This window comes from Dipodomys merriami, unplaced genomic scaffold (genome assembly GCF_024711535.1).
Source record: "Dipodomys merriami isolate MVZ:Mamm:240054 unplaced genomic scaffold, mDipMer1.0.p SCAF_14, whole genome shotgun sequence".
Taxonomy (NCBI): Eukaryota; Metazoa; Chordata; class Mammalia; order Rodentia; family Heteromyidae; genus Dipodomys; species Dipodomys merriami.
In genome coordinates this window covers 27,488,639-27,593,752 of record NW_027202715.1, presented here as the reverse complement: position 1 = coordinate 27,593,752, position 105,114 = coordinate 27,488,639, and the positions used below count along the sequence as shown (strand labels likewise).

Genomic DNA, 105,114 nt, shown 5'->3' with positions numbered 1-105,114 from the left:
AAGATGCATACTCCTTATGGAATCAGGTAGAATTCTCATACAGAAGTAAATGTACTCTTCAGCCTAAACCTTATTGGTGGTTTTATGAAGAGTTTCAAAGTGCATTGGCAGAGTAGCAATGAGAGAAAAACTTTAAATAACCATTACACCAAGAAGCAACTTTGATGCCTAAAGCTAGAGTTAATAGCCTCCCAGTGCTGTGAATTATCTCCCATTACAGTTTAATATACATATAATCAACCTTCATCGTTCTCCACTTTGCCAACTTCAAATTTATTATGATTCACATGGTGATTCATTTTTTTTCAATTTTCTTGCATATGAGAAAAAAGGTCTTGATGAAGAAATTCAATAGTATTGATAGCTATATGAGAGTCTTTCTTGGAAATAAAAAGAATGGTCAAATGATTTTTAAGATTCTTTTGCATAGTTATTTAAGAAGTAAACACTAAAACTGAACAACAGGGATCATGCTTGTAATCTCAGCTGTTCAGGAGGCAGAGATCAGGAAGATGATGGTTATAGGTCAGCCAAGGCAAAAAGTTAATGAAACCTTATCCCATCAGTATGGTAACACACCTATAATCTCATGCATGAGGAGATATAGGTAGGAGGATTACAATCTGGCCAAGCCAGGCAAAAAAGCCTGAGACACCGCCCCCCCCATCTGAAAAATAATCTAAAGCAAAAATTGATGGGGGAAGGGCATGTAGAGCATCTGCTTAGCAAGTGTGAAGCCCTGAGTTCTAACCTTAGTACCACTAAAATTAAAAGAACCAAACACCCTGACCCAGAGTGGAATTAATGAACCAATATGGAGATGGTCCTGCTCTGGTTAGAATACAGTTCCAATCAAAACTAAAGCATGGGCTGGGAATGTGGCTTTGTAGTAGAATGCTTGCCTAGCAAGCATGAAGCCCTGGGTTTCATTCCTCAGTACCACATAAACAAGAAAAGCTGAAGTGGTCCTGTGGCTCAAGCCGTAGTGTTTGTTTATACACAAATAGTGCCACTATGGGATTCTTTATTTATTGTGAAAATACTGTACAGAGGGGTTACAATTACATGGGCAAGATAATGAGTTCATTTCTTTTTTTATTTTTTTTACTGTGAAAATACTGTACACAGGGCTTACAACTACATGGGCAAGATAATGAATACATTTCTTATCAAGCATTGTAGCCTCCTCCTTTGTTTTCCCTTCCCATCTCTTCCCATCCTCCCCCCGCCCCCCCACCCAATCCTCCCCGCCACCCCCCCAACCCACCCCACCCCCACCCCCACACCAAAGTTGTAAAGTTCGTTTTGGACATAACGACTTGTACATCTCATTGTTGCAATGGCTCCACCTGTATCCCTATTTAAACTATTTGTTTTTCTCCTTCCCCTCCACAAATTATACCGACATCAAATACAGTGAAAGCAGGGGTTATACTGTGGGGGAGGGACATACATAGCAACAAAGAATCTTATAAATGTGTTAGAAACAATCGCATGAAAGAAAAAAAAAACATTTGAGTACATATCTTAGGGTTTATTTCCCTAACATCACCTTATCTGACCTTTTCTGCTTGACTCAGACATATAATAGATATTGCAAATAATGGAAACCATGGGACCTATGTTTCTTTGGGCCTGGCTTACTTCACTTAATATAATTTTTTCCAAGCCTTTCCATTTCCTAACAAATGGGGCAATGTCATTCTTTCTGATGGAGGCATAGAATTCCATTGTGTATATATACCACATTTTCTTGATCCATTCATCTACTGAGGGACATCTGGGTTGGTTCCATATCTTAGCTATGGTTAATAATGCTACAATAAACATAGTCATGCTGGTAGCTTTAGTGTGGTCTTGTTTGTGATCATTGGGTAAATGCCCAAAAGTGGGATTGCTGGGTCATAGGGGAGCTCTATGTGGAGTCTTTTGAGGAACCTCCATACTGCTTTCCAAAGTGGTTGAACAAGTTTACACTCCCACCAACAATGCAGTAGGGTTCCCTTCTGTCCACATCCCCTCCAGCATCTGTTGTTATTAGAGTTCTTGATTATAGCCATTCTAACTGGGGTGAGGTGGTATCTCAATGTTGTTTTGATTTGCATTTCTTTTATGGCTAGGGACCACTATGAGATTCTTAACATGCTGTTGTCATCAACTTTTTTCTTCTTGGTTTCACAAATGTGAAACTCTAGGAAGCATTGTGTGCAAGTGAACACTTGGAAAATTCAATTGAATTCATTGACAGGTTATTTTTTTCCAGATTATTCAGTTTACATAAATAATACGGGTCACATGAGCCCTCATTTCAAGCCTAACTTAGTGAAATGGAGTTAATGTGCTGAGAAAAGGAGAACTCACGCTATAGAAATACATTTCAATTATGAGATAAATTATAATTGTGCTTACCTTTAGGTACAACTTTATATTCCCTACTTCCAACTTATATTTTAAAAATAAGCTACCTCAGTGCATTGCATACCACATATATTATATATCAAGGGTCACCAAGGATTTGGTTCTGGCATTGCTATGTGCTCTTTATCAAAGGCATCGATATTCCCTTTTGTCAAAGGCTTCAATATTCTTAAGTTATCTGGCAAGATGACATGTCAAGCAGGATATGATTTAATCGGAAAGTTGGAAAATATTCAATTTCTCATAAGAGCAAGGGGGAAAACACATTAACTAGTAAAGAAAACTCATTTCCCTCTGTAAGAAATACACATTTGTTCCTATGAAGGGAAGATCTCTGATTTATATTACCAACAGCAACATCTCATTTGGACCTTTAGAATCCAATTTGCACTATCATTTCAAACATTTAGATGTTAGATGTTAAATTCTTCCACCAAATTGTAAATTCATTTTTTCTCATATCAAAACTATGTTCATTTGTGTTAATTCCCCACTTTGGCACACATAATCTATTGCAAGGTCACCTTTATAAGACAGCAGGAAATACGCTTAAGTCTTTGCTCTTTTCAATCATAAAATGGGCTGGAATCTACAGGAAACAGTCATATCTGGAAAGAGGGAAATTTGACAAACTTGCTATTTTTTAATGAACAGGTTAGGAAAAGAAGTTTTCCAAATAACTTGTGCTATTTATTAATTATTGATTAATTAATTAATTATTCTCTGCCTATAGAGAAACCAGTAAGTCACTGCACAAATCACAAGAATACAACCTCCACCTTCATGCTTTGCTGCAGTACTTATATGAAAAAGGAAGACGAGGAAAGAGTAGAATTCTCATCCATAACCACAAAAAAACAGGATTACAATTACTTAGTATTGTTAGATGTGGAGGGAAGCTCAGCAAGATGATCTTCAATCACATGATTGACACGGCATACTATCATGGAGTTCAGCTATTCCAATTACAATGAATTTTGCAAGTGTCAGTATGGCCAAGTGGTCTAAGGTACCCAACTCCAGGGACTCAACTGCAGTGAATTTTAGCATTTTACGTCTTAAAGACTGACATTGCAGACTGTCTTTTAAATGCAATTCCTTCATTTTACTAATGCAGACACTAAGGCCTAGGGACAGTAAGCTGTCATAGAATGCCAGCAGGATGCATTTGTATTTTATTTGTAGCATGGTGGTGTAAACAAACCTACCGCTCTGCCTATTATACAGAAGTAGAGTGCACACACAGTTATATGTAAAACATAACATTGGACGATAGGTAGTGACTGTGTCATTGGTCTATGTATTTATCTAATTTGCTTTTATCACTTTTTTAGAATGTACTCTTCTACTGCTGAAAAAGGATTTTCCATAAAATACCAGTATACCATGTTGAGCCTTTCACCTCTCATATTTGCCACATCTCTTGATTTCATCAAGAGACTAATAATAAGTAGTAATAAACCTATTGCTATCAGGTTTGTATTCTATAATATTTATAGAATGTGATCCATCCTTCAGCAAGGTTTGACTGTATCTCCTTCAAGATCACCTTCTCCATATCTCTGGCATTGTGTTCTATCACTTGTGCTAAAAGCCAGAAGCATCCTGGATTGCTGTTTTCTTTACAGCACCACAACTAGGCTGTCTTTCCATGCTTCAATCACAGAACTTTCCAAGCTGCTTCTCCTTTAGGCAGTCACAACATTCCAGACAGTTAGAGTGCTACTTTCCCTAAGTGCTGGGAAGCAGCATCCACTGTGGGGAAGAGAAGAAATAGGAAAAAGGAAAGCCTCTTGCCAAGGGTGTTAGATTTTCCTTTACAAACATCCACCTCTATCTACATGTGCCTCCTTCAGGACACCTGACTTGCCTCTATTCAAGTCTCTAGGTTAGCTTCAAAGGAACCGTTAAGGATATGGTACTATCAGAGAGACTTGGGCCTTTTTTGTTACCCTGGCATGTTCTGGCTAGATCACCACCATCAATGCTTAAGATAACAAAGAGTTCCTTACTTCATTTCTCTGGGAAAGCTGAGAGGCTTTTTTTTTAAATTGCTAAGAAATTGATCATGGATAGTCTATGCTCCTGGCACTCTGGCTTTCAAAGGGAAATTGAATCTGTCACCATATGGGGACATCATCTAGAATTATACAGAGTAAAATAATAGAAAGTAAAATGAGAATAAATGAGGTCAAATGAACACACAAATGTACATAGCATATACATATATAATTATAATATATTATATTTAATATGTTATATATGTGATATAATATATAACATGTAATGATATACATATATATAATAAAGTTAGGAATCTGAATACTTGCTGAGATGACATACCCAAACGCCTGATAGTTGTTCTGCCAACTCAATCTACATATATTCCCCCACCTGCCTATCCTCTATCACCTGCTTCTTAAATAGTTTTCCAAAGAGTTAGCTCAGGAAGACTGAGCTACTTCTACTAGAGAGCCATAAAGTCATTAGGTCACACTAAGTAGTGGTACATGAACTTCTGGACATTCCCTTGTACTCTTAGCAACTAAGAGTTTCCTGCTCCCTGTCTTGTTTTCCATGTATGTACGTAGTAATAGCTGAGAAGGATTCTTCTTGAGAGCCTAACGTCTTTGCAACCCAATGGACTGAATGAGGCAATGCCATAGATTAGACAGATTTAACAAACATCTGGAGAATATGTTCTCCAATAGCTGTAGCATATACACATTCTTCTCAAGAGCTTATAAAAGGTTCTTTTTTTAAAAAAAGAAAAAAAAAGAATTTTCGGCAAAATAGATTGTATTTTAGACCATAAAGCAAGTCAATAACTATCAAAAAGCTGAAATAACTTCTTGTATCCTATAGATAATAACAGAATAAAACTACAAATGAATAGCAAGACAAACTACAGAATTATTCAGACATATGGCCATACCAACATGGCCAATCTGCAGATTCAATGCAATCCTCATCCAAATACCAATGACATTCTTCACCAAACCAAAAAATAAAAATAAACCATAAAACTCAGATAGAAACATCAAAGACTTGAATTTGAAATAGCCAAAACAATCTTGAGCCAGAGAATAATGCTAGAGATATTGCATTACCTAATTTTAAATTAAACCATAGAGTCATCATAACAAAAATAGAATGGTACTGTCACAAAAAGAGATCTGTATATCAATGGAACAGAAGAGAGACACCAGAAATAGACAAATGCAGCTATGGCAACCTGATTCTCAGCAAAGATGCCAAAAACATATGTTAGGGAAAAGACAGTGTCTTTAAATCAACAGTTCTGGGAACAAGATTGGCACTTGTGGCAGTGACACTAGATTCTTGCTTACCACCATGCACTAGAATCAGCCTGAAGTGGATCAAAGAATGAGTCAATGAATCAGCCTGTCTGTCCTTGCCTGATGAGGCTGAACAAGCTTGCTAAAGACACTGTCAGCCCCTCACCTGAGTGAATCACGGTGCCACTTCTCAATCATCATTCTCTGACTTGCCTCCTACTAGTTGTAGGTCTTCAGGCATTACCTAGAGGCTGATGCAGTATGGACAAAGACATGGCCTAGAAGGAAAGCTCTCTGAGTACATGGCCTGATGTTATTGAATAATGCCAGAACACAGTAATAAGGAGCATGAGTTGGATACTGGCACCAGACTGCTTGAATTCAGCCTTCCCCTGCCACCCTTACTACATGTAAGAGATCGGAGGCAAGGTCTATCTCATGGTTTTGGCTCCATTTCTCATCTGGAAAGATGGAATAAATTATAGTTTTACCCCTTTAGTATGTTTGTGATGATTAAGCTCAGTAAATATACAGCTAGCAGACTTAAAATAAATGTCATGAGCTAGGTGATAGCATAATCCTACCAGCTTAGGAGGCTGAGATCTGAGGATTGCAGTCCAAAGCCAGCCAGAACTGAAAAGTCTGTGAGACTAATCTCTAATTAGCAAGCAAAAGGCTAGAAGTGGAGCTGTGATTCAAGTGGTAGAGCACCAGCCTTGAGTGGAAAAAGCAAAGGGATAGCACCCCAGTGCTGAGTTCAAACCACAGTTCACACATACAAAGAGAGAGACAGAGACAGAGAAAGAGACAGAGAGATTTCAAAACAATCATACCTGCTAAGTGTGGAGATTTCAGAACCAAGGACAGCATTCTGTCCATCTCTTCCATGCCTCCAATTAATGCCAACAGATTCTCCCCAGAGTCACAATTAAGTCAAATCTCTCACCTACTACTCAAAGAAAAAAATATTAATGGTAGTATCTATATGATTTTCGGAGAGGAAGGGGAATCACTGAAATGGTGGGACAAAAGGTAGACCAATTCAGCAGTGAAATCCACTAGACACCATGTTGGAAATGAACTTTGTGGGGATGGAAGTCGGGAAGGGAAAAACTGGGAGAGAATGAGGGAGGGGGTGTTCAAAAGGAAATGTACTCATTACCTGACTCATGTCAGGTACAACTTACAATAAAAAGTTAAAAAAAAATAAAAAAGTAATATCATAGTAGCAATACCTAACACTTATTAATGTCCAACATATGTAGACAGGGTTTATTTTGTTTAATTCTCAAGTCAGTCATGTTGGCATCATGGAGCATTTTATTATCTCCATTTTATAGAAAAGGAGAAGCAGCTTGCCCAATTCTGGAGGAAGTCAAGAAGTTTGCCCCAGATTGTATGATTAGCAAGAAGCAGAGACAAAACTGGAATCTAAATTAAGAGTATTGTTGTTGTGTTGAGAGCTATACTTATATAAGTATCCCTGTTTAAAAAAAAAACGTATCCTGGGCTGGGAAGGTGGCTCAGTGGTAGAGCACTTGCCTTGCATGCATGAGGCCCTGGGTTCGATTCCTCAGCACCACATAAGCAAAAAGAAAAAAGCCGGAAGTGGCACTGTGGCTCAAGTGGTAGAGCGCTAGCCTTGAGCTGAAGAGCTGAGAGACAGCGCCCAGGCTCAGAGTTCAGGCCCCACGACCAGACCCAAAAAAAAAGAAAAAAAAAAAGAAAACAAAACAAAAAAAAAAACCGTATCCTTTCTCCAAATGATTTTTCAGTCCCCTGACTCTTTTCCATGGATGCTCTCACAATCATGTGATTTTACCATATGACTTTACACTCCATGTGTTCATTAATCTGGCAATACTGAGCATCCTTGAAGCCAACCAACCTGTGGAGTCTCCTGAAAGGGGTCACACTGTGAGGCTGAAGCAGAAGCTTCCCAATTAACCACTGACTTCTGTCCGTGTGAGTGTGATGGAGTTGCTGTCTCCAACAAGGAGAAAACAAGAAGCAGAAATTTAAAAAAAAAAAAACACTAAAAATTTCTTTGTAAAACACTACTGTTTCTCAAAGAATTACTAGTCATTTTATAATGTTTTGATTTCTGTTTTCATCTTTAAAAATAAAATGTATTACAGTTTTTCTAACTATATACACATATGCAAGAGGAAAATGAAACCAAAAGCGAAATTGGCCTCCACATCTAATCACTCTTCCTCTGGGTCTGTGTTCCTCTACTGTCTTTTGTTTATCACTGCAGTAGGTGAAAGAGAACACTATTCCTGCCCAAAACAAAGAGCTATCCGGCATTATCAAGGAAGCATTCCAAGGGCTCTAAGTCAACTCTCATTTGTGGGAGGAATATCAATGTTCTAAGTTCTTATTCAGTAACATTTTGTAACAAGGATTTTTCTAGCTTATTATGGACATTATGAGAAATTATGAGACAATTAAAACCCATAAATACAAGTATCTGATTTAACTGTCTCATAGAAGTCACAGATTAGAATTTCAGCAACTATAATTATCAACCTGTGACTCACTTATCCACCACTAGATGGTACTAATTCTCTCTCTCTGACTCTTTAATGCAAAAATATGTTAACTATGTTAAGTAATGTAAAAATGTCTTTTAATATTAAAATAGATTTGAAGGAAATTTAGGGGATGACAGAAAACTTCTAAAATGTTTTGAATGATTTGTGGCTCCTAAATTTAAATCACAATTTTTCTGAAAAGGTTTTGGATTCTATATCAGAAAAACTAAAAAGGAAGGCCTATACTAAGTTTTCCATACATGATTAATCTTGAGAATCCATATACACTGTCAACATACTTGTCCAAAAGCTCTCTGCTTCGCTACAAGTTGAAAATTTAGATTTAGTTGAATAATCTAGACATGGTAGTTTATGTATCATACTAGATATACAAATATATATTATATTATATATATATGTATACATACTATACATATGCATACATACAAACTATCACTGAACTTTTGCTCTTTTTTTTGTATCTTTTCAAATCACTTTTCATGATCAGAAAAATCACCATGAAGTTGCAACTAATGAATATAACTAATGAATATAACTAATGAATATAACTTCCTGGGCTATGCATTACAAAAAGAGACAATCCTATTTCTATCTCTTCCACATCTTTACCATAAAGAGTATCTCCACAACAAAAACCCAGCTTATAAATCCCTATCTTAATGACATTTTCTGCATTTAATTCAATTTAGATTTCTTTTCTACAGAGACGGTTTGTGGGATAGCACGTTCTCATCAGAGAACATTTCTTGTTAGATAATTTAGAGAACTAAGAAGCAAGTAAACCCAGACTAGTAAACCTCCTACCTCTGAAATCTAGGTTGAGTCCTTTCAGAGAAACAATCATTCTAGCAAACACAGTCTGTAAGTAGAGATGGCAAAATAATAATAATAATGCAGCCAATTCATATTCCCATTCTGGCTTTGATTCTTACTATCCACATGACCCTAGACAAATCGTGCAATCTCTTTCAGTTGTTTCTGTATGATAGGGTTAATAAAAATACCTACCTTAGGAGTGGGTGTGGCAGTATGCAGTATTCACCTGTAATCCCAGATACTCAGCAAGTAGAGATAGGAGTAGCGCGGTTCAAGCCTGGAGACTCTACCTAAAAACAAACTAAAAGCAAAAGGACTGAGTCATGGCTCAAGTGCTAGAACACTTGCTTGCCCCAACTGGCAGTCTTCAGTATGGGGGGGAGGTGAAGAAGGATGATTGAGAATTAAATAAAATAATATATTAAAGTTCTGTGAACTTGGACAGAATTGAGAAGTTGGAAGTGGTTCAACCTCTCTAAGCCTTTCCCTCATCTATAATTTTGAAATAAAACTTCCTTTTGTGAGGATTAAATGAGTTTAACATCAGTCACAAAGAAGAAAGAAAAGCGTTACTAAAACCACTTATGGCATCCAGAAACAATAGTGCATGCCTATAATAACCTCTACTCTTGAGGCTGAGGACAAAGGTTCTTAGACTTCAAGGCCAGCCTTAGCTAGATAGTAAGATCCTCCAAATTCAATAAATAAAATGATTGTAACCAACTTTGTTGGTCAAGGAGTGGTTATCCTGATGCATTTCAATAAAACTATTTATTTTCGGCCTTAATTTCTTATAAAGCCCTTAACAAGTAAGATCTAGTAACTATTAAAAGTTCCAGGAGTACAGGGACACAAGAGTCTGAAGGACAGTTTAAGACGGATGTTTAACATTCTGTTTTAATTTGTTTATGTTACTGCAATGTAACAAACATATGGTTCCCAACTCTCCCTCTTAAAGCTTGCTACACAAAGGCCTTGTGGAGTCAGCTGGGAACAAAGCAAGGAAGAGAAACCAAGTTCCATCCCTGGCATGGGATAGCACACAAAAGACAGCTGTTGAGACAAAAGATCCAGAGTTTAGGACGCCCATAAACATCAAGCTTCCTTAGGATGTGGAATGGAAGGTTCTAATTGTGTGTATGCACGTGTGTGTGAGCATGTGTATACAACTGAAACTATCATTCATTAGGTCCATATTTGGAAAGTCACCTACTTGACTAAAAGTTATTTGCAGCCTCCACAATAATACTGGTGGAATTTTCTAAATGATTTGGGACAGGGGAGGGGGACACCCATAGAACAAAAAAAAAAATCTGAACTCCCCAGTATTTCTGATGCCAGCTAAGTTGGAACAAAGAGCATTCTGACCTCCTGCTCACACTCTTCTATTACAAACAAGTACGTTTAGACAGTTTAGTTCCACAGTTTACACGTCTTGATACTTTTTTGTTGTTAAATTGCTTTTATTTTAATCATGTTATATGATTAAAATGGCCCTCTCAAGCATAGTACTGAAATCTTGTCTCAGTTTCTTCATCAGAGGCAATGCTATGCCTAAGGCAGAAATGTAGCTTAGCTATGCTCAGGCTGAATTCCTAGTATGGCCTCCTAGAATTCAGTGTTAATGGATCAACCATGTGTTAAGTAAGGTGTCTTAAACAGAAACACACAGAGAGGCATCATACAAGCATTTGTACCTTAACCTCCAACTTCACACTCCAGCCACAGGTTAAAAAGCACCACTTCTTGTCCAGGGCAATCTCTCATTTTTGAGCAACCAACTACCTCTAAATATGGGAGTTTCTGTGTCCCCCTCAGGTTCAGTTAGGTCACTAGGCTGACTCAGAGAACTCAAGAAAATGCAATGCTTATGATCACAGTTTATTTTTATACATAACACAAAATATGACAAATGGAAGAAATGTATAGGATGAGGCCTAGGAGAGTCTCAAAGGACATTTGTGCCCTTCACAACACTGAGGTCATAAAGGAAACGAGAGACACTAAGTACATGCCTATAATCTTAGCACAAGGAAAGGTAAAGCAGAAGGACCAAAAGTTTCTAGACAAGCCAGGCACCAATGGCTCATGCCTTTAATCCTAGTTACTCAGGAGGTTGAGATCTGAGGACTATGGTTCGAAGCCAGCCTAGGCATAAAAGTCTCTGAGAGATTCTTGTCTCTAATAAACTATTCAAAAAAGCTGGAAATAGCTGGGCGCCGGTGGCTCATACCTGTAATCCTAGCTATTCAGGAGGCTGGGATCTAAGGATTGTGGTTCAAAGCCAGCCCAGGCAGGAAACTCCCCATAAGACTCTTATCTCCAATTAACCACCAGAAAACCAGAAGTGGTGCTGTGGCTCAAGTGGTAGAGCACTAGCCTTGAGATGAAGAGCTGAGGGACAGCACCCAGTTCCAGAGTTCAAGCCCCAGGAACAGAAAAATAAAAAGAGTTGTAGGCCAAACTAGATTATATAGTGACTTCCAGGCCAGCCTGGAACTACACAACAATACATTCTATCCAACAATGAAAACAAGATGGGGAGGGAAAAAAAAAAAAAACAGATGGTATATGTATAACATTATCTTTCAGTAGAAAAATAATACAAAACTAGCCCAAAGCACTGCAGACTATAGCCACTTATGATCAGAAAGTCTTTTATCCTCAAAAGCCCCTGAGGTTATCAGATAATGGGATCAGATTTTTTCCTAAATTCTAGAGCAAACAAAAGCCATTACACCTTCATTCACTCTATTTCATCCAGCAAAGATACAATGAACACTGGGCCAAGCCATGAAGTCTTCTTTTTTGCCCACAGAGGAAGACAAGCATAACATCTTTCCTTATCTGTCATGAAGGCCACCACTGACCGACACTCCAGTGGCAAAACAGGCCAAGATTCAAGAAGAATAACAAATTTATTTACTCAAAATTCTACATGATACAGGAAAGTTCAGATATGAAATCTTCAAGACCCAAAGAATCTGCCAATTTTTATGTTTAAATTTCATAAAGAATGGGCAGCTATGTGGACCTTGTGATTGCACAGAGTCTAACTATGAGAAGGGACTCAAGAAAGGTATGCAGTATTCTGATTCTTCTTGGCCCCCTCTGCATGGCACCTCCCTCTCACCCCAACCCCCCCACCAATGAAGGTCTTCTGACCTACAATCAGATAAGGGAGGTTAGATGGAATTGCTTTATGGTTAAGAGAAGGTTATATTCTAGGTTATATTATGGCTGATTTGAAGGAGAAAGGTCCTAGTTCATAAGACTGAGGCATGCAGTTTTTACTCAGGGAAAAACCTTCCATGACAATGCTAACTACAGAGAACCAGAGTGGGTGGGGGATTACCTACATATTCTTATGCATGTAAAACTATGTGTATATTTATATATTCATATATATATATATATATATATATATATCCATAACCAAGCACACAAATTTCAGGTGTAGAAGAAGAAGGGCAATGCCAGTTTAGCTAGAGAGCTAAATATAGGAATGGCAGGAGATGATGTAGGAAGGCAGTCACACATTTGATCATTGAAGGCTCTGGAAGTGATTGTGAGTTCTTTGGATTTTATTCAGATGTGATGGGAAATGACTGGAGGGTTTGGAGTAAGAGGGTTTGGATTTTTAACAATCATTCCTGAGGTAGGCAAGGTAGTGGCATGCCTGAAATCTCAGCACTCAGGAAGGTTGAGCAGGGGAATCACGAGTTCCACAACATCTGAGGGTTACGTAACCAGGCTGCCTTTAAACAACTCATTTTTGTTGCTAAGTGAAGAGAGAGGTTAAGGTGACAGGAGGGAAAGATTCAAGTAATGAAGAATACTTTTGAGTAACCCTGGAATATGAACGAGTAACTTGGACTAGGGTGGCTGTAGGAGAGAGAGAGAGAGAGAGAGAGAGAGAGAGAGAGAGAGAGAGAGAGAGAGAGAGAGAGACTGGATATGTTTTGAAGGCAGAACCAACAATATCTGCCATTGGAATGGACCTGAAGTACATGGAAAAAGAGAAGTCAAGGATGGTGCCAAGTTTTGCTCAAGGGACAAATAGGAAACTGATGTTGACTTTCAATGAGCTAGGATCAAGAAATCATCCATATATATTTTTTTTTCCTAAGCATGTTGTGAATTCTTAGTGCTCTTTGAAGTCCTAATTACTTGGATTACTAAATGGCTAATGGCTTAAAACATGTAAATTACTGTGCTGCAAACTATGGACTCAGTAAACATTAGCTAATTTTAGCTACACTCACAATCACAGTGAAACTTTTTATTTAAATTTTATTGTAAAGGTAATGTACAAAGAGGAGCACATTTCTTTTTGAACAGTGTTACCCCTCCCTCATTTTCTCCCTCTTTTTTCCCTCTTGATCATTCTTCTCCCTCCCCGCCCCCAAGTTGTAAAGTTTATTGCCAACATAGTGTCTAATGAGTATCACTGTTGAATTGGTTCACTCTTTGCCCTACCATTTCATGTGAGTCCACTTCCCTTCCCTAAATCAGATAAACATGTGTGTGTGTGTGAGAGAGAGAGAGAGAGAGAGAGAGAGAGAGAGAGAAATGGTACAGAAACAAAAAACAGTGACAACTAGGAATAAACCAAAGCGGGGGGGGGGGGGGAGTGGAAAAAAAAGAAAGAACTGCAAACAGCTCACGCCTGTAATCCTAGCTACTCAGGAGGCTGAGATCTGAGGATCGCGGTTCAAAGCCAGCCTGGGCAAGAAAGACCATGAGACTCCTATCTCCAATAAACCACCAGAAACCCGGAAGTGGTGCTGTAGCTCAAGTGGTAGAGCGCTCGCCTTGAGCTGAAGAGCTGAGGGACAGCGCCCAGGCCCAGAGTTCAAGCCCCACGACCAACAAACAAACAAACAAACAAAAAACTCTTGTTTCCATTTCTGGGAATTCATTTTGATAAGCATCATTTTATATGCTCATATGCACATAGCTATTGAGTCATTGTAATCCTCTCCTAATAATATTCTAGACATATTCTAGTTATTACAAATGAGGGAAACTTTCAGCCTATGTTTCTTTGGGTCTGGCTTATTTCACTTTAATTTTTTCCAAGTCTTTCAAATTCCTTATGGCTCACAGTGCAACTTCTAAGCCAATTATTTTGTAATATAACCAGAACTACCAGACCAAAACTAAGGGTAGTCCATGAAAAAGTAATCCTTTTCTCCCACTGCTTTCTGTCTAGGTAAAGGGAGAATGTGCTACATGACAGGAGAGAAAGATTTAAGTACTGAAGAAGTACTCAGAAGTATTCTTCTGAGTAATCCTGGAATGTGAACAAGTGACTTGGACTAGGGTGACTGCACCAAAGGCAGGGGGGGAAGAGAGAGAGAGAGAGAGAGAGAGAGAGAGAGAGAGAGAGAGAGAGAGAGAGAGAGAGAGAGAGAGAGAGAGAGAGAAACTGGATATATATTGAAGGCAGAACTAACAAAACACTAGCAGCACTGGGTTTGAACTCAGAGCCTCAGGCTTGCTAGGCAGGACTCTACCACTTGAACCACACCTACAGTCCTAGACAACACTAGATTTGAATGAATGGCTCTAAGATTTTTTCTGTGAGAATAAATGCAATGGCAATTCAAAGGTTTCATGGTGGGAGGTTACAATAGTGAACATCTAATCTTTATAAACCAGAAAAACTGAAGATACTTTTGTTTTGGGTCCGGTTGTGGGGCCTGAACTCTGGGCCTGGGCGCTGTCCCTCAGCTCTTCAGCTCAAGGCTAGTGCTCTACCAACTTGAGCCACAGCACCACTTCCGGCTTTTTTCTTTTTTGTTTATGTGGTGCTGAGGAATCGAACCCAGGGCCTCATGCATGCAAGGCAAGCGCTCTACCATTGAGCCACCTTCCCAGCCCGAAACTGAAGATACTTTTATCATATTGTTTTCTGTCCTGTGCTGAACTGTTAGTTTGTAATTCAATATTCAATCCAGATAAACACCACCATCATCACTTTCCCAATAAATCTGCCTCCAACTCTTCTAATGAACACCTCTTCCTGTTCTTCTTGAAGATGGTTACTCAACACCAATAACCTCTTTCTAGCCAGGGAAATCAAGCCTGTGCATTTGTGCTATTGTTCCTTTTGAGGAAAAAGGGGAACTGAAAGTCCAGAAGTCACTAAAAAATGATAGTATTTGATATATTTGGATTATGGGATTATCTGTGGAGATTTTAGGGTTGTAATGGATATTCTAATATATCTAGTATTCTTCTTGTCTCCAAGTTTGTCTTTCTGGCTTTGGGTGAGATTTTTATAGCTTCCTATTGATGAAAGATGAACAAATGATGTAGTATAAAATATGTTGTTTTATAAAGTATTCATTATTAAACATGATTGAGCCTAATATGCTAAACAAAATAGAAAACTGGTCTTCAGAGTTCACCAACACTCACTGGTTGGTAAGAAACCAAATGATTCAGTGACAGATGCTTAGCTAAGGAAGGAGCCGGGAGGAAGGCTTGAACAAGGACCTATGAAGAGAATGATTGCAAAGGAGGTTGTGATCAAATGTGCCAAACATTATCATGTTGTATAAAGTAAGGCATGAGAGTTGAATATCGTATTTTACAGTAAAGAGGCTATTGATGACCTTAACAAGGACTCTATTCTTAGGGTAGTAAATGAGGTAGAGGGCTTGAAAAACTTATTGGAGTTAATAGAGAATGAGAAGAGCAGGAATAAGTAGAATCTTGCTGGAAAAGGAAGAAAAGGATGAGGAAATTTTCAGTAAAAGCTACTTAAGTTGAGATTCTGCACAAATGTAAGATCTTACATGTACACTAACGGGAATTATACAGTGGAGGGGGATGAACTCAAGTTGAGGAAGAGAAATTACATGTGATGTTTAATCTGTGAGATTGTACTGTATGCATCTGAGGACAATCATAGAAGTAGTGACTACATATAGAAACTGGCGGTTTAGACATTAAAATGGGAAGGAGGAAATCTATGGATCTAGAAAGCAGAAAAATGGCAGATATAAAGGTGAGGTGATGTGATTTGATTTGATTGCTACCACGTTCTTAGTGGAAAAAGTAAATAAAATGGGTTAGGAGAGGATGGGGATGAGGGGTGAGGGTAAGGGGACACAGCTCTCTGGAAAAATGGTGGAACAAAGTGACTTGGAAGTATAATAGATCCGCCTGACAAGTACTCAGAGACTATTTGGGAGTTTAAAATCAAATGTCAATACTAGTTGGATGGATGTAATTTTTTTCAATCATTCAGGTATTTAGTGGGAAATTGAAGAAAACCAGTTTGAGTTTTCCAAGTGAGAATGGAGAAAATTGGGTGTGTGTGTGTGGCTGTCAGAAGTGCCTAGAATGGAGGACTTTGAAATTCAAGTTGTGCAAGAACTGAAAGGACATGATTGATAATGGAAAGGGAATCCTGATGGGAAAGAAAACAGGCTGGCCTACCAGAAAGAACCTCAAAGTCTAGGAGATAGAGCAGGATTATAATCACTGACAGTATAATGTCTAGGGCATTCCCTATGAGTAGTGGCTGAAGTTGGAGGTAGAACAAAGTCATTGGAAGTGAAGAAGTCAAAGACTGAGAGGTAAAGGTTTTGGGAAAAATAATCTCTGTGTGCAGAAAAATCACCAAGTATATAAAATGGGGTAAGCCGTGTCCCATATCTAACATCACTGAAGAAGCTGTGACTACATAGAGAAAGGAAGACAGTTTGTCTTGTTTTGTCAAAGGAAATATCATGACCTCTGAAGAGCGAGACAATCCATCGAGGCACGGTTAGAGTAACAAGAGTTTTATTAACAGTAGAAAGGGCAAGGGCAGCCTCGACCACCAAAGCTCCAAGCCTCCAGTGGGCAGCCCTGCTCTCTAATAGTTGATCTGCCAACCACCCACCCTGCTCTCTCAACTTCCAAGCTTAACTTCCCAGGTCTCCCTCTGCTGCTCTCTCCTTTCTCCAAGCTTGCTCAACTGCCTTTGCTTGGAACCTGGGGCCTACCCCACTCCAACGGGTCTCCCCCTCCTAACACTTCTCAACTGCCATTCATGCCCCTTCCCCAAGCTGTCCATTGACCTCTTGATATGTGAGGCTTGACTCCTCACCCTCCAGCAGCGTGCTCCAAGGGGTAGTGACGTCAACCTCCTGATGCGCCTACCCCTCCATTCAGACTACATTCCCTACTGGTTTTCATGTCCAATCAAATCATTGATTGCTTCTGGACCAAAATCCTACGCTTTCCCTTCTTCCCCCACATTGGAGAGGAAATGCAAATTTGACATATAACAAGGAGACCATAGAAAAACAATGGTTAACACTTGGTAAGTCTTATCCTCGAGGGATCTTCTGAGTGTCTCTGAACAGTCCATCTTGCAGTCTTCTCTGGATATTGTTTCACTGCCTGTTTCACTTGAGAGTGAGGGATCCAATGTTGTCTTAATGGGTGCAGTTTTCCCGCGACTTTAATAGCCAAAGGTGTACCGGCCTTGGCTACCAAAGCATAGGCGGTAAAAGAACATGTTGCAAAGCCTGCAAGGACTGCACAAAATTGTGGTTAAAAATTTACATAAGGGGTGCATCTTGCTCGCAAAGTGGGAGGAGGCTTACCCAATCATGGCCAGTCTCTGTAATTAGTTTAAGGTGCTATTAATTCTTTCCACCTGTCCTGAACTTGAGGTAACTTCCAAATTATCCCTAGGGCCTTAGCTAATAATTGAGCAACTTGGGCCATTGTCAGACCCCACTGCTAAGGGTAAATCAAATCGAGGAATTATTTGATGGACTTTTTTTTTTGTCAGTCGTGGGGCTTGAACTCTGAGCCTAGGCGTTGTACTTCAGTTCTTCAGCTCAAGGCTAGTGCTCTACCACTTGAGCCACAGCTCCACTTCTGGCTTTTTCTGTTTATGTGGTGATGAGGAATCAAACCCAGGGCCTCATGCATGTGAGGCAAGCACTCTACCACTGAGCCAACTTCCCAGCGCCTTGATGGAGTAATTTTTTAACTGTTACTGAGCAGTTTTGGTTTTTGTCGGGAATGCCTCAGCCCAGTCTGAAAAAGTATCCACTAGGACTAACAGATACCAGTAACTATACTTTCCAGGCTTTACCTCCGTGAAGTCCACTTCCCCAAATTCACCAGGTAGGATTCCTTGCATATGTGCCTTCCAGCTTTCCAGCGTTTTGGCAACTTGCTACATTAGGCTTGTCAGACTGAGGCCCCACTGGTTTTCAAGACAGTTTTAGGCAGTGGCCCTCGGGTCATTTACCAGGGTGACAATTTTTTTTTCTTTTTCTCCAGAAGATAAAAGTCCTCTCTCTTTGTATAGGGCCCCATGGACATGAGCTGTAGCAAAAGCACACCTGCTGTCTGTGTAAATATTAACTGTTTTTCCTTTCGCCCACCTTCAAGGCTTGAATGAGAGCAATTAATCCAGCTCTCTGAGCGGAGGTCCCATGACTTAGGGCCTGTGCCCAAATTACTTTACCTGCTGATACCACAGCTGCCCCTGCACACCAAGCTCCATCCTTGACAAAACTACTTCCATCTGTGTACAGTCCATCATCAGGAGTCCCCACAGGAATGTCTGGCAGGCTTCACCTTCATCTGCCGATGTTCTGCAGGATTTCAGCACAATTGTGGAGGCTCACTGGAGTCATCATCTGGGAGAAGAGTAGTTGGATTGAGTGCATTTACCTTTATGAAGGTGATTCTTGGCTGATCCAGTAGCCGGGCCTGGTACTGCCTAATTCAGGCATTTGTTAGCCACCTTACAGGCATGCCTCCTAACAAGGCTTCCACTGAATGGGGTACAGTTACCTTCAGGTCTTGTCCCAGAGCTAGTTTATCAGCCTTTTTCACCAGGATAGCTGTTGCTGTTAATGCTCTCAAACAAGATGGCCAGACAGTTGCCACTGAGTCCAGCCTTTTGGAGAGGTAGGCTACTGGCTTTTTCAGAAGGCCCCAAGGTCTGGATCAGAATTCCCTTAGCAATGCCTCTGGATTCTGCCACAAAGAGCTGAAAAGGCTTATGGAGGTCCAGCAAGGCCAAAGCTGGAGCAGAAATTAAAGCCTGTTTTCCTGCTTGATTTTTCCAATACCGAATAGGCAGCTCCAGTATCCACAAGGAATTCTTTTTCCCCTTACTTGTAATGTTATCATGGGCTCTGGGGGGGCTGAGAACAGAGCCCGGACGGATCATTCTGTATCCTCTCCCAGGTTTAGAATCTGAGCCTCCTTTCTCCTCCTTGGACAGACTTTTTCCCAGTGTCCATTTTGTTTGCAACAGGCACACTGGCCTAGTCCTAGAGGTTCCCTACTGCCATTTGCAAAGTCTTCACTGAGGGTTTCTTAGTCCCTGTCCCAGTGCTGTGAACAATATTCAAATCACCTTTTCAACTGTTTTTCTTCTAGGGTATCTCTGTTATCAAACACCCACTGGGCAACCACTACCAACTCAGTTAACACCTTTAATTGTGGAAGTTTTCTTCTAATATCTGGGGCCGACTGGGTAATGAAGGCCATATTTATCTCTGCTAGCAATATCTGGTGATAATTGTTAAGTATATAAGACAGAATTATCAGCAAACACACACAAATAGCCACAGACACTTAACCCACATGTGCCACATCTTTCTCATCTCCCAGATGACCTCCGGGGGAGTTCCCACATGGCTTCCCAAGAAAGCTCCAGATGACCTCCAAAGGAGGTCACTTGGCTTCTCAAGTCCCAAATGACCTCCAGAGGAGGCCCCAAATGGCCTCTCAAGGAGGCCCCAGATGACCTCTTGAGGAGGTCCCAAAAGCAGGCTGGCAAGCTTTCCCAGACTCACCCCTAGAGGGTTCCCAAATGACTCCTGCCCACTTGGTCCTTGGGAAACAGACATTGAGGGAGACTCATCCCTGAGGGCTGAGATACTCACCTACCAGGGGTTTTCCTGGGGGCCAAGGCCTGTTGCCCTCCAGATGGATTATCTCGCTGGGGCCTCCAAATATTATGACCTCTGAAGAGCGAGACAATCCATCGAGGCACGGTTAGAGTAACAAGAGTTTTATTAACAGTAGAAAGGGCAAGGGCAGCCTCGACCACCAAAGCTCCAAGCCTCCAAGCCTGCTCTCTAATAGTTGGTCTGCCAACCACCCACCCTGCTCTCTCCTCAATTTCCAAGCTTAACTTCCCAGGTCTTCCTCTGCTGCTTTTGCTTAACTCGCTTAACTTCCCAGGTTTTCCCCTGCTGCTCTCTCCTTTCTCCAAGCTTGCTCAACTAACTTAACTGCCTTTGCTCGGAACCTGAGGCCTACATATAGGCCGTGCCCCTCCCCCACTCCAACAGATCTCCCCCTCCTAACAGTTCTCAACTGCCATTCATGCCCCTTCCCCAAGCTGCCCACTGACCTCTTGATATGTGGGGCTTGACTCCACACCCGGGGTAGTGACGTCAGCCTCCTGATGCCCCACCCCCTCCAGTCAGACTATGGGGGCCCACAGGTTATTACAGAAACGAGATAGGAGCAATTGTGATCCTTCAGATGGCTATACAACACTTATAAATTCAAAGCAGTTAGATAGGAGGAAAAACCAGCTGCCCCTTACCTTCAATATTGCCTTCTGAAAATAGAAGGAATTGTTAAATGCCTTTTGGAAAGATTAAAAGCAAGACTAAAGAACACTGTGGTCCTTGAAGATACACATGTCAATTGTTGGTAGGGTTGTTATGTGAACAATTCTAGTATGTTATTTGCCATTTGGGATTTATTTCAAAAGAATAATATATTTCGAGGAATCATGTATTTGAGATCCCTTTTATAGCTAGGGTTCTACAAAAGGAAAAGTAGAATTGAGACTACAAAAGCTACAAAACAGGTAATTGTACAGTTCTGGAGCATAAATCTGATTAATCACCCTACTTGAGATTAGGCAGAAGTACTGTAGATCTCGATTCTAGAAATAAAACTAATTTTAACAGCGTCTAATTTTACTAGATGCTGTTGTTCTTAAGATACACTAACTTTATTATCCTAACAATGTATGAAAGACTAAGGAGGTTGCTATGTGTTGGATAATGTTTGACTTGTATGCTCTCAAAGCTTCTTGGGCTGAAAACCTGGTTCCCGAGAAGCAATGTAAGGGAACTAGCGTCTCCAACAAGTGGAGCTTAAAGGAAGGTATTTAGTTCCACTTGCCCTATCTGTGAAAGCAGGATAACAGTGACCCAATCCCTGAATCTTTGTTTCCTGTCTTGCCACGTGATCTCATAAGCACCCATTATGAAGTCATCCACCGTGTTGTAATGAAGACAGAACACCCTCACTAAGATTGAACTGATCAATTACAAAATCTACTTTCTGCTTCAAAAGCCATGATGTGAATGAATCTGTCTTCTTTATAAAGTTCCTGGTTTCAAGGGCTTTCTTCCAGCAACACAAAATAGACTCATAAATGGGTAATATTCTCTGGGAAAAACTACTGTGAAGTACATGGGAAAGGGAAATTGTGAAGTGAGCATGCATTCCTAGTAAGATTAACAGAAAAAACAAGATAGGAAGACAATGACAATGGATGTGACATTCTGATTTAGAGAACCAAAACTCCAGCCAAATTAACAAGAGCATGTCCAACCTCAATTGGTATTTATAATTCAGTAACTTTTGCCTCCAAAATGGAATCAAAACTATTCAATCATTGAAAAGTGATTAGCATTGGAATTCTTGTATAACGTTTGTCACGGAAGTAATGGTTTGCACTTACTTGGAAGAAAACTGACACCCAGTTTATCACCAAGGAAGATCGCGAATCAGTCTGCTTAGAATAACAAACCACTATAACACAGTAAAATTGAAGAGGGCAACATTGTTGTACTGCTCACTAAGCCCTACCTACTGAATAAGGGTGGAAACCTGGATGAAAGACAAGACAGAAACAAGAGATTTTCAGATTTGCCTATGCTTGTCCTGCTGCCTTTGTTCTGATCCTCAGAACTAAATATCTCGTCTCACTTGTTCTGACATTGCTACTTAATGAAACTCTGGGCCATAACAAGACGAGGCTTACCTTTCTGGTGCCCCACCTGAGTTGACCTAAGGCTGGGGCATGTAGCTGATAATCATATGACCTCCGTGTGTCACTGCTCTTCTTCAGTGTCTTCCCACACTAACCCAGGATTTGGCAACAATAGCCGATGTGAACACTGAGACCTCTTTGCATGTTTGCAGCTGCTTGGACCTTTAGTACATACAAAAAACTGAGACATCATCCTACACCCCATCCCACACATACCAGCTGGCTAGCCTACTGACTGTAGAGATGTTCTGACAAAGGTTAGCAGAAACACCCAACCAATCTGTCATAATAGCTGCCTAAGCCACTTGCATTTTGAGATGCTGTGCAGCGATAACTGCTGTCAGAGTGGCCAAGTGGGTCCATCCCTTGGATTGTTCTCTCTCCTCTAAAATGGCAGAGCGCCAACAACTATATCAAGTGGAAAATGGAAATTAAGACTGAATTGTATCTAATTCCCATAAATTGTAGGTCATTTTACTTGTTTATGGTCTTCACAGCATAGTGATACTGGTTACTCTTCCATAGACTGACAAAGCTTCCACATCCATTCTTTCCCTGTACTGGTGCTGTGAAAGCAAATGTTTTTTTATAACTAGGGTAAAGGCTTCCCAAAGTGGAGTCAGGAGACTGCGAGAGGAATGCATTTATACCTGCCTAAGGCCCAAACCACAGAATGTTCCAGCAGAATAAACAAATGAAATCAGTATCCACAGCCCTTCAACACCTCTCATTTGTGAGTACACTACCAATCAGAATTATTTGTTTGATTTAGAACTTCTGCCCAGCCAATGAACTACCATTGAAAACAACTTTTTGTGGAAATCTATTTAAAAACAAAACAACAAAAAACCTGTATTGCATTTACCTTACAAGAGGATATTCAGAACTGCCCTCAGTGTACCAAGATTGCAATTGTTTCCAAAACAAATGCTATTCAACCTGTATTCATATTTTAAAAGGATTCCAAGATACCTTGTCAAACAATAACAATCTTAAGGGATACAGACTTGTTCAGCATACACAAGGCTCGATTTCACTCCTGGCACCATAAGATTAACAAATGTTTTACTTCCCAACTGCCTTTAGAAACCTGACTCAATTTAAATCCTATCAAATACTTTGCAGGCCATATGAACCATTATCAGTGGTACAATTATACCCAAAACGTCTCTAGAATGTGTAGATAGCAAGTGCACACTGCAGCCAACTAGCATATATGTAGTGTTGGTCAGCTGTCAAAGTATAATCATGAACATAAACAAAAAAAAGGGTGCTGCCACCAATAACAGAAAATGACAATCAAAAATTATTGCAGTAGGCAGTTTGAGATATTAACAGCTAATGAACTCTTCCTCCCACTGAAAATGGCCATTTTCTTATCTACTGGCTGCATTGTTCCAAACTTCTCAACTGCCAGCTCTCTTGGCTGTCAAGCAGTTCTAGCTAGGTCTCTGCTCAACATGGTCCAAATTCCACTGCACTTTGTGTATCAAGGAACTTTCTGCAACACATGCTCCTTCAAGTATGTGTATATATCAGCAACATCACAGATGCCATCTAAGCCTGTTTAATCAGAATATGCATTTAAACAACAGTCCTAAGTGATCATTTTCATTCTTAAAATGTTCCTTTTTTCCCACTTCAACTCTTTAGTTTTTATATTAACTGTAATGTGGAGACAATGATGTGAGGTTCATTGTTTTCAGAAGCACCCAGTCTTAACAAGAAAAAAATAAGATTCACAAAGTATTAATCTGTCTATGCATACACAGAAACAGGCAGAGGTTGCCTGGTCAACCTCCCAAGCATTCACTTCCCCATTTCACACCGTCTCCACAATCCTGTTCGTAATGTTCAACATCAATCTTTTTTCCAACAGGGTTTTATCCCCCACTTACATGTATTTAAACCCCACCCAGACAGCACATATCTTGAGAAACAAGTACTAAAACTTACTCAACTTTCTTAATCTCCAAACCCTAGGAATTGTGTGTGATAAAGACTTGTTTGACAGTGCCTTTGTTTCTGCTTAATAACTTGGTCATTAAGCAGCCAATTCACGCAATTTTAAACACATGCAAAAATATCTTACCTATTTAAGTCTTAAAATTATAGCATATATTTTCAGTCAGATCAATCTGTTTCCTCCAGTCACCTCTACTACTAGGTTAATGCCAAAGATTTTAGTTCATATGATAGAAAAAATACAAAAGTTTATATACTTGGCTATTTCCAATGTGTTTGCATCTTTCTACAAACACCTCATCTTTGAATTCCTAACAACTCCTATAGTTTCTGACATACAAGCAGTTGTTGAATTAAGTGGGTTACTTTTAAACAACCTTGAGTCTGCTAGCATACTGCAATTAATGAAAAAAGGTCCAATGCAAAACATTTTAATAAGTTGTCAAATATACAGTTATTAGAATTATCTAAATATCACTTATAAAATTGGTATATCACATTAGATGAGTCTACAAAATAAAAACACAAATCACACATCAACAATAACCCCCACAATCCAATACCCCCCCATCAATAGTACAAATTACAAACACAGTTAAAAAACAAAATGACAGACATTTTAACAGAAGTAACTGATTAAATACATTCATTCATCAAGTACAAGAAATTTAGCACTGCTGCTTAAAGTCACTAGTTATACAATTTTAGGTGCGATTTCACATGCTTTCAAAAACTTCCAGTACAGTCCCCATAGTAAAGTGTCTTTGTGCACGCCATGTTTATCTGTTGGTGTGTTACACATCATACTTAAGACCATTTCATCTCAAAATTAAACAATTTATCTTGAAAGTGAACACCAGGCCAAAATTTAACCCCAAAGATGACAGAATTCAAAACCTTATTAATTTATTGTATGAGTACTAGTTCATAGTGGAGAATAGAAAAATATTTAAATAGTAACAACAAAAACAAAAGATGGTGCTCCAACCTTCCTAAAATATTAACAAACATTTTATAGTGCAATCATTCTAGTTAAAAAGTAATTTCATTTCCATTGCCAAATTTAAAATATCAGTGATTTTGAAGATAGGATTGAGGCCTAAAATATTTGTACTAAGTTGTAAAACACAATCTTTAAGTTTGCAGTCAATTTGCTTGTGAATGTACAATGGAATGTGTTCCACATAAGTTTTATACACTACTACGGAGGGATAATGTAAGTAAATGTACCATTAGTGGCAAGAAAGTGGAAAATTAAGGCTTTTTATCTATTTGACTACTTTAACTCAAGTCAAAGGGAGGCTACAATTCTGCAAAGGATAGTTTCTAATACTGCATCATCCTTACTCAGTACTTAGGATTTTTTTACCTTTAATCCTGAAATGTACATTTCCCTATCTCACTATGTTAATTAAGTCCTCAATCTCACTCTCCATCTCTAGATGGAATGCTGGAAGAACCTTGTCTGCTCAGCCTTGTATATACTGGGACTCGGGTGGGGAAATGATGCTTAGCTTGTGGTAGACATCCTAAATTTAGACTCCAAGGCAAACCACTTCTTTTCCCAAACCACTTTTACCATTTCAAACCTTGTCAGATAACCAATTCTTAAAAAGAAATGGATGTTTTCTGGGCCTATTAAAAGGGTACTGAAGCTACAAATACAAAATTGAGGTTAAAGGCACTGGAGAAGGTAGATAATCACAAAACACTGTAAACAATTTGTAAAGCAAATAAAAGAAAATGGTACTAAAACAATGGCAATGACTTAAAACAGTAGACAAAATTTCTGTCATTTCACAATAAAATTCTGTCATTGGTCTACAGTTTTCATTTATCCTACAATATTCTAAACCTTTGAAAAAGTTTTCAGTTAAAAAATTGCAACTAAAATAATTATGAATTCCTCTTTTCCCTAATGTTATAAGTTTGGTAGTTTATATGCATGATGTGGAGAATGTTGGAAATCATAAAGTACTAAACTTATACTAATCAAAATTCAGAAAAGGTTTTGCTCATTTGATAGTCTAGAGCTCCACAGTTGCAAACTATAGCGTTAAGAGGCATAGTAAGAATAATCCTTCCAGACACAAAACAGAGAATCGTAAGTACTGATTGGAATTACCACAAGCTCCATAACAGAGCCATTTAATATACACTCTCATAAGTTTCTTGAAAAACTATTTAAATAAAATATGTAGTATTTATCACCAATTTTAATTTACTTAAATCTATGCAAGTTCCATCCATATTAAAATATCAGTTAATGTAAATATTTATTATAAAACTATTTTACAATTTAAATTTTTATTTGAGAAATGTATTCACATCCACAGTTTCTTAAAAGTCCTTTTTATGAGTTCACGCCACAAAAAAATACACTAAAATCATGTTTTGGGGGGGAGGGGGAGAGGATTAATAATCCTATTATCCAAACGACATCCTTATTTCTTAAACAATATTCAAATATCCTTGGTGAATAGTGATTACTCATCCTCACAGTGGTAAATTTAACATAATCGTCAAACAGGACTGCACAGTAAAACAGTCACATGAAGACTACATAAACAATTACTCTATTACAAGTTTACTTATAAAGTAACATAAAATGGGCATTGGAAAGCAGTGATAAAAAATGTAAACAAAAAGAATTAAAGGTTAATCCCTTCCCTGAAAAACAAAACATAAAAGTAGTTTATTATAACAAAACATGATCTATCAAAAAGGTAAGACAGTGATTTTACACAACTGTATTTCCAGAGACTAGATGATGAAAATTGGGAACTGATTTACTGAATTAAAATTTTCAAAGAATCTGATGAAATGTTATTAAATTTGTGGTACATAGGATATTACCCTATGAAAACAGCGTCAAGATTCCACACAGTATTAATTGCATGAAGTTCAGACTTTCTGAACCACTAGCTAATAATGACAACAACAACAACAAAAGTCCATAGTGTTAAGAAAAAGGAAAACTAAAATTTTCTATTCATTTCCATAAAGCAAAAACAAAATATCTATAGTTAATACCTACTTGGGCAGTAAAGAAAACACAAAGCCTCTATGGAAAACACTTCATAGTGATTCCAAATAAAATATTAATAAAATACACATGAATTTTTAGTGTCATTCCAGTTTAATAGTTTTACTAAACATAGAACTCACAGAGCATTTACTTGGTGTTTTCTTTGTATTCAGGTATTTGCAAACTGCCTTCAGAAAGGGCTGGGAAGGTAAGACAAATTTAAATTCTTCAACATCACAAAAAATGGCACTTGGATTCAAAACTTTAATTAAAGGAGAAAGAAAAAAGTAACAATGTGTAACTATCTTAATTTCAAATTTTAATGTTTTCATTGACAATCAGATAATTTGAAAAGGGTAGTGGGTGTGAAACAAAGGTAATATTTATAAATCAAATTTTCCCAAGAAAAATAGCATCACCCTTTGCCCGGCCAGCAATAAATTGTAATTCTTGTGCAGACTACAATATAAAACTTTTACTGAAGAGTGAAACGGAAGCATAGATTTAGGTATGCACCAAAGCCTACATTATGCATTAATTGCTACATGGTACTTCTGACAATTTACCTAACTGTATGTTGCCTTTGTTGCTTAATTGAGTTCAAAGAAACACTTTTTATTTTGTTGGTAGTGGGGCTTGAACTCTGGGCCTGGACGCTGTTCCCAAGCTCTTCAGTTCAAGGAAAGTGCTCTACCACTTGAGCCACAGCGCCACTTCCAGAAACACTATTTTTAACAACATACATTTATATTATTGCTTAACTGAATAGGGAACATAGAAATACATGCATTTTGAAAGGACAAATTTAAAAAGTATTTAAATGATAAAAAGCCTCAACCATCCACAGTTGACATCTCAGTTTAAGAAAAAAGTATAACACAATTTATAGTACTTTTCACAATGTAATAGATTCCAATTTTGCCACTAAATAAATGAGCTTACAAGAAAAATACATTGTTGCTTGCAAATAATTTCTTTCTTCTCCTGACCCTAATAAAAATAACCAGTGCCCTGACTTTCAGGATTTTTGTTGTTGCTGTTGTTGCTGTGCATTTCAGTAAGATTTTTCATGTTCTGGAATATGTACAGAAACTGAAAATAAAAGGAAAACTTGCTTTTGGAATGCAATAATTCTAAATCATCTCACTAAGAAGCACCTTTTGATATGCTGGTCTGAACTTTTAATATAAAATCCTATTTCTGAAGTAGAATTTTTTCCAGTCTTTGTAGCATTAAACAGCCAATACTGAGGATGTTAGCCTGTGCTTTGTAGATATTTGAAGGTGTTCTGATGATGAAATAGTTTAGATATGGCTCACTGTCAAGGCTGGGTAGACAGAGATTTCATGATAAAATTGGCTACAAAAAGCTAAATAAACTTGTAATGACTGAACAATGATTTCCATTTTGCTTGAGCCAAACAGATGTTGTTTAAGCCATGTACCACCACATTCCCTATTTAATATTACTGTTTCTTTATTCTTCATAGTTTTCTAATGAACTTATAGTTAGTATTCCTGAGTAAGATTATAAAAAAGTTAACCTTTCTACCAAAAGTATAAAGACAAATAAAATGTCGACTCACAATACAATTTTTTACATAGCATCACAGGTGCAGAGATAATAACTGCTGCTCTTCATTATGATTGGCCCATCCTTAAAAGACCAAGGCAAAAGATTCAATTGTCTAAAATACTTCGAAGTACAGTAATTAAATGTTTTAGACCATAAACATATCCCTCATCTATTGTGTTGCTAGGGAACACATGAGCAAAATCTATCATTCGCACTTCTACTTCTGCAATCTCTTGGCAACCAGTGGGAAGGTGATAGAAAACTTTCTCCAGCTGGGAAAGTACATTTCCGTTTAAATGTTCCTGTGACATGCTTTTCCACCCATTGTCCTGCTCCCTATTTTCAACTTTCAATGAAGTCTGACTGTGATGTTTTTTTGAATACATTTTTCTGTGCCGAGCATAGATCTTGGATAAGCTTTTGCCTACTGAAGACTCTATTTTTCCATTTGCTGTGGAATTTAACACATGAAAGTTATTATTGTACTCCAGTACATCTGTGTCTGACAGTTGTCCTTTGGATAATATCTTTTCTGCCAAAGTTCTGTCATTTGTTTTTGTTGTAGTAGGTGGCTGAGATGAACCTTCATATACAAACAATAATGAGCTAGCATAGAAGTTAAGCTGCTTCTGGTTTTCAAACCACTGCAGAATCTTCTCAATCTTCTGAATACTGGCAGCAACAGCATCTTTTCTTAAGCAGAATCCATTATGAAAAAACTTGGAGACACCTATGATATGAAATATATTAGGATTAGAATCACATTATAAAACAGCTGCTAGGGGGAAAGTGAACTCACAATATATAAAATTCTCCAATAATTTCCTCATCATCTCTTAAAATAACTCAATAGCTATTTCTAGAATTCTATTTGGAGACATTTAGATCACAACTTAATTCTTAGTTAAAATTCATTAGAGACTATTTAAATGACACTAACAAAGTAAAGTTTTATTCATATAAAAGACACAAATGATAAAAACAAGGGAGGGGGTAACAATGCTAGGAAATGTACGCATTACCTTACTCATGTAACTGTAACCCCTCTGTACAGTATCTTTACAACAAAAATGTATTAAAAAAAGAAATTTCTTACAAACAAGTAGTTTAACACTATGCTCAAGAAAAATGATTTCAAAATTGTCTCTATTTGATACCTGAGACTTTTTTGGTGGTACTGGTATTTGAACTCAAAGCTGACTCCGCCTCCTTGCTAGGCTGGTGCTCTAATACCTAAGCTGCCTCTATCCTTTTACAAACTGAGACTGGGTCTCAACTTCCTACCAAAGTGTACAGCTGAGCCAGGTTTCCCCAACTCTGTCACTGCTAAGGTGACAAAACCATTGTGCCCAGCTATGGGTTAAAGAAAGGATCTTGTTGCCGGGCTCCAGTGGCTCACGCCTGTAATCCTCGCTACTGAGAGGCTGAGATCTGAGGATCATGGCCCAAAGGTAGCCTGGGCAGAAAAGTCCATTAGACTCTTATCTCCAATTAATCACTAGAAAACCAGAAGTGGTGCTGTGCGGTAGAGCGCTCGCCTTGAGCTGAAGAGCACAAGGATAGTGCCCAAGCCCAGACCCTCCCCCCCAACCCCCCCCCCCCCCCCGCGATAAAAAAAGGATCTTGCAAATTTTTCTGCATAAGCTGGCCTTAAACCTTGGATTTTGCCCAGGACTCCAGAACTTGGCTTAAAATTGAGACTTTTAAATGTACTAATAACCTATACGATTATTGGGCCTCTTTTAAAACTATGCCTTAAAGTGTTACTATAGATTGGAAATTATGAGTATATACAACTTGATTTCTGCTTTTAAATAACTTGTTCCTGAACTTTGGGACAAAAATTGGTAAGAAATATTTAGCTGGGTGCTAGTGGCTCATGTATGTAATCCTACCAACTCAGGAAGTAGAGATATGGAGGACAGCAGCTTAAAACCAATTTGGGTAAAAAAAAGTTAGAGAATCCATCTCCAAAACATTCAGCAAATAGCCAGACTGGAGGCATAGTTCAAGTGGTAGAGTGACAGCTGAGCAGCCAAGGCAGCCACGCAAGCAAGGCAAATGAGCACTAAATCCTGAGTTCAAACCCTAGTATAATAGAAAAGTAGTTTTAAATACACAATCTGAACATCATCTTGCTGTTGCGTATATATATATCAAAATAAACACTTTAACATTGTGGGTGTTTATTTTCTATACATAATATAAAAATTCTTCTACAAATGACAATACACATAAATATTTCTCTTAGTAGAGCCACAAATAAGCTTCCAATATTATTTCCACAAATCTAAGAGAACTTACTTTTGCAATATCTTGACCATTAGTATTTTAGAAGCATGTATGTATGTTAGCAAACTTTCTTTAAATCAATCTAATTTTGCTTGATTATTCATTAGATAGCACTAGAAGCTTTGGAAACTTCTCAAAAGTACATTTCATGAAACAACATACATTTTAAGTCTCTTATGTAATAAACAATTTAATATATTAGTATTTACAATCTACACTCAAAAAATGACTGTAGCTAGTCAGAAGGTGAAGATGGGACATAATCAAATTTCAAGGCAAAGGAAAAAGTAGGAGTAGGATTGTAGTCTTAAACGGGTCCCCCCAAAAAAGTGAGACCTTGGTTGAAAAGTAAATTAAAATAAAAAAGGCCTGGAGATGTATAGTAGACTGCTTAGCAAGTACAATGCTCTGAGTTCAAACCGCAGAATCTCCCCCCCCCAAAAAAAAACTGTAATGACAATCTTTAATTTCAGAATTAAGCTAGACAGTCAGTATGTTTCATATATATATATGTATATATATATATATATATATGACATATATGTTTTATATTTGTGTGTGTGTGTGTGTTGGTTCTTGGGCTTGAACTCAGGGTTGAGCTTCTTTTGTTCAAGGCTAGTGCTCTACACTTGAGCCACAGAGCCATTTCCAGCTTTTCCTGAGTAGTCTATTGAGATCACAGACTTTTCTGCCCAGGCTGTCTTTGAGCTTAAGTCCTCAGATCTCAGCCTCCTGAGTTGCTAGGGTTATAGCCATGAGCCACCAGTACTCAGCTTAATATTAAAGCATACAACCAAATATTTTATCCAAGATGTTCTTCCTCCAAAGTCCGTATGTTGAAGGTTTAGTCTTATTAAGAGGTGATACAACTTTTTGGAGGTTGGCCTAGAGGAAGGAAGTTAGGTCAATGGGATGTGTCCTTGGAAAAAATTTGGGGACCTTCTCGCTCTTCTCACTCTGCTTCCTGGCCGTGCTAAGGAGAGCTGCTTTTGTCTACAGTGTATGTCTATCATGATGTATTGTGGCACCACCTGTAACTAGGCTACCTGAGCACAGGATGAAGCCACGAATCAAACCTTTCCTTTATTTATTTGAACTCAGCGTCTGGGCTTTATCCTTGAGCCTCTCTGTGCTCAAAGCTAGCTCACTACCACTTGAGCCACAGTACCACTTCTGGCTTTTCTGTTTATGTGGTACTGAGGAATGGAACCCAGTACTTCATTCATGGTAGGCAAGCACTCTACCACTAAGCCACATTCCCAGCCCATTTCCTATGTTTAAATTGGTTATCTTAGGGTTTTGGGTGGAAAGCTGGGGGGGGGGGGGGGGAAGGTAGGGGTGTGTGTGTGTGTGTGTGTGTGTGTGTGTGTGTGTGTGTGTGTGTGTGTGTGTGTGTGTGTGTGTGTGTGTGTGTGTGTGTGTGTGTGTGTGTGTGTGTGTGTGTGTGTGTGTGTGTGTGTGTGTGTGTGTGTGTGTGTGTGTGTGTGTGTGTGTGTAGGGTATATTGGAAACTGAGGATTATGATCTCATTTTGGGAATATAAATTTTATTTTTCAAGAAAATGTTATACATAGGTCAGGTACCATGGTTGATCCTTATAATCCCAGTTTAGGAGAGAGAGATGAGAAGAATTTTGGTTTGAGGCCAGACTAGGCAAAACCTCATGGAGACCATGGTATAACCCCTGTTGTCACTATATTTGATTCTGGTGCTCTGAATCTTGTATATACATTTTTCTAATTTGGGGAAGAGAAGGGAAATAACAAAATGCTGAAATAAGGATACAGGATGACCCATTGTAACAATGAGATGTACAAGATGGTTGAAAACGAACTTTATAACTTTGCAAGGGGGGGGGGGAGAGGGAGGAGCTGGAGAGGTGGGGAGGAAAGGGATGGTAAGGGAAGTATAAAAGAGGGTGTAACAATGCTCTATAGGAAATGCACTCATTACCTTGCTCGTGTACCTGTAAACCCTTCAATACAATATCTTTACAATTTTATATATATATATATATATATATATATATATATATATATATATATATAACCTCAGGGAGATCTCATTTCAAAAAATAAAGCTGTTTGTGGTGGTGTGTACCCATCACTTGTTACAAAGATGATATAAATATGTAAATAAGAGCCTTGAAGTACAGGCCAGCCTTGGAAAAAGCATGAGGCTTTATTTAAAAGTAACTAGATTAAAAAGGACTAGATAGTAGAGTGCTTGACTAACAAGCACAATGCTCTGAATCCAAACCCCAGTACTGATTTTAAAAAATGTTTAACACAAATTAAATTAATATTTTGGAGATGAATTAAAACTGAAGTACCATCAGCATTAGTTTTGTAGTACTTACCATCCTTTATAGTTTCTTTTGTTAAGCTTCTTCCATAGTGCTGGTTTTGTGTCTCATAGCTATCAGAGTGAACATGATAAACCTGCCAAAAAAAAAGCAGTGCCTATTAAAGGACTAATACTCTCTGATCACATTATTTTTTTTAACCTGGCAGTGTTTAATATGGCATCTATTTATATAACTCATCATAATAAACTTTAAAACATCATAGTCATATCAATACATGAACTTAACTAATTTAACATCTACTACTGACAAAAAGTCCTTATAAGGAAAGATGATTATTTCCAATATGATAAAATTATCATTTTGGAAAAGTTAGTCTCCAGTTTAAGGTAGAAGGTAAAGAAATGTTTTTCTTTTAAAATAAAAAAGCTTCCATAAATAAGTAGATTCTATCACATCCTTTATAATTATTATATATACCTATATATAAAAAGCATATAATAAAATATAATTTTATATTATTATGTAATACTATTCTGAAGTTACTAGCAAATACAAACAAATAACAAAACAAATAGAGGGCCAGGCATGGTGGTTTTACACTGTAATCCTAGCTATTCAGGAGGCCAAATTCGGTAAGACTGTAGTTGAAACCCAACCCAGACAAAAAGTTAACAAGAACTCATTTTTTCTGTTGCTGGCTGTGGGGTTTACTCTGAGCCTGGGCATTTCAGCTCAAGGCAAGCGCTCTACTACTTGAGCCACAGCGCTACTTCTGGTTTTCTGGTGGTTTATTGGAGATAAGAGTCTCATGGACTTTCCTTGCCTGGGCTGGCTTTGAACTGTGATCCTCAGATCTCAGCCTCCTGATCAGCTAGGATTACAGGCCTGAGCCACCGGTGCCCGGCTAGCAAGACCTCATTCTTAACCAACAAGCTGGGCATTGTGGCTCAAACCTGTAATCCTAACTACTCAAGAGGTAGAGATGAAGAGGATCCTGGTCCAAATCCACAGTAGGCAAAAAATGAGAAACACCCTCTGAAAAACAACTGAAGTGTCAAGAGCTTGGAACGTGACTCTAGTAGACAGCATCTGCCTAGCAAGCAGGAGACCCTGAGTTCACAATCTAGTAACACAGATAATCATTTAGAAGATAAGTTATTATTCTTTTAGGTAGTAGTTGTACCCTGGAAAATCAGCTTAAAAATGAATACAAAAGATAAAAAAAATACTGGCTGAATAAAATTAGTAAACAAAATAATATTTCAAATAACAAGTTTGAATAAGTAGAAGACCTCATTTACAAATGCAGCAAAAAGAATAAGAGATACAAATAAAAGTAAATAAACACAAGATGTGTATAAAGAGCACTTTAAAACATTCCTAAGATATACACCCATGTTCACTAAGAAGATTCAACATCATAAAAAGATACTAATCCTAAAGTTAATCTACAACTAAAATGAGATAATAAAAAGCCACCAACATTTTTAAAAATCAAATAAAGTAATTCTAAAGTTTCTGCACAGCCAGGTGTGGTAGTTCATTTCTGTACTATCAACTATTCAGGAGGCTAAGGCAAGAGGATGGACTGGGCCTAGAAGTTTGAGATCAGCCTGGGTAATTTGTCTTTAAAATAGATGAAAAATGAAAAAGTTCACACAAAACAATAGGAAGAGACAGATAAATTCAAAATAAAAGTAAGAATAACTTTATCATCCTACCATGTATTAAAATACATTTGAATCAAATATGTAAGCCAATTTAGTATGTCATAGGATTTTAAGTCAGTAGAAAAAAATGACTATTAGTCTGATTAGTTATTTGGGGAGAGATAACTTTACACCTTTCTTCTCATGTCAGAATGAATTCAAAATGCACAAAATGAAATAAAAGCCCCCCCCGAAAATATAAAAGAATTGTTGAATATCTAATAATCAAAGAAAGTATTTCTAACCAAAGCTCACATTCCACCCCATTCAGGATGCTTTAAGAATAGAGAAAAGGGAAGGTGGCTTAGTGGTAGAGTGCTTGCCTGGATTCTATTCCTCAGCACCACATAAGCAGAAAAAGCCAGAAGTGGCGCTATGGCTCAAGAGCACTAGCCTTGAGCTGAAAAGCTGAGGACAGTGCCCAGGCTGAGTTCAGGTCCCATGATGGACCAAAAAAAAAAAAAGAATGGAGAAAAGGTAAGTAAAATTTATATAATATACTCAGTGTAGCCTTATATTCAATGTAAAAAGGACAAAGGAGCAGAAGATTTCACAGAAATCAAACAAGCCTCAAACTTACTAGGAGCATGTCACGTCTCTTGCACTTAAATTACCAAACAAAAATGTCTCTAGACACTGATAACGTCTCCATGGGGAAAAAATGTCTCCATGGGGGGAACAATTGCCCCTGCTTGAAAACCATTGCCCTATATAAGGCAAACTGCCAATATTTACCGAAGTTATAAATGTGGACACACCTCCCTTAAAGATTTATCCCAAGGATGTGCTAGCATACTGGTAGAATAAAATAGGTCTATAGTTACTCACTTCAACATGACTCATACTAGTAACAGACTAAAAGCAATCAAAAGAGTCATCTTAAACTCTTTACACAGAAAGAGTTGAATAAAATCATTTTCTTTTGCATAAACATAAAACCTATTTAAGAAGGACAGTTTCTCGGCTGGGCATAGTAGCACATCCTGTGATGCCAACACTAGGCAGGCCTAGAAGGCTCATTAGGAAGCCCTTCTTTCTCTCAACAGAAACATTACACTGAACTATAAGAACACCTTTAAGAAATGGATATTCTCTATTTTACCTGAATATGTTTAAAGAGAATTCTATGGCTGGGAGGCTTGCTCAGTGATGAAAAAAAAACATGTTGAATGTGAGCAAGGCCCTATGTTTCATGCCCAGCACTGCAAAACATGATTAACCCAAATAAAAACATGATTCTAAAAAACTCACCCTTCTGTTATTCAGGAGTCTTATGATCTGAGTCAAATTAAATCTTATCCATAGGAACTTCAACCCCACATATGCACCAAAAAAGTTAAATCTTTCTAGTGCAACACTGTTATTAAATTCTCTTTGCCCCTGTTTATTTCTACTTTACTAACACTAAAATGGAAAAAACTCTTGAGTTTCTCTAAGTTCTACCTACTATTGTTCTTGTCTAGTAACAAAGATATTTATAAAACACATATACTCCCAGCCTGAAAACACACAAATACATATATGTATAGTTAAAATAAAGGCTGTAATTATTATTTTTTAATGGCTGGGAGATATGCTAAGGAGAACAGAATGAGCAAAAGCAAGCTCCAAGACTCTTCCTTATGGATAAATCTTAAGTGTTACTATCATACTATCACAAAGGAAGGGAATACAAAAAAAAAAAAGACTTGGGACAGTATGATCAACAGAAGGAAAAAATAATTATCATTCCCTTTAATCAGGAATCAGTGATTGGGAAAGGTAACTTCTGTGTATTTCAAAAAAGCTAGAAGATAGGATTTTGGAAATTCTCACTACAAACAGTACATGCTTTAAGACATTATTACTGTGTAAGAACATTACATAACACATATATACAATCTATTTACATACCTCATGTTATAACATGTATTTGTCCCATGTATGTAAACTTAGGTGTTCGTTAAAAACACACTTATAGATGTCAAAGCCAAATAATTAAGCCAAATAATTAAGCAAATAGAACAACTTTTTAAATTAAAAAAGTTAAATAGAGTAAATACTACTAAACTTAGAAAAAGAAGTGACTAAAATTTCTCTTTAAAGAATACAGAAAAACAATCTTTTTCTAATAAAAATGCAAAAATAATATTTTTCTAATATTTACTGTGAACCTTAGCTTAAACTTATTTAAAATAACTGTTCAGTTACTATCTTGGGGTTCAGTCATTTATTTATTCATCACCTACTATGTGCTAGGAACAGAGACTAACCATTTACCAGTGAACAAAAGAGACAAGTTCCTGCCCTCACAAAGTTTATGTATTCAGGATTTATGAAAACATATTCCCTTCTGATATATTAGCATTATAATGATAGCAGTAATCTTCAAAGAAAAAAATATAAAGAAAAATGTGTGTATTATACTGAATCACTCTTACCCTCATGCCAAGCACCAAGAACCCAATCTCTTCCATTAATGGGTACTTGCTAACCTGCTGCTGAATCTTCTCAGACGAGGCAAAAGGATCATAGCTTTTTCGCCCTATCTTTACATCCATTATACAGGGCTTAGTAAATTTATGGGTCACATCTTCCAGTTTTAGGTATAAGTCTGTAAGTAAAGAAAAACACTAATTAATGACAGGCAGACATATTACTACTCAAATATCACAAAGGCAAACAAAATGAGGAAATCCTAGAAAAGAAAAATTTAAAAACCTAGTCAGCAATTATTATATTATCATTATTGTTATTATTAAAAAGGACTGACAAACAAATGTGTAACATTAGCAAATGGTACGGGGGGGACAACAGGAATGGAGAAAAGAAGGGTGAGCAAATGCAGTCGTTGTTTTCAATATATACTGTGCTAAAAAATGAACTATGTAACCTGTGTGTAAGAATGGGAGGGGGAAATGGGGGAAAGCTAAGGAAGGTGTGAAAATGTCTAAGAAGCATTGTACTTATAACCTGACTTACGAAACTGTCCCTCTGTACAACTCCTGAAAAATAACAATTAAAAAGCAAAAGGCAATGAAACCAGGTACTGGTGGCTCACATCTATAATCCTAACTACTCAGAGGTTGATATGGAGAATCTTGGTTTGAGGACAGCCCAAGCAGAAAATCTCACTAGATTATCTCCAAACTAACCAACAAAATGCAGGCTGAAAGCAAGGCTAAAGTAGCAGAGCATCAGTTTAGCAGAGCATCAGTTAAGTAAACATGGGGCCCTGAGTTCACACTCCGAGTAATGCAAAAAGTAGATGACATTATTTCAAAGTTGTTTCAGAATATATTCATTCACCTTTTAAATATAAATTATGCCATCTATTCCTTAGCACAGTATCTTTTAGTACTTTAAAATGTTTTATTCATTTATTCTTCACTTAAAACTATTAACTCTAAATTCTTCCTACAACAAAAGGGTTAAGAAAGGATCCTAGTTTTACCAGTTTCTAAGGAAAATCAAAGAACTTGCTTTGTATTTTATATATATCTATATTTTTATTGTAAAAATACTGTACAGAGGGGTTACAGTTACATAAGGAGGGTAATGAATACATTTCCTATGGAGCATTGTTACCTCCTCCTTTGTTTTTTCCCCTTCCATCCCTTTGCTCCCCACCTCCCCAACTCCTCCCTCCCCGCCCCCCTGACAAAGTAAAGTTTGTTTTCAACAGTGTCCTATACATATCAACATCACAATGGATCAACCTGAATCCCCATTTAAGCATTCCGATATATCCCTTCCTCTCCTCAAAATTACAAAAATGTATATACAATATGTAGAACACTGAAATCAAAACAAGGGTTATACCATGGGGGAAGAACATACAAAAGAAACAAAAGAATCACATAGTGCATTATAAGTACATTAAAAACAATAGCAAGAAAGAAAAAACCACTTGTGTCTCTTGTCTTGGGGAACATTTCGCTTAACATCATCTTATATAGTCATATGTACATAGCCTTTGACCTTCTCTGCTTGTCCTAGACATGTACTAGTCATTGCAAACAAGGAAAACCATGGGACTTATGTTTCTTTGCCTGACTTAGTTCATGTAATATACTTTTTTCTGAGTCTTTCCATTTCCTAACAAATGGGGCAATGTCATTCTTTGTGATGGAGGCACAGAATTCCATTGTATATGCATACACCACATTTTCTTAATCCATTCATCTACTGAGGGGCATCTGGGTTGGTTCCATATCTTAGCTATAGTGAATAATGCTGTGATAAACATAGTTGTGCTGGTAGCTTTAGTATGGTCTTGTTTGTGATCATTTGGGTAAATGCCCAAAAGTGGGATTGCTGGTTCATAAGGAAGCTCTATGTGGAGTCTTTTGAGGAACCTCCATACTGCTTCCAAAGTGGTTGAACAAGTTTACATTCCCACCAACAATGCAGTAGGTTCCCTTTTGGCCACATCCCCTCCAGTATCTGTTGTTACTAGATTTCTTAACTATAGCCATTCTAACTGGGGTGACGTGGAATCTCAATGTTGTCCTGATTTACATTTCTTTTATGGCTAAGATCTTGGTTGGAGAACACTGACATTATCCAAAAGTTTGTTTGCATGCAACATAAATGTAAATTCAATTATATTATTATAAAAATCTAGTTACTGAAAGCAAGGATCGAGGACCAATGTGGGAAGATATTTTCCTCCCCTTTCCAAGGTAAAATAATCTTTAAATTCTGAAAAATATGATTCAGGTTTTAGTAATGAATACAGTAATAAACATTTCTCCTAAAATAAATATTTTCTCCTCAAAGAGAAAAGATTTTATCTTGTTAACTATTAGCAATTCAAGTAAAGCTAGAAAAAAATGTACATTGCCTCTAAAGGGTACCAAGAATAAGAGAAGCCTTGTCCCTTTTCTTTGTTCCTGTTCCACTAAGACTAGGATATTATCCAATTACAATAAAGAAGTTTGTGTTGAACCAATGAGGACAACTCAGAGCTTAAACATTTTTACACCACTCAGATTGACTAAGCATACATCTCCTCTAAAGGGTAAGAGATAGAGATCAATTTTGTCCCTGAAAGGATAGTGGAAGGAAGGTTGTGACTATGCAGATATGAAGAAGAAACTGCAGCCCAGAGAGCAGCACCAATACAGAAGGAGCCTAAAATTGAGAGAAAAGTTCCTGAACAGCTATCTTCAACAGCTTAAGAGAAAACAAAAGATCTGGACACAGGCACAACACTGTAGTAAAAGGCAATAGACAAGTGGAAACATCCTGACCAAGAAGCTGGAGCCCACCCATGCTTGTGTATTCTAAAAGATTACCACCATGGGGGCGAAACTGGGAAAGGAGCACAAGACAATTCCTTCAGATCCTCTCCTACCATCCCTAACAGCTTTCTACAGCTCCAGCTGCACAAGAATGTTAGCAACAAGACGTAAATCCAAATGTCAGAAAAGTCTAAAGACTAACAAAGTAGATTCTTGGCACTGAAAAGGTTAGCATATAATTTGGAGTCAAAAATTTGCAAATTCTTGGGGCTGGGAAGGTGGCTCAGTGGTAGAGCGCTTGCCTTGCATGCATGAGGCCCTGGGTTCAATTCCTCAGCACCACATAAGCAAAAAGAAAAAAGCCAGAAGTAGCGCTGTGGCTCACTAGCCTTGAGCTGAAGAGCTGAGGGACAGCGCCCAGGCCCAGAGTTCAGGCCCCACGACCGACCGGACCCTCCCCCCCCAAAATGCAAATTCTTACTGAGCTTGTAAAGCTGTGTGTGACACTGTAGAGGTTGTAGGGAAATCCTGCCTCAAATGCACAACTATGTGTTCATTTGGTAGAGATTAAAATAAACAACCTGTTTATAAAAGTTTGGAAGTAGATTTTGTATGTCTGAATATAAAAACAGTATTTCTTCTTTTCCTTTTTATAAAGGAGGAAGATACAAGCGCAATAAGAGTATAATAAATGTTTGCTGAATAATGAGTGTTTGCCTTTCCCATTCCTACTGCCCAGTAGAATTTTGGACTTGGCTTTCCTATACTGAACAGTAATTTCTTTAGTAAATAGGGATAGGTTTTTACTCTACATTTATTTCAACTGGTTAAATGTGCTTTCCTTCAATTTAATTATTAAGTAACTGCTAGACTATTTACTATTAGCCTTCAGAAATAAAACTAACTTAAGGTCTACTGGGATTGAGTGGTTTCTTTTAGTTCTTTGGCCTCCTTTTAAGTAACCATAAAAATTTGAGATTCTCAAGGGAAATAACAAAATGCTGAAACAAGGATACAGGGTGACCCATTGTAACAATGAGATGCACAAGATACTATGTAGAAAACGAACTTTACAACTTGGGGGGTGGGGGGGAGTTGGCAAGGTGAGAAGGGAAGGGAAGGGATGGTAGGAGAAAAACAAAGGAGAAGGTAACAATGCTCAATAGAAAATGTACCTTACTCATGTAACTGTAACCTCTCTGTATGCTATTTTTACAATAAAAAACAAAAATAAAAAATTTGAGATTCTCATTCCTATCTTCCCAAGATTTAAAAAATAAACTGCAAAATCTGCTGTAGTAAAGTTCACTTAAGGAATCAATGATATTGTATCTAGCAGCTTACAAGAGTTTCTGAAAAACAGAAATAAGGTAGCATGATCTCAGCATTGAGATCTTATTATTGAGTTACAATTGATTATTGATTTACATGTTACTGATTTACAGTTTCTGCCATATGTACAAAAACTGAATATTATTTCTCTCTGAAAAATGCTACTAGAAAATTCTTTCCAGGCTGGGAAGGTGGCTCAGTGGTAGAGTGCTTGCCTTGCATGCATGAGGCCCTGGGTTCGATTCCTCAGCACCACATAAGCAAAAAGAAAAAAGCCAGAAGTGGCGCTGTGGCTCAAGTGGTAGAGGGCTAGCCTGAGTTGAAGAGCTGAGGGACAGCGCCCAGGCCCAGAGTTCAGGCCTCACAACCGGACCCAAAAAAAAAAAAAAAAAAAAAAAGAAAATTCTTTCTGTGGAATAGAGCTAAATCAAAGTAAGTCAGTCCTGCAATTCAGTTATTTAAATGTTCAAAGGCTAAAGAACAGCCTGTTAGGCAAAACCACAGACTGGGTAACAAAGAACACATCAACCAGGTCCCTTTGCAAATACAAACTGGAGCAATGTTTTTCAATATATAGATTATAGCCTATTATTGGATTAGAAATTCAACTTAAAGGGTAGTAACCAAAATTTCCTTAAATGACAGAAAAGGGTAAACATGAGAATTCTCATATACACTAAGACCTATTATTATGGATTAGTCATAATCTTATAAACACTGAGTTTTGATATAAATGTATTTCTATCATAGCCACAAAGTTTAAAAGAATATTTGACTTGGGGTTGGGAAGGTGGCTCAGTGGTAGAGTGCTTGCCTTGCATGCATGAGGCCCTGTGTTCGATTCCTCAGCACCACGTTAAGTAGGAAAAGCCAGAAGTGGCGCTGTGGCTCAAGTGGTAGGTAGAGCGCTAGCCTTGAGCTGAAGAGCTGAGGGACAGCGCCCAGACCCAGAGTTCAGGCCCCACGACCGACCAAAAAAAAAAAAGAAGAATATTTGACTAAACCAAATGTCAATGTGCATTATGCTTATCCAACTCAAAGCTATCCAACAACTCAAAGCTATCCAACTCAAAGCTATCCACAGATTCTCAGAGACAAGCCCTTTAGAACTGTCATACTTCCGAATCTTGCCCTTTGGTCACAGTAACTGAAGCAGGAATGGTCATCTGGTACAAGCTTGTTTAGTCCTAACCAATTTGGAACTGAGATGCAGAAATGACATTCTGATCACCAACCAGCCATGTCTAGATCAATAACATGCCACAACATGTAAATTACTTGATGTAAATTAAGTGATTCCTTTGATGGAGATAGCTCAGGAAACCAGAGAGGAAGAAAATATCAAAGACTAGCGTGTGGCTCATGGGCTAGAGTGCCAACCTAGTAAGCATCAGGGCCTGAGTTAAAACTCTAGTGCTGCCAAAAAGGGGGGTAGTGGGAGGATACTGAACCAGTGGCTAAACCTGTAATCCTAGCAATTCAGGAATCTGAGATCTAAGGATCAAAATTTGAAGTCAGCTAGGACAGAGAAGTCTACAAAACTCTATCTCCAATTACCTAGCAAAATACTGACCTAGAGGTGTGTCTAGCCATAAACAGCAAAAGCTGTGTAAACAGTGTAAGGTCCTGAGTTCAAGCCTATTACTGATGCACACACACACATACACAAAGGAGAGAGAGAGAGAGAGAGAGAGAGAGAGAGAGAGAGAGAGAGAGAGAGAGAGAGAGAGAGAGAGAGAGAGAGAGAGAGAGATCCAATTCCTGGGTACTGGGGTTATCTTGAGTTCAGAAGCTTAAGTCTTTGACTTTCTCTGTAGCTTTATCATAAAGTCTCTCATTTATCAAGTCCACATCTATTTCTACAACTTATCCACAAAGAACAAACAACTGCTTTTGGAGCAGAGATAGTAAATTCAGAGTTCAAATTTACCATTTATTAGTATGTGGCCTAGATAGCAATTCTCTATACCTCAACTATATATATATATATATATATATATATACATATACATATTTTTTTGAGCTACAATAGATCCACTATCAGGTATCATGAAGAATAAATGAAATACTGTACTGCAAAGTGTCAGTACCTATTCTACAAATAGAAGTACAATGTTTTCCTACTTCATCCAAAATAAAATTGCATACACCCAATATATTAACTGAGGTACAAGACCTGTTCTGAGATATAGAAGTAAAAACATACATAAATATTGCCTTGAGTTGCTTTTGAAGGGTAGAAATGTATTTTAGTAGCATAATGTATACTGTATTCATTGAAGATTTACTCATTTTATTTGTAAATATATATAAATATAAAAATGCACACAATAAATCTGCTTACCATGTAATGTCACCAATGGATCTACACTGAACTTTGATGTTTAGTATAAATATAAAATGATTCACTGGATTATACCTTCTCTTTCCAGATAAGACAAATATAACTTAATTACCACAAAATAAAAAGATATAGTCACAACTCAACTAGGCATAAGATAATGGAGACTCTAACCTGAGATTAATACAAAGCCTTAGCCTGCAGTTAAATATTAACAAAAAAATCTATTTATTATATGTTGATCTTATCTCAAGTTAAAATATGTGTTATGACTGCAAAACACATTTAATCTGATCATTAACCTCAAGCAAGGTCCTTACAACTGCTTAACTATCATACTACTCACTTTTCCATCCTGAGCCTATTTCATATTTCTTCCTCAAATACTCTGTTTGCTTTTCTATTTTTCATAATTCTACAGAAAAAGTTATAGATTTAAAAAACTTAAGGGGGGCTGGGAAGGTGGCTCAGTGGTAGAGCGCTTGCCTTGTAAGCCTGAGGCCCTGGGTTCGATTCCTCAGCACCACATAAGCAAAAAGAAAAAAAAGCCGGAAGTGGCGCTGTGGCTCAAGTGGTAGAGCGCCAGCCCTGAGCTGAAGAGCTGAGGGACAGCACCCAGGCCCAGAGTTTAAGCCTCATGACCGGACCCAAAAAAAAAAAAGAAAGAAAAAAAATAAAATAAAATAAAAATAAAAAAGTTAAGGAAGTGGCGCTGTGGCTTAAGTGGTAAAGCGCTCGTCTTGAGCTGAAGAACTCCAGGACAATGTCCAGGCCCAGAGTTCAAGCCCCATAACCAAAAAAAAGTTAAGATTATAGATAGTAAAAGATTACTGCAATAAACTTGACAGCTAGGTTGCTTTGTTGTTGATATATTAATGTTTTATAATTCATCAAAAAGTCTGACATGCTAAGAATAAGGTAAGTATGATCTATCTGGGGATTTACTAGTACCAAGCTCAACAATGTAAGTTAATTATAATTAATATGATGTTTAGAAAAGTATCTGATAATTTAATGATATAATTATTTTGTAAGGGTTTATAAGATAATATTTAACAATGAAAGAATAAAGATAAGATAGTATAACCTTTACGAATTCTGGGATCTCTATGACGATTCTTAAAAGGCTAGTCTCTTTCAGAGGCATAGAGCATGACATTTGTAAACCTCAGATTTAGAGGGATATATTTATAAAGTGCTGCTATTTATACAGTAAGTAAAAGGATATCTATTCTTCGTAAGTATGAGTTAATTTTAAGAGAACATAAGAAAGAGTTCAAGAGCTTATAGACAGTAACGTAACCAATTAAGCCATTAATCCATTTAAAGTAATGCACAATTACTAAAGTTTTACTAAAAATGTTTTTGAGGTTAAAACTCATGAAAATTAATTAAAATATCTCAATAGGTTTACCAACAAAACTGTAACGATGTCCAAAATATTTATACTTTCATTTTGTTGATGACTATTAAAATTACAAAGTTACTGCGAATGAAAAAAATGTTCTACATTACATATAATTAAATATGAATTAAATATAATTCATATATTGTTCTTTAGTATGTTCAGTGTAAAAAAATTCCTACAGCAAATTTCTACTGCTAGAGTATAACCTTGACACACTAAGAAAGAGAGGCAAAGAATTCCCTGGCATCAAAAGAAGGAAAAAAAAAATTTGAATTAAGAAAAACATTCAAAGAGCTGGATGCTTGTGGATCATGTCTATAATCCTAGCTACTTGGGAAGCTGTGATCAGAAGATTGAGGAGTAAAGCCAGCCCGGGGAAGGTAAGTTCATGAGACTCTACTTAACCAGCAAAAGGATATAAGGAAGGTGTAGCTCAGGTGGTAGGACACTAGTCTTGAATGAAAAAGCTAAGGAACAGTACCCAGGCCCTGAGTTCAGGTCCTACTACTGGTACACATGTGCATGCATACATGCATAAACATACACACAAAACCTATAGAAAACTAAATATTAATATGAAATAATAAGCCATTCTTTTTTTTTTTTTTTTTTTTTTTTGGGTCCGGTCGTGGGGCCTGAACTCTGGGCCTGGGCGCTGTCCCTCAGCTCTTCAGCTCAAGGCTAGCGCTCTACCACTTGAGCCACAGCGCCACTTCCGGCTTTTTTCTTTTTGCTTAATGTGGTGCTGAGGAATCGAACCCAGGGCCTCAGGCATGCAAGGCAAGCACTCTACCACTGAGCCACCTTCCCAGCCCCTAAGCCATTCTTTTGAAAAAGAAGACAGGAGGACATTTAAGGAACTGAAAGAAAACCTAAGATACTGTAGTTAATGAATATTAATGACTGTATAAATTATGGAAATACTAGGTCCCACATTTCAGTAAACTTTTTGCCCACAGAATCTAGAAAATCTACTTAGCATTAGCTACCATCTTTATTTTTAAACTTTGTTTAGGAAATAAAAGGTATCCCAATGGAGAATCACTGCCCCACCATAAAGCCAGACAGAAAAACAAGAACTCTGCTTTTCAACAACAATTGTCAACCCTGTCTGATAACAGAAACTGAAAATAGAAAGAATTTTAATTATAGACCATGTGTCCCCAAATTTGGGGCTAAAGGAGATGGAGGAACAGATATATTGGGCTAGCCTGTTTCAGTACATGCTTGCTGAAATATGACTACTAGTAGCCAACCATGGAGCCCACTCATTAATCAGAGGGGACATACACACTTGAAAACTGTCAATTTGCTCAGACCTCCATGATGTTATACTTTTCTTACCCCAATTAACTATCGATCAATAAAGGCTTTTGATGCTATGTATCCTAAGCATCTATGTACTTATACAAATGTATAATGAGATTTATTATATATAACTAGCCTGACATCTCCTAAGATAATTGCCAACCAATTTTAATATTAAAAAAATCCTACTGGTCATGAACGGAAGTTAAATAATGGTGATTAATGATTGTAAAACTCTGTAAATACACTAAAAACCACTGAATCATATGCTTTAAATGGACACGTTTACAGTATATACATTATACTCAATAAGCTTGTTACAAAAAATATGAGTGAGAAAGATACAGGGGGATCAGGGTGCAAGATAAGCTTAGTCCAAAGTTAGGATAATGTACTGAAAAATAAAATGATTATGGCTGCACATGTCTGTATTATTAGCTACTTTAGAGGTGGATATAGGAGGATCATGCGTGGAGGCGGCCTTAAAGAAAGTTGAAGAGACCTCAACTGAAAAACAAACTGAAAGCAAAAGCACTATTTGTTACATAATTTGTTGAACAAATTCTGTTGATCTAAATTATAAAAAACTCTATCAGCTTTATAAAACTCTCCTGATGCCCAACCAAAAATGAGGAAGTATAAGCACCTGAAAATAAATGTCATTAATTTAATAGTATGTAAAGCACAGAAATGTAAACCACAGTACTGTACAAAAATCTAATGAAACATTTGCTTTTATGATCTCTGGACATAAACATGTATAAAAGTTTACGGTCTTATACTGTACTTAGAATAAAAAGGATTAAAATGTTTCCATGAAGTCTGTGGCAAAACTCAATTAATATGTATGTGGCGCAGTTTTGTCCAACTTCTTCCAGAGCAAATAAAGTAGGAAAGGAAGAGGAAATCCCTTGAGACAACTGCTGGCTAGTGGAGCTGTCTATGTCATGTGCATTTTATTCCCTGTCCTTTGTTTTCTTCCTGTGTAAATTTTCTCCTGTCTTCTCTCATTTTCCTCACCTTGTCTTTTGATCATAGTAGTACCAACATCTCTAGTTATAGGTAGCTAAGAAAATTAGTGTTTACAAAACCATGCAGAAGGTAGAACTCAAAAGATTACTGAAGCAGGATGTGGGAGTACACTCACGTCATCTCAGCACTGGAGAGGGTGAAGCCAGAGGGTGGGCGCTGGTGGCTCACGCCTGTAATCCTAGCTACTCAGGAGGCTGAGATCTGAGGATCGCGGTTCAAAGCCAGCCCGGGCAGGAGAGACCGTGAGACTCCTATCTCCAATAAACCACCAGAAAACCGGAAGTGGCACTGTAGCTCAAGTGGTAGAGCGCTTGCCTTGAGCTGAAGAGCTGAGGGACAGCGCCCAGGCCCGGAGTTCAAGCCCCATGACCGACAAAAAAAAAAAAAAAAAAAAAAAAAAAACTGATCCTACCTGGGTACCTGGTAAAGATACTGACACCCAACAGTAAGAAAGAGAAAAACACAGACAGACAGATGGACAGATGGACAGACAGAAAAATCTGTAACTATTAAAAAGTAAGGTTACTGAGTTGGTGAAGTTCATAAAACTTGTAAGTAGTCAAGGTAGAAGCTATTGCCTTAAAGTCAGTGCTCTGTTATTAGCAAAAAGATGAACCTTAAAACTAGCTCTGAGTATTTTTGAAACAGATTACATATATTAAACCACTTGAAATTGTACTAGGAAGGGTAGAGGGAGTAAGGGAGAAAGAGAGTGATGGGGTGAACTGACTGGAATACATTATATGCATGTGTAAAAAAATCACAATAAAATCCCTCCCCCTTGTATACCTAATGTTTGCTATGAGATTTTTTTTTTTAATTTAGGGACTTGGCACGGTCCCTGAGCTGCTTTTGCTCAAGGCTAGCACTCTACCACTTGAGTCACAGCGCCACTTCTGACATTTTCTGTTTATGTGGTACTGAGGAATCGAACCCAAGGCTTCATGCATACTAGGCAAGCATGAAGCCCAAATATCAGAAATGTTTTAGCTCTGGAGACCAAAGAGGGTGATATACATCATGTAAATTTTGTTTTGAAAAGAAAAATTAGAAAGCATATATATTCTGTGTTTTCAAAATACTGCTTTTACATAAAGCCTTTAAAAGTCAATCTCATGGGGGCTGGGAAGGTGGCTCAGTGGTAGAGTGCTTGCCTTGCATGCATGAGGCCGTGGGTTTGATTCCTCAGCACCATATAAGCAAAAAGAAAAAAGCCGGAAGTGGCGCTGTGGCTCAAGTGGTAGAGCACTGGCCTTGAGCTGAAGAGCTGAGGGACAGCGCCCAGGCCCAGAGTTCAGGCCCCACAACCAGACCCCCCCCAAAAAAAAGTCAATCTCATGAATAAAACTAAAAGGTGTACTTTTAAGAAAATACTACCATTTGGTGCAGTAGGAGGTGACCAGACGCCATAATACTTGGGCAAATATTTTCGTAGCTCTACAAGAACACCATCACTACAATCAGCAGCATAAACCTGAAACAAAGAGAAATAGAACATTCATTAGTTTCTTATAATGCTTTATAACTGTCCCACATATTTCTGAAACACATTACTGACTCATACTGAATCATAATTTAGCTAATAGGGGTTTCAATGGGAAGTAACTCTGGAGTAAACAAAAAAGATTATTTTGTCTCCATTGGAAAAAATATATATTATTATTTTAAGAGCACATTCTTCTTGGCTATCTAATTATACCCTTTCACTGCTCTTGAACTATTTTACAATTATGTACATTGGAGGTAATACTTGTTTGTAGTCATGGCATGAAAATAAATTCTGGCCAAAGGAAGTTCAATAAACTTTCATTTGTACTCCAGAGTAAGAAAGAAATTCAAAATGCAGCTTAACTAAAAATGGGTTTAAAGAAAATAAAATAAGAAGTGTTGATGATAATGTGGAGAAATTACTACACTCACAGAATGCTACTAGGAACGTGAAATAGTACTGCCATTTCAGGAAACAGTTTGACCGGTCCTCAAAATATTAAACATAGAATTACCAAATGACCTAACAATCTCACTGTTCTATACCCAAAGAAGAAAGAACAAGTACTCAAATACTTGTATACGAATGTTCATTGAACCCCTATGAATAAAAGTCAAAAGCGAAAAGAATCCAAACATCCATAAAAGGTGAACAAGTGGCATATAAGAACAATGGAATATCACTCAGACATAAAAATGATGTGCGATGAACATAAAGGACCTTTACAACATTACAGTAAATATAAGCTAGATACAAAAGGTCACACTTTGGGTGCATTCATTTCTATGAAGTAAAGTCCACAGAAGCAGATTAGTAATTGACAGGGTAAGGAAGAGGGAGTAATGTGGCATATGACTTCAAGGGTAGAAGGTTTTCTTTTGGGTGACAAACTAAAAACTATTCCTAGCCATTGGGTTAATCAGATGTTAAGTTTACCTCCTTCCTCTCTCCTTAGGAGAGTCACAAAGTAGATCAGTACATTTAAGACTCTAAACTTAGCATGATAGTCCCCACCTGTAATACCAGTATTGGATGATCATGACTTTATGAATTTAAGGCCGGTCTGGTTAGAGAGAATTTCAAACCAAACTAGGATACACAGTGAGATCTTGTCTCAAAAAGCAAGCAAAAGCCAGGCACTGGTGGCTCACACCTGTAATCCTAGCTACTAAGACTGAGATTAGCTGAAGATCACAGTTCAAAAGTCCAAGAGACACTTCTCTCCAACTAACCAGCACAAAACCTGTGAAGTGGAGGCATGCCTCAAGTAGCAGAGCAACAGCACTGAGCAAAAAAGCTAAGGGACAATACCCAGACCCTGCCCCAGTTACTAGTACAAAAGAAAAAAAAAAAACAGCAAGCACCCCCCCCCAAAAAAAAAAAAACAAAGAAATTCTGTGGGAAAAACACATCTAACTTAGCATTTCTGAGAATTACAAATACTCTCACCTAAGTCTTGACTGTTTTAATTGCATCATGACTCCTTGATTAAAATCAATTTCCTGAATCAAAGTCTTGAAGACATGCACTAGAAAACCCCAGACTACACTACATACATACAGTAAGTAACACAGTAAAAGATTAGTGCTTTTGTTTCTACTATATTCAGTGAAGTAGGTCTGATAGAAATGTATTTCGTACTTTGAGTCATAAGAAAACTGAAGAATATTCTGTATACAATACAAATCTTACCTCACTTACCATATTATAAAAGTCTAGCTCTCTGGGGCCCCTTGGAGGTGGCTGTAACTGTTTCAAAACTGTGCCATCCGGATGTTGCAGTATACCTAAGAACAGAAATGGGAACTTCATGTTTCCACTTCAGTGATCCTATTCACAGGTCAGATATATTCCTCAAGTAACATGAAAACTGCATTGTTTAAGGATTTACTTTTACTTATCGCAAAAATGTCTTACACTCAACCAATATATTTCAGTATTTGTTACATGCAAAACATCCAAACACAAACTTGATTAATTTTATATTTTCAATTACTACTTCCCATTGGCACATATGTCCCTGTTCAACTCTGAATTCCACATACATGTGCATTTTTACAGAAATTCCTCAGTAATAAACTTTCCAGGAGAGATCGTTATAATTAAGCAAGAAACAGTAACATAAACAGGTCCTACTTTTATAAATAGAAAAAATAAAAATGTGTTGACAGTGGCCACTTACATATTACTGCTTGTTAATGTTTTACAAGTCTTTTGTTTTCAAAAAAATTTTAAGTAAACTATCCTGAGTCAGTTTCATCATTGTATAAGGAACACAAAGAGATGGAGCCATTTGGAAAAGTGAGAGCTGAAAGCACACACCAAGACTGGAGCAGGAAGGAGAAACCTTTCATAATCTGCCCACTGAAAAGCACAGTGTTTTCCTAAACTCACCACAAGTGTGTCAACACTGGCTCCATCTCTGTAACCATGAATGGTCAGTCCTGAATACAAATCTCCAATTTTCATATGTTGATATTTCACAGGCTCACGCTCATTTGAACAGAATATGATTCAATAAATCTACTTAGAATTTTGATGAGATATTCTACTTGAGTTATTTCATTTTTTTCATTAAATTTACATTTCTTAATGAAAAAAAGCACAAAGTTTCAAGAAATATAGTGGCTGGGCACGCGGGCTCAAATTCATGAGTTAGAGATAGAGAGGACTGCAGCATGAGGCAGGTCTGAGCAAAACTTTCACAAGACCCTATCTCAATCAATAAGCCAGGCATGGTATTTATTTAATGCCTGTGATCCCAGCTACATGGGAGGCTAAAGATAGGAGGATCGTGGACTGTGGCCAATCTCTGATAAAAACAGAAGGACCCTATCTGAAAAATAACTAAAGCAAATAAAAGGCTGGGGACATAACGCAAATGGCTTTAAATTCAAACCCTAGTACTGCCAAAAACAAAAATAAATACAATCTTCAAATACGCTTTAGGGTAAACAATACAAGGAAGGTAAATGTAAATCCATACAAGTTAAGATTGACTGGTAAGTAGTCAAATGATTTTGGTAATCCAAGAATGGTCTAATAGAATCAGAAATTACTATGGAAGGGTAGGGATTAAGAACAAGCAAGACCTTTACTCTGTGGTCCTGACAATCCACAGGGAGAATGTAAAGTAACAAACAGAAAAACTTTGATAAGCATAATTCCAGAGGAAAAAAGTGAGGTGTCCTTATCTGAGCAGAGAAACACAACTTCACCACCTGGAAGCAGGCACTTGGTCAAGATACATGTAGATGGACTTCCCACTGGACAAATGCTGTTAAGAGACTATAGTAATCCTAAAACAGATTACTCAGTTCCACACTAGTTACCCTGCAACATAACCCCTCAACTTATGTGAGTAAACAGAAGGTAGTACAAGGTATACAAGGTGAGCAAATTCCAACATCCAAAGCCTACAATACCTGAGGCTAAGGCTAAAATCTCAGTCCCATCCCTAAAACTACCAAGATTAAAAAAAAAAAAAAAAAAGAGGCATAACACCAAGTTCTGGTGGCTCATGCCTATAATTCTAGCTACTCAAAAGGCTGAGATCTGAAGATCTCAGTTCAAAGTCTGCCCAGGCAGGAAATTTTCCTTGAGACACTTATCTCCAACTAACCACTAAAAAGCTGGAATTGGAGCTGTGGCTCCAATTTTTTTTGCCTTGAGCAAAAGCTCTGGGGCAAAACAAAAAAACAGTAAGAGCAACCCTCAAGGGTACAAACCTTAAGAAAAAAACACCACTACTCCAAAGAAAAAAATGAAAAATATTCTTTTCCTTATATTGTTCCTGAGATCCAGGCAAAGATCTACTGTGAATGAGGGAAACAAGTAATTCCCTAACCTTGGAGAAATAGAAGGTGAGGGGAATGATCAAACAAAAAAAACATACCAGGTCCTGATTTAAGTGGCCTCCTAGTTATGGGTGAGGGAGTGGAAGTCAAATGCAAAAAGACCTTATAAAGGCAGGAAACAGTTTGATGCTCCAATTAATCACCAGAAAACCGTAAGTGGCACTGTGGCTCAAGTGGTAGGGTACCTGCCTTGAACTGAAGAGCTCAGGGACAATGCCCAGGCCCAGAGTTCAAGTCCCATGACCAACCAAAAAAAAAAACAAAATCCTCTGGCAAAGCACTCCTACCCCCAAGCATAAGGTAAGCAAAAGGTAATGCCCTGGGTACAAGCTCTAGTATGGGCTCACACACTATTTGAATTGAGTTTTTAAAAAAAATTCAAGATGAGGCAGCATTTTCAATTCAGAATAAAGGAAATAGTAACAGAAAATGAGGGAAAACAAAGAAATGGACTGTGTTGGATATAGGCATGGGCATGGGGCTGAAGGTACATTTATTTGCTAGAGCCCATGTTAATATGTACAAGGCCCTGGGTTTAATTCCCAGCTTAAAAAAAAAACTTTAAAAAACAAAAAGGCCTGCTGCATTTTTGGTATGAGAATACACTCAAATTTTTAGGAATATAAAATTGTGTATTTCTTAATCTATTGCCAAAAAGACAGTACTACATGCAGAGATATTCATATACCCAGTGTCTAGATCATGATTTTTTTCATTCACCTCTAAAGCAACCAGTTTTTTGAAGAAAATTGGCTCACTCAAGGGCAGAAAGACGAAAAGCCCAAAATGAACATGGAACATCTTTTCATGCCAAAAAGTGCAAACATACTTTAACAGAAAGAGAAAATGGTTAATGTCAAAAAAACACAGAAGTCAGCTTGATGAAGCTGCCACTATGCAAATCTGGGACAATCCCATTTTAATGTTGACTAAAAGCAGCAATTTATGGGTCCAATTTACTCAAGTTTGAAAAATTCACTGCTTTATCGTAATAATGAATTAATGACGAAAATCTATTCTCAAGGAAGAATGAAAACTGATTAATGACAAAGTTAGAATATTTGAATCTCTCAGGGTAACAAGTGAATCTGTCAAATTTCATTAATGGATGCTTGAGATAAACCTGTCCCAAAATACTCCCCTATTATTTACTTCAATGGGAAAAAAATTATGGTAGAGAAAAAACCTGACAGACATTACTTAATCATGCAAAGTGTATCAACAATAATGCAAGTGACAACTAGTCAATAAGCAACATAAGTCAATAAGCAAAAATATATGTTGTTTCTGCATCTAAAATAATGAAAGAAGCCGGGCGCTGGTGGCTCACGCCTGTAATCCTAGCTACTCAGGAGGCTGAGATCTGAGGATCGCAGTTCAAAGCCAGCCCGGGCAGGAGAGACCATGAGACTCCTATCTCCAATAAAACCACCAGAAAACCGGAAGTGGCGCTGTAGCTCAAGTGGTAGAGCGCTGGCCTTGAGCTGAAGAGCTAAGGGACAACGCCCAGGCCCAGAGTTCAAGCCCCACGACCGACAAAAAAAAAAATAAAATAAAATAAAATAAAATAATGAAAGAATCAGACAAACATAATTCTAAAATTCTTCTAAAATTCTGTGTTTTAACTTCAAATTTTTCATTGTTCAAAAAAAGGGGGTAGGAGTATATGTGTGCTTAGTATGCCAAAGCTACTATGTTCAATTCCCAACACCTTAAAACAGCAATGAGAGAGAGGAAGGAGGAAGGGAAAGGGGGAAAGAGGGACAGAGGGATAGAGGGGACAAAGGAAGAGGAAGAGAGGGAGAATGGGAGAGAGGGAAAGAAAGGGAGAGAAAGGGAGGGGGAGGGGGGGGGAAGAGAACAGGAAAAAATAAATGTTCCAAATGACAGGTAACTAAGAATCATGATAGCTAAATGCAATGTCTGATGATGGGTGGGGAAAACACTACACAGATATTACTGGGAATTGCTTCTCAGACATCTTAAAGTAAGATTCAGTGTAAGAAGATTATTGGAATATCCTAAACTTGATCATCTTATCATGGATAAGATAAACATTTAGAGGAAATGTTTGTGATGTCTGCAATTTATTTTTAAATGATTCTACAAATAATTCACAAAGAATAATACAGCAAATGTGGTAAATTAATAGATGACTGATATATGTTAATTCACTGTACTATTGTGGCAATATTTTTGTAAGTTTGATTTTTTTTTCAAAATACAAAGGATCTTTAAGAATAATTTATACTTAAGGAAAATCTGATAAATTCTGTGAAAGACCTCTGCAATGAAAACTACAACTCACTAGGAGAAATTAGAGAGCTAAATAAAGAGATATAACATGTTCAGGCTCTAAATGGCTCAAGCTCATAAAGAAATCAATTCTCAGCAAAGCAACCTATAGCTTGAAAGCAATGTCAAATGAAATTTCATTAGATTTTTTTTTCCCTTAAGGAAAAGTGAGAAGCAAACGTGGAAATGTAAAGTGCCATTATAAGTCAAGAAAATCCTGAAACAGAAAATAGGTAAACAGGATGAAAAATAGGATATTTTACTACTAAGCATCAAGACAGTGAGGTATTATTGCTAGAATAAACAAATGGAAATAAAGACTGAAAACAAATCCAGGAAATTAGCTGAATAAATGTGGTACAGTTTGCCCAAGGGAGCTATGAAGAATGAGTGAAGAGAACGCTACAAACTGATACTGATTTTTAGGTTATATTGTCAACTTTTAAAAGCAAAATGCAACAGTACCTACAACATAATGATTTTTGTGTGAGAAAGGAGAACTAAAATTTTTATATAGACTGACTTGTAAGAAATGTAGAAAAGATGAATTAGGAAACAATGAAATGGTGCCCATAACAAATGTGAAGAGTGAAGTAGGATGGTAAGGGAGTGACATTTCTGATTATATTTTTCTGAAAAGTTTGATTTTTGGAAGCATATTCATTATGAATATTCAAATATACAAACAAAAACAGGAGGGAACTGAACTTAAACATAACAAATGAGCCCAACTCTGTATTTCAAATAACATTACTATAAAGTGAGGGAGAAAGAAGTAACACTTTAAAAAAACCTAATCCAAAAGAACTTCCAAATATTTATGACTTTTTTTTTTAAAAAAACTAATCCAAAAGCACTTCCAAATAATTTCCTACAACATACCTTTGTATAAAGAAATTTCAAGGCCCAGCACTAGTGGCTCATAATGTAATCCTAGGGAAGTGGCGCTGTAGCTCAAGTGGTAGAGCGCTCGCCTTGAGCTGAAGAGCTGAGGGACAGCGCCCAGGCCCAGAGTTCAAGCCCTACGACCGACAAAAAAAAAAAAAAAAAAATCACAGTAATAATGTAATCCTAGCTACTCAGGAGGCTAAGCGCTGAGGATCCTGGTTGGAAGACAGCTCAGTTAGGAATGTTTGTAAATAACCATCAGAAAATTGGAAGTGGAGCTATGGCTCAAAGTGGTGGAATGAATGCTGGCCTTGAGTGGAAAAAAAGCTCTGGGACGGCACCCAAGCCCTGAGTTCAAGCCCCACAACGACAAAAAAAAAATAAATAAAATCTTGAATTATTTAATTAGGTTTGTTTTCTGTAGAAACATGGGCACAGAATTCTGAAAAATGATAGGACTGAGCAAAAGAATAAATGCACTGAACACTGGAAATCATGGTTCTCACTGCTGAAGGAAAAAAATAAAATGAAGGAAAGAAAGGGCTTAGATGTGATTTCTAAAACATTTATACATCTGTCTTAATTGCATCCATTGAAAGGTCCTGGAAGCAATGAAATGCCAGTAGCTATGACCACTGTAGCACCCAGACCTTAGTTTTGGGCTAGGTATGTGGCTTGGTAGCAGACCACTTACTGGTCCAGTATTCACAAGGCTCTTGGTTCAATTACAGTATAAAAGGGGAAAGGAAGGGAAAAACTCCTAAATACCATTTCCTATTAGAAAGTATCAGGAATCCTTGGCTAATTCTAGAGGTAGGAAGAGAAGGTACAAATCTAAAATAACTGATAGAAGGTCAAAATTTGTGACAGAACGGTTCCCAATAACCAAATTCAGGACAATTTGAACAGCAAACAAGAATCAACTTGCCAACCATAAAGATACACATGCATAGGAGTAGAATGCTCACAGTGATGCTGATTGCTGGAGGGAATAATAGAATTGGAAAAAAAAAAAAACCACAATTTTGTAACTATTGGAAAAGACTGCTTCAGAGAAAAGACATAAACAGATGGCAACTCTGAAGAGTGAGGATCCAGAGCGCTAAGTGATCCCCTCACAGCGGCTCATGAGTTGCAGAGGAAATAGCATTAATATAAACTGAAGAAGCCAGATGATCAAAGTTAACCACTAATAATGTCAGGTAAACACCGTGGTCTCTAGCTGTGAGATAGTAAAAAGAACCCATATAAATTTCCAACCAGAAATGCATCACCGAATCTCATCATACATATCTATCAGATATTCAAATTGAGGAACATTTCACACAATACCTAGATTGCTTTCTTCAAAATGACAGTATCATAAAAAAGGAAAGTTATGGGTATGTCACAAATTAAAGAAGAATAAAAGAAATAGTAAAAGCATAATAGCAAAAGATACTAAAACAGGACCCTGTACTGAGAAAAAAACAAAACAGAATAAAAGACATTTGTAAGATAGTTGACAAAATAAGAATATCAACCATAGTATGAACTTCCAACCACTGCTGGAAGTTTCCATATTTAATAAACACCCTGTGGTTACAGAAGATAATATTACTGTTCTTAGGAAATACTGCTGTGCAAACTGGCATGATATCTGCAATGAATTAACAAATAGTTCAGAAGAAACAATGTTTATAGGGAGAGAGACTATAAAACAAAGTTTCCAAGTAAATTCTTTATACTGTTCTTGTAACTTTTCTTTAAACTTACATTATCTTATACCAGTTAATTTCAATAAGATTAGGTCAACAAGCCAAACTAGTTCTGGGACTTCCCCACTACAACACTGGAAGTTTTTTATTTGTTTTGCTTTTTGGTATGTCGTGGGGCTTGAACTTTGGGCTTGGATGCTGTCCCTGTACTCTTCATTCAGCTCCAGGTGAGTGCTCTACCGCTTGAGCCACAGCCCCACTTCCGGTTTTCTAGTGCTTTATTGGAGATAAAGAGTTTCACAGACTTTCCTGCCGGGGCTGGCTTTGAACCACGACCCTCAGATCTCAGCCTCCTGAGCAGCTAGCATTACAGGTTTGAGCCACCAGCACCTGGCACAATACTGTAAGTTTAAATTCTTGTAACTATGTCATTTCTATATACTAAATTGAAACCAGTTATAAATTCCAATTTGAAACTTATTTTAGAAGAAATTAAATGTGTATCAACTATTAATACAACAAAAGGATTTATGCTAATTTTTTGGAAAGTTGAAATAACTATTAACTGTTGTGAAACTTTTTTTTTCAGATAAGGGTAGGTTTATTCAGTAGACCTGCTGGGACCAGGCAAGGATGGCACTCCACGTGGCTGGGAAAGGCTTGGGAATGAGAGAGAGCTGGGAAAGAGAGGAAAGAGCTAGAAAAGAGCAGAGAGAGAGAGAGAGAGAGAGAGAGAGAGAGAGAGAGAGAGAGAGAGAGAGAGAGAGAGAGAGAGAGAGAGAGAGAGAGAGAGAGCCAGAAAAGAACAGCAAGAGGGATAGAGAGCTAGAAAAGAACAGAGAGGAGAGAGGGAGAGAGGGAGAGAGGGAGAGAGGGAGAGAGGGAGAGAGGGAGAGAGGGAGAGAGGGAGAGAGGGAGAGGGGGAGAGAGAGAGAGAGAGAGAGAGAGAGAGAGAGAGAGAGAGAGAGAGAGAGAGAGAGAGAGAGAGAGAGAGAGAGAGAGAGAGAGAGAGAGAGAGTCAGCCTGGGCTATCCCTAATCTAGGGTATGGGGTGGAGAAAGGTGTGGCCACATCAAATTCAGATGTGACCTCTTCCAGGTGTCCCAGTTGCCTAGGTAACGAAGGTACTGGGTGGAGACTTTGCTGCGAGGAGGGTGGAGTCTACTAGCCATCCAGGAGCAGACCTTACATTCCAGCCTTTTAATAATCATGAAATAGGGCGAGGATTCTCTCTAGCTACTTCCTGCTGACAAGGGGCGTCGACAATAGGGATAAAAGGCTGGAATTTGGTCACCTCCCAGAGAAGGCAGTGAGCAGCAGGTGTCCCTTGTTGGTGTGAGTCTTTAGATGAAGTCTGGAGAAGTCTCATGAGTATTGAGGGGCTGGAAAAAAAAATAGAGAGAGCAGAAAGGAAGAGAGAGAGAGAGAGAGAGAGAGAGAGAGAGACAGAGAGAGAGACACAGAGAGAGACAGAGAGAGAGAGAGATCTACAAAAGAACAGCAAGAGGGATAAAGAGCTAGAAAAGAACAGAGAGAAGGATAGAGAGCTAGAAAAGAACAGAGAGAGAGAGCCTGTTGTGAAACTTTTCTATAGAAACAGTTGAACAATGTACAAAGTATACTAGTGGTCAAGAATATTTAATAGGATTATGTAACAACAAAAATGCAGAAAATAGAAAAATCTACTACTGGAGGAAGAGTTCAGCAAATTTTGATCATTCACTTTGTACAAGGCCAATGCTTTGTACTTTGTGCCAATCCTGGGGCTTGAACTCAGGACCTAGGCACTATCTCTTTGCTTTTTTGCTCAAGGCTAAAGCTCTAGCACATGAGCAACTCCAGCTTTTTGATGATTATCTGTAGATAAAAGTCTCACCAACTTTCCTGCCCCAGCTGGCTTTGAACCATGGTCCTCAGATCTCAGTTTCCAGACTATTTAGGATTATAGGCATAAACTACCAGCACCTGACAACACGAATTTCAACAGGAGCAAAGTAAAAAGCCCAGTACCAGTGGATCAAGTCTGTAATTCCAATTACTTGGAAAATTGAGATTAGGAGGATTGCAGTTTGAGGTCAGCCTGAGTAGAAAAGTTAATGAGACAGCTTCTCAATGCAAAGCTGGATGCAGTGGTGCATGGCTGTTATCCTAACAACGCAGGAAGACTAATATAAAATGGATCGCTGCCCACCTGGGTAGGAAGTGAGACCCTATCTTAAAAATAATCAGCAAAAAAACAGGACTAAAAGTGTGGCTCAGAAGCAGAGAGCCAACCTAACAAGCTTGAGGACTTCAGTTGGAACCACAGAATTGTCCTCCCCCCGAAGGTAAGTACAGACAGAGTCAATTTTAGAATGGTTCTATTTAACAACAATTCAGCATTGGTGTAAAAGCAATAGACATTCAGTAGAAAAGTACTTCAGCTTCTGAATTTTGAGCTTTCTAGGACTCTGCATACTATGTTCCTGTTGGGCAATGGCAACAAGCTGCGGTCCCAGGTTGCCACCCAATCACCAAGTTAACAGTGCTATGATGGTTCCTAACTTTAGGTGCATTAAGTATATTTTTTAACCCTTTCCAATGTACTCATTTTACTACATGATATAAATTGGAGGGAGAAAGTTGCTCATATATTTAATGATATTAAAAAATCACAACTAAGCTAAGCCTAAGGATGCACAGAAAATTGGTACCAGTATTTGATCTTAAAAGGATTTTTTTCCCTAAAAGTTTATTAACCATTTTTACAGTTTAAAAAAAAACTGGAAACTCTGTAAATTCTTTTTTGTTGTTGTTGGTCATGGGGCCTGAACTCTGGGCCTGGGCACTGTCCCTCAGCTCTTCAGCTCAAGGCTAGTGCTCTACCACTTAAGCCACAGCACCACTTCCAGCTTTTTCTGCTATGTGGTGCTGAGGAATCGAACCCAGGGCCTCATACATCCAAGGCAAGCACTCTTACCACTGAGCTACCTTCCCAGCCCGGAAACTCTAAATTCTTAAAATTAAGGCTTAAGTGTACCAGATATTGGCTCCAGTAGTAAAGTACCTGCTTGGCAAGTAGGAGGCCCTAAACTGAACCTCTAATACAAACAAATAAATAGATACTATATAGGTAAATGTGTGTGTTGATGCAATATTATTTCACTGAAGAAAACAAAATATAACTGATACTATTTTTAAAGGCATATTCTTGTTATTTAGATACATGTATGCTTCTTTTAAGTACCTTTGTTCTGTCAAGTCCCATGATTTTTATTTTTAAACTAACAAATCCAATAACTCCTTTTAAAGATTAATCTTGAAATATAAAACTCAAATTACTTAACAAAGCTTCCTGAGAATCACTGAAATTAACAGGCCAAAGTACGATCCAAATAATCTACAAGTGACTTATGATGATAAAGTAAATTATTAATTTTGAATTTAGTGACCATCTTGCTACCTATATTATGAATAGGAAAGATTACCATCTTCCTTTTACGGTCCTAGTGATATATGTATAATTGTGTAAGCATGTAAGAATTAAAATCAACAAATACTTATTAGCTTGTTCATAGTATGTTTAAAGTCCTGTGATGTAAATACCATCCTTAGTCAAAAGAACATTACAAAATTGACGTTCATTTTATATTTAATGAGGAATACTGAAATCTAAACTATTCCTTTAATTTGGCAATTCTGGAGACAAATTAACTTTGTGCCACTGTTTGAAGTCACATTCAGAGTATACTTCTAATTTATTAGAGATAACTGAATAAGATCACTTACATACTTTATTATTGTTGTCTTATTATTGATACCCTACATAACCCAAGCTGGCTCGGAATTTATCTTCTTCTGTCTCATCCTCCAGAGTGCTAGGATCATAGATGTGCACTCCCCATAGCCAACTCATGTACTCTTCATAAGCACTGGTTATACTCTTATGTGAGAATCATCATGGAGATTATTTTTGTGGTGATTTTTAGTTTATTCCCCTTGGCACATTGGTCTGTCTCTAGGAACCTTAGTGGGACACTCAACTCTTCTGGAATCTCATCAGGAACATTATCATGACCATTTGTGAAAGAACATCAATAAAAATGCTTCTATTAACAGTTAACCCCATGAGCACTCTCAAGATGATCATTCCCAGGTACATGACACATAGAAGGAAATGTCTGTGCTAAGAACCTTGAGTGTGCTGTTTCCTAACTCCTGTATTAAAAAGACTCTTCATTTACATTCTTTCAACATTTCCTGAATCTAAGTCCCAGCCTGTGCACTTATTGCAAGCACAACACACGGTGGAAAAAAACAGTACTCAGAGGAAAATCCCTTCGGTTCAGATTCTAGCATAGTATACTTTTAGATTTAGTTGCCTGTCTAAAAATTTCAGTACTACTAGTCTACTAGATGATTTTCATCAGTAATAAACATACTGTCTCTATGGTTGTTCTGGGTCAAAGATCTACACTTCTCTAAGATCATCCATCAGATTGTCCAGATAGTCATGGCCCAGAGAACCACTATGAGTAAGCCAGTTCCTAATGACAATTCTCAAAACTGACATAGTAGAATGCTGTAAAATTGTGAACCAACAAAATGTATTACAGAGGCCAGGAAATTGTCTCATGAGGATGAAGAAGAAACCGGGTGTGGTCGCTCACCCCTGTAATCCCAGCTTTCTGCAAGCTGAAGCAAGAGGATTACAAATAAGAGAGACCAGCCTAGGCTACAGGGCTGCCTCGAAAACCCACCACCATCAACCAAGGTAAACAAGAAAAAAAAAATGTTCCAACAGCAAGAACAATAATGGTAAACAAACAAGCCAAAAAACGGGGGGGTGGAGGGGAATGCTCTTTATATGTGTACTATTCTAGTACACCAGCAGGGAGTATTTCCTACCAAGGACCCAAGGTTCTGCTACTGGAAACACGCCTCCCCGAGAAATAAAGGAGATAGGAAAAGCCTCCTCAAGGGGCAAGGACAGACCCGGGTAAGTCCGGAGGACAGTCTCTCCCCCACCTCCAGGCCGATTCCGTTTTGGGGCTCGTTTTCTTTTTCTTCCCCTAACAGCTACGCAGCTGCACCCAACCGAGAGAACGAGATCGGCATCAGCTGCATTTCATTCCTTTGCTTTTGCAATCGCTGGTCGCCTATAATAAACAGAACCTACTTCCCCGTCCAGTAGAAACCAAGTTCCTTTTTTGTTGTTTAATTTTTACGAACGACACGGTCTCCTATCTGCACACGCACATGCACACGCGCGCACACACACACACACACACTCCCTGGGGAGGCCAGGCACGACTCTCCCGCCACCACACCTTCCGCAAGCCCGACGCCCCACACCCTGGAGGCGGCCCCACTTTCGGAGGCCCCCCGGACACCCCGTGGCTAGGCTTGGGGAGGAGAGGGAGTGTCGGGGCGGCCGAGCCCGGACGCGCACCGTGCGGACTGCAGGGTCGGGGGGGGGGGCTCGCGGAGGCGGAAGGGGAGCGGGGAGCCCCGCGGCCCCGCTCACTTACCCACTTTGTCCTTCCCGTACATGTGCCCGGCCACCTGATGCGAGAGGGGCACGCAGCCGTTGAGGAAACGCAGCCGGCCGGCCGCCGGCGGCGGGGTGCCTTCGGGGGCGGCATCGTTGGCCGGCGGGGTCCGCGTTTCGTGCGGGCCGGGCGCCTCGAGCCGAAGCGGGGATGGCGGCTCCGTTGCCATAACGGAGAACACACCAGCGGCGTCGGCTTCGGGAGCAAGCGGGGCGGGGGTGAGGTCGGGGCGGAGGGCAGGGGTGCCGCCGACGCCGGGGGTCGCTCAGGCTCGGCCGCGAGGAGGCCTGGGGGCTCCCGCGGCTGGTGCCCGCTGAGGCCCGGGGAAGGGGCCCATGCCGCCGCGGAGGCGCGGGCGCGGCTCGGCCCCACTCCCGGCGGAGCGCGCCCGCCGCCGAGTTCCCGCTCCCCCGGCTGCCGCCCGGGCCGGCCAGGAGACTGAACCCGCCGAGCACAGCGGCCGCCGCGGCGCCCCACGTTCCCCGGGGCCCTGACGGCGACGGCGGCCCCACCCCCCGGTCCCGCGCCCCCGCCCCCTCCCGCCGTCCTCCAGTCCCCGCCGCCGCCGCGCGCGCGCGTCAACGCCGCCCGCACCGCCGCCGCCGCCAGCTTCCGACTGCGCGACCCGCCGCCGCCGCCGCCGCCGCACTGAGCATGCCCAGACGCCGCCGACGGGACCCTCGCGGCGAGGCGCGCGCGCGCGCGCCTGAGGGACCAGCGGGCCGCGACCCCGGCGCCGTGGGGAGGGGGACAGGGGAGGGGGGAAGCGGGGGTCACGTGAGGGGTCACGCTGTCCCTGAAGAGGTCGCGCCTGCTTCCAGTGTAGAAACCCGCTGAGCGCCTTTGGGGCGACCCTGAAGCCCTCGGGGCTCCCAGGTGCTGGGAGCGGCCAGGTAGTGGGGGCGTTGACCGGCGGAGGCCGGGCCGGGGTGGCTCGGACGGCCGACGCTCATCTGCAGGCAAGTCCCCCGACTCCGACAGGAAAGCCGCCGAGGTTAAAACAACACCAATAATGCCGGGGAAGGAAGCCGATGGGAAGACGCACCTTCAAAGACCCTTCCAGCTAACGCCCGTCCCCACGGCTGCTGCCAACCCGCCCGTAGTTAAAAACAGTGGTGACTGACATTCATTTCGGGTTGCTCAAAGACAGGGACCATCCCAGGGGTATTTCAGACGTGTGTGTACGATGTTTTGTTCAGAGGACTGTTTGCTTTCCCCTCCCTCTCAACCCTCTTTTATAAAGAACGTACATTTGGGGAAGATGGACAAATTGGATCTCTCCTTCTTCTTCCCCCCCCCTCCTCCTTCTCTCTCCCTTCCTCTCCTCCCCCCCCCCCATCTGGATAGCGCAAGTCCCAGGGCTCGGAGTAGATGACTAATTAGGTCAAAGTCAGAAAGGGATGGAAGAATGAGGGCATCGAAGACCTTCTACAAAAAGGAATGCACTCATTACCTGGGTCTTGTGATCGCAAACTCTCGGTATGTCACTTCTATAATAATAAAGTAAATGAATACACGTTTTTACGAGGGGGGGGGATGGAAGCACCCAGGGAACCCCCACAGATCCTAGAATAGGGCTTTGCGCATCTTGTGTGACTGTCAGCATCTTCTACGAAGACGGATCCTGGGCCTGACAGGTAAAATTAACACCGGAAGTGGGCATGAAAATCTTAGGTAAAAAAACGTTTAGATTCACCCACCCTAAATGGACTAAATCCTCCCAGGCCACCAGTCCGCCATCATCCGAAAGCCACGCACCTGGGAGGAAACGTAAAATCCGGCCTGGATTCCTTACTTCCCGGGCTCCGCCTCCTCGGAGTCGCGCAGACTCCGTCGCTGGCCGCTCTCACTCCCCTTCCCAGATCCAGCGGCTGTCAAAACTCCAGATCACAGACTTCCTTGCGAGGGCGGGGGCGGGGGGGCGGGGCGGGGAAGGAGCGGGTTGTTCTCAGCTCCACGCATGCTCTGTAAGCAGCCACCCGGCCCACTTCACACACGTGTTTGCAGCCCGCCACGGCGCCTGCGCGGTGGCCCCCCGGAGTCGGCGCCCGCGGACGCGGCTGGTACCTTGACTCCCGCGGTCCTCACGAGCCCGCTTAGTGCGCGGCGTCCTGCGCGAACGCCTTGCAAGCCCCGGCGCCATGGGTCTGATTTCCGATTCCGGCCTGCGAGGTGAGGGGGAGGAGAGGGCCCGCGGCGGGTGGGGGAGGCGGTGGCGGGGACCGGGGAGTAGCGGCCTGCGCACCGGTTGCAGCGCCCGCAGCCTCGGACGGTGGTTGGCGCTGCCTCCGCGCCTGCGGGTCGCGTAACCTTGAGGTGCAGAAGGACGAGCGCTCGGGCCCGGCTGCGGGCGGCGGCGGCGGCGCGGGGAAAGGGTGATGAGGTCACCGGGCACCGGTGTCCGAGGGCCGTGCTGCCGTCGGTCTGGCTCTGGGCCACGTCCCCCGCCTTCCCCGCCCATCTAGCCAAACCCTAAATCTACTGATGCTGCCGAGCTCTCGTCTCTGATCTCCCCAACACGGCTCTGCGCTCTTAGGTCTCAAGGCCGGAGAGGTGGGGGAGGACCGGGGACAAACGTGCCCCCCTCCCTCCCAGCGGATGACTAATCATATCAGAGTTGTGCAGGGGAGGTTATGGTGGTTTTGTGCTGTTTTTAAGAGATACTCGGTTTCCCCCACTTGTTGTTATACCCCTTTTGGTGGTAATCCAAGAAAAGGGATTAAAACAAAACAAACCCCAACAAGTTCGTTGATCCTTCAGTTTCCTTTCCGTTATGCAAGTGCCTAACGTTTCAGAAAATAACACCTTACAGAAGGTACACTTCAATTCCGAGGATGTGTGAACTCTGGGTAGCGTGGAGTTGAACTCGATCACATGTTTGGAGGATATGGTGACCGGTGTATTGTCCACAGCCCTGTGGTATATGTCATTTCTCTGACCGGATATGAACTGCCAGTCCCCCCCCCCCCCCAAGGCTTGGCTAACCGTAACTGAAGTTGAGAAAGGTAAAGAGATTGTGCAGAAGTTTATTCGAATTGGCTTCCTTGATTGATTCAGGGCAGGTGTGATCATCCACAGTGCCAGGTTCTATAAAAAGTCTCCACTAATAAGCCCTGATTTTGTAATATCAAGATAACAGCCCGTCAACTGGAGAGGCCTACCAAAATTTTCTGGGCAAGTGGAGAAGTAATAACATTCCTAAGTTATTGGTGATTTTTTTTTAAAATGTGACCAATTGCAAACGTTATTTCAAATTGTCCTCATCCTGAGGCTCCTTTACTGGTATCTTCATGTGTTTAAAGTAGGAAAGGATTTTTGTGGTTTTCTTTTCAAATGTTGCTATTTGTTTCAGATAGGGTCTTGCTGTGTAGGCCAGGCTAGCCTTGAACTAGAAATCATTCTGCCTCATCCTTCCAAATGTTGGGAGTAAGGCACGTAGCAAATGCCACTTTCTTAGGAATATTCTTTTACTGGGTAAAATAAAATACTGTGTGACTTGTACAGCATGCCATTTTAGTTTATGGCAAGACTGTCTGTTTGTATTATGGGCCAAAATGTTTTTGCTTAAGCTATGAGGACATTTTGTGTAAGTGAACGCTGAACTCTTGTTTAGGTAGTATGCTAATGATATAGGAAATAAGTGAACCTTTCTAATTCCTGTAAGTATCTGTAAGCTAATCTTTCCTGCAGTTAAGACAAGGATTTAAGAATTACCATAATGCAAGTTTAATAGTGACTATTAGTTTACCATTGTCCAGGGGATAAGAAATCACTTGGTAAACAAGTGATTACACTTGAAGTTATATGGAGTAACTACTTTTTATTTCACTAAAAAGCATAAAGGCATTGGAAGGGAGAGTCCCATAGGCCTTTATAAATGTCTTCTACCAAAAACTTCCTCCTCCAGTTCAGTGGCAGAGAAAGTAGGGACACAAGATGTCAGTTTACCTTGTAATGTATTATTGTGAAAAATAGCTCTAACTGGAATTTAGTTATGATTTTGTCTCTTCTTAATTCAATGGATTCATAATGATAAAGACCTTACTGTAAGGACTATATATGTTAAAAATTAATAACTATATATGCATGCAGAATTTTTTAATATTCAGGAAAAAATAATGACTGGATTATACATAAAAAGAACAGGGATCAGGCCAGAACTGGAGTTAAGGAGATGCAATGAGAATAAGTAATTAGAATTGAAATTCTGTCAAAGATGCAAGGCAGTGTCATGGTGCTGAACACATATTTGATAGATGAGACCATTAATTCATTATGGTTTCTAGCACTAAGTGGCCTTCACTGCCCTCTTCCCCAGTCTCTTGTGATTCTTCTTTGTGTCCAATAGATGGGCTTTCTGAACTTGTCCTGCTCCTTAGTACCTCTAAAACTCACTGACTATGCTGTCATCCTTAACCCTTTCCTTCTATATGCAAAGAAGAGACTATCTGGGACCATCTTCTATCCAGGTCTTTCAGATGTCATTTTCTTCCCTTAGACTGTTGCCACTGGTAATTATTATTTTTAAGACTAACTCCTTGGGGCTGGGAATGTGGCTTAGCATGCATGAAGCCCTGGGTTTGATTCCTCAGTACCACATGAACAGAAAAAGCTGCCAATGACACTGTGGCTCAAGTGAGTGCTAGCCTTGAGCAAAAGAAGTTCAAGGACGTCGTGCCCAGGCTCTGAGTTCAAGCCCCAGGACTGGCAAAAACAAAACAAAACAAAATTCTCAGAAAAGTTACTCTCAGTTCACCATCACTTTAAAAAAAGTCAATGAGACCAAATATTTTAAAAAATCAACTTCCTTAACTTGCCTTTCCTTCAAATAATTTTTTTAAATATTGTAATTTCTTACTTTTTTTTTTTTTTTTTTTTTTTTTTTTGGCCAGTCCTGGGACTTGAACTAAAGACCTGGTCACTATCTCTGAGCTTCTGTTCTCAAGGCTAGCATTCTACCACTTGAGCTGCAGCACCACTTCTGACTTTTTCTGTTTATATGTTACTAAGGAATTGAACCCAGGTTTCATTCATGCTAGCACTCTATCACTAAGCTACCCTCCCAGCCCCAATTCTTACTTTCTGACTTTTATGTCCTTGTGTATTAAAGCTGATTATAATTTTCTAATTTATTTAACTTTACCATATTGATTCAGTCAATTGGTTGATTCATTTCAAGGATTAGCTTTTTTTCTCAAAAGGAATGGGAGGATCATATTGGAAAAAGTTCACTCTTGTAGGTTGTGAACAAGGTATAAATTATAAGGGGACTGGGATTTGGAGCTATAGAAACAAGGCTGGCTAGCAGTTGATGCTTGTTGGAAAGGGGATAGCAGTTAATGAACCATTTCACATTCTTTTTGCATACTGGAGATGATCCATACTATTGTTTTTTGAGTTGGGTTTGTTCATTTAATTTCAGGATGGAAGCTACTCTTTGATACAATAGTAAGAAGGCAATGACCGGTTGTTTGGTATAAGAGCAAGGCATTGGTGGAGTGTGCAGAATTGGAAATTGAATTAGTCAGCCACTATTTCTTTTAATGTTGAATGGTCACCCGTGTGCCATTGCCAGGCACAGCTACCAGTCTTAGAAAATCTCAGGCTGGGATGGGTTTCAACACAGCTCCCCTCCCCCCACCTGGTGGAAGAGGAACAATCTGATTCCGTGACAGTTGACAGTGGGTAGGTAAGGGCAGTTTGGGTCAGAAAACAGGCCTAAGGAAAAGAAGAAGGGTGAGATTTCTACATGAAAGCAAAATAATCATCACTGTAAAGAAAATTTGAGGCCTCAAGAATAAGGGGATAGAGCTTGGGCCAAGTCCATGTTTTCTCCATCTTTGAATAATTTTAAGAGAGAAACCAAAGGTTATACCAAAGTAGGCCAAGGGGAAGAGTAAAACAGGAGAGGAGGTACCTAGGATATAACTTTCTCTTAATATTTCTCTTTCTTTAATGGTGTTTGTGTAACAGCTTTATTGAGCAAGGTGGGGCAAGGTGGAGCTTGATCTAACTATAACACAACTGTACTGTGAGAAATGTCTACATAAAAGGAAGGCAAAGATAAACCAGAAGAAGCAGAAATATTGCTTATGATTTTAGGGGATGCCTAGTCCTGACCCAGTGTCTAAAAGGTACCAGCTAAAGAATCCTTAAAAAAAAAAAAAAAGTGGTTCTTAGTAAAGTACCCTCTTGCCTGAGATTATGAATCTCCTTATTAGACTTACACCTGTCAAGGACTACAGTTATTTAGGTTGTATAATTCCTTCTGTTGGATTTGGAGTCCTTTTCCCATCCTAACTGTTGATTTTTTTTTTTAATCTGTCAGCATTTTTGTCTGTATAGTTTCCTTTTCCTTCTTTTCCCTGGAGTTACAGCTTTTGGCTAGAAAAGCTGATTCAAGCCACAGTGGTGAAATGATAAAATAGCAACATTTTTCTTTCTTCTGGGAACTCTTAGCATTTGTCCCTAATGAGATTAGAGAATTGGAATTTGGGAAGGAAAAAGAACTGGAAATTCTTAAGACTTCATCTGCCTCTATGATTCTAAAAGACTCATTTGGAGCAAATGCAAGCATATGTTTCTGCCCATGTTGGATACATATACTCAGCGTTATAAGTGAGCCTTCCGGGGAGGGGGGGGCAAGGGCACAGAGTGCATGTTTTGATTCTCCATGGAGTAGCCACTTGAGTAATTTTTACAGTCAGGGCCATTTTGTTTAATGATACCTATGGTGTTAGTTCTTTTCCACTATTCTGTCCTTTCTTTCACCATCAAAAACTCTATCCAAGTGAGGTAAAAGTTTGTCTTTAAGCCAGGCACTAGTGGCTCAAGCCTGTAATTCTAGCTACTCAGGAGGCTGAGATCTGAAGATCACGGTTCAAAGCCAGCCCAGGCAGGAATCTGTCCTTGAGACTCTTATCTCTAATTAACCACCAGAAACCGGGAAGTGGTGCTGTGGCTCACGTGGTAGAGCACTAACCTTGAGCTGAAGCGCTCGGGGATAGCACCCAGACCCAGAGTTCAAGACAAATAACTGACCAAAAAAAAAAAAGTTTGTCTTTAATGTCATGTATGCTTTATGTTGGTAATATCATTTCGCTGCAGCAGGAAGTGTAATGATGTAGGTCCTAGCCATTTCAGGCAAAAACTAAGACCCTCTCTCAAATTAACATGAGCAAAAGGTCTGGAGGAGTAAGCACTAAGGCCTGAGTTCAAACCTAAGTACAGCCAAAAGAAAGGGGGGGAGGGTTGAGGGGGAAGAGGGATGGAGAGAAGGCCCTATAGGATTCTTTTTATATCATGAAACAGATAAGTACTAGTCAGTTGTAGTTCCTTATGCCTGATGACTTTTTGCAGTATGTAGGCACTATTAAATATATTAAAGAATACCTGGTTTGGGGGTTTGACTAAGACCAATAACACGTGTTATTTTATTTTGGGGGGGTAGGGGGAATATTGTTCCCTTTCAAATTTGTGCTAAAGACAACATTTAGCAAATATTACTGAGCATGTACTATTCAGTAGTGTAATATTTTAGTCCATTTAGGGTCTTTGTTTGCTTGCTTGCTTGAAGGAAAAAAAGCCAGACAGCTTTTTAAGACATAGTCTCAAAATGTTGCCAGACTAGCCTTGAACTCAATCCTCCTGTCTCACTTCTTGTGTGCTAGGATTACAGGCCATCATGCCTGGCCTAGTTCATTTTTTATGTATATTAGCTATTCAGATTAGGGATTTTTTCCATTAGCTAAAAAGTCCATTGCTGTACCTCTTTACTATTTTTTAATCATTGACAAATTACTGTTCTTGTTTGTACTTGTTCTTTGTTTATGTGGTACCAAGGAATCGAACCCAGGGCTTCATTCATGCATGCTAGTCAAGCACTCTACCACTAAGCCATATTCCCAGCCCCTGCTATAGCTCTTTATGTTGGGAATATTTTCTCAGTAAAGTCCTATGGTAAGTAAAAGCATCAAAAAGATTAATACTATGTGCCCATGGCTCACACCTGTAATTCTAGCTATTCAAGATGCTGAGATCAAAAGATCATGGTTTGAGCCAGCCCAGGCAGAAAAGTCTGTGAAACTTCCAAAAAGCTGAAAGTGAAGCTGTGGCTCAAGTGGTAGAGTACCAGCCTTGAGCAAAAAATTTGCTCAGGGACAGTACCCAGTCCCTGAAGTCAAGTCCCCCCCCCACTTAGCCACCCCACCCCCCCTACCCCAGTACCAGCAACAAACAAAATCAACCTCAAGGTTCAGCCCTGCTCAAAATTGTCATAGGATGGTAGCATTAAAATTCAGGAAAAAGAAATCTATAGAAAATCCCTGTTTGGTGAGACCACAGTTGAAGATGTCAGATGCCTTAACTTGTTTTCTCATGCAGTACCTGGAAGGTCAAGATTCATTAATGTTTAGTTTAGAGGGTTATAGCAAAGAGGGATGGAAATGTACAAAGGTAAATAATTAAATTTGTAAGGAAAAATGTGACTATAGTTGAAATTAGAATTAATGGGATGTACCAATTAGAATAATGTGATAAAAGTTAAACCATTAAATCAGAAGACCAAGGGGTTGCAGCTAGGAATCAAGTGTGAGAATGGTGGTTGCTTTCTCGTAGAGATTTGTTGAGCTCCAGGTTTATGTAAGGCATTGTCCAGTGTGGCAATAGATCACATTAACGAAATTAGGAATTTGACTCCATAGAAAAATAAGCCATAGGGTTAATTGCTCTGACATGTTTTTGTTTGGCCTTGGAATGTGTTTTTGTACTTATCTCTCTAGGGCTTTATTTGATAGTCTGGGAACTTATTTCAAACACTGCGAAGATCTGACTCAGGAAGTGCTGGGAAGCAGTCCAGCGTGCTTATCCTGACCCCCGTTCAACTTCTCCATGCGGTCCCCTCCATGCTGGGAATAGACAACTCTCCTCTGAGGCTAACCAGGATATGCACCACTGGCATCTCTCCATCATTGCCTGGACCTGGGGTAGTTGTTAAGCACCTGGGTTTCTAAGGAGTCTTTGGACAAAAAAGGAATAAATAAATGGCCTGTTAGTCAAAAAAAAAATTATATTATTATTAGTAGGGTAACATCATTGAACTCAAAGAAGTTCAGTTTAAGCTCATAGTAGGTGACTATCTAAATTCTCTACAAACATTTGTATGGATAGTAGAAATTTAGGATTTATCACATGAGAATACAGTTGTAATTTTGAAATTAGTATATTCAAATTTTGTTTTAATGAGCACTTTGGAAATTGTTTAAAAACTGACTTTCAGATGACTCTGAAATACAGAATCCTGCAAAGTATCTCCTTGTAATGCTTAGTCTTAAGAGTGGTTTTGTTTCGTAGTTCTTTTTGGTTTTGTTTTGTTTTCAAATATTCTGTAGTTATGCTTTTATACCCTAGCTGCAGTTGAATTTTGGTAAGTCATTTTGAAGTCTAAAGAACCACCTATAGTTCAAATGAACTCTCCTAAGGCATTTGGTTCATGTAATGATTTGGAATCTTTTTAAATCATGTTTGTAATCTATTTCTTAGCGTTTTTTTTTTTTTCTTTTAAGTAATAGATACCTACAGGCTCCTAGTTACTTAAAATATATGAACACTTCAAAAAAGATTAAGCCTTGTCTTTCTTCTATCTGAGAGACAGGAAAGTAATCTTTTCATCTTTTAATTGAGTTGTTATTACTTAATAGAAAATTCACAGCTACCTTAGCATAGGCTGGGAAAAGTCTTCAAAGGCCATTGTACCAGTATGTTCTGTTCATGTTGTTAACATAAAAGTCTTGATGCATTAGGCTGCTTAGCACTCAAAAGCCACACTTCGTGAACATTCATGTTAAACTGTGAGTGCAAATTTTGGTTTTTGTAACTGTTCCTCTCTTTTTCCCTGCTCTAGTGGAATGGATTGCAGCAGTTACAGTTGCTGCCGGGACAGCAGCCCTTGGTTACCTAGCTTACAAAAGATTCTATGTTAAAGATCACCGCAGTAAAGCCATGGTAAACCTTCACATCCAGAAAGACAACCCCAAGATAGTACATGCTTTTGACATGGAAGATTTGGGAGATAAAGCTGTGTACTGCCGTTGTTGGAGATCCAAAAAGGTGAGGAAAACAATCCTTCACACTATACTATTTCTAATGTATCATTTTTTACTGGGGTTTAAACTCAGGGCCTTTTGGTTTCTTCTCCTGCTGGCAGGTGCTATACCATCCCATGACTTCAGTTTAGCATTTTGCTGGTTAACTGAGATGGAGTTTCACATACTTTTCTTACCCAGCTGTCTGGCTTCAAATCATAATCTAGATTTCAAGTCCAAATCTCATCCTCCTAAGTAGATAGGATTACAGGCATGAGCCATTAGTACCTAGCTTGAGTATTTCTTTTTAAACTATTCTGTCATTACCAGATATTAAAATACGAAACATCCCTCTTTCTTCCATCCTTCTCTCTTTCCTTCCCCCCCCCCCCACCCTTTTTAGTGGTACTGTGGTTTGGGCTGAGGACCTTGTTCTTGTTAAACAAGTGTTCTCCCTCTGATACCCTGTCACTCTGATAGTTAGTTGTTTATTTTTTTCTGCTTAAGGCTAGCACTCTACTACTTGAGCCACAACGCCACTTCCACCTTTTTTCCTGTTTATGTGGTACTGAGGAATCAAACCCAGGCCTTCATTCATGCTAGGCATTCACATTACCACTAAGCCACATTCCCAGCCACTGTTGGTTCTTTTCAAGATAAGGGCTTCACTTTATGCCTAGGTAACTCTGGACTATAATCCTCCTATTTCTGCTTCTCTTTGTTACTGGGATGACAGGTTGATGTCACTGTCTTTAATAACATCAAACCAATCTCTACCTCTTAAGTAGGTAGGATTACAGGCTTGAGCCAATGTTGCCAGCTTTCTTTTACTTTAATGGATCCTGTTTTTTTTTTTCCCTTATATATTTTTGTTGTTGTTGTTTGCTGGTTCTGGGGCTTGAACTCAGGGTCTCTGAGCTTCTTTTGCTCAAGGGTAGCACTCTACTAGTTGAGCTTCCAGCTTTTTTGGTAGTTTTAGTGGAGATAACAGTCTCATGGGCTTTCTTATCCAGGGTAGCTTTGAACCAGGATCCTCAGATCTCAACCTCCTGAGTATCTAGGATTGCAGGTATGAGCCACCGTCACCTGGCTCCATACACTCTTAATAAATAGATTTACTAAAACGTATAACCATCATGCAGTAAAATTACATCTCACCCTTACTGAGTTCAGGTACATATAACCATGTGCTGAGCCAAAAATAGGAAAATCTCCTTACTATAAGGATTTCTCCTCCAAGTGGATCTTAGTTTCTGAAGAATGAGAGTATATAGACTGAAGACATGAAGAAGTAAAAGAAGTAAAGTCTTTTTAAGTTTTAATGTCTGGATTTTGGAAATTCAGAAGGAACTGTTAAAAAGTTACTGTTAAGTTTCTCATTGGTAAACACATATAAATATAAGCATATCCTATGCTTCTTTCAGCTGAAGTTCCTGTAGTTAAATATCTAACAGCATAAGATTCTTAAAAAAAAAATTTTTTTAATGAGGGTTATATTTTATCATACTTCCTTGTGGAAGGGTCACCTATGATACCTTCAGATTTCTCTCTCAAGGTCATCCTGAAAGTATTTGTGAACTGACTGGCTTCAGTATTTCTGGTACATTGTGAAAAATATAGTGTACACACAAAATATTACCTCTGTTAGCTTTCAAGAAAAAAATAAAAGAATGATGGAACACAAACACTTGCCTCATATGCACAAGGCCATGGTTCTGAAGAAAAAAAAGATTCCGAGAGCATATTAATTTGGGAGCAGCTTCCACAGTCGACACCATTTTCTGAATCACATATCACAAATATAGAAGAAGTTCTATACCCAGTACTATAACATGTATTTCACTAACTCATTTCTCCAAGTAAAATTGAGGTACAGTACAGTAATATGGAGCTTAGCTTTTAATTTTGTGTCTGAACTTGCTTGGCAAATGAATGTATTGAATATAAAGGAAAAGTTAACAAACATATCACAAGAAGAGGACCGTTTGAATGTAAGGTTGCTTGCACGTACTCAAGGGTCATTAGAAAGTAATCTCTCAATAATACTTTACAGGCTAGACTCCTTTTTAGACATGTTTGCCTGTTGGAGGTTTTCTAAAACATACAGCGTATTGCATCTAAAAATTGTAAAATTTCTGTCAGAGTTGCAATTAGTCTTCAGTAATCTGAAATAATTTGTTTACTATGTGAGAAAAGTTAAATGGTAAAATAGGTGGTATGTGTATTATAAATGTGCAAGTACTTTAATAGGTAACATGAGATTTATTAGGAATATTTATAAATGCATGGAAATGTAACAGTGGAATGTAATGTAAGCTGATTAAAAATACTAAATAAAAATAAACAGAAGCATTTGCACCCAGCATTTTCTGGGAAAGTTTAATGAAAGTATTTGATGCCTGGTAGAGTGCTTGCCTCACATGCGTGAGGCCCTGGGTTCGATTCCTCAGCACCACATAAGCAGAGAAAAAAGCCGGAAGTGGCACTTTGGGTCAAGTGGTAGAGTACAAGCCTTGAGCTGAAATGCTGAGGGACAGTGTCCAGGTCCAGAGTTCAGCCCCCATGACTGACAAAAAAAAAAAATATTTCAGAGTCAAAGTACCCCTGGAAAGACTTAATGAATTATGAATAAGCTGCAAGTATTAGGGACTGTATCTCAAAAGAACTCATATGAGGAAAGTTAGGAAGGCTGAAGTCTTAGATCTTGGCTTGGCCTAGCACCAACCTCTGCTTCCCTCTGAGGAGTAAGTGAATTGAGGATTGGCCTAGTACCAGCTTCTGCTTCCTACTGAGTAGTAGGTGAATTGAGGAGAATCTTAAGTTCTAGTATGACCATAGGCCTGTGGACATGCTGGAGGAGAGGTCCTTGAAGCAATTTCAGACCTAAGGTGATTATGCTTAACACCAGAGTGCTAGCTATGAAAAGGGGGGAAAAAATGAAGAGGGAAGAACCAGCCAAATGCAGTGATTTTCTATGAAGACTGGGAGCTCACTAAAGAATCTCATCTAATCCTGTGGATTAGAAGAAGGTGATATCATTAACAGAAACAAAGAATTCAGTGAAAAGACAGTTTTGCAGGACACATTAAGGAATGAATATGAAGTAACATTTGAATGGAAATATTTATCAGGTGATCTGATATGTGGGAGTGAAGTAGAGACATCAGGGTTAGAGATAGAGATCAACAAAACTGATGAGTCAAGTATAGGAATGCATCTGATTCTTGATAAAAATCAAGAGCTAAGGGTGAAATCTTGGGCAATTTTCTGCATTTTGGAGAGAGCAACAAGAGTCACTTTAGAAGATAAAATGGGCCAGAGTTAGGATAAAACTAAAGATAGCATACATGCCTTTCCCAATGAAAGCAAGAAACTTTTGAAAGACTGGTACTAAATGTCAGGTTGGGTAAGGCAACCAGGTAAATAGATTGTAAGATGTTGGGTGTCATTTCAACAGAGTAATTAAAATGGAAGCTATGTCCAAGTGGGGTAATAGTATGACTGTCAACAAAAGAGGCTGTAAGCCTGAGTATGTCAGTGAATTTCAGTAAATATAAATAGTGAATATAAAGAAAATAATGTAACTGCGTGAGTAAGCTCTTAATGGTAGCTTTGAGATCAAGTGTTCTCTTTGATTGTTTTCCCAGAGGGTGAAAGGGTCTACTTTCTTACACCAAGGCCACAAATATCTCAGATTAGAGTCACAAGTGAATATGAACTGGTGGTTTGAATGCTTATTAAATGTTATAACTCAGCAAAACATCCCAAGATTGTTCTTTCCATTTTACAGTTTAGTTTGCTGACAGTTAGACTAGGGACTGTCATTTCCTGTAGGAACACTTCAAGAGGAATGTCAGCCCTGTTTTCTCAATATCCAGTTTTCTCAGTATCTGTTGGGAAGGGCAGGGCAGGAGGATCTTAATGGCCTTTAGTAATCCTCATTGCGTCTAGCAGTTTTGTCAGTTTTCTAGGAATTATGAATTTTCACTGAATCTTGAACACTTGTTATTAGGATTTACTCTACTATTCAAATTGATGAATGTTCTTTTTTTATTGTGAAAATACTGTACAGAGGGGTTACAATTACATGGGCAAGATAATGAGTACATTATCTTGCATTGTAGGCTCCTCCTTTGTTTCCCCTTCCCATCCTCCCCCTGCCCACCCACCCAATCCCCCCCTCCCCCCCACACCAAAGTTGTAAAGTTCGTTTTCGACATAATGACTTTACATCTGTATTCTTGAGAACTTTTGGAAACTCCCCATACTCCCAAGGTTCTTAAGGTTGTCATGGCTGTCAAGTTCAGGAGATGAATAATTAATACATTTTATTAAATGGCTAGAATGAATTAACATTTAATTATTCCCTCGTTCATACATTATTAACATACTTACAAAGCAATAAAACTACCTTTTTCCGATCCGACTATGTTACATGTGATATGAAGCTTATTCACTGATACCTAATGGGTCAGATCCATCAGGAATGTAGAGAAGTAACTATCTTTTTTTTCTTATTTTTTTTTGAGTGCCAGTAAGTACTGAGACTTAAGTTCAAGACCAGGCACTCTCATTTAGCTTTCTGGATCAAGGCTGATGTTCTACCACTTGAGTCATACTTCCCTTTATGGCTTTTTGATGGTTAATTGGGGATAAAAGTGTTGATGGCTTGTCTGCCCTGGCTATCTTTGAATACTCAATCCTCAGATCTCAGCCTCTTGAGTAGAAAAGATGACAGGTGTGAGCCACAAGTATCCAGCAGTAACACATTTCTCCTCTCCTAGGTTTACTATGTGTTCTGCTGTTTGAGAAACTGGCCTGTTTCATACTGCTTCACAAAAGGGCTGTCCATATTTTAGTAAGAATGAAAGGAACCCATAGAGAGGAAATGATGAAAGTGACTTTGGGGTAAAATACTATTTGAGACAGTAGTTTCTTTTTTTGTTTTTGTTTTTGCTTATTTTTTCCAACAGGGTCTAATTTATTTGATATCAGCCAAGCAGTATTTTAATCTCCTGATAGAAGCTTTTACATAGCATAATTTAAGGTTATCCACCATTGCAGTCAAGTTTCAATAATCCAAAAATTGCTCCCTTTACTGAGTAAAGAAGTGCCTACTCCACTAAATGAAAGACTGTCACTTTACTCCTGCAAACAAATTCCTTTGACCTGCAGCGTACTTTGTCTTAGGAGGGAAGCTCAGATTCCATGTTGTGGGAACATTCCAAAGTGCAAGAGTAATTAAAAAAGACTGGTCCTCATGGTTTATGTTAAGTAGAAATAAGTATGGGGAAAAAAGCATAAAAATAGAAACAAATATTTACTGCTAATTGGATCTTCATTCCTAATTATAAAATCCCAAGGAATCGTCTATAACACTGGATTCCCTTGTTACTTAACAATAGAAAAGATATGCCTAAACAAGTGATATATTAAAAGCAAAAGTGTTCAAATATGAAAATGTACCTGGTTATTACCATAGGAAATAAAAAATGACAAGGGAAAACTTGTCCTCTCAAATACTGAGACATTTGAACACAATTGTCCCAGTACAGAAGATTAATCAATAATAGCAAAGAACCTTTAAACACTTGCAGTAAGAAAAATTTATTTTGATAAACATACAAATAAAGGGACAATTTGAAATGCAACCACCTCTGCATACTAGTGGAGCAACAAGATCTTATTGCAAAGTATACTCTACAAAATACTGCAGTAATGGACATAAGTAAGTGTCCAGAGTCTAGTCAGCCTGAACAATTTTGGGTTAAAATACGGTTTTTATAAAAGCTTGGCTGCTTAAAAATAAAAATATGTGCTATGACTCAAAAGGGCTACAAGATGTTGACTTCTAAATAGAATGAAACAACCCACAATATCTCGCAGGATTCAGCTTCTTTGGAGCACTTCAAGGAGTAATTAGAAATTGAGTTTTGTCCTTTTCCTTTCCTGTGGACATTGAAATACTAGTTTTACCTAAAATGTGAAATTATGAAAAGGAATGGAAAGTGCACATTTACATTATCACATCTCTTGAAGAGAAATTCGCCAAGAGTGATACTGAAGCCAATACCACTGATCACTTGGGAGGCTGAGATCTGAGGATCAAACTTTGAAGCCAGTCTGAGCAGATTTTTTTTTTTTGGTGGTGGTGGTAGGGCTTGAACTCAGGGCCTGGGCACTGTCCCTGAGCCTCTTCAGTTCAAGGCAAGCACTCTACCACTTGAGCCACAGCACCACATCCAGTTTTCTGGTGATTAATGGGAGGTAAGAGTCTCACGGACTTTCCTGCCCAGGCTGGCTTTAAACCATGATCTTCAGATCTCAGCCTCCTGAGTAGCTAGGATTACAGGTGTGAGCCAACTGTACCTGGCTGGCTGGGCAGAGATTCTTATCTCTAATGCACAAAAAGAAGCTGGAATGAAGGCATAGATCTAGTGATAGAGTGCCACCATTGGCAAAAAAAAAAAAAAAAAGCCCAAAGAAGAGCTCCAAGCCCCAGTACCTGCAAAACAAAAGAAAAAAGAATAATATTGAAAAGGGTAATGCTGGAATACTTGTCGGAAGCAGAGATATTAAGAATGTGTAAAATAGGAAAAGTGAAACAATTTGGGGAAAAGATGGCTGCTGAGACAATGAACATACGGACCATACACAAATTGATTTTAAATGACTGAATTTAAAATATTAAAATACTGCTAGGAATGGTTTTGCTTCATAAACATGAGGCCCTAAATTCAATCCCCAGCACCATAAAGGATATTTTTGTTTTTATAAGTATGCCATGAATATAATTCACTTAGCAAATATGCATAGAAAAGTTACTGCATCCATGATGAAATACAGTATAAGATTCAAGTAATGATCTATATGCCATCCAGAGTCGATTTCACACACACACACACACACACACACTACACACTACACATGCTCTTTAAGAAAGCCTCCATAAGATTGCCAAGAGAATTGTGATTTAGAATATATCCGAACTAAGCATCACACTCCACCCTGCCAAGCATAGTACTAATTTGGGGTTTCTATATTTCACATCCTCTCCTTCTCTTCCTAGTTCCCATTCTGTGATGGAGCCCACACAAAACACAACGAAGAGACTGGAGACAACGTGGGACCTCTGATCATTAAGAAGAAAGAAACTTAATGGACAGTTTTGAAGCTGCAGACCAACCTGTCATGATGTTAACTGATTGTTTAGAATGATTACTGATTACCACTTCTCTCTCATTCACCTCCCCTCGTTATAGATGTGGAATTTTGCCAACCTCAGCTTTCACATTCATGGCATTTGCCTTATTGTTGAAGAATTGTGGTGCACATTTGTTTAAACAAAAAGGAAAAAGGATAAACCAACCTCATGGCCTGTGGGTTATTTTGGTCTTGTAAGGATCCGTTTAAATTTGAAATAATGGTCTTTAGTGTATAGTTATATCTTGAAGTTAATGAATTAAATTATTCTCAAAATCATGTGTATGTGGACTCTACTTATAAGTTTCAACTGAACATTACTGCCTTTTCATATTACTGAGTTATCTAGAAAATAAAAGGGGGTGTGATCAGCTTCATTAGTTTAATATATACATAATAGTCTAGGAAAACCCAGTTGTGACTTTGATTTTCTTCTTAGCAAGACACTAAGGAAATAGGTTTTTGTGTTTTCAAACAAAATGAACTGTGAACATTTTAAGTTGTCCAGGTCATTAATAAAGGGGCAGCAACTTCCTTTGAGTTCATCTTCATGGATAATTAAATTGATCCCTGAAAGAAACCACTGGTGGAAATGAACTTCATAGTGATAACAAATTCAAAATAGTCATGAAGAATGTCCTAAAATGTAACATTCCAGAATACTCACTTGAAGAATGGCAAGCACTTGAACTGACGCTCTCAATTGGAGCATATAGCTTCAAGTCTCTGGGTTCATGATAGAAATAGCAGTCACAAGGTTAGATCAAAGGCATGGGAAATTTTTATTTCTCTGCCCTACATAATCAACTGTGGCTTATACTAGCAAAGAAACTATTTTGGAGAGAAGAATTACACAACTTTTTTCTTAAAAGCAAAGATCTGAACATGAATGTTTATGTAATACTCTTCAAAGACTCAAACCAGAAACATTCATGCCTGATTCTAAAAAAATGAAAACTGAAAATAATTAGAAGCACTAAAGGTTGTTAAGACAGGAATAGTTAACTCTCAGTAGTAATGAAAACAAATTTCAAGTACTTAAGTCCAGTTCCTTCAAAGTCATAAGAATCAGTGACATCAGACCCCAATGTGCCTAAACCATGATCACTGATAGTTTCTTTGTGTTGTGTTTTTGTTGGAGGTTTTTTTGGTGCTGGATGGAGGCCAGGGCCTTGAACATGCTAGATCATCACTGAACTGTCTCCCCCAGTCAGTGATGTGTGGATGTGGATGTGTGCATCTTTTTTTGTAATGAGACTGTTTGAACTCAGGCTTGTTAGCAGGTGCTCCACTATCTGCAATATACTGCTGACCCTATACTTTTGCTATTAAATGTTCAGTTTTATGCATTTGAGTACACAAAAGTTAGTACTAAAATTCTGTGCACAAGACTTTTGTTTGTTTTAGACAGGGTCTTCCTATGCAGCTCAGAAACTCAAAATCATCCTGCCTCAGTCTCGAGTAATTGCAAGTATGTGCCACCGTTCCTGACTGTACTAAATTTAACTATCCTGTGTCTATCGGGCATATTTTTAGTACAAAATCTAAAAATCATGCAAACCTTGATTTTATCAGGGTGTTAGGGTAACTTTTTCCCCCCATACATATCCCCACTTTTTAAAGTAAGTAAATAGGTCAGCAGATGTCATGCTTTTTAAGGTAAAATTTAACACTCAAAGTTTCTGATAAAGATAGCATTTTCACTTGCTGTAAGCTGGATTTTAAATTTGAAATTCTATAATGCTTTTCTTATTGCAAGAAAATGGACCTAGGACGGTTCTCAGAACTGTGTTATAAAGGTACAGGATTGTATAGGGGTGTGTATGTGTATGGTAAAAGAGAAATGGCGACCTTACCGTGAAATATTGACCTTGAACATTTTAATATCCAAAACAATTGGATGCATGAAGGTTCTGGGTCATGAGATTTGTTTGTTATTAATACCATTTTATTGATTATGATTATGTGAAAATTTTCATATCGGTATTGGCACAACATATTGAAGTTTCCTGTAAAGTTCTTGATTTTGTGTGTGTGTGTGTGTGTAATGTTTTACTTTCTTCCACTTTACCATCATGGCAACAAAGTAAGGGCAATACCGGTCCAAATCCCTTCCAAATCCCAAATGATGTATTATTACTCAAGAAGATCTGTAAAGGATGGGTGGAGCATCTACCTTTCCTCAGAAGAGTCCCTATGTTTTAGAGAGCTTGAGAAGTCTGGAGCTAGGCCTGCTGTGGCATACACTTATCCTAGTTGGAGGCTGAGAATGGGAGAATCGGTTTGAGCCCAATCCATGCAGAAATTTTTGTGAGATCCCTCCTCGACACATGGCTGGACACAGTGGGACTCTTGTCATCATAAAGGTACACGAGAGGCTGCAGTTGGGAGGACTGCAGTTGCAGGCCAGCCCAGACAGAAAATTCTCGTTTCTACCAAGGGAAACTGCATTTGCACACACCTGTTTTCCTGAAAGTAGGCAGATAAGAACTCAAGCATATGCCTGCCGCCCTGTCCTAAAAAGAACCAGTGAAAAACTTAGAGACATTTCAGCAGTATTGTGTCAACCTCTAACATGTGTTGTTCAAACCCCAGTACAACAACATTTAAACAATTCTGGTCTGGGCAGAGTGGCTCACTCCTGTAACCCCAGAACGTGGAAAGCAAGAGGACCAAGATAGGAGGCCAGCTTGGGCCAAAAGATAATGATAACCTATCAAGTCAGGCTTGATTAGAGACATCACTTAAAATTAACTAAATCAATTTCATTTATTTCAATATCTATGAAAGGTAATGTTCAATTCATGTAATCTGTCTCTGCATAGTAACTCTTCGTTTGTTTTGGGGACAAGGAATGCCTGTAGCCCAAGTTGGTCTAGACACGATACTCCTATCTCAGCCTCCAACATGGAGGTTATAGGCATGCACATTTATTTCACATCCTTTTTTATTCTAATGTTTCTCAACACAGGTTCCTTTTCTCTATTCTAGACAGTAAGGCTGTGTGGTCACCTTCATTCTGTGATTTAAAATTTTAAGGGTGTCTCCTTTGTATTAAGTAGTTGTACAAAGGAGTTGTTATTTAACAAAGCAGTTTGCAAATACATTATATCTTGATCAAGTGACCCCTTTCAACATTCTCACCCATCCCTCTCTTTAATTTTGTAGGAAATACATTGGATTCATCATTGCATTCTCTCCTCTTCATTCGCCTGTCCCTTTCCCCTTGACCCCACCCCACTCCTTAAGACTACCGGCTTCCTGGTGTTTTATTTTGCTGAACTTGTGATTTTTCCTTTCTAAGGAATTACACTATTTGAGATCTCCCTTGAATCTGATTTAATTTTTTATACCCCTGATTCTCCATCTTTCTAACATAATAGCTTTCACATGAATTTTTCCCTATCTCTTCACTTTGCATTTTGATCAAGACTTAAAGCAACCTCTTCCCTTTCACAACACTCGTTCACAGTGAAGCTGCTTCAGCACAGAAGCATTTTAAAATAGCATTCATTGACTCTCCATTGTTCCTTTCTGCTTCAGTCCTGACCCAGAGCGCCACCCAGTGTAGACTCTGGAAATAAAAAAATCCTAATTTGCATTTGTAAATGAATATTACCATCTAGTATATGTGCTTACATCCTAATCCTGAAGTGCCTTTGTCACCCCCAAATTTGGCCACTCTATATTTTTATTATTTTTAGTACTTTTGGCATCTGGCTTGAGAAATGATTGGTGATGTTCTGGGTCTTTCTAAATCCTAAGAAAGAACAACCTCAAAAATATTTTTTTTAGGTCATTGCAGTCTTCTCAATACCTGGAACAGTTGCTGTATACAACAAGTGTTCAATAAGTGCTTGAATTAATTTTTAAATTTAAATGAAACATCTAAAGGATTAATTACCCAAAGTCAGGATTTCTGTCCTGCTCTACCCCAAACCCTGGTCATTGTTTTTCTAATTTGGTTCTCTTCATCTAAAAGGCTGAATTTTTGTCATTGTGAAATGGGTCTGGATAACTTTTTTTATCCTAACAAGACTGACTGTCTGCTTAATCCACCTGTGTCTAAACTGGTGATCTAAAAACCAACCAACCAACAACAAAGTACCAGTCAGAGTTTAGGAGTTAGGCAGTGGTAAAGTTCTTGCCTGGCATGTGTGAGGCCCTGGGTTTGATCTCCTGTGAAGACAGAGTACAATAATTTTTTTTTTAATCTCCTGGTCAGCTTGTTTTAAGCTAGTTTGCATTTGGTGCATTATTAGGTCAAATTAGGATCTGTAGGATTTTGCAGATGCATGTGCAACACTCTATGGAAAGCTGTCACAGGTCTACTCTGACAAGCACAGCCTGCTTGTCACTGCCCCTCACCCCTGAGAATGTTCTACTCCAAGCCTGTCTCTGTCCCCTTCTTGGCCAGGAGCATCTTGCCCACTGAGCTGGCCACTGTCAGCAGAGGTGCTGACACAGCCAGACCCTGCCAGGTGCCAGCCTCAGGAGCTTGGCAACCTCCATCCCCTTGACCTCACTTGTCCCCAGCCATAGCTCCCAAACAAGCTCTATTTCAAGAAACATGGGCACAGCGGTGGCGGCCACAATTCAGATGTCTGCCTCTGGAGCTAGGACTGGGGCTGTGCTTGGGAAGCTGGTTATGCCCCGAACCTTATAAACCAACATCCCTTTCCCCACACCACTCAGAAAAATCCCTATGTTTTAATGGGCTTAAGCACTCTTGGAGGCCATGGGACTCTTGCCTGATGATGGCTAAAGATCCCATGCTTTCCCCTCTTCCTATTTTCCCAGGCAGTCTGAGGGAAGGGGTTGCCTCGGGGTTTGATGAAAGACAAATACTATGTTCATTAGAAGGAAAAGACAAGCTGCTAGGTAAAAGACTAAAGTTCCTGGTGTCATACATCTTCCAGAGAAACAACTGCCATTGGTCATCTATTTTAACATTTCTGAGACAATTTTAAGATGATGTTTATGCATAAGAGAAAAAAAATGTCTAAAATTAGAGGGTCTTTCTAGAGTGATTGCCACAAATGATTGCCTACTGTTTACCAGGCTAAAATCATTCCTGTCCCCATTGAATTTTCCAGTTTATTAACACACGGCCCCCCCAGCTCAAAGTGGGGAGGGGAGTTAAACAAGCAATAGGCTATTATAGTATTGATTACAGGATAGAGTTATGTGGCAGGAGGAGCATAAATACAGATGGTCTAACAAGACATACAATCAAAATCCAGAACCCAAGGCCAAGCAGGTTTTCTATGTCTTTTAGTGGAGCATAAAGACCAAACCTAGGGTCTGGGGCATGCTAAGTATTCACTCCACTATGAAGCCACAACTCCCAATGAGTTTCTGAAGGGGAAGAGGAGTGAAGATCAGGGGAGATCAGTTCAATGTAGTCAAATGCTTTAACCAGGATTTTTTTCAGGAAACAGGGGCAGTACTAAGATTTGAACTCTGGGTCCCATGCTTACTAGGCTGGAACTCTACCACTTGAATCACACTTCTAGCTCTGCCTTTTCTTTGTTGGCTATTTTGGGAATGGAGCCTTGTGAAGTTTTCTACCCTGGCTGACCTAGAACCATGATCTTCCAAATCTTAGCTTCATGGAAGCCAGGATGATATGCATGAACCAGCAGCATCTGGCTCACTTTCTTTAAAAAATTATATGCATATTTCATAATAATTTTATCAATCAAATGAAATGGTTACCAACCCATAATGACAAAAAGCATTCATGGAGTATCGTGATGTTTCACTACATGTATGCATTGTGTAATGTTTAAAGCAAGCTAAACAAGCCTGTGTCCTCATTTATCATTTCTTTATCATGAAAACATTTGCTATAGATCACCATCCTACAGTGAACTAACACCACAGACTTTCTTGCTTCTACGTAACTGTAACTGTGAGAAGGCGTAGTGCCTGTCTTTCTGTGCCTGGCTTATTTCACTTAATGTCCGATTCCATCCATGTTATTTCAAATGACAGAATTCCATTCTTTTTAACAGCTGACTAGCTCTCCCTTGGGCACATACCACATTTTCTTCATCCATGCATGTGTCAATGAGCAGCACAATCGTTTCTGTATCTTAGCTCTTCTAAGGAAAGATGTAAGAGATATCACACTGTAAGTATCTGCTTTCAATTAAGCTATTACACAATGTTTGTTTGAAGGGAATTCTTTTATCTTCACATTCTCAGTGCTCAGTACACATTAATGAGCACCCTGGGTGGGTCCCAAACAAAGAGGTAAGGGTTCTTAGCCAGGTCAGTTAACCCCTCTGAGCCCTTATTAAATGGGGATAATAGGATTATCTCAGAGCTGTCATGAAAATAAAATGATTCTGAAGCTCTTCTCAAAAGACAAAATTACAGCAAATCTAGTTATAGATCAAATTGGCTTTTATCAGTTTATGAAATTGAGGCAGTCTCCTTTGTACGGAACAGAATGAGCACCCCACCACCACCACCACCAGGCAAGAGCAGGACAGATTTTATAAGGTGAGAGCAGGACTCAAAATAATAAAGTTTAAATAGTTAAAATCAGGTTACATTTTTTGGTAGTCTGGGGTTCTAATCCAGGGCCTCACACCTGCTCGACAAGTACTCCATTACTGAGATACGTCCCTAGCTCCAAATTATTTTTTATAGGGATTAGAGTACAGGGTACTTCCTTATTTATACAAGTAGATTGGAATCTCCTGTTTTCTGGAAGAAGTGGTCTGTTTGGGGAAATCTATCATTTCCTTGACATTTCAGGCCAAAGTTCCACGGCATTTAGCATTAATGACTCCATTTTGGCTTGGTCTGGTCTCTTGCAACCAAGAATGATGTCCCCATTCTCCAATACTTTTTGTTTAACACATTTCATACTGGGCCCACCATACCTGCTCACTTATTCTTGTTGTTCTGTTCAACAGCCTATCCAAATGCTATAGAAATCATTAATACTTCACAGTCAAGGAAGGATTCAGAGAAGTTATCTTCTTGGATGGTTACTACAGTTTAGTCATAACTATAGTCATCTAAAATTGGTTTTGGTGGTTAGGTTGCTTACTTATTCTACCCTTTGCTTGACCAACACTATCTAGAAATTTCAGAAGGATGAAAGAAATAAACACAGCCCCCAAGATGATGATGTTGAAAATCTGAACAGAGAAGTAGCCCACGTCTTCCAGCATGTTCTATGACCTTCTTGGTTTTCCTTTAGCTTAATAGTACTATCTGCCTCATAGTGGGAAAGCCTAAGGAGAAATGCAAAGTTCTGCAACAGCCACCAGGAGGCGTCCTGGACACACCTTTCCATGGCAAGGTACTAACTACAAAGGGTCAGTCTTGGCAAGTTTCTCGTTGAGATCCCAAGATTAGCAAGACTACAGTCTGTTGACTAATGGAAATGTACCATTTGATTTCAAAGAAGCACTTCCAACCAGTTAAGTTGTTGTTTATTTGTTTTGGCAGTCGTGGGGTTTGAACTCAGGGCCTGGGCTCTGTCCCTGAGCTATTTTGCTCAAGGCTAGGGTCTAATGCATTGAGCCACAACTCCACTTCCAGTTTTCTGGTGGTTAATTGGAGATAAGAGTCTCACAGATTTTCCTGCCTGGGCTGGCTTTGAAAAGTGATCCTCAAAACTCATCAAGAGCCACCAGGACCTGGTCTCAGTTAAGTTTTAATTAGTATCTTTTAAAAAGGGGGAGTGGATATAATCCTAAAGGAGGTAGAATCAGCCAACAATGTCTGATCAAGGCAAGTGACTCTCAGAGGGAAAAAAAATGCAAGCAGATCTCATGTTCTTTTATGAGTAAGCACAGGAGCATAAATACTCACTGAGTAAGAGCTTTAAGAAACTGCACGTGTAGTATGAAGCAAACTCCTAATCCTGCATTGTCTTCAAATGCATCTTCAATGATAAGAAATGTGTAAAAATAACACACTTCCTGGGTAGAATGTGTTTCTCTTGCCATTGTTTTCTAAATTTCCTAAGGGTGGTAATTCAGTGGTATTGTGCCAGACTAACAAGCAAGAAGTCCTGAATTCGAACCCCAGTATCACAAAAAAATTAAATAACCTAATGTTAACCAATTAGTTATTTTTCTATTTTTCTATCCTTCCATCCCAAACTTCAAAGGAAAGGAGCTTTGAAACAAACAATCCACTCTTTGCCTTTGCTTTCTTCATAATTTTTCTATCCCTAAAACCTCAGCTCAGCCCATCTGAATGCTTATTCTATTAAATGAAATGAAATAATTGGCTCTATTCTAAAACCAAAAATTATTCAGCTCTTGAAACTAAATTCTTATAACTTTGCCCTTGGACACAGCCAAACCGACATATCCCCTAAACTTCTATGTATGATTCAGGACACAGTGTTTCAAATATCTAAAAGAATCTCTAATTAGATATAAATTTCAGTGTTTATTTCAGGACTCATTTGTCACAGTGCCACCAAACGTTTCTATCCCCAGGTTCTGTATCATAAAAATCTGCCCAGGATTATATTGTGTTGATTTACTTCAATATGTCTTCCACCTGATTATACGATCTCCAACTTCAGTTTCATTGCTGTGTAGCAAGACCTCACAATGTTTCCTGCTATTTCTTGTTCTTTGGGAGCATCTTAGCCCTTCAGATATTTCTTCACACATAAGCCTCATGTCACACTCTTTCATCTTGGTTCATCTCAAAGTAGGCAAAATGGGATTTCACATCAAAGTTTCACCTACATAATCCCCTGAGAACAACCAGCTGACTTGGAAACAAATCCTAGCAACAGATAATCTTTGCAGAGATTTCTGATCAAGTGTCCCATCACCACTTCTGAGACATTTTTGACCTTCTCTCTCTCTCTCTCTCTCTCTCTCTCTCTCTCTCTTTTTTTTTATTCCGGTGATCTTAGCAGAACAAACAGATGTCCCGGCAATATCAGAATACCCTGTGGCCTTTCAACCGCCTCAAAATTTCTCTCTCTACTTTTTTTTCTGTTCTTTTTGTTGTTGTTGTTCTTTATTTTTGTGGGAAGATGGTCTAACATTTATTTTGCATCTTTTTTCCCTCTCTGCTACTTTCCTTCCATATCCTATTATAGGTGACTATTGACAGACAAATCTGGCTGCAGATCTTGAACCCACCATTTTTATTTATTTATTTATTTTGGTTGTGGGGTTTGAACTCAGCCTGGGTGCTGTCCCTGAGCTCAAGGTGAGCCCTCCACAACTTGAGCAACAGCCCCACTTTCAGTTTTCTGGTGGTTAATTGAAGATAAGAGTCTCACACTTTCCTGCCCCGGCTGGTTTTGAACCACAATCCTCAGATCTCAGCCTCCTGAATAGCTAGGATTATAGGCATGAGCCACCAGCACTGGTCCTTAAACCCACCTTTCTAGATTCACCTCTGGGGCCCTTATCAAATTAGTTATTTCCCTCTGAACCTTAAATTGTGGGAAGAGGGAAATATGTGTAAAGGACAGAAAAAGCTATGTCAGAGTGTTGTCATGAAGAACAAACTAGATCATAGGCCTAATTAGCACAAACATCTTAAAACATTTCATACACAAGTGCTGAGAGACTGCACTGTTTACTATCATAGTTCTCTCCATTTCAATTCATGCTTGCTCCTAGTTTCTTCACTACACAATTTCTACTCTCCATCCATTACTTTTAAGATTCCATTGACTTTCTCAAGATGGATCACTAGCCATGTACAAAACATCAATCAATAATCACAATGCCAATTATAATGATTAAATATTCACTGTAATGTCTAGTCCTGCTTAGACATGATGACCTCAGAGAAGTAAATTGAACTCCAAGAGAAAGGCATCTGGAACTCTGTTTTAAAACCTGGACACTTCACACTGAAATATCCTAAGTCAGATACATTTGCATTTGTGTTCCCATTGTCTTTTGATTACCCTGTTTTAAAATTTTTAAATTACCTCACTTATGAATCATGTCCACCTTAACTAATAGATTAAATCTGAACTCTTCACCTGGATGTTCAAAGCCCTTCATAATATAACCCTAGCTACCTTGTATTTAATTCTCTACTCATTATTCAGCATGTCTAGTGTTGGTCTCCATATCTTGGCCTCTGTATTTTCACTAACTATATTCCATTTGTGTGATGTTTCTTCTTTCACACCTTTATTTTTTGTTTATTGTAATTGAACCAAGAGCCTAGAATGTGTTACAACTAAGACTTGTCTGTTACATCCTTGAGTCTTGACATGCTAAAACCTGTTTTTGAAAGGGTCTATACATAATATTTACTCTATATCCTAAATTAAAATCATTATTATTTTTGCATTGTTCAAGATTGAATCCAGGACCTTGCATGTATGAAGCAAACTGAGTCATAACCCCAGTCTGTTTTCTTAGGTTGTCTTTGTTTATCCTTTTATTTTCAAATCGTCTGAGTAGCTTTAATTTAGAAGTCTGTGTACATAGTATACAATGTAAATACTCCCTGCTTATAATCTAACCATTACCTTTCAAAATAGGTTTTGAATAGGCGAGACAGGGAGAGAGGGGAGGAGGTAGGAGATATTTCCTCTGTCTCTTTCATCTCTACTACCAACCTAAAGGGACATTTGGAAGTCAGTTCTGGGTAGCAGGAATGCTAAGTGTGAAGGACTAGCATTGAGGATTATGATGAGTTTGTCAGGGGGTTTGAGGAACAGCAAGGAGGCCCCTGGGCTGGAGCTGAGTGATGGAGGGAATAGGAAAAGATGAGGGCAAAGCAGACATTAGGGTTAGATTGGTTCAAGCAGGACTTGGCTTTTCCTTTGAGTAAGATAGGAAATTCCTAGAGGGTCTGGGAATGGCTTACTGACAAATGATTTACATACAGTCTAGGCTTGTAAAAGGGTCTACACAGGCCAACAACAAACACGGCAACACAAACACAGAAAAGGAGACCATCTGAGAGGAGACTGCAATAACTCTTATGGGAGAAATTAGGGGGGTTCACCTAGGATAGAGTCATAGAGAACTGATCAGATTCAAAATGAAAGCAGAATTGAGCGAATTTGCTGATAGACTGGATATAGTCTATAAGAGAAAGTCTCGTTCTGCAAGGATTTTGACCTGAGCATTTCCTGGGATAGTCTCCAGATCAATGTAGAAAGATAGCAAACCTATTATTAAACCCCAAATTAGCAAGGCAGAGACTTAAACCTAGTATTAAACTGCAATAATAATTGAAATGGTGGGATAATTAGACCATATTTTTTTTAAAGAAATCCATGAAAATGAAACTAGGAATAGACCCTCTTCGTTGTTTTTCTTTTCATGTGAGTTCTCTTTCTTTTAAAGTACCAAAACTGGGTAGTCCTTTTTAGGCCTTTCCCCAGAAAGCCATCTCATTGGGGAGAGCCTCTACTGATACTTGCCTTTCCTAGTCTAAAAGAGGTTTCAGATGAAGTCTTGACTGGGAATGTTATGGCTAGACAGGAAATGCAAATACACACACGTGCGCGTGCACACACACACACACACACACACACTGTATAATCATGTTGGTAAACAAAAAATACAACATGTAGGTGTCTTAATGGTAAAGTGCATGAGACTCTGGGTTTGATCCGCAGTCTTGAAAAAAAAACAAAATTCAAAATAATTCTATTAAATGTTCTGTAATTTAAGAAAGGCAGACAAAAGTTTTTCATCTGCTGTATAACTCTAAACATAAAACAAGACTAGTACCAGTGACTCAGGCCTATATTTCTGGCAACTCAGAAGGCTGAGGCTCATGGTTTGAAGGAGGACCAAGCAGAAAAGTCTATGAGACTTATCTCCAATTACCCACCAAAAAGCCCCAAGTGGAGTTGTAGTTCAAGTGGTAGACGGCTAGCCTTGAGCAAAAAAGCTAAGAATCAGTATCCAGGAATTGAGTTCAAGCCCCAGTATTGGTACACACACACACACACACACACACACACACACACACACACACACACACACACACACACACACACACACGTAATTGTTGGTATTTTTGATTCATTGTTTTAAGGTGGGTGTGTGGGTGTTGGTATTCAAACACTAAGCTTTGACTTTTCTGGCAATGAAAACCAGTGTCTTTCATGGTTTCTCTTGATACTGCTCTTTGATCTATCATTTTTTTGGTCAGATGCGGGGCTTGAACTCAGGGCCTGGGCACTGTCATTTTCACTCCCACTTTCAGCCATCGCACCACTTCCAGTTTTTTAGTGGTTAACCAGAGATAAGAGTCTCATGGCTGACTTTGAACCACAATCCTCAGATCTCAGCCTCCTGAGTAGCTAGGATTACAGACATGAGCTACCAGTACCCGGCTATTATCTTTTCAAATATATAAATGTACCTTTATTTCTGTAGAACCTTCTCCATAGTCTCTATGCAGAGATCTTTAAGGTACAATTTAAAATTTTCCTGTTTCACTATACTTAAGTAAACTCCAATTCTGGCTATTTGCAGATGTCTTCATATCTGATTAACCTGATGTTACTATTGTATATCAGAAAAGGAAAACTCATAAAAATTACCCGGCTGAGGATGTATCTCATTGGCATAGAGCTTTCCTCATGGGCAAAGTCTGGATTTGATTCCCAGCATCATCAAAACAACAATTTTTTTTTTGCCTACATCTCCCCTGGTGTATATTTTTTTAAAGCATCTGTTAGTTGTACAATAGAGGTTTCATTGTGACACATTCACATATGCTTACAATGTACCTTGATGAGACTCACCCCATTCTTATTATTTGTTTTGAATGCACTAAGTGAAAGAATATGCAAATAACAGAATGGGAGGCAGAAAACTGCCCAGAGACCTCAAACAATTTCACACTATTATGAACTCAATTTCAAAATAAATGTGTATAGCTAGATTCAATTAGATCAGGGAGCCATGATCTAGGTGGAAACTCTCCAAATTAACTCCCATATAGTAGTAGGCAAAGCCCTTGACTGGGGTAGCAATACAAATGTGCTAATCAGAAGCTTGCATCTGCCTTGCTAAAATTCTATAAGTGATGAAAAGGCTCTAAACTTAGGCTGTGGGATGGTTGGCTGCACCACACGGAGTATACAAAAAAAAGAAAAAGTACAGAACGTGCACTTTCAATGGGTGACTTTTACATTATGTGAATTGGTCCCAATAAAGGTATGTTACAAAAAGAGCTCAAGAGCAACTGCTGTGATTGTTTAGAATTTAAGTCAGTGATCTATTTTCGGAGCTGGTAGACTCTCCACGCTGACATAGTTTAGAATTGCTGCAAGTTTTCTCTTACTCTTAAATTCTCCACAATGAGCCCTTTGTTTTCTGTCCCCCCAGCAGGAGCCCCACCTGTGTCTGACCTTGCCATTCCATTGTATCCATAATTCTTCATAATAGCCATCACTGAATCCTCCTTTCAACTCTACACTCAGGGCAGGGAGACAAGCATCCACTGTCCACATGGCTGTACATTTGCAGAACCACAGTAACCCAGGGGACAGTGGAATCCAGCATGAAATGACATGCTCTGGGATGACCTTGCAGTGTATCTGCCTCTGAGAATGCATTTCCTAGTCTTTGGCTCCTTTTCTCTGCTGTGTCCCTCCCTTTGTGTCTCTCCTTCTCTAGCTGCCACCGCTCCCCTCCCCCTCCTCCCTCCCCCCCCACCTGCAACCTACACAGTTTATTGTTAGAAGATCTGAAAATTATTCCAAGAAGCGTAATGTTCTGAAACCTGTCAGTTGTTAAACACCAGCAGAAGAGAGTGATCTTGCCTCTGTAAGGTGTGACCGCCACAACACCTACATTCACACTGATTCCACCTCCTTTTCCTGCGACCACAATTGAAACTGCAATGCAGACATCCACCATGTTGGCTTTGTCAGAGGAAGTGGGAAGGTAATGTAAAGACGTGACTCAGTGGTTTTTCCATCCCCACCTGGGAGATGGGCTGGGGAGAGTTCAGAAATGAACCTCACATCAGTCTCAGGTGTAGGAGGTTTGCTGTCAAAACCCAGAAATGGTGGCTGTCCTTGGAATGTCTATTCAGTTGCTCTCTCCCATTTCTCATGCAGACTAGCATCCCAAAAGCAGTGATCCCTTGGCACACCACAGGCCGCGGCCCAGTCTCCAGCTGCTCAATTGTTCTCCTGGGCAGTACTTTCACCTTCGGGTGCCAGGCCTTAGGGTACCTCTAATTTTCAGCCTCTTCTCATTTCTTCCTGATGACAGAGTATATCTCTTTTCCCCAAGATAGAAACCTCTGAAGCATAAAAGCCAGAAGAAACAAGTGCACCACAGGGACAGGCCTCCCTAGTTAAGAATGGCTCCTTGGCTCTTTCTCCAATAGAGACACTGGGCCAACCAGAGTAGACTGAGTGAGTGCCACCTTCCTTCCCTGCTAACCCTGATCAATTGCTGTCCAAACAGGAAGCCTTTGCAGACCTTGGGGTGGGGGGAAGGTGGAGGACATATACTTTGCAACACATCATACTGTAGGAAAAGATTATATACAATGCTGGGATTCATGGCATGGCCATGAGCTTAGTCATTTATACGAAGTGGTGTCATGCAATTACTTTTTTCCTTTAGCACCTGAACGTCTCTCATTCTCTGTCTCTGTCTCTGTCTCTGTCTCTGTCTCTGTCTCTGTCTCTGTCTCTGTCTCTCTCTCTCTCTCTCTTTCTCTCTCTCCATATATTTATATAGGTATCTATATAGATAGATATCTATATATATATAGAGAGAGAGATTCGGGCTAATAAGGTATTTCTCCATTGAAAAACAGACTTTTCTTTGTATTTTAGTGTTTATGACATTAAGATACCTAACCATTTCTTAAATTAGCTTTTTGTCACTGTGACAAAAACAACCTGAGAAAGCAACTGAAGAGAGGAAAGATTTATTTCACCTCACCATTTTAGAGGTTTCAGACCAGAGTCATCGGCCCCATTGTCAAGATCCAAATAAATGCAACCTAGTATAACGTGTTTGAAGTTCACACGGGTGGTAGCATGTGCCACTCTTGTTCCTACTCTTTGCTTAATAGTATTCCACAGTATGGATATACCACATTTATTTTATTCACCAGATGATGGGCATTTGGACTGTGTCCAATTTTTATAATTCTGCTAGGACTATACATGTCTTTGTGGGAATATATATTAGATTTTTTTCCTACATAGATTGTAAGTACGGAATTGTTGGATCTATGAGGTTGTATTTATGTTGAAAGTTTTAAGAATTTATAAATGCTTTTTAATCTGTTTGTGCTATTTTCACATTTTCATCAGTGGCTAATGAGAATTCAGGTTTTCCGCACCCTTCACAACATATTTATCTTATTAATTTATTTGTCTATTCAATTTTCTTTGTTTTCTTGCTGTTGGTCTTGTTATATAGCTCAGGCTCTCCTCAAAATCACTATCAGCTTCCCAAATGCTAGGATTACAGGTGTGCACAATGACACCCAGCAATTTATTTGTCTTTTTAATAAAATTTTCCATTTTAAAAGTTGTAATAAAAATACAAAACAAGGGCTGGGAAGGTGGCTCAGTGATAGAGTGCTTGCCTCACATCCATGAGTCCCTGGGTTCGATTCCTCAGTGCCACATAAGCAGAAAAAAGCTGGAAGTAGTGCTGTGGCTCAAATGGTAGAGAACTATCCTTGAGCTGAAGAGCTGAGGGACAGCGGCCAAGCCCAGAGTTCAGCCCCACAACTGACAAAAAATACACACACACACACACACACACACACACACACACATACACACACACACCAAGATGAATGCCAGTGGCTCATGCCTATAATCCTAGCTACTCAGGAAGCTGATATCTGAGGATCACAGTTCAAAGACAGCCCGGGCAGAAAAGTCCATGAAACTCTTATCTCCAATAAACCACCAGAAAACTGGAAGTGGTGCTGTGGCTCAAGTGGTGGAGCACTAGCCTTGAGCTGAAGAGCTGAGGGACAGCGGCCAAACCCAGAGTTCAAGCCCCCAACTGACAAAACAAACAAACAAACAAACAAAAATTTACCATCCTTACTAATACTCAATAGGACTAAATATACTCAGACTGTTGTGCAACTGATTTCCAGAACTTTTTCAGCTAGCAAAACCGATACTTTATATTGCTCAAACAATGCTCCATACCTACCCTCCCGAAACCCAGAAACTACCATTTTGCTTTCATTTTCTATGTCACTAACCACTCAAGATAACTCATGGAAGTGAATCATACTCTGTGATTCTAGATATGGCTCTTGAGTTTCTTTGTCCCCCACACATCTGTAGTATAAGTGAGTCTCTTTTTGGAACGAGGTCAGATCCACAGTTTAAGGTGAGAACAGATCATGGAACTTCAACAGAGGTGGAGCCAATGACCAGCTTCTCATGAGTGCTTGGTTCAAGTGTGTTTCTGTTATGTGTTCCCTACATTTCTCTCAAGACCGGTGTGATGCCTTTCATAGTTGTTTTGTGACTGGCTTCTTGCATTTAACAGAATGTCCTCATAGTTCATCTCATGTTGGAACGTACCAAAATTCCATTCCTCTTGAAGGCTGGCGTAGAGTTTTCCAACCCTTAATGTTGAACAAAGTCCTCTTGTAAACCTGGTCACAGAGACAGAACAATAGAGAAGAGAAGGGGAAGGGAAGGAGAAGAATATCGGGAGGGAGGAAAGGTTCTGAACCCAGAAAGAAGTACAGAAAGGAATATGGAATATACATTTTATCCTAGATTTCTAGAGCAAGTCCAACTATCAACTCCATTGATTGACAGTAAGAACTAATCACTTTTCTCCCTTTCCATGAAGGTCTTCCAAGATGGCCTGCCCATCAAAGCCTTCATAATCACACATAATTGATGATAAAGTTGGCACCACATTGACTGTAATCAGATCCTGTTAGTCTTTGTAGAAAACACAACCAATATGACTCAGGGAACTTGGAACCAAGTTTGTTTATGAAAGGGCTGTATGTAGACTTGTTTAACAACTTCTATAGCACTCACCTGTTTATTACTGTTTAAACTGGTGAGTAAAATTACAAATATCCTTCTTTCTCAGTGAAGTACAATATATGTTGTCCTGGATTACTTTAAAAGTTAACAGTGCAAGATATCGATTTATATTCATTTATTGCTTCGAAGACTATTGGAAATAGGCACTTGTGATAGTAGCAAAGAAAAACAAGTTCTCCTAACAATAATTCATAGGCACGGTGTTAATTCTATCAGAGTATTTATGTCATAATAGAAAGTAAAAAGACATTTTTTACAATGAAGGGACTAAATTTCTGAAAATGTTTATAGATTGTCAGAAGAGCTGCATGCACTGGGAAAAAAATTAATAGAATCAGAAAACCCCAAACAAAATTTTTTTTAAATTTTATTTTCTTGTAAAGCTGCTGTACAGAGAGGTTACAGTTGTACTCAATACTTTACTGATGTAACTGAACCTCTCTGGAAAAAAATTAATCTTCTTTTTAATGAGAATTGTTGACCAAGTCATTGATTTCCAAGCTTGTTTTTCTTCTTATAGACTTTAATATGGAAATAAGCACAATAGGGACATTTCTCAACAAACACCATGCTCTCCTCATTGGTAAAAGTATCTCTCTTACCTCCTTTCACTGATCATACAAGACAGATGTTATTAAACCATTATTTTTTGTCAGTTGTGGGGCTTGAACTCTGGGCCTGGGCTCTGTCCCTCAGCTCTTCAGCTCAAGGCGAGCACTCTACCACTTGAGCCACCTCGCCACTTGCCATTTTGTAGTGCTTTGCTGGAGATAAGAGTCTCATGGACTTTCCTGCCTGGGCTGGCTTTGAACCATGATCCTCAGATCTCAACCTCCTGAGTAGCTAGGATTACAGGCGTGAGCCACCGACCATTATTTTATATGATGAGATGAATGCACGTCCACTCAGATGCCTTAAAGAACAGATCAATACCAAATTGTCCTCATTGCAGGAAAGAGTGAAAGAGGCCTCATTACTGTCCACCCTCACTGCCACCTGCTTCCAGCTTCCACAATCGTGTCCTAATTTCCCAGGCTATCCCCCTTGACTCAGAGGGACCTGCTCGGAACCTGTCCTCTGATCACTTCACTAAACACTAGAGTAATGCAACTCACCTATTGAAGAAGAGTTCTAGCTACCCAGGACAGCTTAGAACAGTCTTAAAATAGAATCACAATGTATGAATTCCTTCTCATACCTTACTATTCAAAATACTAACTAAACCAAAGATGTTTAAGTGCTTTTCTGCTTGCTAGTTTGCTATTTGGGACTCAAAACTGGTTTTATTATCAGTAAAGTTGGGGTTGGAAGTGCAAAAGGCACAAGACCAGTCTTGAAATTAATGTAAAGAACACATAACAGAAACACCCTTAAAGCAAGCACTTGTCATATGTGAGAAGTGTTAGCTCCACCCTCCCCCTCCCCACTCCCTACTTTGAGGCTCTCTGCTCTCTTCCCTTCAGACACTGTGGCTCTGACCTAGATTCAAAGACAGACTCACTAAACACTGAGCCTTTGAACTACAGAGATGTGGAGAGGCGGGTGGAATAAGGAATTTCATATATCAATCATGGGCCTTACCTGGACAATGTTCCCCCCGAAATTTTCTGGCCTGTAGCTGAAGAGAGTTTGTGGGATTTGTGAGCCAACCCAGACAGCTGTTCAGAAGCTAGGACACAACGAAAAATGCTTGAGTCCCACATGTATCAAACATCTATTCTGAGCCATTCCCAGCTCTCCTGCCTGTGCTACGCCTTCTGGCGCTTCTGGTTTTATAGTTATAGTACTTCAGGATGACAGGGAGGAATGGATCTCTTCTTTCTGAAGACCTGGGAAGTTTAGAACTGTCCCAGAACAAATGAAAACTCTCACTAACCCAAAGAAAGCATCTATTGGTGGATGGTACTGAGACCCTTCGGGGGCCCCTCTGAAGCCAAAAAGGACAGCAGTGGAACAGCTTGGCTTCAAAGAGAAATCAGAACACTGTAGCCCAGGCTGGTTGTGAACTTTCATCCTTCCTGCTTCCATCTTCCAAGTGCTGGATTTATAGATGTGCATGACCAGGTTCAGTATCTTATCTGTCTTTTGGATTGCAGTCATGCCAGTGGGTGTGAAGTATTATGTCATTAATTTCCATTTCTTTAATGACTAATGATGTTGAGCATTTGTTCATATGCTTATCATTCTTCTATATATCTGATGTCAAGGTGTCTTATCAAATCCTGTTTTTAAAATGGGTTATTTGTCTTGATGTAATTAAGTGATAAAGATTCTTTACATAGTCTCAGCCTAAGTCCTTTATCAAATGTGTCACATGCAAATATTTTCTCCATATCCAAGATATACCAAGAAACTATCTCAAAAACAAATAGGGCATTATGGTCCCACCTACCCTAGAGGTTTAGGTAGGAAGATTATAGTCCAAAGCTATCCTCAGCAAAAGAATGAGATGCTATCTGAAAAATAAACTAGAAGCAAAGGACTGAGAGTTGTCAGGTACCAATGGATCAGGACTATAATCCTAGTTATTCAGGAGCCTGAGATCTCAGGATCACAGTTTTAAGCTAGTTGTGGCAGGAAAGCCCATAAAACTTGTATGTTGAATTAACCACCAAAAGGCTGGAAGTGACATATGGCTCAAGTGGGGTAGAGCTCTAGCCTTGAGTGAAAAAGCTCAGGGATAGTCCCCAGGCCCTGAGTTCGATCTCCAGGACTAAATTAATAAATATAAATAATGTCATAAATCAAAATTGCATTTAAGGTCTAGGGTTGTAGCTCAGTGGTAGAGTACTTGTCTAGCAATGTGAGGCTCTGGGTTCAATTTGCAGTATCAAACACAAAAATCTATTGTTACTGAGGAGACAGAGCAAGAGAATGGAAGTTAGGGAATAGCCTGTACAAAAAGTTAGTTGAGGTAGGGAGGAAGGACTGGGATGTAGCTTAGTAGTGGAATGTTTGCCCAGAATGCATAAAGCCCTGGGTTCGATTCCTGAACACCTCAGTACCAGAAAAAGCCAGAAGTGGCACTGTGGCTCAAGTGATTGAGTGCTAGACCTGAGCAAAAGAAGCTGAGGGACAGTGCCCAGGCCATGAGTGGGGGGAAGAGGGAGGTGAAGAGTGGGAACTCTACAAGGGCAACAAAGGTTATCCACCATGGCATACTTGTGATACTTGTGATCCTAGCTAGATAGAATGCACAGATAGGAGGATCACAGTCCAAGGCTGGCCCTGGGGCAACAACATGAGAGCCTATCCAAAAGAATATCTGAAGCTAACAAAGAGATGGAGTATCACTGAAGTCATAGAATGTCTGCCTAGGAAATGTGAGACCTTGAGTTTGAGAAACACCAAGTACAGACAAAAAAAAAAAATCCAGGGAATATACCTAACATACAGAACATCATAGCTCGACAACACAGGACACAGGACACAGCAGTGTGTTGCTTGTTTATCCCTGTGATAGACACATAGTGCAACACTAGCCTGGGAGACTAGCAAAATTCAAAACATGGGCTTTACTGAATGCATATTGCTTTCACACCACCATTAGGCTAGCCATCCTGTATCAAGGGCCATCTGTATTTGTTCTAGAAACTGCTTATAGGTTCATCAGACCACTGCAGTAAGAATATGTGTGTTAGCTTCCTCTCTTTCCTTGTTACCAGGGTTACAATGCATTGTGAAAGGTGTCAAAGTAAGGATACCTTTGAATCTAGGGAAGTGAAGCAGGAGGAAGATGTAGGCCATATGCTCTTGGTTCCCAGGAAGATTCAGAAGAAAATCGGGTAGGAGCTGAGGTGGAGAAGCTCGTCGTGGAGATGAAAAGTGAATACTAGACATTAGGCTGGGAAGGAGGAGATTCCAGAAAGTATGATCTAGGGAGTAGAACCTCATGAGAGGTTGACACGTGAGCTTCTACAGGAGACATTTGCTTATGAGGGAAACAGTGTTTATTGAATTAAAACAAAACAAAAGGCCCTCTAGCTTTTCCAAATAAGATCTCTGGAGTGACTGAGGATAGATAAGAGTTAGTAGATCTATTAAGTGTTGCTCCAAAACAAATTCCCCCAATACTTAGAAGTTTAAGCCAGCAACCAACATTCATTATAGTCAGAGCTATCACCATAGCTAGGTGATTGTGTCTTAGGGTCTCTTACAAGGTTGCAATCACCATATTGATTAGGGGCATCCAAAGTTTGACTAGAGATAATGGATCTACTTCTATGACACTCATTTCTCTAGTCTTCCATTTTAGGGAACTTCCTTGATATTTCACCTAGTTAGGTTTTTTTCATTGCCCGTTGGAGGGCTTAAACTCATTGTCTTGTGCTCTCCCTTGGCTTTGTTTTTGCTCACAACTGGCTGGCCCTCTACTCAGTTCAGCCATGACTTGCTGGTTAATTAGAGTTGTTGTCTCTCTCAGACTTTTTTTTTTTTTACAAAAAACTACAAATTTTATTAACATATTTTAACATGTATCAAAGATCCAAGCAAGTCATTTTAAATCTCAAGAACAACAATATTCAGTATTAATTACAAAGGAAAAATGGTGGGGGTGGTCACTCATAGGTGTTAGTCCAAAATGAAAAGGTGAGAAACTTTTATTTTGGTGGATCTGTGTTGATGCCATATTTCTCCTTGAGAAGCTTCAACTGTTCCTCCTTTTTCTTGGTGTCCATCTTCTGAAATGCCCTGTTGGCATTGTAATACAAAACCACAAGATATCTGTTACAAACATTGAATCCTGACAGGTGGTCACATGCATTCTTGGCATCAAAAATATCTTCATAGACTACATAGGCTGTTCCTCTAGTTTCAGGTGTGTTTCCCACTATGATTTGACGAATAGGTCCATATTTCCCAAAGATATCATACATTTCTTCAGCTGTGATTTTGTATGGCAAATTTCTTATATACAAAATCCGATTTACTTCAGGTGGAAGGCGAATGTTCGCCCTCTTGGCCGCTTGCATCGCCATCTTGGCGGGCTGAGGAGGTTACAGCACCAAGAACAGAAACGCGCAGGGGACCGGGAGAGGACCCGCTGGACTTTGAGCACAGCCCGGTGTCAAACGCAGAACCAGACTTTTTTTTTTTTTTTTTTTTTTAACGTAGGCTGGCTTTGTGCCTTCATTCCTCCTGTCCTTGATCCTCTGATTCTTAGCTTGAAGTAGCTAGGATTACAGGCATGAGCCCCTGGTGCTGAGCTTCTGTCTAGTTTTACACAACTAATTCTTTTTTTTCTACAGTTATCTTGTGTTAGTAAATTTTTATTATTATAATGAAACACTTGAGGCAGGCAACCTTATAAAGAAAAAATAATTTTGGCTAAAAGTTCTGGTCTAGCGTTGAGGGTTCACATCTAGTGGTGGCCTTCATTCTGGTAACAAGGTAGCACAGGGAATCGGTAATGACAAGGAGTACGCATGTGCATATCTTCTGGCATCTATCCCTGTTCCTTTAATGTCACTATTGTTCAGTCATAGGCTCTCCACCCTGATGCCTTCATCTAATTGTGATTACCTTCCAAACACCACACCTCTCAACACCTTAGCTGTGTTGTTTCCAACCTCTTAATACAATAGTGGCTACAATTCCCTTCAAATCATGAACTGTTGGAGGACACATTCGAACAATAATATCCAAACAATCGCATGCTTTCACTGTAGTTATCCCCCAAAGCTCAGTGTGTATTGCCTCATTCATTTCTCTCTTTTTCCCCTACCCTGTTGGGGAGCAATTCATATCTTACAGTTTCAAATCCATTCTCACACATGATTGCTCTCAAGTCCTGATCATAGACCTGCCCACCAGCAAGGAGGGTCCACTCTGATACCATACATTTAATAACCTTCAGCTTTATAGGTCTTCCACTCAAACTACCATCCCCTTCCTAAAGTTCATCAAGATTAGCACCTTTACCCCTGCTATCCCCCTTATAAATTTAGGGTTCCTATTTACTGATCTATTTTTCAACTTCTATCTGTAGTTAGAGCTAGGCTTCATGATCCTCCTCCTTTTCAGAACTCTTCTTGAAGCTTTGCATATGATCATTCTTATTAGGTTCTTATTTTGGCCCCAGATACTGCAATAGCAGATGAACTTGTTTCTCTTTCTCCATGCTCTCTCTTTATTAGTCCACCCTCTGTCTCTCCACTGCACTAATCTTCTATGTAATATGTCCTGTTACCACATATCACACTCCTGATTCAACTTAGCCTTCTTTCACTTAGGCCCAAGTTCACATTTCTAGACCTAGCAGTTGATATCCTTCCCATCAGATCACAGACTTAACTTGCTATATTTCCTGCTAATGTCCAATAGGCTCTTTGGCCTCCATACAGAATATTTCCTATTCATTTCCACACCATATTGTTGTGCTAGGAAGCTCTGAATAGATTTCTCTGTTTATCCAAGTTCATAATAATTCCCTCACTCCACCCACCCTGCTCCCTTGGCATTATAGCCTTGATCCAAATACCATTTATTTGGCTCTCAGGAAATTTTTTTTAATTTAATTTAATTTTATTTGTGAACATACTGTACAGAGGGGTTACAATTACATGGACAGGATAATGCGTACATTTCTTACCAAGCATTGCACCCTCCTCCTTTGTTTACCCTTCACATCCCTTCCCAGCCTCCCCCCTCCCCCCCAATCCCAATCCTTCTCCTTCCCCCCCTCCTCCACCCCCCCCCCCGCACCGTCTCAGGAAATTTTGTTGCTATTGAATGAACAAAAGTCTACATTGCCACTGATTTGTTTCACCATTTTATGATATCTTTCTCCCATGTAGATTTTCAGTTTATTGAAGAGAGGACTGAGTCTAATCTCTACTTTGTGTATCCCTGACCACCAACCCCAGTGTGATGTCTGGAGCAAAGGTTTATGCCATCGAAGAAGATTGATGCCCTCTTTAAGAAACCTACCATTTTAACAAATGCTTAGATTCACCTTTCCCATCCTATAGTTGTGTGTGTGTGTGGGGGGGGGGATGTTGGCCTTATTGGGTTTTTTGTTTGTTTGTTTTGGCTTCATCCTGGGTTTGAACTCAGGGCCTGGATGCTGTCCTTGAGCTTTTGTGCTCAAAGCTAGTACTCTACCATACTTCTGGCTTTTTGCTGACTAATTGGACTATCCTTCCTGGCCTGGCTTTGAACTGCAATACTCAGAACTCAGCTTCCTGAGTAGCTAGGATTATATGTGTGAGCCACCATGAGCCCCATGGTGTTTTGACAGTGGGGAGTTTGTGTATTTTCTTCCTCATGTGTCACTCACTAGTGCCTGGAATACAATAGACATTAAGTGATAAGCAGTTGACTACAAGTCAAATTTTGAAACTAGGCCCTGGGAAAAAAAGGGAATAAACTAATTAAAAACTTTAAACTACTG

The 105,114-nt window shown here is 39.2% G+C and overlaps 2 protein-coding genes, 2 long non-coding RNA genes and 1 pseudogene across 23 annotated transcripts; 2 read left to right on the top strand and 3 right to left on the bottom strand.

The window, feature by feature from the left end:
* Positions 1-7,669: 7,669 nt before the first annotated feature.
* On the bottom strand, positions 7,670-22,392 carry LOC138826085 (uncharacterized). 2 transcript variants are annotated; one of them, XR_011371558.1, is made up of 4 exons: positions 22,143-22,392; positions 18,579-18,753; positions 9,284-9,392; positions 7,670-7,700 (listed from the first exon to the last, which is right to left on the bottom strand). It is a non-coding gene; the product is annotated as an uncharacterized lncRNA (long non-coding RNA). The 2 variants fall into 2 exon arrangements; XR_011371559.1 differs by lacking the exon at positions 22,143-22,392 and adding an exon at positions 20,014-20,347.
* A 2,139-nt stretch (positions 22,393-24,531) lies between these two features.
* On the bottom strand, positions 24,532-63,678 carry Ipmk (inositol polyphosphate multikinase). Of its 3 annotated transcripts, none has more exons than XM_070021075.1 (6): positions 63,411-63,678; positions 50,856-50,950; positions 49,052-49,148; positions 37,449-37,621; positions 33,371-33,452; positions 24,532-29,449 (listed from the first exon to the last, which is right to left on the bottom strand). In XM_070021075.1, the coding sequence occupies exons 1-6, from the start codon at positions 63,598-63,600 to the stop codon at positions 28,824-28,826; spliced, it is 1,263 nt and encodes a 420-aa protein (XP_069877176.1). In that variant the 5' UTR covers positions 63,601-63,678; the 3' UTR covers positions 24,532-28,823. The 3 variants fall into 3 exon arrangements, with proteins under 3 accessions (XP_069877176.1, XP_069877178.1, XP_069877177.1); XM_070021077.1 differs by having other exon boundaries at positions 37,503-37,621; XM_070021076.1 differs by having other exon boundaries at positions 50,865-50,950; positions 63,411-63,677.
* Positions 59,223-63,067, top strand: LOC138825772 (uncharacterized). Its single transcript, XR_011371513.1, has 2 exons — positions 59,223-60,227; positions 62,496-63,067. It is a non-coding gene; the product is annotated as an uncharacterized lncRNA (long non-coding RNA).
* A 626-nt stretch (positions 63,679-64,304) lies between the features above and the next one.
* Positions 64,305-82,697, top strand: Cisd1 (CDGSH iron sulfur domain 1). Of its 17 annotated transcripts, none has more exons than XM_070021091.1 (4): positions 64,367-64,910; positions 65,049-65,068; positions 65,439-65,603; positions 72,212-72,376. In XM_070021091.1, the coding sequence occupies exons 1-4, from the start codon at positions 64,872-64,874 to the stop codon at positions 72,300-72,302; spliced, it is 315 nt and encodes a 104-aa protein (XP_069877192.1). In that variant the 5' UTR covers positions 64,367-64,871; the 3' UTR covers positions 72,303-72,376. The 17 variants fall into 17 exon arrangements, with proteins under 17 accessions (XP_069877195.1, XP_069877193.1, XP_069877191.1 ...); XM_070021087.1 differs by lacking the exons at positions 64,367-64,910; positions 65,049-65,068 and adding exons at positions 73,333-73,538; positions 80,583-82,696 and having other exon boundaries at positions 65,423-65,603; positions 72,227-72,415; XM_070021080.1 differs by lacking the exons at positions 64,367-64,910; positions 65,049-65,068 and adding exons at positions 73,333-73,538; positions 80,583-82,696 and having other exon boundaries at positions 65,423-65,603; positions 72,212-72,415.
* A 19,459-nt stretch (positions 82,698-102,156) lies between these two features.
* On the bottom strand, positions 102,157-102,746 carry LOC138825771 (splicing factor 3B subunit 6 pseudogene; annotated as a pseudogene).
* Between the last annotated feature and the right edge of the window lie 2,368 nt (positions 102,747-105,114).

What these genes read in the sequence shown, in the direction of transcription:
- Ipmk (XM_070021075.1), bottom strand. Translation starts at nt 63,600, where the DNA reads ATGGCAACGGAGCCGCCATCCCCGCTTCGGCTCGAGGCGCCCGGCCCG. An exon ending in TCTTGGTGCTTGGCATGAGG is followed by an intron (nt 33,453 to 37,448) that starts GTAAGAGTGATT and finishes TTTTTTTGGCAG; the next exon opens with GTTTATCATGTTCACTCTGA. An exon ending in AAAAGAAACTATAAAGGATG is followed by an intron (nt 29,450 to 33,370) that starts GTAAGTACTACA and finishes TTCATATCATAG; the next exon opens with GTGTCTCCAAGTTTTTTCAT.
- Cisd1 (XM_070021079.1), top strand. Translation starts at nt 66,376, where the DNA reads ATGAACTGCCAGTCCCCCCCCCCCCCCAAGGCTTGGCTAACCGTAACT. An exon ending in CGTAACTGAAGTTGAGAAAG is followed by an intron (nt 66,437 to 73,332) that starts GTAAAGAGATTG and finishes TCCCTGCTCTAG; the next exon opens with TGGAATGGATTGCAGCAGTT. An exon ending in GTTGTTGGAGATCCAAAAAG is followed by an intron (nt 73,539 to 80,582) that starts GTGAGGAAAACA and finishes TTCTCTTCCTAG; the next exon opens with TTCCCATTCTGTGATGGAGC.